General features: G+C 34.6%; 1 pseudogene; it reads right to left on the minus strand.

Annotated features, from left to right (window-relative positions):
• Nucleotides 1-5,362: 5,362 nt before the first annotated feature.
• Nucleotides 5,363-92,018, minus strand: LOC149159166 (red chlorophyll catabolite reductase pseudogene; annotated as a pseudogene).
• Nucleotides 92,019-144,179: the final 52,161 nt, after the last annotated feature.

Consider the following 144,179-nt stretch of genomic DNA (forward strand, 5'->3'; position numbering starts at 1 on the left):
ACACCTGCATACCTTTGCAGACCTTGTGGAATAAAAGAGATTGGACAACTTAAAAAATGGCTTAAATTTATGAGTAGAACTTGAATCTTCAGACTTGTTACAATACATTATATTTGTAACCACTAGAGAGCTTACGATATTTGATAGAGTAATTTTTGGAGCAGATAGAAGACATTAGGCTTGGATCTTAGAACTCTTGTGGAAAATAAAACACTTCATGTTGTGGAGAGTTACCTTTGGAGTCTTTCTATTGCAATGAAGATTGGTTGCTTGAAATTTTTATAGTTTGATCATACCTTGGAGATAGTAAAGAAAATTCTTTTAGTTTGTGTTGGAGGTTGCCCCCAACTTGTGAAATAGTAACCTTGTTGAGGTCATATTGAAGCACTCTTTGGAATCAACCGTTGAAGTTCAAACCTAATAACCCTAATTGTAGCAACATTGTTGAAGTGCCCAAATGAAGTAACCTTGAAGAAGATTCCCTGTGTATATGAAGAGTCATGGTGATACCTTTTAGAGCTAAGCTGGTGTTAACTTGCATTCCTTGAGCATAGTGGGCAAGATCCCTTGTAGACATTGAGTACCTCAGAATCATTAATTGTAGAATAATATTAAAGAAGAAGTGTTGAAGAAATATTTGTGATTGTCAAATTTGTCGTTGATGATTGAATGTATTCTTGGAGAACTTTCTTGGAATACATTGTTGGAGCATATCCCCATGCATTTTTGAAGCTTAGTGAAGAAATTCTTAGAGATTAATAAATACCAAGTCAGAGACATGTTGAATACATATTGGAAGTCTCAAAAAAAATCTATATTGTCTAGAAGTTGTGGGTTAGAGCCCTAATATAAGAGCATGAAGAATCTTGGGTGAGTTGAGTGGGTTGGAGCCCTAAGAAAAGAACATGTTGGAGCCCGTGCCAATGGAGAGGTTGCAGTCTTAAAAAGACAGGGTTGGAGCCTTGTGAAGTCCAAGTTGGTGCTTGGTAGAGTACAAGTTGGAGCTTGGAGGTTTGAATATTGGAGTCTTCAACTAGGGTTGGAGCCCTCATCTATCATTGTACTTGATTCATTGTAAACATATGATTGGAGTCCTCATCATTGATAAATAAAATTATTTATATCACAGTTCATTTTGTGTTCAAGTTATAAGTGATCTTAATTTGCATAAAAATAACAATTGTAAAATAAATAATAATTCACTCCCCCCTCAGTGTTTTAAACATCGTGTTAATGGGCTTCTCTTTGGCAAACTCAACTCACTTTTTCAGTAGCAAAAATTCTCCTTCGACCTCTTTTTCACACCTCCAACTTCTCGACAACAATTCAACCTTACTATAGAAAACAAAAATTCTTCAAAGTCCATATTTGTCCATTATAAAGACTAGAGGGGTAAAATATAATGTAACTTGTTTCATCGACAAAATGAACAATTTTTTTTCCCAAAAAAACTTATATCTATTTATTATATCCATCACTCTACAACATAATGGACTGTTAAATGGGATCATAAGAATATGATTCTTTTTGTTATAAATTTATTAGATGATTCATGAATTTTTAAAGTGATAAAACTTTATGTTCAAAATATTTGGATTGAACCACACCAGATCTGCCAAGTTCCGCTTAAGATAAAGGACTTCAAATATAAAGGAATAATATGAACAATAAATAAGGATAAACTATGGTTCCTATGAAATGATTTCTAAACTATTTATGAAGTGTGAAAATATCATAGGGATTAGAAGAAGTTAGGTTAATGCTTTTCTTTTATCATATGTATGTTATTATTCAACTTCAATAAATATACCATATTTTCTCTTCCTTTCATACTAAATATGATTTCTAAAAGAAGAACTATAACAATCCATGTCGATAATATAAATAGTATTAATAAACTAAAAAAATTGAACTCAAACGAAAACAATCTATTAATTTTTAAGTGATATTTGTTGAAATAAACTTTTCATTTGAAAAATAGAAATTGAACAAAAGGGATATCAATAAAATCATGGAGTTACCTTTTAAATAAAATTTATTAACCGAATTGTTAGAGTATAAAAATGTTGCCATCCCAATTATTATATACACAATTTGAAATAAATTGTAGACCTTTTCTATTCTTAATCCACATGTTATGGAGATTTAAAAAAATTCTTAAGGCCATCATATTCAAAGTTCAAAATATATTCGTAACAAAATGAGAGAAGAAGATATTAAAAATATATACAATTTACGTTACTTAAATTTATTTTTAAATGTATGTTTTGAATCTACTTATCGTAATTTTATATTAAATTTTATTCAATATTTCAAATATTTATTTTATTATTAAATAAAATATTAGATCATTTGTAAAAGATAATAAAAACTATTCACTAAATATGCCACAATGCATATGAACTCAATATTCCAATATTGTTGATAATTAATTTCATTTCAATAACACGATTTTGAATTTTTTTTCCTACTAATGTATATGTGTCTTCAACTTTAACTTTTGGGACTAGCCTTTCATGTAATAAATCATAATCTCTGAGAATAAAAACTATCAAAATCACTTAGTAATCATAGCTTGTATGAGCCACACCAACTCTAAGAATTTCTGGTTTATCCTATTAACTACCACAAGTTAGCACAAACAATTTTTAGTTAAGATCTGGAGTTTGATTATCCTTATTCTTGGTATCGTTGGTTTATTCTTACTTATTCTACAAGGGTTTTGTGTGACTAAGGAGATATGGAAAAATCGAGTCGTTGATTTATTCTTCCTTGTTCTTCAAAGGTTTGTGTGCTTAAGGAGATATGGAAAAATAGAGCGAGGGTTTTGTATGACTAAGGAGATATGGAAAGATAGAGTGGTTTCATATCCGATGAGTGGTTTGACTATTGGTTTTGTGCTTCTCAGAAAAACATGGAAACAACACTGACTATTGGGGCCATGCTTCTCAAAGGAAGAAAGTATAGGGAAACCATGCACAATGGGAGAAGACTACACAGATTCACTCTCAAGGAGCTGAACATTTCGATGATCAAGATTTGGGAAGAAAATGCTATTGGTCGTGAGGATTTTGAGAAAGTTTACAAGGGTGCTCTTCCTATCAAAGACTAAGGAATCAATGAATATTCAAGACTTTCGTGGAGTGAATGAAGGGTTTCATTGCAAAGATATAAGCATGGGACATATACACCACTGAAACTTGGTTCATCACCAGAACATTCCTTTATGATATCCCCCTTTTGAGATATGGGTCATTGGAATTCCACAAAAACTCTATTCTCAGGTGCAGAATCTATTCCCCCTTCCCTTGAAGACAATTTTATCATTGATTGTAGAAATTCCAACACTTCAAAACATGGGTACTACCATGTATTATTAATCAATTAGACTTCTAATAGTGAATTAAGATATAACTAGTATGTTATTAATGTTGTCAACTATTCCCCTCATTTTATAAACCTCACACATCATAACCTAGTTGTACTGATTTCCAGTTCTATTTGATATCCAACAAATCATTTACTACATGATTATCTAAAATTCATTTTCTCTTCTCATTCACACCTTTCACCTATTTAACACAAATCCTATGTTCGCAAGCTCATTTCACAGTCATCAACAAACTCATAAAATTTTAGCATCCAATCTTATCAAATGAACAAACTTGCTGGATATTTTTGTAGTGGTGCTAGACCTTTAAACCTCATTTACAAATTTTCTCCAATAGCATAAGGCCACTTGGTGGATTTCATCAAGTGGTATACTCACCAGTAAGAGAACATCATACTACTTCTCTTCTGAATACTAGAACATCAAACCCTATTTCCTTCAATGCAGGTTTCCCCAGGGGTTTGCTCGGCATACACAAAAGATGTCATTGAAAATCAGCAGTTTGTATCTACATCCTAACTTTCAATTTACTAATTCTCTATTTCTAAATACAATTTTTTCCTTTACTTATTCAATACTGAATGTATCCCCACCGATCTGGGAACATTCCTATTATTCCATACAAATCGCATGATGTCATAGAAGTGAAGGAAATCTCTAGAAAACAATCACGATTCTCCTTACTAAGACAATGTTTCCCTTACAACTAAGATTTAACCAACACAAAAAATGCCAATACTTATTATGACAGATCCAATCCTTGGAAATAATTTTAGAATCCGTGCCTTCCTTCAACACTTGATCACAATTTGTGACTAGGTGATTTTTAGGGAGAAAAAATTGGCCCTCAACATATTCCCATTACAATGTAGAGGAGAACCAACACCCTCTTTCGCAAGCTTTCCATGCAGAAAAATAATTCCACAATTTCAACGTAGATACTTTAGATCTCCACAAAGACCTTAAATTATAGAGTCTCAATCACTCTGCACCCAAGTCGTGATTTTCCTTCACTATTTGACCATTCCTACGACCAGTTGTTGTGTTTACTCTACAATCTTGATAATAGTTTTCCCAACGCAGAGTGACAATGCAACTATGCCTAATTCTCATTACAACCATCTAAACTTTGATCAATATTCAGACCCTTCCACTTGAAATTAATGTGGATAACATCAATGCCTTCTTCAATGCATTATAATTACAAACAATTTTCACAAAAATGGTTAAATATCTCACCAACAACGCAAAAAGAATTGATTATGATTCCCATAGAGCATTAGAACCTTTCTACATGAAATTCCTATAGCTAGTGTCTACCAGAATCACAATTTTAGAACCAATTACGAGAGTTGGATACCTACAATTTTTTGTGTATATATTCACACTCAAATGCTATTAATCACACATAAACTAAATCGCAAAAATACACAACAAATTATCAATTCAATGCACATAGAAACTTCACTTGATCACAAATATTACTTAAAATTAGTGGCCTCTCTTTCGACATGCATTTTATGTTGTTTACAAAATGTTCACAACTTCCTTTCAAGGTTTTGTTTTGTAAAAATCAGAAGCACCGTAAACTTTATTCAACGAAGGCCAAGCATGAACTAATTATAATAGATCTTCTTATGCCATGGTGAGGACCCTTGCCTCGAAAGACTAACACTCTTGCAGTTCCAAGGAAAATACTAATAAAATCCTATAGCGTATATAAATCACTTCTATTGTAAATGAATGGAGCCATAATTGAGCCTCTATAGTATATTAAAACTCCAACATTGCTTCATGGACAAGAGGTACCATGCTAATTTGGTACATGGCAATAAAGTTGGAAACATCAAACATGCAATATATGTGCAGGATTATATACAAAGTTACTATTGAAATATGATGCTAAATTCTGACCTCTATGGATTTGAATTTAGCCTTATTAATATCTCATGCTTCTCATTGAATGGGATTTTATATTTCCTTTTGGAAGGTAGCTACTACATGATTAGAAACATCATGTCCAAAGTGTCTAGGCATGTTAGAGCTCATCTCCACTTCAAGACCTTTTTCTTTAATCATGTTACCTCTTCCAAAGAGAATCTTTTGTTCATGTTCCTGCACTGACCTCCCTTTGGCTGAAATTGTTTCCAAATAAATCCCAACTTATTTTACTATTGGTTCCACTATGTCCTTCATAGCCTTATCCATGCTATTCATTGTACCTTCATTGCCTTGTAACTCACTAATGATATTAAACAATATTGTGTTGGGTGAAACAAGACTACAAACATACATAGAGGATGAAACATATGGTTATGCCTTTGGAGCTTTCTCCAAGGGTTGTCTTGAGAAATATAGTTTGGTGTCCTCATAAAACCATTGTAAGTACTCTGGCTCAAGAAATACATCCTTTCTTTGGAGAAAGTCAAGAAAAAGTACCAATGGGCTTGGACTACTCTCAATAAACTCAAACAAGAGATGTGGTTTGTCTGTTAGATGACTAAACATGCCTATAATTGTAGACATGTTTAGAGATCAAAATGGATACTTACAATGAATCCATGATCCTAGTACAAGGTCAACCTTAGAACCTTTTTTGCTAGATTTGATATTGACAGAACCTTCCCCATTGCCATCTTTATTTTTAAAGGATCTCACATCTACACAGGTGTAACTTAGATTTAGCTACGAACCCAATTGTGTCTCAAATGTGGAAGTTATTCCTTCTATTAGGATTCTTCCAAAAATGAATAAATGTGGTAATTCCACACATTTATCATACTTGTATCTCCAACAATTTGATTAAATTTTAATATGAAGAGTATATTTTGTTTTCTAGTTGTTAGAACCTTCAAAGGAGTGTGTTGGAAGATTCTTTCTCCATCAGTGTGAGCTTCAAAATACAATTTGTAGATACAAATAATGAGGTTCTCTCTAAGACCTAACTCCTTCTTTGAAGATGATGTGACTAATTCGCATAGGTAAAGCTAATACTTGTGACTTTTTCTCTTGTTTGAGTGATCTCTAGAAAAGGATAAAAGAAGCCTAGTTGAATCCATTTATTGAAAAGCTCTTTGTTTGTGTCTTGTAAAGTTCCACAAATACCAACACCTACCAACAAGATTCCAAAGAATCAAAAACTTTTCATATTAGGTATGGAGTACGAGAGATCATTCCATGTTGTGGCATTATCTCCTGTATAATGTGCAACATGGGAACCTGACCCAACAAAGGTAGAACGAGTAAGTATGAATGGTCTATTCTGTAGTATTGATTTCAATGTTTTATTCATCATAATAACTTATGATTACCTATGCATATTTTGACAATTTTACTGCATGAAACCATGCAGGTCTTCTTCCCTTCCAATTGTTTTGGTAATTCTTTGCAACCAGGCTTCTACTTGAGCTAATGAGGCAAAAATCGCAGTGTTGTTCCTTGAGATAAGAAGTTGTACATTGTTGACAACACACAGGGAATACTTGATCACTCTAGCATTGTTATTGAGGATTCCTTTTTTGTTTTGAATGGCATTTACTTCATCTATTAGACACTTTGAATCAAATTTAGACTTCCATCTTCTCATCTACCTCAACAATCTGGTCCCTTGGTTATTTCTCAATTTTAAAGAACTAGGCATGCTATCTTTCTTTGTCCCACTCCTGCTCAACTATAAGGAGATGTCCACAAATTGTTTTTTGTGTATTAATTTCAATATTTAGGGTCATATGAAATGAACTCATTGAATTTTTCATCTTTACCCTCTCTGCAAATGCGTGATCTCCTAGGCCAAGGGATAAAATTGAGGTAGAGGAATGTCTTGCTTTTATGCTATGTCGAAAAGGGGGTTGTACTTTTGGGGCCACATTGAAACTTTATTCCTTATGTGGATGTGAAAGAAATTTTTTGGGTGTAGCATGTACCAACCATATAAATTTTGATAGGTGTCTTGTTTAATTTGTGGGTTTAGATTCAAGTTTCTTAGGGGCCAACCTTTTGGCGTGCCCCCCTTATATGATTTTTCTATATTTTTTTAACTCAGAGATTTATGGGACGCTTTCATCCCTGCTTTCTAGTTCTCCAATTTGGAAAATCTAGTGATGCCATTGCATTATTGGCCTAAAAATTACACAAACCATGGGTATGGTTGAGTTGGAAGAGGAATCTTGTGTGGGTGTGGAGCTCATACCAAAATTATAGATGCCAATGGCACTACACCGTGAAATACTAACCAATGAAAATTCCTATACTCAATTGTTGCATCTGGTTCTAGTGTGATGAAATATTTTTTGCAGCCACAAGTTCAAGCTCTTCAATAATGAATTATACCCATGAATCTATTACCCCCATTAATCACAATACATTACATTCATTAATGTGATTTATGATTATTATTTTTCTTTGTTGGATCATATGGTATATAGCCTATTTCTTTTGGACTACTTTCATCACCTATCACTTATTTTAACATATTTACAATAGTGTGAGCCATGTGCAAGAAAATGACACATCCAATAGTGTTGCAAAGGGATCTCTTCCCAATTTAGTATCCCATGGAAAAGCACCAAATTTACTATTATTTTTCATTTTTACTTTTTTTAGGGTAGTCCTTTTAGTAAAGTTTACTAGGTATCATTTTCATCTACCTTTCTATCCACCTCTAGTATTTGCATTAATGTCTTTAATGCATTAACATTATTGCGCATCATTTCTTCTATAAATCCTCTAATGAATTAAGATTGGTGGGCATGTTAGTACACCTTCATAGCTACCATAGGAACTGTTGAAGGGAGGGATGTTGTACCATTGTATGGAACCCTGATGTATGTTTCTCTGCTGGTGGAAAGAATGTAATGTACCTGGAGCATTGACTGAATTGCACACGGGTAAACTAACACTCTAGACTAAACCCACATAATCATTACTCATATATGAAGCATAAATGTACTTTTATTTCAATGACAATATAGCTGAGGATTCTATGCATAAGCTTCTGTGCATATTATACTCTAAAATTTAAGCCTTTCATTTAACCTTTAGATGGTAATTGGCTTATCCTTAGCTCTGTTGAATTTTTTAAGACCATATCCCAAGGGAAAGTAAGAGGCTTGGGACAAATATGGGAAATATTTGATAGAGAAGACTAGGAAAGGTAAAATTGATGATGTCATTGGAAGGGATGATGAAACCCATAGATGCATTAGGATTGTTTCATGACAGATAAAAAATATCACTCTATTGATTGGAGAACTAGGTCTTGGCAAGTTTGCAATTTCAAAAGGGTAACGGTCATTCAAAGGTTTTCTTATTGATGTTCGAGAGGATGATTTCTTATTTATAAGTCCATATATAATGAATTTGATTGAAATTCAATATTATCATATATGCATAGTTGATTTCTAATTGAACAAAGCATTATGACAACTATATGTTATCTCCCTTTTATGTTTCGATAGGATTTGTTAGATAATAATTCAGGGATATGTTCAATAGGTAGTAATGAATTGAAAGGTAATGATTCACTATACGTGTTATCAGTTTATGCCTTATGTTTGGAATCAATTAACAAAGTAATGTTGCATATCTATCTTTCTATATGACCAGAACTGAAGAAATTAGGGTTTGGAGATCTACAATATACACCTCTTAATAACACAGTAAACTTATCTCATATGATTTCTATCTATGCCATACAATTACCACTAATACCATATTTTCACCGAAACTTTTGAAGAGGCCAATGCTATATGAGATTCTATTACTCTCATCGCTTATTTTCACAAAGGATCTTAAAGAGGTCAACTCGTTTAATATTATCCCTGAGTAGTAGTAAAGTAATTACATTTCTTAGTGAAACTCTATCTTTATTTTTCAAAAATTATTTTAAGGAGCTCAACTGTATCACACTACATCCTATCCATGAGTAATATTTTTCCTCAAATCCACATAATATAGTTCATTGTCCCAAGAGGATCTTAGAGCTCAGTTGTTTGAGATCTCGATCTGAGAAATACTAAAACAACATGATTTTATAAAATTGCACTCTTTTTTTTAAATTGCACCGTTTTCTCTTGATTGTGAAGTATGGATGGTCAATGTGAAATTGTGAAGAAGAAATGTTATAATCAACAATAGCTATTCATGATTCAAGATACAAGTTTTAGACAATTGATAAAGTTTAATTTGTCACTAAAGTAGCCATCAAGGGTTATGTTGACCATCAAATAGTGGAATGTTACTCTTTATTTTATACGTGTAGTGCATATTTTTGTACGTCCTACTATCATTTCTAGTTTCTTATAAATATTTAAAGAAAGTTAATTCAAATGGTCTTGAATTCATGATCAGCTTGATTAAAGATTTTGGACTAGAAGCCTCCACAAAATGATTCCTCTTATTATGATGAGGCTAAAAACCATGTATTTAGCATTACATAGGAACCCTTAGTGACATTCAATTCAATGGACTTCAACTTTGAAACCCTAAGTGGTGATATCTATTTGGTAATAGACACCAAGGACATGCACCTCACCCCAACTTCTTTTGTGTGCTCTACATTCATTCAAAAGCATGGGGCATATCGCTTGGTAGGACTTGCCCCCCATTGGGGGCTATATTAGCTATCCAATTTTATCAACCCAACAAGCCATTACTAACACAAGTGTCTTTTATAATTTATGAAACACTTACATGTGAACTTCTAGCAAATTTGAAGGCCTTGTAGTAGAGTAGAGCCCTGCTAAATGTATGTTTGATGTGTAAAAATTGCACTGATTAATTTTTCCTCAATCTGTTTGCAAATCGAAATGAGATGAAAACAAATACAATTGTAGAATGTTATAGTCTGGTAATTCTCTAGAAGTGCCTCGATATGTAGTAGAAAAAATAACGTTTTCCATGTGACAATATATTATGTTGCATAAAAAAACTTTCCTACTTGTCACTACTACATCAATTTCCTTAGTTATTTTTAATATCAGTTTTATTGACTCAAAATTCATGTTTTGATTTTAGTAACAAGGCCTTTAGATAGATGACTCTTTTGCCTTTGGTGGAAAAAATAGATGGAGTGGCTTTTATAGAATCGAAGTCATTCAAAACTATGGATAGATCTTGTTAGTAGTAGCTACTAATTGTCAGCCACTTTGGGGATGAAATTAGAAGGCTCTGAGATGAGCTCTTATATTTTCTCTATTTCCATTTGATTGTGAGAGAAGCACCTTGTAGATGAAGGTATGTCGGTATGCCAAAGCAATTCAACATCAACTCCAAATCTTAGATGATTGTAATGTAACACTATCTAACAATAAGAAAAGCTTGTAGTTCACAAATGATAGCTCTGAAGGGGGATACATATAGAAAAGAGATGCATTTCTCTTAAATTTCAGGTGTAATAATTTGTTGGTCTCCATTTTTTTATTTTGGTGAAATGAACTGTGCCAAACATCATGTTGTCATTTGTGTTACAATTATTGATAAGTACCAAAATTAGAATGAGAGTGGCCATTAGTTCACTTTCACACCTCTGCTGGACTACTGAGTCATTATCTTACTTTCATCTCTATGATGGATTATTGGGCCTCCAATTAATGCTTACATTCAAAGCATTCGCACTTGACGTAAGAATCTTTTGAATCTCAAAACAATAACATACATGTGTCATGTATTTCCTTGTTCCTGGACATTTCACTTCATGAATAACTTAATTTCAAAGTTACCAGGATTTATTTATGGATTCACATACGGATCCAGATCCAGATCCACTAGATTTTTTCAAATCCAAGTAAAAATAAAATATAATAATATTTAAAGTTTTTAAGAAATACTTTGAGCTCAAAAAATAAAACCATTTATAAATCACAACATTTAGAATTGAAACCACTATTGAAAAGGGTTATTGCTGAATTATAATGAGCTGGAGAAACTATGATGGCTCCCCAGGAAAGGTGTTGGGGATTCCAAAAAAGGAAGGAAGCAGTTGGGTAAGACCAAGATGCAATGTAGATCAAGATTCAATCAAGCTAAGACAAGTTATAATTAAGGCTCATCTCTATGAGCAATATGCCCTGATACTTTGTAAACCTCATGAAATATTTTAATTTTTATAGATCTCAAGTGTGTTAGAGATTTTTTTTTTTGGTTTGGGGAGAGAGGCGATGTGCTGCAGGGAAGAAGAAAAACAAACCCTCCTAGATTAATCATAAATATTTATATTTTTTGTGTATGATATTAGTAACTGTAATTTTTAACTGTGGAAGAGGAGGAACGATGCATTATTTACAACAAGCAGCCTTCTAGAAGCATCACATGCTATGAAAATTCATTAATTTGTGTGATTCTTATATCCATATTTTGGTTCAGATAAAGAAGGTGAATTACACATGGTCCACGTTAAGTAGATATTGGATTTTTTGGGAGGAAACATGTACTCCATATACTTTGAGCATGCAAACAACTAGCATTTATCTAACCAATTCTATTCACTTCAACTAGTCCCAACACTTGAAACACAAACGTTTCCATCGAGCTAGCTGGGTGGTTAGAAAGGAGGATAGAAATGTAGACACAAGTATCCACCCCCTTAGATGGAACCAATTTTTTCAAACTTGGAACCAATTTGACCTAGACTTAGTCAAATCATCCAAATTGACCCTAGAATTCCTCTTCAAATCTGCAAGAGCCATCTACCTAGCATGTGATCCATTTCCTCGGCATACAATCTATTTCCTACAAGTATGGATCCTCCACGTTGTTGTATTTTTCACGGATCTAGGCGGATCTAGATTAGATCCACTAATCCTAGACCTCCCTGTGCTGTATCTAGCAACATATCTTAATTGTCAAGTGTTTTGTAATAATAATAATTTAGTCCACAATATAGGCATAGTGAGCAGAAATATGAGTTAAGTAATAGAATTGGAATTCATCTGAACTTGTAAAATAGATAACAATGGGAAAAAAAATTAAGGAAAACTTTTGAAACTTCAAAAATAGAATTAATTTCAACGTTTGATGTGGACTTTTTTAGTTTAATGTTGCTTTTGTACGTTAATAAGTGTTTTCCTAGTGTAATGTGCAAATGTAAAATGGTCGACAATGCTAGTAGAAATGTGGTGTAATTCAAAAGTAATTTATGTCATTACTATATATTTTTAAATGATCCTAGTTGTTTATACTATTTTTTGGTTGATAGTAGTATAATATGAAATGATAGAGAATACATACACAATATAGTGGACGTATGTAATTTGGATGCTAGTGGCTTACACAAACCCATTGTTCAACCAATAGTGGTCTCATTGTGATCTGCAAGGTCTGTTTCTACACATTTTTATAGTTTGTAGGGTAAGCTTAACATCCTTCTTACATTATGCAAACCATCGACATTATAGAGGATGGAATCAAAGAAGTGCATGACCCCTCTTCATTTATATTTTATTTTAGGGTTTCAATATATCAAATGTTCCTTAATAAAATATAATCTTCTCTCACTTATTTCTATACAATTTTCAGTCCGAATCATGCCCAAACCCCATACATGTTGTAGGTGTCGCTTGAAAGGATTCCCCACAAACTACCTTATTTGTAGCTAGCATTTGACGTAATGGGAGCTCCAAGGGCCTTTCATAGTCTCATCCCCTTCTAATAACTCCCTTAGCGATGATCACTAATGCATGGAATTTTATCTATGTGCTAGCATGCTAAGTTGTTAGGCTAGAGATGGATGTTTTAGGCTTGGATTTTTCTTCTTCCTTAACAACTTCTTCCTCATTTTTCTTCCTCCTTGACTTTTCTCATTTTGAAATTTTTTGTATATACATTTATATATACATATGTGCAATTCTTGAGATTTACTTTTCATTATTATGATCAAACATTGTTATGCATTTTTTTTCTTAAGTGATAAATGGTGGAAGAAGATGTACAATTTCCATTTTTGATCTTGTAGTGGGTGATGTCGGATTTCTCAATATTGGTGATTAGGTATATTGAACTCGTTTATGTACTTAGTACTAATGTTGTCAATGTGTTTCTCCATTTATAAATTAAATAACTATGCTCTAAAAGATTTATCTCTCATGTTCAGGTCCCTGCAGATGGCATTCTTATTACAAGACATTCCTTATTGATTAATGAATCCAATATGAGTGGGGAGAGTTAATTTGTATGTACTTTTCTTATTGGTCTCTTAGCAGTGATTTTCTTGTGAAAGTTTGGAACATTTGCATGAGGCTATGACTACTTAAATTTTTCTTCTAGGTTTCTAAAGATAAGAAAGATCTATTTATTATGCCTAGATGTAAGGTGGGATATGGCTATGGAACTATGTTGGTGAGTTGTTATGCCTAATTATCATTTGAAAATAGTTATTATTTATGATTCACATTTAAAGGATTATATGTCTCTATGAATTACTATCACTACTCTGTTTGATAATAATGGGGTCAATTTAGACATCTATTGCCTTATTTCAGGTAACTGGTGTGGGATTAAACCCTTCATCAATGAAATATTTCCCTAACTACACTTAAGAAATTGACTCAATATATTACCGTATCCTCTTGTGAAGGAAGTATTTTAATAAATTTGGTCAAGTAATCAATTAATTTTCATTTCCTTTTTATGAAGTCATAATTTTCCCTCCTATTTGAGATTGCAAAGAGGTTGGTTCACTTATAACTATTAGGGTTTCTTCCTGATCTTGTTGGTATTTTCTGTATCTTGAAGGAGGCTGAAATTTTGAATTAAATAAGTTTTGGGGTTGTTCTATTGTTTTTTTTCCTACCTAGTAGACTCCTTGTTTAGGGTTGTTTTGTTTCAATATTCTACCTCAAGTATTGAAATTTTGGCACCCAACACTATGGATTTGTGTGTTGGATGCTCATGTTGGTATTTTTTGCAACTATACTCATTTCTAGCTTCATTTGCAGCTGATCCAAAGTTTTTGGTGGACATTATTACCCTAAGGGTTTTCATCTTTCCTTTTCAGGTTATCTCATTTGTCCTAGGATTTCACTCATCTTTAACTGCATACTACAAAGCTGACAGATAAGTATGCATATCATCTTATTTTTACAAATTTTGAATGGTTTTTAGTATTCTTCCCCTTTTAGCGCTTCCCAAGAGGGCCCACATGAAATTATATGTTCTAGAAAATTGCTTGGCACATGATTTTTTGGGTTATTGAGTTAATATGTGAGATTAGTGGTTGGTGGCATTTTCCTTAGGGTCGCTGAACTAACGTTTCTAGATCCCACTTATTATATGGATTTAAACCCTTCCTAGCCCCTTTAGTGGCTTTTCTTGAAGACGCATGGACACTTCATCTGCTGGACTATACAGATTGGTTTTATGGTACACATATGGTTGTATGCTTTTCAGTTCAGACTATAGCAGTTTTATATGGTGATGTTCTTGGTATTCAATCCACCTTATTTGGAGACATTCTTCATATATTCAAAGGGTTGGTACCTTTCTATTAGACATTGTAGTTGGTCATGTGAGTCCTACTCATATATCTACATTGATTCATATTGGCTCTAACAAGCCTCTGCTACCTATTTGCAAAGGGTCACAACTCTCAACTCTTTTTATGCATTTTCAACTCATAGGTTTGTAGGATCACGGATTGACTTATCTTCTATATTTTTCGAGTGTAGCAAGGGTTTTCACTTAAAATTTATCCTAGTCAACTCTCTATTATATTATATCTAGGTGTCTGGCACCAACCTAGATTAATGGGTCTGTAACCCCTCTTAGCGAGCGTGTCCCACTTTAGAGTGTGTACAAATATTGCAAATACATTGTTTGATAAGGAGATAAGTCCTCTATTATGCCAAATTCTTTAGCTATATGTGGTGTTTCACAGTCTTCTCTTCTATTTATGTGTTTTTGTTTTTTTCATGTGGTGTTTCATGGTCTTCCCTTCTCTTTATGTGTTTGTGGTTTTTTATAATTTAGGGTTTTCTATTGGTTCCATTTTATCCTTGTTTATCTCTCGTGATCTTAACACTTAGTGACCTTTTCTGCCTCGGGATTTCTATCAGGAAACATACCTTAATTATCATCTAGAGTTCAACTCTATGCGAGTTCTTACATACTAGCCAATGAGAATATGGCAACTTGTCATCCATGTACTTCTAAAATTCATACTTTCCTTAGCATGACTAGGCACATACATGTTAGCACGGTTGAACATTTGACCATGTAAGTCAACGTAATTTGTTGAAATCTATGTAATGGGTTTGTGGCCCACCCCAAAACTAAAGAAAGGTTGTAGAAACTAAAGCAACATGCTCCCTCTTGGCATCCATATGACTTAAAAAAATTAATCAAATTGGAAATAACATCAAGGGCCATTCAAAGTAAAAATAAAATTATCTTAATTTTTGTAAACACAATATCTATACTAGAGATCAAATCTATAATGTTACGAATTATGGATTTTATACATGGGTGCATACAATCTTGGCATTCAAGAGGTAGTGACATAGCCCATAATCTCTTATCTTGCAGGATTTTTGTGAAGCCATGAATTTAACCATATAAATTTGTATCCAATTTTCTATATTATGAGCCTTGCTTCATTATAAATATTCCCTAGTCGCAGAAACCGCATGCTTGCTAGTAATTGACACTATTGTAGTGGTTGAATTACCTAGTTGGGCCTTTAAGAGTTCTACTTCTTTCAGGTGACATGAACCCACCTTTGGCACTGCCTTGAGAGACATTTTGATCATGGTGGCGAGGAGTAAAATTAACTGAGTAGTTGGGGAATTAGGTCTAGTGGTTATGGGGAAATCCTAAATTCTAGGGCGAAGTCTTCGACACCTAAAATAAGGATTCTAGAGGTTGATGTACCTCATTGGATGTTTAATCACATTTTCCTAACCTTAATTTAGAGAATTTCATTGAGATATTTTGATAGATAACACCCCAATAGGCACATAAATACAATCTAGAAAGCCTCAAATCACTTTGTCTCAACTCTAATTCAAATAAATTCCTTGAGAAATTTTGATGGATAATACCCCAATATGCGCATAAAAGAAATCTAGAAAGCCTTAAAACTGCATAGGTGGTTTGCTGCATTCCAACCACTCATAAAAAAACCGTTGGGAAGATTATTTGGGCGAGAAATTCAGCTATGAAGATAACATGACTAAGGTGATCTTAGAGAGCCATGGGAGGCAACAGCTAGTCTGACACTTCTTGAAACAAAAATAGAAAAAATCTTTGTATCAAGGATTAGGGGATCAGAGAGTGACACTATGTAGTTTCTTCTTTTTCAACATGTCACAAAGACCACATTTGTCAATCAACCTAAATATTTATCCTAATGTCATTCGGAGTAGTTCATTACCTTATGGAAGATCTTCGATACCACCTTTTGTGGTGTTTTTCGTTGGAACCATTCTCATAGTTAGAAGATGAAACACTTTTATGGATGACAACCATGTTGTAATGATCAAATGGGCTATCTTTGGTTCACAGAATGAAATTAAGATTCCCTTTGCCCTACCTGGGATAGGTGTAATTAACACTTGGAGACACCACAACCTAACTAAACTGTCATGAAAAATGATGAATATAGCAATAGAAAATGGATGCACATATACTTGAAAATTTATTTTGGTTCTAATAAGGTTTCCAATATTTATAAATCTACTATTCACAAACATAGATTCTAGGTTGTTGGATTTTTCTTTCTTTTATTTAATGCTAATTTGAGCATGGATTGTAAGATTGCAATATTTTATGATTATTTATCATTTTTATTCTTTTTGTAGTCTTTTTAATAAATTTGATAGAGCATCATTTCCATCTACCTTTAATGCACTTCTAGTAGTTGTATTAGTTCCTTAATGCATTAACATTATTGGTCATAATTTCTTCTTTGCTCATTTTAAACTTAAAATGTCACTTATTTAAAATAAACATCACATGGTGAGCCTTCAATACAAATAGTTTTTTAAGCATTCTGAGATTTTCTTTTGAGTTTTTAGATTTATCTAGTCAATGAACTTGAGTATCTGAAGGCTAGCCCTCAATAATTGATTTTTCTTTGCCATCTGTTCATTTTCAAACTCCAATCAATTAATTAATGTTCAATGGGTTATGGTTTTTATACTACTTACTTAAACTCATAATTGATGCTAATCAAATGTATTTTTAGTTTTACTTCCCGTGTTAGAATATTTCCTTACAAAATTTCATACATTGATGCTAATAAATTGTAGTTACAGTTGTAATTCTCATGTCTGAAAGTTTCTACCATTAATCTTCTCCATATTTTACTGTATGTGTTTCCATGTATACATTTTCAGTGTAAAAAGTATCCTTATATCTAAATTTAATAGAAAAAAATACCTATGGGTTGTTGCCCTCACAGTTGTTTGCTATCTATATGATTTGAAGAACACTGTCTACATTATTCATCTGCTTATTCCATTTACTATGGAAAATTTATGCCTTGAACATAAATTATTCTACATGCTATAAGATAAGATTATCTAGATTGGGTTGACAAATAAATGTTGTGAAATTTAGCCCACTAGCTGACCGAACAACCAGTAGCATGTACAATTTTTTCCTTTATCTGAAATTTGTCATGTAACAACATGTGGCATATTTTTTTTCACTAATATGACAATACATTTTGGCTTGTTTTTTTTTATATTTTTTGATTTAGATTAAAAAAAATTAGAGGGTGCCAACTCAATGGAATAGCACCTACCTTGCAACCAGGAGGTTGGTGGTTTGATTCCATCATGCCCTAATATGAATTAATCACTGAAGAAACAAAAATATTCACATTACATATTTTGTTTCGAAAGAGATTTTTTTAGTGTCTCTAGAGAGCCAATAACTTTGATTAAAGTTATAATGTCTCTATCAAGACAATAACTAGGATTTGTCTCTTGAGAGACAAAATTAAATTGTCTCTTAAGAGATAGTAATACTTGGATTCTATATTGTCTTTGTAGAGATAATTTTTTAAGACAGTAATTTGAGATAATCGAATTGTCTCTTAAGAGACAAAAATGAATTGTCTCTTAAGAGAAAAAAATGAATGGTCTCTTAAGAGACAATAATACTTGTCTTCTATATTTTCTTTATAGAGACAATTTTTGAAGACAATAATTTGAGACACTCGCTTAAAGACAATATTTAAGATAATTTATAAGTTTTGTTTTGTCTCAAGTTAAGACAAATTTCACAAAAAATGTCTTAAATATTATCTTAAAACACTCCTAGTGGTGTGAGAAACAAAATTCAACCATAGTAAAAGATAGTGGACTTCGATGAACTTGACATTGGTTGATACACTCTTGTTGTGAGTAGGGATCTTAAAGCCACCATCAAACTCTTGTTTCTAAAACTGCTTCCTCAAACTTGTTGTTATACAAAATTAAATTTCATACAATTTTGAATATTTTTTTTGTTTTTTGTTTAGATAGTTAGATCCTTCTTTTTGTGTTCACCTTTACACAAAATAATAGTTTGAAACAAAATTTCCTTCCCATATACTCAAGGCTCACATATATAGTTTCTATCTATGTTTATACTTCGGCTAATTTAATATCACATCCTTTACTTCATCAATTGAAAGTGTATCCTTATAGGATTAGCAATATGTAACTAAATACTATAACTTGATAGAAGGTCCCCACTGTGACCTCCTCTCTTTTTCCCAAGATTCTTTCCTCTTGTGTGCTAGCGACTGCTTCCTTGCTCTAGGTGGATTCCTATGCCACTCACCCACGGGGCTTCGCTCGGGGAGAAATACTATACCACATGGGTTCATATTAGGGAATATATATTGAGGAAAAATGACATAATACATTGGGCATATAATAGGGGGTAAAGGGTTTTATATTGGTAGGTATAAAAAATAGAGCTCAGAGTTAATGAAAAAATATAAAAGGGCATAAAAAATGTTAATGAAAGAAATGGATACTTACAATATCTAATGAAAGTAGGGGTTTTTCAAATTAGGAAGATACATTTGGTTCATATTGGAAGGGGGTTAAATGATGTGACTTTATATGTATTTTAATGTTAACCACACTCTCATGTGATGAAAACAATTATAAGTCCAAAACAATTAAATTAATTAAAATCAAGAAAGTTGGATTTAATCCTACCTTTCTAGATTGAGTTTGTTCCTCATGGTTAGGAGTCAGTTTAGGCTTAGTTGGTTGAGAGATTCTCTCCAGCTAGTTAGGCTCCTAGATTAGTGTTTGGTTGAGATATTTTATCAACCATAGTGTCCAAGATAGTCATACTATCTTGAGACAAGCTTCCTCATATATTTATTTGTACTATTATCATTATTTGTACATTACATTGAGAGTGTGAAGAATATAATATTGTGAGGATTTTAGGCATTTTCCTGTAGGTTTTAAACCCATATAGAAATTTCCTGCATAAGAATTCTAAAACTCAGAAAATAAATAGTGCGAGAGCATAACACATAAAAAAAATATACACAGATATTTTCCCGTGGATCCCAAAATCAGGACTACCAGCTAGATTTTTCATTATGTTCCTTTCAATGTTACAATACATATTTATACATGCTGAAGCATCCAATACGATGGAACAAAAACCATTGTGTCCAAAGACATGGACCGAAAACCATCGCGACAAAAACCATGTACGTAAACCATGCACAAAACCATAGGTAGGTTTGCCCAAACTAATATAGGGTCCCAAAAAAATTTCCCTAGGGTGTTGCCCTAAACCTCATAGAGCGGGCTACCCATTCCCCCTCAAACCCCCATATGACCCCCTCACTGTGCAATCGGTGCAACGAAGGGTGGGCTCTACCCCCCCTCTAAACCCCCAGTTAACTACGTGGGCTAGTCATGAAAACAATATAACACAACCCAACATTCTACCACTTTTTGTTTTCTTTCCACATGAGAGCTTAGTCATTTATCCATCCCTGCAATGACCATTATTTCTCTACAACAAAAGAACTTCTCAGAGCTCATAGATTTTGTCAATCCATCTGTAGTATTCTTCAAAGTGTCCACCTTTACCAGCAACACCTCTTTGTCTTTTATCATATCCCTCATCAAGTGATACTAAACATTAATGTGTTTTGTCTTTGAATGGTAAGCAGGGTTCTTTGCCAAGAAAATTGCACTTTGGTTGTCACAGTCTATCCTTATAACTCCCTGTACTAACCCCATACTTGAACATAATTTCTGCAAAAAAACTGCTTCCTTTCTTGCATGAGTGGCTGCCATGTATTCTTCCTCTGTAGTTGATAGTGCCACTACAAATTGTTACTTACTTATCCAACTGACTGCACCTCCAATTAGGTTAAATATATACCCACTTGTAGATCTTCTCTGATCCAGATCTCTAGCCCAGTCCGCATCAACAAAGCCACGAATATCCAAAACTATGTCCAATCCCAGTCTTCCCTGGTAGCACAAACTATAATCACTAGTGCCACACAAATACTTGAAAACCTGCTTCACAACTATCTAGTGCTCCTTCCCTCGTTTTGACATAAACCTGCTCAATACTCCCATTGCATGTGCAATGTCTGGTCTAGTATAAACCATTACATACATTAGGCTACCAACTGCACTTGCATATGGAACACGGGACATGTCCTCTTCCTCTTCTTGTGTCTTGGGACACTGTTCAGTAGATAACTTCACACCTACAGGAATAGGAACCTTCACCGGTTTACTATCCTTCATATTAAACCTCTGTAGTATTGTCTCGACATACTTCCTCTGGTTTAACCAGAGCTTCCTCTTTGCCCGATGTCTTTTACTTTCCATGCCCAAAATATAGTTTGCAGCACCAAGATCTTTCATGTCGAATTTGGAGGACAATTGGGTCTTTAAATCATGGATAATTTCTTTGCCATTTCCAACTAGCAACATATCATCCACATACAAGACCAGATAAATAACACGGTCACCAATTAATTTAAAATACACACAGTGATCTGCTTTGCTTATGGTGAAGCCATGTCCCCGTATAAATGTATCAAATTTCAGATACCACATCCTTGGCGACTGCTTTAACCCATACAAAGACCTCTTTAACTTGCATACCAGTTCTTTCTTAGCCTTCACCGCAAAGCCTTTAGGTTGCTTCATGTAGATCTCCTCTTCCAGATCCCCGTGAAGAAATGTTGTCTTCACATCCATCTTTTCTACCTCAAAATCAAAAGCAACAACAACAGATAAAAATAATATAATACAAGCTACCTTGGAAACAAGAGAAAAAATATCACCAAAATCAATTTCTGGCACCTGGGAATAACCTTTTGCTACCAACTGAGCTTTGTATTTCTCCACCTTTCCTTTTCATTTGTCTTCTTCTTGAACACCCATTTTCTGCCAATGGGTTTCCTCCCAGCTGACAACTCCACTAGATCCCAAGCCTCATTTTTATGCAAAGATGTCATTTCATCAACCATGGACTCTTTCTAGAGTTTTCCATCCTCTGAATCTACTACTTCCTTCACAGTTCTGGGATCATCATCAGTAATAAATAAAGAAAAATTTGAATAGAAACCAGATGGACTATACCTTTCTCTCTACCTTCTTTTTCCAACTGATCTTGTCAGACCTGGAGTTTGTGGCTCTTCATCTTTTTATTCCTCTTCTGCTGTAGAGTATGATGCTTCCTCTGTATGCTCAAACTCTATCTTCTAAGGTTTCCTTTAGTTGGACATCATGTTTAATAACATCTTTCACCTATCTGAACACCACATCTCGATTGTACACAACCTTCCTTGTTACTATGTTCCAGACCTTACAACCCTTTAAACCATCCTTATACCCAATAAAGATGCACTTTTCAGATTTACTGTCCAACTTGGTTCTTTTCTCCTTCGGAACAAGTACATATGCATCACATCCAAATACCCTTAGATGTGAAAGAGAGGGTTTCTTACCCATCCATACCTCTTGTGGACTCTTAGCCTCCAACACTAATGAAGGTGATCTGTTTACCAGGTAACATGATGTATCCACCACCTCTGCCCATAATTCTTGTCCTAACCTGGCACCACTGAGCATGATTCTTTCCCTTTCCATCAATGTCTTGTTCATTCTTTCTGTAAATCCATTTTGTTCAGGTGTATATCGAGTAGTTTTTAGCGTGCTATACCACACTTCTTACAGAATTCTTCAAATTCCGTACTACAAAATTCCCCACCATTATCTGTCCTCAACATCTTTATCTTTTTCTCTGTCTAGTTTTTGACGAGAGCCTTAAATTCTTTAAACCTGTCAAAGACTTCATATTTCTTCTTAAGGAAATATATACATGTATTCCTTGAGAAGTCATCTATAAATGACACATAGTACACAGACTTACCCAGTGATGGAACCTTCACAAGTCCAAACACATCACTATGCAGAAGCTCTAACATTTGTTTCACCCTCTTACCACCACCAGGGAAACTCACCCAATTCTACTTCCCATATACACAATTTTCACAAAAATCAAAATCCAGAGAGCTATTACAAATACCTTCTACCATACCTTTACGATGAAGTATTAGAAGTCCCTTCTCTTCGATATGTCCAAGCCTTTGATGCCACAACATGGTCTTCTCTCTAGAGGCCACTAGATTTTTTGCTCCACTTTCAGGGACCACAGAACTGTTGCACCCATCAACAAGAGTGCTACCTTGCAACTTGTACAAAGTTCCAATCCGAACTTCCTGCATCAATACCAGTGCTCCCTGAACCATCTTGCAGGTATCCTTCTCGAACACTATTTTTACACCTGCATCATCCATTTTGCTTACAAAAATCAGATTTTTGGCCAATGCAAGACTATGCAGAACACTCGGAAGTGTTCTAACCCTTCCACCTTGCAACTTCAACTTTACTTTTCTGCAACCAATGATTCTAACCTTCATATAATCCCCTAAGAATACATCACCACCATCATATTTCTCATACTCACAGGACCACTCTCTATGGGGAGTGAAGTGAAAGGATGCACTTGAGTCAATCAACCATGCCTCATGATCTACATGTGTACTTGAAGAAGCCAAGTACACATCCCCACTTTCATTTGAGGTGGTTTTCACCTCTACAGAAGGAGCACCATCAAATGCATTTCCTTTGTCAAAAGCTTTAGATTTACAGTCCCTTTTGTAGTTTCCTTCCTTTCCGCATTTCTAGCAAACCACCTTTACAGGTTTTCTTGGAGATTTAGGTCTCCCTCTAGATTTAGTTCTCCCACTAGATGACTTATTTTTGTTATTGTTCTGGGACAATCCTTGTACAGAAAAGGCATCACCATTTTGGCTCTCCATATTTTTCCGTCTCATCTCCTCTATCAACAAGGATGAGACTATTTCATCAAACTGCAAGGCAATGCACTGCTACCTATTGCAATAACCATACTCTCCCATGAATATGGTAGAGAACACAACAAACAGATGCACTTATCTTCATCTGAAATTTTCATATCAGTAGATAATAATTGACTTATCACAACATTAAATAAATTCAAATTCTCTATCACTGAGTCTCCATCTTTCATCCTCAGGCTATACAACTTTTTACGTAGGAATAGTTTACTCACCAGAGACTTTGATTTGTACAAAGTCCCTAACTTGTCCCAGAAATCCTTCACCGCAGCTTCCCCTGATACATTTAGAAATACTAAATCTGAGACACACAATTGTATTGTGCTCTTTGCCTTTTGATCCAACTTCTTCCATTCTTCATCGGACACTCCCATTGCTTTAGTACCAAGATCTACCCAACACAATATAGTGGAAAGAATATAACACAAACCAACATTTCTGCCATGTCTGATTTGTCTATACACTTGCTGTTTATTTTATTAATTTTTTATTAGTTGATTGAATATCCTTCATGTGGTATCAGAACTAGATATCCCTCGCTCTCTTGTGAGAGGGAATGTGATCATGTGAAATCTGTGTTTAATTAATGTGTTGATCATGGGTCCAAATTAGAGTTGACTCTTCTGCGTAGTGGAGGCTGATTGAAGAGAGGTGCAAATAGGAGTGAGTTTTCTCTTGTAAGAATTGCTTTTGGATGCAATAAAGAGGCTCAACAACTTGAAGAACATAAGCATTCAGAAAATTGCTGCATATGTGAGAAGATTCCAGCAGAAGCCTTCAAACAAGTAGCTGTGATTGACTGGTCAAAGAGTTTATCATCAAAATCGTGGCACTATAAATCTCAGTGGAGAAATTGCCGATTGTACTTATGAACAACTATTGACTGTACTGAATAGAAACAATGTGATGCAAGTCCTGTGTTGAATATAGAAGAGTATAAGTGGAGTATGTGTGAAGAGGAAATTGTCATGGTTCATTGTAGATGGACTTGATTGTTTAAATCTAAGAAGTAGAGTTTAAGTTCGCTCGCTAATCGGTAATGTTAATCCAATCATTGCCATGAATGCAATTGAATAGAGTAGAAACACCGTCGGCTACACATTTCTTTGATCAACCTTAACACTCATGTGGAAAAAGCATCATATATATTAATTCAATATAGAAATGAAACACCACATGTTTAATTGAAATTGCTAGTTTAATGGGTTATAACAGCGTGCTCTAAACAAAATCTTCACGTTGAAAATGATGTAAATCACCATTTCATTGAAATGGGTTCCACACTCTCTAAATTGTTTTTTGTTTTTTCATATAGTGGACTTATGATCTTTGAAGATTTGATTATTTGTATATATGTGTGAATCTGCAAGCATTCACTATTAATGAGATTTGAGTTGGCGGGACAAGTTGAAGAGAAAACAAAGGAGCAAAATGCCTTTGGAAGTGTTGGAAATTGAGCTCAGCTCAAGTGCGAGTGAAGCATAGCCAAATCATGTGAAAAAAAAATTTGGTTGTTGAATACCAACAACGTTCACGAATGCTCCCAGCCATTGTTATCTATGTGCAAGGTCACTTTACATCAATTTTCAGGTGATTTCATAAAGTGTTTTTAAATCAAAAGTAAATGGATGCAGATTTTTTTTTCAAAGCATGATGCGTACTTTAAAAAAAATCGATTCATTCACATTTCAAAGTGAACATAAAATTTACTTTTTTAATTTTTTTTAAAAAGGAACCTTTTTAATGGGAGTTTTCAAAATAAAAGAGATTAAAGTTAATGGTGGGCTAAGGTTGATTATAAAGCTTTTTTATATATATTTGTAATGGAGAAATAAGGAGTATATTTTTTAATTTTGGAGTTATAAGTGACTCTTTTTTTTTGAGATAGTTATTATTATCATCCAAAGTATTATTTTACTTTGACAGAGATTGAGTTAGTGAACATCTAGTTTTTGAAGACAATTTTCCTTCAAGGAGTTCTCAAACTTTGTGCATGAGAAGTTTCAACGAAAATGTTGTAAAGATGAAAGGTTTATGTACTCAAATACTTAATAAAGACATATTTTTTGTGGTGTTGACATGTCCTAGATCGGCCTGAAATTGAATAAGGGGATCTTAGGTACACCTTGTGCAGTGTTTGCTTGTGCATGTTTTGCATCTAGTTTTGACACTGCAATTATCTTATCTACCACACACAAGGAGTCTAAAGCAGGTGAATGAACCAAGAACATTAATCAAAGAACTTGAAATTAATAAGCTTCAATGAGAATTCAATCAAGCACAAACAATCACATTCTTTTGCTCAACTACAACACATAAGCAAATTTGGCAACATCAACATTGAACATCAACAACAAATTTAATTTCGCTCAAGGAAAATCGAGCTAATGAAGCTAAAAACTCAAGCATTGCAAGGAAAAGTCTACATCCACATTCAAAAAAAATTAGTAATTGTATAAATTGCAAATAAATTTATTTTTCTAAGTCAAATTGTAATCAAAGTGAACTTGAGTTGAATTGTAAGGGTGCATTCTCGTTGGAACCCGACACCCAGGCTTTGAATGGATAGGGAATCAATTAAACCAGGTGAATCCATTGTTTTTAAATGAGTCATTCAAATCATTGTAAGTGTCTCTCTTGGGTGCCTTTTAGATAGTATTCGACACCCTTCTTTTGATCAATCAAGAGAGTGAGCTCAAGCAAGTGCAAAGTTCACAACATCAAGCAGGCTTGAAACTGGTTGAAGCAAGCATCAAGAGAGCGAGTTCAGCTTTAAAGAAATAAAATGCAATATTCAATCAACAATCAAGCTTGTTCATATCTATGACAAGCGAGCACGAGTTCAAGCAAGCAAGATCAAGCATTCAAGCATGCGAGTTCTAAAAATCAAGCAAGTATTAAAAGTAAGGGAGCGCGACTTCAAGCAAGTTCACTTGTTGAAAAGCATTCAGTTGTTAAATATTCTTAACAATTTTATCCTCTCAACTGCTGAAGACATGATGCAAATCAACAAAGCAACTCTTGTTGACATTTCAATGAATTTACAACAAGAACATGAAACATTTGAGTTCCTTCAACTAGAGTCGCAACTACAAAGCAATAAGTTGAAAGTGAAGAGTGTTGCTTCCAAGTCATTCAATCATATAGATGAACATAAAGATGTTGATTCCAAATCACTCATCCAAACAACTTCAAGTGTAGAAGTTGTTCATGATCAAATTGAACTTGCTTCCTCTAAACCAATCATCAAGTCATGGGTAGAACTCCAAATTAACAAAAATCGACGAGGAATAGGATATGACAAAGATGAAAATAAATTTCATATCACAGATTATTCTAAGTGATCAATTTCATCAGTGCAGGATTTCATAATCAAATAACATCAACAAGCCATGAGAAATTTGAAGACAAACCAACATGAAAACATTGTCAAAGAAAGGGTCACATTCAAGGTCATTGTTTTGATCTCCATCTTTGTCACCATTGTGGCAAGAAGAATCATTCATTAGAGAAATGTTGCAAACAACACCAAACTACCATATTAAAGATCAATTATGCATGGATTGATCCTTGGGAATGGTCGTCAACAATAAAATGATTGTGTAAGTTTTACAACAGAATTCAATATCAAATATTGCATCCAACAGTCAATTGAAGATGGTACTCTCATACACCTAAAAGAAGAAGTACAACAGTGAAACTCTCCTACACTTGAAGGGGGGGAGTTCAAAAATCAAATGCAGATGATTATATCTCCTTCTTGCTGACAAAGGGGGGGAATTAAGGCTGGTTGTCAAACTGAAAATCTCGACAACATCATCAAAAGTAGCTAGTGGGCATCTTCAAATCAGCCAATGGGCATCATCAACAAATCAGCCAGTGGGCATCACCAAATTAACCAATGGGCATTCGTCAACATCAAAGCAGCCAGTGGGTAGCCAACATCAACGTAGCCAGTGGGAATTCTCAATATTTTGTCAGTGGACAAAGGATGTTGATTCCAAGCAAAGGATAGATCGATCCTTTTGCAACTTGGCACATGATGAGTTGTCAAGAAAAATTTCAGAGATGACTCAGACTTGCAACTGACTCATGTTCTCTTCAAATTGGAGTTTTTTCAACATCAAGGTTTGGCAGTTTTTCAGACCGTGTTTTTGAGGATCAACAGTTTCAGCATGAGAACTTGGAAGATGGTTCCCAATTCTTATTTTGGACTTATCATTGGGGGGGTCAATGTTATTCTCATTCTCATGTGATGAAAACAATTCTAAGTCCAAAAAAATTAAATTAATTAAAATCAAGAAAGCTGGATTTAATCCTACCTTTCTAGATTGAGTTTGTTCCTCATGGTTAGGAGTCATTTTAGGCTTAGTTGGTTGAGAGATTCTCTCCAAATATTTAGGCTCCTATATTTTGTTTGGTTGAGATATTTTCTCAACCATAGCGTCCAAGATAGATGTACTATGTTGAGACAAAATTCCTCATATACTTATTTGTACTATCATCATTATTTGTACATTACATTGAGAGTGTGGGGAATATAATACAATGAGGCTTTTAGGCCTTTTCCACCATGTCTGATTTGTGTATATGTCTGCTATTTAATTTATTAATGTTTTATTAGTTGATTGAATATCCTTCATTTAAAATATGTAGTCAAAATAAGGGTAATGTTTAGTATGTCATGAACACATGTGATATGTCAAATGTTCATTGAGTGAAGCTCCCATGCACTCACCACACTTACTAACCCTTAAAATTTCAAGCTATGAATCACTTGATATTTTTCAGCCTACACCATTTTTATTTTTTTGGTGCATGAATCCCACGGTTTTAATTGAAATTAGTGTGGCTTTTTCTTGTTTATTATAAATTTTGAACCCCTTTTCTACTGGGTGAAATTTGGACCCCTTTTTGGTATTATATAAACTAACTAGTCTAAATGGTCACGAGTTCGACTTTCCATTCAATTTTCTTTATAAATATAACATAAATCTAAATGACCAAGGGTGAACCTGAAACACACTGCCTGAAGTCCATTTCTTATGTTGATTAGGTAGGTGATTTAGAGTTAATCGCCCTCAGCACATTATCAAATGAAAATAGGAACGACCTCCAACTAGTCAGGGTCAACCAATCAGTCCATTCAAAAAAAAAATGTTGAGCTCACCCAAAAGCCTAAGTGCTCGAAGGTCAGGGGTTATATGATGTCACTTTGCTATTATGCGTGCATCCAATATTTTTTTGTCGAATCCACTTTATTAACCTCATGCATGATTATTCCTTTAGTCTTCATGAATCCATGATCTAACTCTTGTATCTTCTCCAGAATCAACATTACACTCATAAAACGAGAATCTCTAGAATTTTATGCGAACTCAAATTTTTCATTGACTTGCGATTATACAAAATGATCTGAACAAGGTTTACTTAGGCTACTCCTTCATTTCATTACTTACACCAAGCATATTTTCCAATAAGGTCAACGAATTCTCTAATTTAACTATTGAAATTGACGAAATTCAAAACTACACAGTTGATTAATACATAGACCATAAAAATACAATATTCATTCCTTCATTGAAATTATGTACAACAAGACTTATGAAGTTCCTGTTTCAATCCATTCTTGAAAATGAACTAGGAATTTCTTCCCCTATCCTACAAAAATCTCTTTTTTGTACAATAACACTACTCACAAAATATCTCTACAACAAAAAAATATTAGACAACTAACCAAAACTGTTAGATTCCCAATTGTACAGTTGTTACATTGGAAAAGGTGCACTTGGCCAACCGCTAAAAACAATATAACAACTTAGTATACTAATTGGAATTACTACAATGGAGAAAATGACTATAATAAGAAAAAACATTCCCACTACAATTTACTAATTTCTGAGAAAAGAAAAAATTGTCCTAGATCTTAAATGGCTCTATTAGGCCTTAAAACTAAGGATTTTCTGAGGGTGATTATCTTTCATCAGACTCTACAAGTGGAGAAATATTGGACATCCTGGTCAAATGTATTCAAAAACCTGAAAAATACCAAAATTCTTGTTGTTGCTACCCACATATCTAATCATGTTGTTGCTTCAGCCCTGACTTCAACTTGACAAGATCCCATACTTGATTATGCAATGTGCCACTTGATTTGTTGACACAATATTTCATAGTCAACTTGATATTGGATGTCCTCTGCCTTGCTCGATCCCAAATTATTCTTTGTTGTTTCTTCACCCCTTCCACGTTGATGTAGTTCCCTCCATCTGGCCAAGTGTTGAAACTGGTCTCTCTGTCTTTTCCATTGTACCATATTTTAGGTACTACCCTTTTCAACATCACTACTTCCTCCATCTCCATGTCCAATTGACCTTCTTGCTAATACATACTACTTCTTCCTTATTGTTATAAATTATTGCTATCAGTTAGCCTCATGAAAATCTCCCAAGACTGTAGGATTTCATTCTCCATCTCATTCTATCCTTCGCTATTGGAGTATGTCAATACTTTCCATATTTTCTCTATGAATAATAAATACAACTTGTTCTTATAATAATAAACATATTCCCCATCATTGCCTTCAACAAAATACATCATGGAAAAATATTGTCCCATATTATTTGTTTGTAATTGAAATGAGTGGTCATGGGAAGGACTTGTCTCCCGCTCCTTTTGATATTCTTATAATATCATTTTTTGTGCGTGCTTTGCATCCTTTACTATGTTATCCACAATTTTCTTTCCACACAAATCTTTTAAGGGCTTAAGCACCTCAACTCCTTCAATCAATAGCTCCCACAATCTTCTTTCTTTTAGGTTAGTGAGAAAGTGTATTCCCTAATGTTGGGGTAAAAATATACTATCCTTTCTCTCAGGGAATGACATGCCAAAACTTAACTTTTGGTGAAAAGTTTGTTTGCATACTGCAACTTCACATTTTCAACAATCCTTCTCTTCCTCATCAATGTTTTGTACAAGAATTGTAAGATTATTTTCCCACTTTTATTCATTCATCTCCATGGTACGTGTTTTCCATGTCAAATTCTTTGTTATCTTTATGAAATGTCACTTATTTTGTATTACCATAATTTTGATTTTTGTTCATACCTACAGGTACAAAAAAACATGTTATGGAAAACGTTTTCTCTCTCTTGACTTTTTTTTTCAAATGTATGAGTCTTTGTCTCATCATGAAAATGAACCATTCCTTGAATCCTTTCTCTACCCCTTGCAACTCCCTGAATGATACTCTTTTCCTTTCTCCACACAATCAGTGGTCGCCCTACATAAGCCTTCTCATCCATGTTGTAGTCTGCTCTTTCTTGAGGTACTTATATGCACCATGATTCATAACTACCTTCATAATCCAACCTTTTTCTCTCCTTGATTTCTTAAGATAGTAATGTCTCCTCTTTGTCAATAATAGACTCTTTCTTGGTTGTCTTCTTGTCCTTGGCTTCCTCTAACCTCCTTTGGATTAGATGTATTGTACTACATTGGGGGATTTTCATTATCTATCCCTCCATCATCTTCACTTTGAAGCAATCGACAAATATGTCAAACAAGTGGTTTCTTCGCTTTTCCCAATTTCCATTTGTCTTCAACTCATGACAAAATATTTCAAAAAATTACCCAATAAACATTGAATAAGAGAAGACATAATGAGTCAGTTATACCTATGAGGTTAATCTTCCCCTCACAAACTTGGAGAGTGTTAGCCTAAGCTTCTTCATGGTCTTCATCCACATTGTCTTCATGAGATAACTTTATATATCCTTCCTCTTTGATAGTTCCTTGAGTTTGTTCCCCTATTCAATCAAGTTCCTCTTGTGGTTCTTCTTTAACATAGCATAGTTTTTCTTGAGGTTCAACATTATCCACAATCCTTGGCACCTGTTCAGCTCCATGGTACTTTGTACAAAGAATTTCATACTCAATCAAACAATTAGACAAAAAACATTAATTTATTTTTCCTCCTCATTTGATGTTATCGACAATTTTTCTTGTGTTGAACCAAAAAAATCATCATTTCATCATCCACATTATCCACTCCTAGGAATTATCCTTACTCAGGTAAATACATGTGAAATTCCTCTTGTTCATACTCAACAAAATTGAGTTCTTCCTTCAACAATGAATCATCCATGCTTTTCATTTGCAATAGAGGCCACTTCATTTTGTTCCTTCCTTTTAGTATCCATCCATATCTCTGGGCTTCTTGAAGCAACTTTATCTTCCTATTCTTCCCATTTCCATGCCTATGATATGCAAGGATCATTAATGTGTATTGATATTCCTTGCTTGAAAATCCTGCACATTAGGTATGGACCCTAACATGCCCCACCCCCCATTTAGAAACAAACTTTTCCTCAATGTTAAGAGCTGTGGAATCTTTTGGACAATAGTTGTTAGTCCCCATGTCATATCTTCTCCTAAGGTGTCATCCTACTTCATGAGGACTTGCTTGACAGTGCAGCCATGATTTTTTTACTCCCTTGAATACAGGACCTTATCCGACTAGAGAAAAATAGAGCCTTCGTCATCCAATTTATGGAGTATGCTCTGAACATTGAAATTATGCCCCATGACTTTTTGGATGGAAGACACATGGAAGAAGAGGATTTTGGAGGTGGCTAGAAATGTCAATTTGTAGGTGACAGAGCTAATACACTGCACCACTTAATAAGGCCCATAAAATATTGAGGCTAACTTTTGGAAGCCATTTTATTTGAGATATTTCTGGTTAGAAGGCCTGAGTCGAAGAAACACTTGGTCAACCACTTGAAAATAACTTTGTGAGAGATGTTGGGAAGCTTTTCTCTTCATCAAATATTTTGCTTCGTGGAGATTATCCTTCAAAAGAGCGAGATTAATGACTTAATTATGAAGAGGATTATCAACTACCTACACTTTATAAGATCCTGGGAGATAAGAAGTTGGTGAAGGTGGGATTTGGAAATACACCACCTTATACAGTGTCATCTTTATTGCTTCATGACAATTAGTATTATACAGTTATTTTATTAAGGGTAACCATTGCACCCATTGATGATTTATGTCCAAATAAAATCATCACATGTCGGTCTCCAAACATTTTTTTACTGCTTCAATTTGAGCATCTGTCTCGGGGTGATAAGATGTACTCATTTGGATTTGTGTGCTATGTAATTTGAAAAGCTCTTGTAAGAAATTACTATTGAAGGTGGGTTCTTGATTAGAAAAAATATAGGCAGGCATGCCATGTCATTTGAAATTTTCTCCATGAAGACTTGAGCCATCAGAGCTGGTGTGAATGGGTGCAGTAGAGAACAAAATTGGATTTATTTGGAGAGTTGATTAACTAACACTGCAATAACTGACTTGCTTACTCATTTAGGGAGACCTGTAATGAAGCCCATGGAGACATATGACCATATAAAAGAAGGTAGCAACAAGCGTTGTAAGGTTCCTAGTGTCTTCATCATTTCACCTATGTTACACAAACATACATCAAATTCAACCACAAATGTAAGAATGTATTGTTTCATCCCTTCCCAAAACAAAACGTGGCATGCACGAGCATAAGTATTAAAAAATCCCTAGTGTATTGCAATGGGTGAGGAGTACATGTTTTCTAGGATGCTTTGTTTGAGAGTGGAGTTAGGGGAGGGAATCACAAGATCGTTATATCGCAGAATATATTCCTACCAAGTGTAGCCCCTTGGAGGGTTAGGATCCCCTTGTAACCTTTGTATTAACTAGGAAAGTGATGGATGGTAAAACCATTTGTTGTATGACTCCTCAATCCACGATGGTATGGTAAAAGATAAAGATAAGAGGGTTCCATCCTCTTCAAATTTCTTAGATAAAGCACCTACCACAACATTTTCGTAACCCTTCTTATAGACTATCTCATAATCCTATCCATAAATTTTGGTAAGCCCTTTATTTTCATTCATAGAGGATAGGAATTGCCATAAGAAATACTTTAGACTATAGTGGTTAGTTCTGATATGGAAACATCATCCAAGAAAGCATGGTGACCAAGTGCCTATTGCATCTAATATGGCCATCATTTCCTTCTCATATGTTGATTGACCCAAATTATTTCCACTTAATTGTTGTCTTATGAAGGAGATTGATTAACCTTCTTGCAATAATATTTCTCCAATGCTGGTGCCTAAGTCATCACATTTGATTCGAAAAGGATTTGTGAAATCTGGGAGGGCCAAAATTAAGGTGGAACACATGACCTGTTTGAGATCCAAGAAGTTCTATTGAGTTGCTTTTGTCTAGAGGAATGCATTTTTATTTAGAATATTGGTTAGGGGTTTGGGAATGAGTCCATAATTTTTTAGAAATTTGTGATAGTATCCCACGAGACCCAAAAATATCACAACCTTTTCAATGTCCAAGGTTGTTCCCAATCTTGGATTTACCTAAATTTTTCATTGCATAAATCTTTCATGAATCCATCCATACTCCTTCGTGACCCACAATGTGTCCCAAGTATTCCACTTCTCCCATTCCAAAATAAGACTTGGAAAAATTGACAAATAATTTATTATCCTTTAGAATGTTCAATATCCAGTAAACATGTTGAATATGTATTTCCCATGTTTTGTTCTAGATGAGTATATCATAAAAAATGAGTAGGAAAATATTTTTGAAATATGGCTTGAGAAGGTAAATCATGATAATTTGAAAGGTGGATGGGGAATTACAAAGACCAAAGGGCATAACTAAATATTCATTGCGACCTTCATGGGTTTTGTAATCTATCTTGGGAATGCCTAGTAATTTAATTCTGATTTGGTGGTAGCCTGAATGAAGATCCAACTTAGTGAATAATTGGGCACCATGGAGCTCATCAAGGAGACCATCGACTATGGGAATTGGAAACTTATCCTTGATGGTGTGTTTGTTTAGGCCCCTAACCTTAGGACGCATGCACCACTCCCCATCCTTCTTTAAGACCATGACCACAAGGGATGAATAAGGGTTAGTGCACAGATGAATCATAGTTTCTTATAGTAGTTCGTTAATAATCTTTTCAATCTCATTTTTTTTTTGTAAATGGATATCTATAGGGCTAGACATTGGGTAGTTGGATACTTGGAATCAAAGGATGCCATGATCATGTTTACCTTGATAAGGGTCTACTTCCCTAGCTTTTTTCAAACACTATTGATGGTGACTCAATACCCCTTACATATCCAGATTAATATTAGCAGGGCTTGATTCAATGTCCTAAATTACATTGAACTAAGAAAATACACCATGGTGTCCCTTCTTCAAAATATTCTCCATTCTATGCGAGCCAATGATAGTGGTAGCACTCTCCTAGAGCCCATGGAGCATATGAGTGTGTCCTTTCTATTTGGAGCTCGTATATAGCTCTTAAAATTCCATGGTAATGGGGCATATTGTTTGAAGTCACTAAACTCCAAGGACGCTATCACAAACTCACATTCCAATGGAAAACATGTGTGTTTTAAGGTGATAGTTGATGAGCCCCGAAAATGGGTAACTATATGGGCTCATTTTTCCTATTATTCTCATTTAATCCACCATTCTCCATATTTTTATGCATGATTTTGAATATATTTATGTTAATTGTGTGAATGGGAATAGTCACTTTACCACAAGGTCTAATACGTGCTTATTGCAGATTTTTGGACATTTTTGAACCAAGATCAGGCATTTATGAGTAGATTGGCAGCCAAATATGAGGGAACAAGGCTGAGGATTTGTAGGAGGGGTGTCTACTGCACTAAATGACCCAGTCCTCTAGTTCTCCACCATCAGCTCGGAGTTCTACAGCACACCAAAGATGATTTCAAGGGGTAGCCGAGCAGGTCTAGTGAAGTGGCCGATTAACTGCAGTTTTGGGCAGCCAAGCTCCTAAAGTTAAGGAGGATTGTCGGGGTTCCTCATTTGCATAAGTAGGAAGGCTTCAAGCCTTGGTAGTATAGTCATTTTTTTAGTCCATTTTCGCACTTTAGCGCAGGCCTGTATCAGCACATTTTCGAGCTTCTTCTCGTAGACAATTTTTGGGATGTAACTATTATTTTTTTATCAATGAAGATGAATCCAGCTTTGTACCATCTCCAATATTTCTTAGGAGGCTGTAGCTCTTGGGGTTGGGCCCAACCCAAGTGCTAGTACCTCCTATGCGTACTTTTATGTGGTTTTCTTGCATTCATAGAATAATTTCTATTATTTAGGTTAACATCTTGCTTTATTACTTAGGTTGTTTTTATGATTAAGATATTTGTTCATGCTTCAGGTTGATTTGGTAGTTTGGTAACAGAAAAGACCCAAAAAATGCTACCAGGCAGTCCTTGATCTCATTTCTCCCTCCTTGGGATCATGAATTGAGACCAAGGTACACTTGTTGCCACAAAGACATTGTTTTTGCCTTCCAATGCAATTGCTACTGTTAGATTTTGAGTTGGAGAAGTTCATATTAGTTGTGTTTCCATGTTTAGATCTATTCTTGCTCAGTTTCCATAGCTCTCTTGCATGATTTTCTTTCTAAAAACTTATGTTCATCATATTTCTCGTTTTTAAGGCCAGATTAGGTAAAAATAGATAGATCTTTGATTTTTATTCTTTGTTTGGATTAGTTTTGGAAAGTAGTTTGCAGAACACCTGTCAAATATTCCTACCTACCCTTCCTCCATAATACAACCTGTTCTAGTCCCTCACTCAAGATTTCTTCCCTTCATTCGCCACACTTTCCCAACTTGCCCTAATTTCTATATTTTTGCGCAACATTGATTTCTTCATCCTTCAACAAATCCAACCATCTTCATCACTCCTGAGCTTCATTTACCAGGTCCTACACCCCTTAACATCCTTATGCATCCTTCATTTCCACTTCCCCACCGTTTTTCCACCATCAATCCTCTAAAAACCACTTTCGGCCTATTCCTGTAGAACTTCTTGTAGAATTTCCTGTAGATGCTCTGCAACCTCCTGTAGAAGATAACATGAGCGATTTTTTGAGATCTGAGTGCAGTGGAAATATCTAGAAGGGTGATAGGGACCCCTTATGTCCTCTCCACACCTTCCTAACCTCCTGTAAACACCCACTCCATTTCCTTTTACCAATCAACCTCTGCACAGTAAAAAATAGTGAAAAGACATGCATAATAATTCTACATAAAATTGCTCAAAAATACAAAAAGATGATTTTTCCATATTTTTCTTTAGAAGTAGCTTAGACACATGTATTTAACCTCTGTAATAGTCCATGGCATCCATTTCATTAGTTGTACATATTTTTTCTTGCATAAGTAGGATTAGTAGGTAAAACCAAGGTTTGCTAGGGTTTGCATTTCCTTTCAGTTTTCATCATTCTTTCTGCAAGTAGACTAGCCTCTTTTGAGTTAGCTTCCATCCATCACAGTTAAAAGCTTCTTCTAAGAACTCATAGAATTTGGATTAAGCTCCTAGCAAACTTGTGCCAGCTGATCAAATGATAGCTTGCAGCAAGTGCTAGTACTTGTGCATATAACACCGTCGCTTCCAAGTTTGTTACGAAATACTGGGTTGATAAAATTAAAGTAGGGAGTCCTAGGAGTTGCAACATCATTGCTGCATTACTGGAGCTCACCATATTTTTGGCACCGTTGCCAGGGAAGCGTCAAAGTATTTTGTGATTATTGCTTTTCTTCTATTTTCTACTACAAACATTCTGCTAAGTAGTCTATTTCAGTAAGAGTAGAGTAGTTGTTCTATTTCAATTCTGTAACTTCAATTTTGCAAAAGTATATTAGACTATTTCCTGATTTCATTTCAATTCCGCAATTTCATTTCAGCCAGCGTAGATCAGACATTTCCTTCTTTCATTTCAATTCCACAATTTTATTTCAGCAAGCGTAGATTATACATTTCCTGCTTTCATTTCAATTATGCAATTTCATTTTAGCAAATTAGATTATTCCTTTCCTGCTTTCATTTCAATTCTGCATTTTCATTTCAGCAAGATAGATTTTAGTTAGTTACAGTTCAATCTATTTTAGTTTTTGCAGGTACAAGCAGAAAAAAAAAGAACAAAAATCACTCAAGAAAGAGATTTCATTTCATGCCTCGTAGGAACAGAGACAATTCAAGAAAATTCCTACCCAACACCCGCACCACATCACTGAGTCACCCTTCTCTCTTCTTTGGTGGTAGTGATCCTCAAGAACCTATAGGTGAACCTCCAGAGATATACGAAGACCCTATAACAGAAAAAGAGCAAGAAACCGTTCCTCCTGAGACCATGGCTTAAAATAGAAATGGTAGAGGAAATGGGGAGAGAGTAGAAGATACCTTTCCCATCGAGACCAATGGGGACACAAAAATGAAAAACATCAGTCCCTCAGCCTTACCTCGCTTCCATGGATTGACTACTGAAGACCCTAATACCTTCTTGTTTGATTTTGTTGTCCTTTGTCGAACTTAAGACTATGCAGAAGATGAGCAAAAGTTGAAACTCTTTCCTTTGACCCTCAAGGATGCAGCACTCCACTGGTTCATGGGGCTACCTGAAAACAATATCACAACTTGGGCTCGAATGTAGCAAGCCTTTAACAATAAATACCAGGACTACTGTAGGTCAAAGGATACAAAGGAAGAAATCTTTCAAATGACCATGGGAAGTGATGAATCTTTAGAAGACTATGAAGAGAGATTTCAACTCAGTTTATAAAAGGGCCATGTGCACACTTGACCCTAAATCTCTGAAGTTGGTTCTGCTCAGAGGAGTCCCTAAAGACCTTCTGGATACCCTCCATTTGCTGGCTGGGGGAGACATCTAACAACTACCTTATGATGACATAAATATTGTATTTAGAAACCATTCTAGGGCAGCCAGAAAGAGAGGTAGGGGAAGTCAACTCTTAGCCAATACCCCTTTATCTAGTTCATTCCTTAAAAATGAGTTTGCAAATCAAATGGAAGATTTCAAAAGCGAGATGAGACAGACCCTTTCCATGCAAATGGATACCTTGTGAATCCAAAAGAAGCAGGAGAAAGCTGAGAGGGCTTTGGCCATCTTCCATCCCAGGTGCACCAGAAAGCATCCTAGGAATGAATGTCCATTTCACTCTGTAGAAGTGTGTTTTGTTTGTGAAGAAGACCATCTGAAAAAGCAGTTCCATTCCTTGCCTGGATTTAAAGCTATGTACTAAGGGGCTGAAGGAGCCACTGAACCACTCTACTTCATGAACCAAAGAAGGCCACATGGACCTAGACCTTACTAGCACAGAATGCAAGGGACATCCCAGACTTATTGCCACCCCAATCAAGCCACTTCCATGCCTTCTTGGGGTCCCCCTACTCATCCTTCTTGGTCCACACCCCCTCATTGGTTGTATCCTCCTCAGTACCATACTCAACTAGTTGCTCACTCGTTTCATTCTCACACTCAGCCGCAACCTCAGTGGAATGCCCCTCATCAGGGGTGGAGGCCCTAATACAACTCTACTCCTGCTCTTCTGCCTCCACCACCTACTCCACCACAACCATTACCTCCTGCTCCTCCAAGACAACCCCAGATACTTGTTAAACCGAACCTAAACCCCAACAACAGATAGGCCTAGAAGCTATATACTGGAGAAACGACATGCCCTACCTATGCTGTGGAGATTCATGAGATCAACCTACAATTTGGGAAGTTCCTCGAAGATAGCCAACCTCCTCCTAAGGAGGATGAGGAAGAGAAACAGGAAAGTGAACCCAAAGCCATTCCACCCTTTCTTGAGAGAATAACTGGAACCACACAACCAAACCTAGAAGAAACTGAACTTCTGTGAGAACTTAAACAGTTATGTGTGAAAATACCACTTCTCCAGGCCATAAAAGATGTACCAATCTACAATAAGTTGATCAAAGAGGAGTGTTTCCGGTGCCCAGGCAGGTGCAAGAGAGATGCTCCAACTATCAATGTCATAGGACAACTGTTTGACCTAATGTTGGGACAGGTAATCTGCCCAAAATATCTGGACCCTGGGAGTGCTTTAGTCGATGTCCACATAAATGGAACATAATCCCCCACACTTTGATTGATCTAGGGAATACCATTAACGTAATGACTAGGGACACTATGCTGAAACACAACCTTCAACATTCCCTAAGAAAGATCTCAATAATACTGCAGTTGGCAGACCGCTCCACTGTTACTCCTGAGGGGATTGTGGAAGATGTCATGGTCTCCATTGATTCCTGGGTACCCTGCTGACTTCTTGGTCCTTCAGCCAAAGGCCAAACTCACTGGGTATCCCCTCATCTTAGGAAGGCCTTGGTTAGCTATTGCGGATGCTTACATTAGGTGTCGAGCTAGGAGAATGACCATCAAGAATGGACATATGTACAAACAGCTAGTCCTATATCCTCCTGTCCAACCTTTGCTCGAACATGAATTACCTCTCTGGTTGGAGGAGGAAGATGAGGGTGAAGTTTACTCTGCTCCATTGTGCACAGTGGAAGCCACCATGGGAGGTCCTCAAACCGAGGATGATCTTATTGAGAATTTGATTCAAAATCCACCGCCCAGTGTGCTGCCATTAGAAGAGTTGGTGGAAGAAACCCAAGCCAGTGCTTTAGTTGATCTCTGTGTGGCTGATTCGACCTCTCTCCAAGTTAAGAATGTGGAATTTGGCCCTGAAAGAAGCTTGAACGTCAACTCATACCTATCCACCTCTTAGGAGAAAGAGCTGTGTAGCTTATTGAACAACCGTTTGGATGATTTTGCTTGGAGCTATAAGGAGATGAAAGGAGTCCACCCTTCGATCTATACCCATCACATTTACATTAAATAGGATTGTAAACCAGTCAAGTAGCCTCAAAGGAGGATGAATCCAACCCTTAAGTACATTGTCAAAGAAGAACTGCAAAAGTTGTTGGATGTAGGATTCATCTACCCCATCTCTGAGAGTGAGTGGGTTTCCCCTCTGGTGCTTGTGCCCAAGAAAAATGGGAAATGGAGAATCTATGTAGATTATCGAGAACTTAACAAAGCCACCAAGAAGGACCATTTCCATTTGCCTTTCATAGATCAATTGTTAGATGGTCTAGCAGGGAAGAAGTTCTTTTCCTCCCTAGATGGGTTTAGCGAGTACAATCAGATCCAAATCAGCCTAGAAGACCAAGATAAGACCACTTTCACTTGTCCATGGGGTACCTTTGCCTGCCGAGTCCTTCCCTTTGGGTTATGCAACACTCTTGCCACTTTCCAGAGGGCAGTACTAAGTATATTCACTGAGATGGTTCGTGATTCAGTAGAGACCTATATGGATGACTTTACCCCTTATGGTTCTAACTTCCAAGAAGCTCTCACTAACCTGAGGAAAGTTTTAGCCAAGTGTATTGAGATGAACCTGTCCCTCAGTCTTGATAAATGTGAATTCATAATGATTGAGGGGACCATGATAGGTCATACAATTTCTCAGCAAGGTTTACAGGTGGATCTCAACAAGATTGCTATCATCCAAAGGGTCCCACCTCCTCAAAAGGTAACAGATGTTCAGAGCTTTCTAGGCTTAGTAGGATATTATAGAAGATTCACTAAAGATTTCAGTAACCTAGCCTCTCCATTATTTGGTCTTTTGGGAAAAGATGTTGAGTTCACATGGACTAACAACAGTCAAGAGGCTTTGGATGCTTTGAAAGGTAAGCTGATAACTTCCCCAATATTGAGAGGTCCGAACTAGGCCCTACCTTTCCACATTCACACAGATGCCTCGAACAAAGCCATAGGAGCAGCCTTAGGAAAAGTTGAGGAGAAGCTACCGTATGCTATATATTTTATTAGTAAAAACCTATCCAGGGAAGAGTTAAACTATACTATAACTGAGAAAGAGCTCATGAATATAGTCCATTCCCTAAACAACTTCAGACACTACATCACTAGCTATCAAACATTCGTGCATACTGATGATGCTGCAATTAGGTATTTGATGAACAAACCTATTGTAAACACTCGTATCATTAGATGGTTACTTTTATTGCAACAATTTGATTTGACCATTGTTGATAAGCCAGGTAAGGAAAATGTTGTTGCTGATTTTCCATCTAGACTAGATTTGCCTGCAGGTGAAGAAGCGATGGTGGATGATCAAATGCCAGATGACCACCTGTTTTCTATTTTAGTACTCTCTCCATGGTTTGCTGATATAGAAAATTATTTGGTTTCAGCACAGTTTCTTCCATACCTATCCTCAAAAGAAAAGAGCAAGATCATGAGGAAAAGTGCCCCATTCACTTGGATTGGGGGAAATCTTTTTAAACTTGGCCCTGATCAGATTTTGAGGTGGTGTGTAAGGGAGGAGGAAGATTTTGACATCCTCCTAACCCATCATGATGGGCCCTATGAAGGCCACTTTGCAGCAAAGAGAACTGCCTTCAAAATTCTACAGGCAGGATACTATTGGCCCACTCTTCATCAAGATGTTAGGAGATACATCAGCCAATGTGACAGATGTCAAAGGATGGGGAAACCTACTCCAAAGGATGAAATTCCCTTGCAACCTCACGTGAATTTCGAGCCATTTGAGAAGTGGGGCATGGAATTTGTCGTTCCTATCAACCCTCCTTCAAAACAGAGGTCCTACATCATTGTGTGCACCAATTACCTGAAAAAGTGGGTGGAAACAAAGGCAATCAAAGCAGCAACAGAAGAAAAGGTAGCTGAGTTTTTGAGAGAAAATATCTTCTACAAGCTTGACTACCCAAGAGAATTAGTCACAAATCAAGGAAGTTAGTTTACCTCTAACCTGATTGAATACCTTCTCACTCATCACAAGATTGAGCACAAAGCTTCCACCCCTTATCATCGACAAGCAAATGGACAGATGGAAGTTACTAACAGAGCTTTGTAAGGGATTTTGACTAAGGTAATGAGCAGCAACAGAAAATACTAGGCAGATCACTTGGTTGAGGCCACCTGGGCCTATAACACTACTTGGAAAACCACAATAGGTTTCACACCCTATGAGCTAGTCTACGGGAAGAAAGCTTTGACGTCCATAGAATTTGAATATAACACATTAAGGTTGGCAGCTCAACTGGACCTAGATCTCAGCCATGCACAACAGGAAAGATTGCTTCAGCTGAACGGATTAGATGAACAAAGAATGCAAACCCTTCTCCACTCAGAGGTAATCCAACTTCAGAGAAAGATATGGCATGACCGGCACCTCAAAGAAAAGTAATTTCATCCAGGGGATTGGGTGTTGTTATGTGATTCAAGGTACAAGGATATCAAGGGCAAGCTGAGGACAAGATAGCTAGGACCATATATAGTGGAAACATGCAATGAAAATGGTTCAGTCCTTATTCGGACCATTGATGAAGAAGCCACCCCCATGCTCGTCAATGGGAATATATTGAAAATCTACAAGAAGCCCCTTTCCAAATAGGAGTTCATTGAGACTCTTGGAAAATCAGTATTGGTAATGGAGCAGGTCCCTGTTTCCACTCCACCTACATCATGAAGAAGAAAAAAACAAAAAAAAACAAAAAAACAAAAAAAAGAGAAGGAAAAAAAGAAGCCGAAAAAACACAGAAAATAGAAAAAAGAATAAAAGATCCTTGGGTGAAAACCTCTTAGAGGCGCCTAGGGCAGGCAATGAGGGTGAAAACCTCCTGGAGGCATCCTAGCTATCTTAGACAGAAAAAAAAGGAAAAAAGAGAAAAAATAAAAATAAAAATAAAAGTAAACCTAGTTTCTGTTGAATAAATCGTAGGTTGCAGGAAGGTCATTGCAGGTTTTGGGAGGATCTCGCAAGACAAGGATAGAGGACATGATCAGGATGCATGCATCCCTCACAACCCATTCTTCCATTATCATTACCCTTTCCCAAGATCTAGTCTCATTTGGTCTGAAATTCCACATCCTACAGGAAGCTCTGTATCTTCTACAAGAGGATCCTGTAGAAACTACAAACAAGGAAAAATCAATCTCAGAAGAGGACCAGAGGGTTTGAGATCTGTCTATGAGGCCTATGAATCTCGCCGCCTCCATCCCTCGCCATAAAATCACCCTTTTCCATCTTTGTACACCTCCATTACACTCGTTTTCATGTCCCTGCACGGTCACACACAAAAATCCTATTTTTCACGCTGCAAACAAAATTTTAATGACAAATCAAAAAAACAGTTTTTTTCACTCACCATACCTAATACCCTTCATCTAAGATTCCTTGCCAGCTAATACCCTCGTCAGTAGTTGTAACCCTACACATTTTAGCTTGAATCTCAGAAGGACAAGTAGCTACAGGATTCCTGTAGCAGCTGATCCCTCTGAAAAACATACTACAGAGCCAGGGACAACAAGGTACAACAGATGAAACATGCATGGATCCTTGTTTGAATGTGTAAACATCATCAACAGTTTGAGGTCGAGCATGCAGAATGCAAGCAACAACAAAAATGAAGAAATGGGTTTCAGAATCTGAAATGTGCATAACATGGTCGTGACTGCACATGTAAGTGCCTAAATCTATTATGCAATTACATGAATCATATTTCAAGGTTGCGTGACTGTGGGAATGGTTCATATTGAATGGAATCAGTGGCCAATTAACTAGCCACTCTTGATCAGTTACACGTCCTCGTGGAATCCAAACGAGCCCCGTCAAATTCAAAACTACTGATATGATACACAGCCAGCATGTGTGGAATGTCCATTCAAGAAGAAATAATCAGGACTAGTAGTGGTGGCGGCGAATAATGGGAGTAAGGGAGGTGATGGCAGTCAGATGGCATGCAGAAACATTATGGCTGTGACGTAGGATCAACGGTCCGATCCGGCCACCTCATCACCTCACCACAAATCACGCCTGCAGATAAAAAATAACTCATTTAAGATATTCACCACCATTTGTTCATTCTGCACTCATGACGTTCTCGACTGGAGTACACATCTACCACTTCTAGAGTGGCTAACTAGTCGTCCTCCTTCAGATTTCTGCAAATTTTTTAAAAATCTCCTGCCTATAACACTCTACAGGAAGCACAGTTTCATTCTACAGGGGCCGAGTGACTTCTACAAGAAGGGTTCTACAGGAAAAGCAGAGAATAGCTCTGCAGAAAGAAAACCCAGAATTTTTGTCGAATTTCAAGCTCAAAACGAGGTAGGCTCGGGAAAACTTCTCTGTGCATGATTTGTTTGTGCAAGGTGGTGAATTGAACATGGCATTAGATTAAAAAACTAGAGTAAAAGTCTACCTATGCACTGAGAAAAAGGTGAGAGTCTTCCTGCATATTTCACTGAGTTTACCCAGTTTTTTTCTCTGCATCCGAAATCTCCTCATCATTGTTAATTCTCCTGTAAGGAAGATACATGCAGTAGTAGAGGTCAGCCTGTGTGTGTGAAAAAACATGAATTTACATATCTATCTATGTGCTAAGAAAAGAACATGTGCCCTTATTCTCTGTTCTCTAAAAACTTTTTTCTTTTCATAAATAGATAGTAAAATTCTGGGTGACACCAGTTTTAAAACAATGGAATTATTTCCATCTGATATTGTAAGGAGCACATGAGAAATTCGTTCTTGGGTTTAGAAAAAACCTAATTCAGCTATCCTTTGTTTCAGTGATTAACGTTTTTTTCCCACCTGAGCATTTTCTTTTCTGGTTAAAACACAAACTCAACACATGCCAGGAGGATTCATGAGGAAAGAACCCTTAAACTCTAGCAAATTGTATGAGCACCCTGAGGTGGTGGACCTTTTCACAGGGCAAATTGGATATCCTTCTTTAACATAATTCAGGCTTATGATGAGGAGGTGACTGAAGATTTTTTATGTCCATGAGACCACATTCGAAGACACATGCCATAGTTAGTTTTAGAGGTTTTACCCTAGAACTTACCCCTGATGTCATCAGTAGAATTACAGGTTCACCATTGGGTCTCCCTTGGAGCAAAGAAGAGAAGCCATTGGGACAAGTGGCTAAGGAAACATTCTTTCTGCCTGAGGAGCATCTTGTAGAAGACAAAAACAAGGTTAGAAGGATAAGCTTGCCTCCTCTCTGGAGTGAAGTTAGTTATCAAATAATGAAGTATATCACATGTGAAGGGAGGTTTAGCATCATTTATGGTTATCATTTCAGGCTGCTACATGAATTGAGGTATGGGATGGACTTGCCTCCAGCTAAGAAACTAAGCATCTCATATTTCCTCCTTCAGTATTTAATCGAATGTGGTACAAAGCTAAATGAAGGAGTCCCAAATCAGTTAGCCCACCATGGACTCATCAAACTATCAGTGGAAGATGCTTTACACACCTATACTATCCGCATATCTTGGGAGATCTTTAGAAAAATGTCCAGGGATGATAACATCAGAAGTTTGGCTGAGAACATCAGCCCATCCAACAATGATGAGGGGGAGAAAACTGAAGAAATTGAGAAGAACATTGATGAGGGAGCACAAGACATTCAAGCAGAGGGAAAAACAGAGGAAGAATAGAAGGAAAAAGAGGAATTTGACAAGACTACTGAAACTAAGACAGAAAAGGAGAAAACAAAAAAAAACAGAGAAGGGAAAAAGGACAAAGATTGGAAAGAAAAAGGCCAAGAAAGGCCAAAAGAAGGCTGCCACAACCAAGGCAGGCACCCAGCAAGAGAAAGAAGAGACACACCCTGAGATATCAGGGACACAAGTAGAAATAGGGGGCATACAGATTTCTACAGGAAGTGAAGAAAAAGAACAAAAAAAAGAGAAATCCCCTGAAATGTTGGCAAGGGAGGCAGCAGCTGTGCTTGCTACATTAAGCACACCTACAAAAAAAAAAGAAAAAGAAAAAGGCAGACCTCCATGTACTTTAAAGCCAAAAAAAGCACAAGGATCAAAGTGGGAAAACCTCAGCCACCGTCCAAGGAACCAATATTCATTAAGGACTCACCCACTAAAAACAAGGACAAGTCTCCTTCCAAGATATCCATCACCTATGAAAGAGGAAGCCCAAAAACCTCTACATGGAAAGAGAAAATTAAGTTGATGGATTCAAAGGCAGTTCTACATGAAGCTGAAACATCTCTACAGGAAACTCTAGCCAGGCTAAAAGAGATTGAGGAATTGGAGGAGAAGGCAGCCAAACAGTCACAAGGGGAGAGCAAGGCCAAAGAAATACCTGAACCTACCCCTCAAGCTTATTTGGGCTCATATTATAATCTGTTGGAGGGTGGGAAAATCATCCCACAGAAATTTGTTGTACCATTATTTTTCGAATTAGAGAATCAGAGGATTAGAACACACACATGGATGCAAATGGCCAAATCTAAAGGAGTTGAGGACATAGGCCACATGGAGGATAAGTTAAAAGAATTAACGGGAGAATTGGCTATGGTGAGGCACGTAGAAAGCTGCAAAAGAGCCCAGCTATAGGAGGAGAATGAGATGCTGAAAAAGCAGTTGCAGCTACAGGAAGTCCATAAGGAAGATAGGATGTCCATTTTGGGAGGGCAACAACAGCAAGAAGGACCTCCAGCAGACCAGGAAAGAACCGAGGAACAGCAAAAAGAGGGATAGATACAAGCCAATGTGGAGATGCTAATAAAATTGCTGCAAGAACAGGACTCTCAGGCAACAAAAGAAATACAAGTTTTAAAACAACAGTTGCAAGAAAAAGAAGCCCAAATGGCCTGCATGGCCAGTTGGGCAATAGAAGCCTTACAATGTAGGAAACCTGCTAAATCTTATGCATTATATCTTAAAGACCAATGGTTGCAATTTCAAATTAACACATTGGCCCAAAGGGGCACCACTCCATTTTAGAATTACAATCAATTTCTGCAATTATGTGACAGTAGCTCAGCTGAAGGTAAGGCCAAGTTAGCAGAATTCTATTTACATAACTTGGCACTTCCTAACATGAATCTATGGGAGCCAAACATTGTATTAGGAGATCTGCAACTTATGGCCATGGCTTCTTGGTTAAGCCATGAGGAAAAAAGGGGAGTAGAGATTCAGAAGATTATGGCCAAGGAACTAAATGAACCATTTATGATCAGGGCAGAACTAGAAGATCCCTCAACTCCTATGTATTCCCATCGGTACCTTGCAAACAACCCTCACATCACACCTCACTATGTTGAAAAGCAAGCTCAGTCCATTCCTCACTTTGAAGACATGGAAAGACTGTCTGGTGATAATTGCATTCATGCTTGCATAAGGAGATGGAACACCTTGTCCCATAGTTTGAGAATAAGAGAGTACCACTCCCCAACCAGAATGAGGGAGGCTATGAGAAGAATACCCCTATACAAACAATCAATGTAGAACTTGAAAGCCAATTGTATTGGCCTTAAGTTGAACCCTCCACTACTGCTAGGGCTGTTAGAAGGGGTCAAGGAAGAAGAGGAGAAAAGACAATTGGAGGAGGTAGACAAAAAGGTAGGATTTCATGATAGGGAAGAGAACATCACCTCAGAGGCCTGGGATGTCAGAGAAGTAGTCAAAGCAATCAAAGATGATGAACTGGATTAGTTGCTCAAGGGACAAGCAACACATTCAGTAGGGGGGTGATGATGAGCCCCGGAAATGGGTAACTATATGGGCTCATTTTGCCTATTATTCTCATTTAATCCACCATTATCCATAGTTTTATGCATGCTTTTGAATATATTTATGTTAATTGTGTGAATGGGAATAGTCACTTTACCACAAGGTCTAATACATGCTTATTGTAGATTTTTGGACCAAGATCACGCATTTATGAGTAGATTAGCAGCCAAATACAAGGGAAAAAGGTTGGGGATTTATAGGAGGGGTGTCTACTGCACTAAATGACACCTTCCTTGAGTTCTCCACCATCATCTCGGAGTTCTACATCCCACCATAGATGATTTCAAGGGGCAGCCGTGCAGGTCTAGTGAAGTGGCTAATTAACTGCAGTTTTGGCAGCCAAGCTCCTAAAGTTAAGGAGGACTATTGGTGGTCCTCATTTTCATAAGTAGGAAGGCTTCAAGCCTTGGTAGTTTAGTCATTTTGTTAGTCCATTTTCGCACTTTAGTGCAGGCTTGTATTAACACATTTTCGAGCTTCTTCTTGTAGATAGTTTTGGGATGTAACTATTATTTTTTAATCAATGAAGATGAATCTAGCTTTGCACCAGATTTGATCTTTCTTAGGAGGTTATAGCTCTTGGGGTTGGGCCCAACCCAAGTTCCAGTACCTCCTATGTGTACTTTTATGCATTTTTCTAGCATTCATAGAATAATTTCTATTATTTAGGTTAAAATCTTGCTTTATTACTTAGGTTGTTTTTGATGATTAAGATAGTTGTTAATGCTTCAGGTTGATTCGATAGTTTGGTAATAGAAAAGACCCACAAAAGGCTACCAAGTAGTCCTTGATCTCATTTCTCCCTCTTTGGGATCATGAATTGATACCAAGGTACAGTTGCTCCCACAAAAACATTGTTTTTGCCTTCCAATGCAATTGCTAGTGTTAGATTTTGAGTTGGAGAAGTTGATATCAGTTGTGTTTCCATGTTTCGATCTATTCTCACTCAGATTCCATAGCTCTCTTGCATGATTTTCTGTCTATAAACTTTTGTTCATCATATTTTTGGTTTTTAAGGGCAGATTAGGTCAAAATAGATAGATCTCTATTTTTTAGTCTTTGTTTGGATCAGTTTTGGAAAGTAGTGTGCTGAACAACTGTAATACATTCTACCTACCCTTCCTCCATCTTACAACCTGCTCCAGTCCCTCTCTCAAGATTTCTTCCCTTCATTTGCCACACTTACCCAACTTGCCCTAATTTCTACATTTTTGTGCAACATTGCTTTCTTCATCCTTGAACAAATCCAACCATCTTCATTACTCTCGGGCTTCATTAACCAGGTCCTACACCTCTTACACTTATCCATCCTTCATTTGCACTTCCCCACTATTTTTCCACCATCGATCCTTTAAAAACCATTTTCGGCATGTTCATGTAGAACTCCCTATAGAATTTCCTGTAGATCCTCTACAGCCTCCTACAAAAGATCACGCGAGCGATTTTTCAAGATTTGAGTGTGTTGGAAATCTCCATAAGGGTTCTAGGGAATCCTTAGGTCCTCTACACACCTTCCTAACCCCCTGCAAACACCCACTCCATTTCCTTTCACCAATCAACCTTTGCATGGTCAAAAATAGTGAAAAGACGTGCATAATAATTCTACATAAAATTGCTCAAAAATACAAAAAGATGATTTTTTCCATATTTTTCTTTAGAAGTAGCTTAGACACATGTATTTTACCTCTGTAATAGTCCATGGCATCAATTTCAGTAGTTGTACATCTTTTTTCTTCCACAAGTAGGGTTAGTCAGTAAAAGAAGGGTTTCTTAGGGTTTGCATTTCCTTTCAGCTTTCATCATTCTTTCTCCAAGTATACTAGCCTCTTTTGAGTTAGCTTCCATCCATCACAGTTAAAATCTTCTTCTAAGAACTCATAGAAGTTGGCTTAAGATCCTAGCAAACGTGTGCCAGCTGATCAAGTGATAGCCTGCAGTAAGAGCTAGTACTTATGCATATAGCACCGTCGCTTCCAAGTTTGCTACGAACTACCAGGTTGATAAAATTAAAGTAGGGAGTCCCAGGAGTTACAACATCATTGCTGCAATACTGGTGCTCACTAATATTCCCCATCTAGAGCATTATATTCTTAGAATGGACTTTGCATTTCATGGTCCCCCCCAACTATAAGGACTTGAAAATTAAATACTACCTGCAAAAAACAATGCATAACCTCAACAACCTGTTTATGGAGAAAATTACCCATGTTGCCACTGTTAATAAATACCACCACTAGTTGATGATTAATAAAGACTTTGATTCTAAATCTTGCTTGAGAAGATGTATCTTCTAATGCATGTTATGATATACTAGGTTCATTAAGTGTTGCTATAATATTTTTTGTAGTATATTTGGGTTCCACTGCATTCTCCACTGACAATTCACTAGGTGGGGTCTCATCGGGAGAGCTATTTTTAGCAGTGTTAATCTGAATGAAATTGATTTGCTAACATTTGTGACCTAGGGAATTACCATGACTACAGTAACATAGTCCTTATCTTCTCCTTTTGGCCATTTTGGAGGGTGACACTCTTTCTACCTTAAGGGTTTGGTTGGGGCCATTAGTTGGGGTGGGACGAGCCTTTGATTTGAATGAAGGACAACTAGGTAGGGTAGAAATAGAAATTTTCTCATCTAACTAAGCTTTGTGGAAAGGTTCCAACCATGTAGTCGGTTGATGCATTCTAACATGTGATTGGATGGCTTCCTTGAAGCCACTAATGAAAGTTTCTAGATAAAAGGTGTCCCCTAGGTCCTTGATCTAGATGGCTAGCTATTCAAATTTCATGTTGTAGTCTCATAATGTACTAGTTTTTTTAATCTTCCTGACGCAACCCAGAAAGTGAGAGTCCCTATGAAAGTAGACAAAAATGGATTTAGAGAACACATTCCAAGTTGAATTTCCCATGTAGAATTTCTAACGAAATTGGAACCACTTCTAGCATTATTGTTCTAAATAAAGAACTCCAACAAGGAATTTGGTTTCATCATCCCAAATATTGTTGAGTTGAAAAAAAAAAATCCATTATTTCCACCCATACTGCATAGTTGGAACCGTCAAATTTGTGGATTTCAGTCTTGGGTGTCTTATTTCTATAATATTTGTGACCTCCATGGAAATGATGATACCCCTCATATCGATGGTGGATATATTTTCCTTCTAGGTTTCTATCAACATGGTTAACCTCACTCATGAATCTTTTATCTTTGAGTTTGTGTTTTATGGGTGTCAAATCCTTGTTACGAACAATGTGGATTTTGGAGGTGAGGTTTTCTTCCTAGTCTTGAACTCTTTTCTCAAGGTTTTCCATAGCTTGATCCCTCATAGTTACCATACAATTGGCTTGGTAAAAAAAATGTTACATAAAATTAGTATGGTCACAATGGGTGCAAGACAAGGAGTCCGTTAATGAAGGTCACTTGAAAGAACTTTTAAAAAATTTGAGACCAAAATAAAGATGGATGCTTACTAGTAGATGGTATCACTGCGATCAACACATTGTTATCAATCCTTTGGGTTAGGTCACTTGCAAGTGAAATTTTTGGACAACCAGACATATTTTTTTTACTCCAATAGGGATATTAATCCCAGTTGATCAATATTGTGGTGGTAGAAGTCGAAAAATCTCGATACTACAAAAAGTGTAGGAATTTGGAAGTCCCATTGGTTTATGCAACGACAAGAGAAACCCCTATTTATGGATATGTGAATATATGATTTGTACTATGACAACAAAAATCCCAACTACTGGATACCATAACAACTAACCTGTACTATGATGGAAGAAACCCCAACTACTGGATACTGCAAAAAATGATTTGTACAATGAAAGTAGAAACCCTAGCTTCTGGATACTATAAAATCGGACAACCAATCAAGAAAAGAGGGGGAAGTATGGTAGTAAAAGAGTGTCGAGTTCTATAGTCATAATATAATTCAAAGGTCCAACAATAGTACTTGGTCTAATACTTCAAAAGTGCTAACTAAGGAGGATCGACCATGCCCTTAGTTGTACTGCCCGAGTACCACAGGTACATGCGAGGAATCTTCGTGAGTGTTTTTCTCCATGGACTATAGTAGTAATATAGACAATGACTTATCTAGTGTTAGTTTCAATGTAAACATAGGGGTCTTTCAATATGCCATAGCTACTTTGAAGTGCAGTCCATGTACATGTGTTGTTTGATGCCCTACTACTCAAAGGGGTACCAACAAGGGTTCTAAGGGTGTCCAATAGATGTGACTGCCTCTTGTATTTCCTATGCATATGGTTCCCTAACTATAGGTTGATATGTGTAACAATACATATCTATATTTTAAAGACATAGGAACATGTCTCTAGCCTACTTTTTTTTTTGCTAAAATTGGTGGTGGAACTAGCCCGTGAAAGTTATTTGATGCTACTTGTACTATGCTTGACATACAAAAAAGATCAAAGAGAGTAATACGCCATAGAAAAGTGGACAATGTGATGATAGAAATAGAAATATTCAATTCAGACATTAAACAATATTTTTCACTTGCCTCTTCGAGGGGGAAACCTCCAATAGAGCAAAGTTAATTTACAACAACAAAAGATAACATATCCCTTACTATATTCAACATTATATAGTTTCATGAGACCAAAAACCATAACTACTCATCCTCTGTAGCATAGTGCATGTTAACAACTTTATTTATTAACTATGGCTAATTTTAACTAATTGTGGTCCCTTTTTTATAATGTAGGTCAACCAATTAAAATTTTTGTTGTCCTTATTTATTAGACCAACTAATTATGACTCTTATGAGGTTCTTTAGGTTTATTATGTTAATAAAGAAGTTAGGGTCAAACCCTAACAACTAACTTATAGTAGGTTCCAACTTGATTGAGGCACTAACCTTTGAAATGTTGTGGACTTGTTTTCTAAACCTTTCAAACTCGATTCACAAGCTCAAAACATAACCAAATCAACCCATTCTCCAACCATCAATCTTCAACATCTTCTTCATCTCAAAACATGTTAATGAGTTCGAGACAATATTAACAATAACCATAACCTCTTGTTCTAAAAAATATTTCTTCATGACCTTGCTCATTGCCCTTTTCAAACCACAAAAATTCTAACCAAATCCCCTTTTTCAGATTTAATTTGTTCTTTAAAGTAAATGATAAGAACAATGTAAAAATTAATTGTTCTATAAAACGCGCATTTTTAGTCTTCTTCCTACAAAATGCACTTTCCAGGAACATGTCTACAAAATGAAAACCATTGATTTGTTACTGGTTAAAAAAATGTACTTTCGAGCGAAAAATAAAATTTTGGCACACTCTGCCAAACACACACTCCTGACCTCGTGTGAATCAACAAAGCTCATCATCAACTACATTGTTGTATTACTTATTTGGGGCTCATGAGGGATATTCTCATTAATACTTACGTTATTAATGAAGTCATACAATGAAGAGTCACATCATACCCATGAAGCTAATCAAATCACATAACAAAGAGCCACATCATATGGTATCAATCACAATAGAGAGCCACATCCTATCTTTGACAACAATCATATTATAGCACTACGAGCCACATTATCCTCGAAGAGTCATTTCATACACATTTATACCAATCATACATCGAAAAGTGAGGTCATATAGATTGCACCAATCATATGAAGGGTTAGGACATATTGTGACGAGTGTCATGTCAAAATCTGTTGCACCAACCATGCAGGGCTAGATCACACTGAATTGAGGGCCAGAACAAAAATTATTACACCAATCAAACCATAGAGAACTAAATAAAACTTCCACGCATGCTAGACAAAAACTTATTACACCATTCATACCATAGAGAAATAAATAAAACTTATCCCACTTAGAATACCATATAGAAGTAGGTCAAGCATCCATGAGGGCCAAACCAAAACTTGTTGAGTTTTCATACCACAAAGAACTAGATCAATTTTCCACAAGGTCCAAGCTAAAACTTGTTATACAATTCATACCATAGAGGATTGGATCAAACTTATCATGTGAATGATACCACAAAGAACTAGGTGAAGCATCCACAAAGGCTAGACCAAAACATGTTGGACGAATCATACCATAGAGATCCAGGTCAAACTGTAATAAGAGCTAGACCAAAACTTGTTGCACCAATCATAACATAAAGAACCGAATCAAGCCGCCTTAAGGGCCAAACAAAAGCTTGGTCCACCAATCATACCACAAAGAGCCACATCATATTACAACGAGGCCTATATCAAAATTATTATGTCATTCATACCATCAAGTCGATGAAAATTTCATAATAGAGAGCCATATCATATCGGAGCAGATAGTCTTGAACCCGCAACCTCTGAGAGACAAGAAATGCAGTCCCTCGTTCATTCCACGAAGGTAGAACCTTTCCTTGTTACACTAGGTTATTCTAAATTCCTTATCACCTCATTTCATGTGAATATGTATTTATATGAATACAAGGGCTTATTTTGGTATGGGTTTGACATTAAGAACCTTCATGGGACTACGATGTGTGACTGAGACCTAGGGGTCTATGACCATTCTAATGTTGGCATCATCATGATGTGGCAACCATCATGTGGCACTCTTTGAATGGTGCCACGTGTCACCAAAATTACCATTTCATCATGCCACATGGCACCTTTTTGTGTTTCCATGTCATCACAATACCCCACATCATCACCCTTATTCCATTATCATGATGCCATGTGCCATTGTACTTCCACTTTTCCAATCTGAGTATGCCACCTATTCATCCATGTCAGTGGGCCACATCACAATTATCTACACTAGGAGGGTCCATTTGTCATCCATTTACACCTGCCATGTCTCATGATTTGATTTTCCCATGTGGTAGAGGTTAGATGACATGGGGGTAATGACTTCTGCTAAACTGTGCACAACCTATGATTCCATTCACTGTTAATGAAATCTAGCATAACCATATCTATGTGGAGATGCATGATGTTTAACTAGGTAACTAGCGCAGAAGCCCATTTTCCATCTGCCATTGAATTCTTTGCAAAGATATAGATATGATCTGAAGATGCAACATTTAACAAATTTGGCATTTTTAATAATAAAAAAATTGTGTTTTTCCCCTTTTTAGCATTGCTTCCCTCAAATTGACTTATCTTCTCATCAAGGAAGTGTTGTACCATGTTTGATATATCACTAGAAAGGTCCCAAAGAGGACGGTCAAACCATAACATCCATTGATTCACTTGAACATAAAATCTTCAACATATTATAAAAATACTTTCAACTACTTCTTCATTAGTTACTTCTTCATTAGTTGATGTGATCTTTCAAGTCATCAAACCAACATACTCAACAATTTTCTTCTTTTGACTTACTCTTTGAGATCAATCAAAATACTATCTCTAACATGGGTGTAACAAACCAAGTAAAAAATGGGTTGTCTTTTTTTCTTAAGTCATAATGATGGTGAAATTTCATTAAGGTTTTATAGACAATGAGAGACAATTTATATAATGTGTCATATTTACATTTAAGTTTCCATTTCCTGGAATTCATTATTTTTATAATAAATTTGAAAAAAAAAATGCCATTAATTTGTTAAATATGTATTTAATTGACATTAATCTGTGAAATATGTATTTAATTATATTACTCTCATTTACCATTTTTTTTTGAAATTGAAAATATATTTTTTTTACTCCCATGCAAACTTTTTAATATATTCAAAAAAAACTTGTATATTCAATTTATTTATTTAAAAAAAAATATTTTAAAATTTTACATTTTAATTATTTCAAAAACTAATAATAAATATTGGAATTAAATTTTATCTATATTTATATATATATAGATATCATTTTTTTTGTTTTTATTTTTATTCCTGTAAAGCAAAAAATAAAAATATCTTTTTGGAAAAATAATATTTATAAATTTCTCAAACATTTAAAAAATTAATTAACTAAAAAAAATCCAAACAATACCACAATCTAAGATAGAGATCGGAAGACTAAACCTTTTTTGAAATTGTAACACCATTAAAAATTAATATTTTAATTAAAGACCTATAAAAACTTTGATAGAGATGTTTTGTTGACTTAAATCGATAGTTATGGCTTAAATGATCTTTTAAAATTTCAATCAAACTACAATCTCTACGGGAGGCTTAAATTGATATTATTTTTTAATTTAAGATTTGAGAAAATGTATGGCCCCCTTCATATGTTTAGAAGGCTTAAATTGACATTATTTTTCAATCTAGGATTTGAGAGAATGTATAACTCACATTCATATACTTACGAAATGTTAAATAAAAATAATAAATAAATTTCTTAGATTGATAATATATAGCTCTGTTTATCAAATAATTTACGTATTATTTTTATTTCAAAATACTCAATTAAAAGTTTAATTTTTATAAAAACTAAGTCGCTTGTTATTTATTATTCTAAAATATTTTAATTAAAGTTAATAAAACTTCATGATTTTTTTAAAGAAAATTCATGATTAAAACCTTTGAAACATATTTTAAACTCTCAATCACAGTTCCAATCGCGATATTTGAAATTATTCCTTCGATGTAGGTTTTCAGGAAATGTATGGCAAACCTTCATAGATTCACGAAATGCTATGTTAGAATGCTAATTATATCTCTTAGCGAAGAGTATGTACTATCTATAATCGACTAAGTGTCATGTTATTCATAAAATCAATTTCACTGGAACGATCATTTTGTTTAAAATTTGATAAGGCGGGAAAGTAAGTTTTGAACTTCGAACAAGTCGAGAAGGAAGATTAATCGATACCAAACTATGGAGATTTCAGCGTCGCCTCCGAATTTGTAATTCAATAATAATGCCATAAAGGGAACTTGCTTTTTGATATTGAAATACAAAATGATGGATATCATTCTGAAACCCTACGTATCGAAGGTGAGGCATTTAGGCAGCGCCTAACCAGCCAAGTATTAAATGCACCCGGAGATGCAAGCGAGATAATCCGTTAACACAAGAATTTGAAAATTCGTCACTAAATAAAAAAAGGCATTTTGCCTGTTAACGGGCTATATCCGGTGCATCTCCAGGTGCATTTAATACTTGATATATGACTGGTTAGGCGCTGCCATTTAGGCATTTATTGGTATAATAATGAAAAGGACCCTCGGCCTGCTACTCTGACATTTAAAAAGCTCTTTCACACGCCTATGCCCTGGATATGAGTGACGGCCACCGAATTACAAGTAGAAGCTGCAATGTCTGTAGTTTATCTGCATATACTAGGAAAGATATTGAGCTTCTCGGTTCTGAAGGCTTAGTGAATGAATAATCGTATTCAATTTCACAATTATTAAAGATGCATTTTCAGCGAGTAGTGTCATTTATATAGAATTGGCTAATTCTTGTGAAGCTTTTTTATATTGCGGATTTCGCAGATCCGCAATCCAATGGGTATAGAATAATGTCAATATTTTCCGAATTTAAGCTTCTACGATTTATATCTTGATTTTGACACATCTTTTAGCAAAAATCACATTGCCGAAATTTTATGGAAGCGTCAGGACAAGATATTTTTTTCCATGCCAGTTAAATACACAGAATATGTAATGGAAATAAAGATGCTCATATAGTAGAAACTACATCATGATTAACTTGACTAATTCCTAATCCCGAGCCACGGAGCCACCGTGATGATTTCTCCTTTCAGCGTTTTTTTTTAGGTTTTAGGGAGTTGTTAAAAGAATTATATTGATGTGGATTTCGAGCAATCTGGATAGATCAAGGACTAACCAGACTTCCTTATAATTTATCTCAGAAATGCTTTCATAGGGCTTCCATATACAATGTTTCGTTGCTGGACATTTTTCTCCCTGGTAAAACATAAAGGCTTGGAAGAAATGTTCAATTATTTAGAATACAAATCATCAGGATTAGAAAGAAGACACTAACTGTATACATTTTATGGATTTTCTAAGAATGGAAAAGAACAGCTAAATGAAGCATATTGGCCTAAAATTTATCCTCTCGAATGTGATACAGATAGTAGAGAGTGAAGACAACTTTCTAAAGCCACTGGAGAACTGCTTACCAATGTACAGCCAGAGCTAGTAACTGAAAGTCCTGTCAAAATACTTAAATTGAATGAGATGAGTAAACACTAAAAACCTTACAGAATGCTTATATAATCAATATATGAAGTGCATTCATTATCAAAATCTGACCTGAAGCTGAAAAATGTTAGTGTCCAATGTCACGCTGAGAATCATCTCTAGGAAGCCCTGGTGCCTACTCTATGTCCTTTTACTGGAAGCTCTACGGCCTAAGCCCTACTAAATGTCTTCTTTCTATTTTGGCGATCCCTCCGCTTAGGAACCCCTAAGGTTGGCCGGGATTCCACTGTATGCCCATAGCCTACTGATGTTTCGTTTTCATTGAAGTTGACCACATGCTTTAAAACATGAACCTGAAGCGACAACCCTGCCGTTATTTTCAAGAGAGGCAATCTGTGTAATGTGGCTGTTGTTTCCTGTATTCTACTTCACTGCAAAATAAAAATCACATTCCTATACCCTTTGTACCCTTGGAGAGTATTCCATATGGGGAAACTAGAGACAAAAAAATTATTTTTGCAATAAAAATGAAGTATTTCATATATATATATATATATATATATATATATATATACACACACGAGTAAAATGTACGAATAAATTTTCATTTGAGGCTAATTTTTGAACCATTCGTGATCGTTCTTTGCAGTGTGTTCTCATGGCTGGTCAGTCTAACACCACCCCACAATGGAAATATTGCGCCTATTATATCATGAGGTACATACGATCTAGCACCCTTACCTGCTCAAAATCAATAAAGTAAAAAACAAAAGTTCAATCCAAAGAATAGGCTTGTTAGGCCTTGCCTAATGGCCAACCTTTTCTTAGAGCGAGCTGTCTAATCAGATTGAATCAAGTTATGCCATAGAACAACAGATTTTGAATCAGAAGCCTAAACAAAATGGAAGGTATCATCTAAATATTCTATTAACAAGCATACATGTCTCAGAAAGGAATGTTCACTATTCCAGTATCAATTTTCAATTGTCAACCAAATTAAGGGCATAAAAAATTTATGGCTTTATTATGAGATTTTGAATTTGCTTCGTATGGATTCTCTGGACTAGCAAATAATTTGGCCGACGTGAGGCACTAGTACAAACATAATGCAGTTTTGTTCATGCAAATCGCCTTGGCTATCAAGGATGAGTTGGAAGACTGTCACAGGCTCCGGGTCACTTACATCACCATAGACACACAACGAGGTTATTACTGTACTCAAAACCTGACTGTAAATGCAATGTTCAGGAGCTGTTGATCTCATGTCATTCCTCTGCAGTAATAAAAGTTCAGTAAATAGCTTTTATTTTTCCATTGAAAAACCCTCCGTGGTTTCTCCATTGAATGCAGATTTTTTGGTGATCACATGCTCTCCGTGCATGCGATTTCTTCCTTGATGGATTTAATATATCTTTATCAGAAACCCGCTAATAATGTCCAGTTGCATATATGTTTCTTGTTAAGGGTATGCTGGTAGAAAATAGTATTTTAAACTAGCACAACTATATTTATCATTGTGGTTGATATGAATCATATGTACAACCACATTTAGCAATGTGATTGATATATTTACCAATGTGGTTGATATAAATCATAGGCCTATATAAAGCATATATACAACCACATTTTCCAATGTGATTGATATACAATGATAGGCTTATATCATCCACATCAATAATAATTATGTGTATTTTTTTAAACACCAATTATTCATGATTATTAATAACTATATAAATAATAACATCCATATTCTTATATATTTATCATCTATTATTATATTTTTATAATAATATAATAATTATATTATATTATTATTATAATAATATATTATAATTATTACTATATTATAATAATAATAATAATATTACCTCGTAATAACAACAATGGTCTAATAATAATTAGAATTGTGATAAGTGAATAATAAATATAAGGGATTGATACTAAAACCCTATGGGATTATGAATCAAAGGGAATAATATTAAACCCAAGGGACTAATATTATAAACCCAATGTCTATAAATCCTAAGATAAATATTATAAACACTAAAATAAATATGATTCACCATGGTTGATTATCATATTGAGACAATCCATATCACAATTCCATGTTGGACCATGGCGGAATAATAAACCCAAGGCCCAAAAGAACAATAAACCCAAGGGATTATGAACCTAAGGGAATAATAGTAAACCTAAGGGACTAATATTATAAATATGTGGTATATAAACCCTATGTGGAGACAATTTTTGTCATAATGCGAGATGAGATCATGATTGACCACAATTGACCATGGTCGGTTATGATTGACCATGATTGATATTATAAACCGAAGTTAATAATAAACCCAAGGGATTGATACTATGTTTCCAAGGGAAACATAAAACCAAGGGATTAGTACTAAAACCCCGAAGGATTATGAATGCAAGGGAATAATATTAAACCCAAGGCACTAATATTATAATCACAGCATTGGTAAACCCTAATATAAATATTACAAACACCAAAATAAACATGGTTTATTTTCATGGCTAGATCCTTGACACAATGCGACATTCAACCACGGTTGACCATGGTTGGCTATGATTGACACTAGTTGATCATGATTGATATTATAAACCTAATGGAATAATAAACCCAAAGGATTGATATTATAAACCCAAAGGAATAATAAACCCAAGGGATTAATACTAAAACCCCAAGGTATTATGAACCCAAGGGAATAATATTAAACACAAGGGACTAATATTATAAAGCTAACATATATAAACCCTAAGATAAATATTATAAACACTAAAATAAACGTGATTGACCATCTTTGATTTTCATATTGAGACAATCCTTATCAAAATTCCATGTTGAAACATGGATGAGTATGGTTCACATCATAATAAACCATGGTTGACAAGGGAATAATAAACCCAAACAATTCATATTATAAACCCAAAGGAATAATAAACCCAAGGGATTAATACTAAAACCCCAAGGGATTATGAACCTAAGGGAATATTTTAAAACCCAAGGGACTAATATTATAAACCCAACATATAAAAACCCTAAGATAAATATTAAAAATACTAAAATAAAGATGGTTGAATTAATAAATCCTAAGAACTAATATTTTAAAGTCAAGGGATTAGTATACCAAAGGGATTATTAATAGTATAAACCCAACAAACTAATAAACCCAACCGTTTAATATTATAAACCTAAGAAATTAGTGAACGCAAGGGATAAATATAAAAAACCTAAGGGATAAAGAAGTGCAAGAGATCGATATTGCAAACACAAGAGATTAATAAAGCTGACCATGATTGATATTATAAACCCAAGTTAATAATAAACCCAAGGGATTAATAGTAAAACCCTAAGGGGTTATGAACCCAAGGCAAGAACATTAAACCCAAGACACTAATATTATAAACCCAATATTGGTAAACCCTAATATAAATATTACAAACACTAAAATAAACATATTTTATTTTCATGGTGAGACAATACTTGTCACAATGCAACATTCAACCATGGCTGACCATGGTTGGCTATGATTGACAATGGTTTATCATGATTGATAATATAAACCTAAGGGCATAATAAACCGAAGGGATTGATATTATAAACTCAAAGGAATAACAAACACAAGGAATTAATATTAAAACCTGAAGAGATTATGAACCCAAGGGAATAATATTAAACCTAAGGGACTAATATTATACACCCAACATATATAAACCCTAAAATAAATATTATAAATGCTAAAATAAACATCATTTCCCATCATTGATTTTCATATTGAGACAATCCTTATCACAATCCCATATTGGACCGTGGTTGACTTCATAACAAACTATGGTTGGCTGGGGAATAATAAACCCAAGAAATTGATATTATAAAGCCAAAGGAACAACAAACCCAAGGGATTTATACTAAAACCCCAAGATTAATACTAAGCCCAATAATGAAAGACATAAAATTGTAATCCCAATATTAAACATTAAAATAATAAATCTAATATTAAACACAATATTAGAAACCTGATATTTGAAACCCTAATATTAAAGCCCAATTTTCTAATGTCACATTACGAAATAGAATAAATTTCAATGAAATATAACATTGGTTGGCCATTATTAGATTGATTATCACATTGAGACAATGTTTGTGACAATGCAATGGTTGACAAATTTTCAGACAAATGTGACATTTGACCATTGTTGACAATCATTGGCTGTGGTTAAGGATGAGTAACAATGGCTTACCATTATTTATAATAGTTGACCATGGTTCATTTTCATATTAGGACAATCTTTGTCTAGGAATATGAACCCTTAAATTAATAAACCCAAGGAATTGATATCATAAACCCAAAGGAATAATATTAAACCCAAGGGATTAATATTATAAACCCAAGGGATTAATATTATAAACCCAAGATATATAAATACTAAGATAATATTATAAGCGACATGGTTAATTTTCATTTACCATGGATGATTTTCATATTAAGATAATATTTGCCACAATGCGATGTTGGACCACCATTGTCCATTGTTGTTCATGGTTGATTTTCATATTAAGACAATCCTTGTCATAATGTCACGTTGCACCATGGTTGACCATGGTAGACCATAATTGATTTTCATATTCAGAAAAATCTTTCTCACAATGAGAAATATTGACTCAATATCATAAACCCAAGTGGTCAATATAATAAACACAAGCAATTAATGAACTTAAGCGATTGATAAACCCACACGATTAGTAAACCTAAGATATTATTATTATAAACCTAGGGGATTAATAAACCAAACAAATTAATATAAATAGTAGGATTAATATTACAAACCCTAGGATTAATATTAAACCCAATAATAAAAACCCTAATCTTATAATCCCAATATTAAACTCTAAAATTATAAATCCAATATTAAAACACAATATTAGAAACCTAATATTTGAAACCCTAATATTAAAAGTCAATTTTCTAATGTCGCATTACAACATTGAATAAATTTCAATGAAATATAGCATTGAAACAAACATTATTAGATTTATTATCACATTAAGAGAATGTTTGCCACAATGCAATGCTTGAGAATTTTTCAGACAAATGTGACATTTGACCATGGTTAATCATGATTTACCATGGTTGATGATGACTAATAATGGTTTAACATTATTGACAACAATTTACCATGGTTCATTTTCATATTAAGACAATCTTTGTCTTATTATTGAATTTAGGCTTCTGTGATCCATATCAATTTAGAGAAGGATCTTCAGCGAAAATCACATAGAGATAATTTTTTGCCTTAATATGAAAATGAACCCAAGGGATTGATATTATAAAACCTGAGGAATTGATATTATAAAACCCAAGGGATTGATATTATAAACCCAAGGGGTTAATACTAAAATGCCAAGAGATTATAAACTAAAGTGAATGACCTTAAACCCAAGGGATTAATATTATAAACCCAAGGTATATAAACACTAAGATAAATATTATAAACCCTAAAATAAACATAGTTAACTATGGTTTACCATAGTTGGTTTTTATATTCAGCTAATATTTGCCACAATGCGTTGTTGGACCATCATTGACAATGGTTGATCATGGTTCATTTTCATATTGAGACAATCATTTTCATAACGTGATGTTGGACCATGGTTGGCCATGGTAAACCATGGTTGATTTTCCTATTCAGACAATCTTTCTCACATTGATAAAGATTGTCTCAATATCATAAACCCAAGAAATTAATCACCCTAAGGGATTGATAAACCTGAGAGATTAATAAACCCAAGGTATTAGTATTATAAATCTAGGGGATTAATAAACCCAAGGGATTAACATAAATAGTAGGATTAATATTAAACCCAGTAATAACCCTAATGTTATAATCCCAATATTAAACTCTAAAATTTTAAATCTAATATTAAACAAAATATTAGAAACCTAATCTTAAACCCCAATTTTATAATATCACATTACACCATTGAATGAATTTCAATGAAATATAACATTGCAACAAACATTATTAGACTGATTATCACATTGAGACAATGTTCATCACAATGCAATGCTTGACAAATTTTTAGACGAATGTGACATTCGACTGTGGTTGACCATGATTGACCACGGTTGACGATGATTCACAATGGTTTACCATTGTTGACAATAGTTGACCATGGTTCAATTTCATATTAAGACAATAGTTTTCTATGAATATGAACCATTAAATTAATAAACCCAAGGGGTTTGATCTTATAAACCCAAGGGGTTAATACTAAAACCCCAAGGGATTATAAACCCAAGGGAATAATATTAAAACCAAGGGATTAATATTATAAACCCAAGGTATATAAGCACAAAGATAAATATTATAAGCCCTAAAATAAACATGGTTAACTATGGTTTACCATGGTTAATTTTCATATTGAACTAACCTTTGTCACAATGCGACGTTGGACCATCATTGACCATGGTTAATCATGGTTGATTTGCATATTGAGACAATCTTTGTCAAAATGTGACATTGGACCATGGTTGAATTTTATATTTATAGAATCCTTCTCATAATGAGGCATTGGACCATGGTTGACTATCGTTGACGACGATTATAAACCCAAAGGATTTTTATCAAACACTATGATTAATATTGTAAACCCTATGAATAATATTATAACCTAGGAATATGAACCCTTTGATTAATAAGCCCAAGGTATTAATATTATAAACCCAAGGGAATCATAAACCCAAGAGATTCATATTATAAACCCAACGAAATAATAAACCCAAAATCCCTCAGGTTAATACTCAAATCGCAAGTGATTATAAACACAAGGGAATCATATTAAACCCAATGGATTAATATTATAAACTCAATGTAAATAAACCTTAAAATAAATATTATAAACACTAAAAAGCATGGTTGACTAAGGTTTACCAAGGTTGATTTTCATATTGAGACAATCTTTGTTACAATGCGACGTTGGATCATGGTTGATTTTCATATTGACACAATTTTTGTCACAATGTGACATTGGATGATGGCTAACAATGATTTACCATGGTCTAAAATGATTGGAAATGGTTTACCATTCTTGACAATGGTTTAGCAATGTTGACCATGTTTTACGATGATTAGCAATGGTTCACTTTCATATTGAGACAATCTTTGTCACAATTTGACATTGGACCATGATTGACTAAGGATGACCATGATTATAAATTGAGGGGATTTATATTAAATCTAAGGATTAATATTATAAACCCTATGAATAAACCCAATGGTTTACCATTGTTGACCATGGTTGAATATGGTTGACCATGGTTGATTTTTATATTGAGACAATATTTGTCATAATGTGATGTTGGAGTAATGTTGAAAATGATTATAAACCCAAAGGATTTATATCAAACCCTATGTATAATATTATAAACCCTACGAATAATATTATACCCTATGTATATGAACCCTTAGATTAAGAAACCCAATATATTGATTTTATAAACCCAAGGGAAAAATAAGACCAAGGTGTTAATACTAAAATCCCAAAGGATTACAAACCTAAGTGAATAATATTAAACCCAAGGGCTTAAAATTTTAAAGAAAAGGTAAATACACCCTAACATAAGTATCATCATTGACCATGGTTGATTTTCATAGTGAGACAATAATTGTCACAATGCGACGATGCAACATGTTGATCATGGACATTATATCAAAGGGATTAATATTATAATCTCAAGGTATACAGACCCTAAAATAAATATTATAAACCCTAAAACGAACATGGTTAAATAAAATAAATATGGTTGACTATGGTTAATATGGTTGGCCATGGTTGACTATTTTTTGGAGATTTATGAGATTTATATTAAACCCAAGTATTATTATTATGAAGCATATGAATAAGAGTACACCCTATGAATAGGAACCCTTAGATTAATAAACCTAAGGGATTGATGTTATAAACCCACATGAATAATAAACCCAAGGGATCAATACTAAACACCCAAGGTAATACTATTACAGAGAAGGCATAAATATTATAAAATGAAGATATATAAACCTAAGATAAACATTGTTAACCCTAAAATTATCATGGTTGACCATGGTTGATTTTCATATTGAGACAATATTTGTCAGAATGTGATGTTGCAACATGGTTGACCATGGTCGAAAATGATTATAAACCTAAGTTATATAAAGCCTACAATAAATATTATAACCGTAAAACAAACATGGTTGACTATGGTTGACTATGGTTGAGAGTAATATTAAACCCAATGGATGAATATTATCAACCCAATTTAATTAATTAAATTTACGGGAATGATATTAAACCTAAGGATTAATATTATGAACCCTTTGAATAATACTACACCCTAGGAATATGAACCTTTAGATTAATAAACCCAATGGAATTATATTATAAGCCCAAGGGATCAATACTAAAAACCCAAGGGAATAATATTACAGTCAAGGGATAAGTATTATAAATTCAAGGTATATAAACCATAAAATATATATTGTAGACCATAAAATTATCATGGTTGACCATGGGAGATTTTCATATTGAGAAAACCAATTTAATTAATTAAATCAATGAGATTTATATTAAACGCAAGTATTAATATTATGAACCATATGAATAATAGTACACGAGAGGAATATGGACCCTTAGAATAATAAACCCAAACGATTGATATTGTAAACCCTAAAATTATCATGGTTGACCATGGTTGATTTTCATATTGAGACAGTATTTGTCACAATGCGATGTTGCAACATGGTTGACCAAGGATATTATATAAAAGGGATTAATATTATAAACCCAAGGTATACAAACCCTAAAATAGGTATTATAAACCCTAAAATAAACATGGTTGACTATAGTTGACTATGGTTGACTATTGTTTAGAGTAATATTAAACCAAAGGGATGAATATTATCAACCCAATTTAATTCATTAAATCCACAAGATTTATAGTAAACCCAAGGATTAATATTATTAACCCTATGAATAATAGTACACCCTAGGAATATGAACCCTTAGATTAGTAAACCCAAGGGATCAATACTAAACACCCAAGGTAATAATATTACATAGAAGGGATAAATAACCCAAGATATATAAACCCTAATATAAATATTGTAACATGTAAAATTATCGTTGTTAACCATGGTTGTCTTTCATGTTGAGACAATCTTTTTCACAATGCAATGTTGCAACATGGTTGACCATGATTTATTTTCATATGTAAACAATCTTTTGTTACAATGCAATGTTGGACCATGGTTGATTTTAATATTGAGAAAATCTTTGTCACAATGTGATGCTAGACGATGCTTAACCATGATCATAAACTAAAGGAATTTATATTAGACCCAAGCATTAATATTATACATCCTATGAATAATATTAAGCCCTAGGAATACGAATTTTTTAATTAATAAATAAGGGATTGATATTTGAAACCAAGGGGATTAATACTAAAAACCCAAGGCATATAAAATCTAAGATGAATATTATAAACCAAAAAATAGACATGGTTTACCATGGTTGACCATGATTAATTTTCATATTGAGACAATCTTTGGCAAAATGCGACATTAGACTATGGTTGACCATGGTTGATTTTCATATTCAGACAATCTTTGTTACAATATGACATTGGATCATGGCTGACCATGATTATAAACACAAGGGATTTATATTAATCCCTAGTATTAATATTATAAACCCTATGAATAATATTATACCCAAGGAATTCAAACTCTTAAATTAATAAACCTAAGGGATTGATATTATAAACCCAAGGGAATAATAAGCCCGAGGGAATAATTCTAAAATCCAAATGTGTTATAAACCCAAGGGTAAACTATTAAACGCAAGGGATTGATATTATAAAACTAATGTATATAAATCCTAAAATAAAAATTATTAACCCTAAAATAAACCTAGTTCACTAATTAAATATAGTTGACTACGGGTTGACGACAATTTTAGAACATTGATTATGGTGACTATGGAATTAATAAACAGAATAGATTAAATCCTAAGATTTATTAATCACTTAGGTATATAATATTAATAAAATAAGAAATGCTATTAAAGATGATTAATATTGTATTAATGATGTTATTAATAGTTTTTTAAATTAATAATATTGTTTTCAAATTCATTATTATTAATGATATTTTTATTTATATATTTTTTAAAATATATTATTTATTTGTAATAATAACTGTTATAAATCTATAATAACTCATATTTAAAATGTTGATTTTTTTAAATATTTAATAACGTAAAAATGTAAACGATGGAAATCACATATGAGTTTTTTATCCTATTTATGAATTCTTCATTGCAATTTATATATAAAACCACTAGTACATTGGATTTAGTTTTAATATTAAATAGTAGGATTAATATTATAAACCCTATGAATAATATTATACCCTAGGAATACAAACCCTTACATTAATAAACCTAAGGGATTGATGTTATAAACCCAAGGGAATAATTCTAAAACCCCAATGTGTTATAAACCAAAGGGAATAATATTAAACCCAAGGGATTGATATTATAAAACTAAGGTATATAAATCCTAAAATAAATTTTATAAACCCTAAAATAAACCTAGTTCACTAAAATAAATATGGTTGACTATAGGTTTACCACAATTTTAGAACATTGATTATGGTGGCTATGGAAATAATAAACCAAAGATATTAAATCCTTGGATTTATTAATCATTGATATTCATAATAATCAAATAAGATATGTTATTAAAGATGATTAATATTGTATTAACGATGTTATTAATAGTTTTTTAATTAATAATATTGTTTTGAAATTCATTATTATTAATGATAATTTTTATTTATATAGTTTTTAAAATATATTAATTATTTATATTAAAAATTATTATAAATTTATAATAGATAATATTCAAAATGTTATTTTTAATATTTATAATAGCTTATATTTACAATGTTAATTTTTTAAATATTTAATAATTTAAAATTGTAAATGGTGGAGATCACATATGACATTTTTATCCTATTTATGAATTTTTCATTGCAATTTATAAATAGAGCCACTAGTACATTGGAATTAGTTTTAATATTAAATACTAGGGTTAATATTATAAGCCCTATGAATAATATTATATCCTAGGAATACAAACTCTGACATTAATAAACCGGATTGATATTATAAAACTAAAGTATATAAATTGTAAAATAAAAAAAATAAACCCTAAAATAAAACTAGCTCACTAAAATAAATATGGTTGACTATGGGTTGACCACAATTCTAGAACATTGATTATGGTGACTATGGAATTAATAAACCGAAGAGATTTAATGCCTGTATTTATTAATCACTTAGATTTATAATATCAATAAAATAAGAGATGTTATTAAACATGATTAATGTTGTATTAATGATATTATTAATAGATTTTTAATTAATAATATTGTTTTCAAATTCATTATTATCAATCATAATTTTTATTTATATATATATATTTTTAAAATATATTATTTATTTCTAATAATAACTATTACAAATTTATAACAAGTAATTTTTTAAATGTTCCTTTTAATATTTAGAATAACTCATATTTAAAATGTTATTTTTAGTATTTATAATAACTAATATTTAAAATGTTAATTTTTTTAAATATTTAATAACCTAAAATTATAAATGGTGGAGATCACATATGAGATTTTTATGATATTTATGAATTTTTTATTGCAATTTATATATAAAACCACTGGTACACTCGATTTAGTTTTAATATTATACCCTAAAATTAATATTATAAACCCTATGAATAATATTATAGCCTAGGAATACATACCCTTATTGAGAGCCTAGCTATGCTTAGGTGTCTGTTGTACAAGCACAAAATCAGTAACATAGACGATCATAGACTTCCTAAGCTAGCTTTAAATTCTAGCCAAAACCACCTAAGGCTCAATCGAGGGTGGCATAAAGACACAAGGGCCTGGTTAAACTATTGGGAGATCAACGAAAATGATGCATTGCAAAACATAAATAGCATTAAAGATATTGTTACTTCTAAGTTCAAAGAAACAATGTGGTGTGAGAAAGACTTAGTGGCTAAAAGAAAATTAAGTTATTATAAGAAGGTCATCAACCCCACCCTAGAAGATCAAAAGTATCTCTCTATTTTAACTAGCTCAAAGAAGAAAATTAATATAGCAAAGATTAGAACGAATTCTCATGAGCTCCATAGTGAAACAAGTCATTGGGTAGTTCCTAAAATGCCATGGATGGAAAGGATCTGCCATATATGTGAGAATAGGAACATCGAGGATGAAAACCACTTCCTCTTAGAGTGCCCCGCGTATAACCACATTAGATCTCAGTTTCACAATCTTTGTTACAATACTGACCTTCCTAGCCTCTTACAATGTCAAAATTATAGTGAGCTCGGGAGGCTTCTCTCCAAGCTTTTTAAGCATAGGAATAAAATCTTAAATCAAAATAGATAATTTGTTTCTTTAGGTCCGATAGACCATTATTTGGTCTCAGCAGACGTTAACCATCATCATCATAATCATCATCATTAATAAACCTAAGGGATTGATATTGTGAACCCAAAGGAATAATTCTAAAAGTCCAATATGCTATAAACCAAAGGGAATAATATTAAACACAAGGGATTGATATTATAAAACTAAGATATATAAAATGTAAAGTAAAAATTATAAACCCTAAAATAAACTTAGTTCACTAAAATAAATAGGGTTGAGTATAAGTTGACCACAATTTTAGAACATTGATTATGGTGACTATGGAATTAATAAACCTAAAAGATTAAATCCTTGGTTTTATTAATCACTTAGATTTATAATATTAATCAAACAAGAGATGTTATTAAACATGATTAATATTGTGTTAACGATATTAATAATATTTTTTTAATTAATAATATTGTTTTTAAAATTTATTATTATTAATCATAATTTTTATTTATAATTTTTTAAAATATATTATTTATTTATAATAATAACAATTATAAATTTATAATAACTTATTTTTAATATATATAATAACTAATATTTAAAATATTAATATTTAATATTTATAACAACTAATATTTAAAATGTTAATTTTTTAAAATATTTAATAACCTAAAATTGTGAATGGTGGAGATTACATATGTTAATCATATGTTATAGCATCCCTACTTTCCGTTAATTTAGTTAAAGTTAGGATTTTCCTAATCGAAAATTGTGAATGGTGGAGATTACATATGTTAATGATATGTTATAGCATCCCTACTTTCCGTTAATTTAGTTAAAGTTAGGATTTTCCTAATCGAAAATATTTTCATATTTACTATTCACATGTTATTGTGAAATGTCTGGAAACCTTGTTACGTGGTGTAAATAAATAGTTGTTTCCATAAGTTGTAAATGCCGAAGAACATGATGCAGTAGAGATTTAGTTTACAACAGGATATATATCAATAGCATGTGGTGTAATCATTCTAGTATTTTCTAAGAACTTAGGTAATGATAAAATTGTAATTTTATTTGTAATTCAAATTAAAAATATAGAAGTGAGGAAACGATTTTTTTGTAAAATGAAAGGATGGGGTGATTTGAATCCAGATGCCAAGGTAAATTATAAGACTCCTTCTCTTGTTATACATTTATAGAATTTTAATTGTTCTATAATATTCACTTTATTGTAAGAAGAACATATGGATTCTGGGGCTAATCTGGTTAGGAAGCTTCAAAGTTTATCCAGGACTATGTACACTCTAAAGGACTCAAACTTGGAATATATCTTGTTGCTATGTGAGTGTAAATTAACTATTAGATAAATTAAAACCATTCCTTAGATATCAAAAATCCAATTCATTCTGATTTTATGTGTGCATTCAAATTAATTTTGTGCATGGAATCTTGGCATGTCTTTCTAGTAAAAAGAAACCAACCATGGAGGGCTCTCTTGGATTCCAGGAGCAACATGCCTTTGTAGATGTATCTAGTATATGCAACATTGGTGGTGAACTTTTATTGGAAATCAGAAGTACCCAAACATCAACGAAACTCTTAGTAACGATATAAAAAAAATATCAAACCATTCCTCATTGGTTTTGTTTGGTTTATTTCTCTGTATCTTCACTATGAAAAACTCAACATTCACTATGAATTCTTGCAAGAGGAAATTGAGAGAATTTGACGATCTGCATGTGAACTTTGGTTAATAGATAATGAGTGTGTAAAGATAAATGGTGTCTTATTCACTCATTGAGCATGGAGCCCCCCTTGAATTATTGTAATTCTGGTCTAGATAAACCATTTTCCTTCTATATGCAACCTTGCACATGCAATTATCTCCTCATTTAATCATGAAACTCTTGATTGTTGGCATTCTCCTCCACTAGCTGAACAAAAAAACTCCAAATCGACTCCTTCAATTCAATAATTCAAATCGAATCGATGTTTGTGAAATGGATGGGACCTTGTGGGAGTCTATTGGCTTTAAAAGTGCGCTCTCATATGGAATGACAATTTCAAGGCTAGTATTCTTGCCCATCTCTTCTTTTGTATTGCAAAATGGATGGGACCTTGTGGGAGTCTACTGGCTTTTAGAGTGCACTCTCATATGGAATGACAAGTTCAAGGCTAGTATTCATGCCCATCTCTTCTTTTGTAGATGTTTCCAACAAGTTCAATGTTGCTTTGGCTAGGGAGGAGAAAGTATGTAAAAAAAATTTGATATCCGTAAAGAAATAAAAAAAAAACTAGATACTAATTGATTATTGTGTAGGATTAATTTATCTTAAGAGAGAAACAATAGTTATTGTTATTTTCAACAAATGCCTAGTTGGAAATGGTACTGTGTAACTATTAAATTAGAAAAGATATATGATAAATAAATGGAAAAAAATAGAGTAAGGAAACTCAAAGCTCTTCCCACACCCAAGATGTAAAATAGTCACTCAAATCAAAACTAAAACTAAAATACAATTTAACGTATAGAATAAAAAAATATTAAATATAATCAAGTTTCTTAGCATCCAATGTTTGTGAAATCATGAAAATATTAGAATATAGTAACAGTTTAATACTGTCACCTTTCATGAGTAAGAGTGGATCTAGTGATCTTATGTTGTTATGATCCAACCTGCCTTACAGATTATAATTAAAAAAAAAAACAAAACATTTAAAAAAATTATTATAATTACAAAGTCTTTCATATAGAATCTAACTAAACCTAATATCCCACAAGAGTAAGGCGATATATGGCTGATTATATAGAACATGGCTTGTTCCTCCCTGGCCAAAGCGACATTGTGCTTGTTGGAAACATCTGAGAAAGAAGGGAGGGACATGAATACTAGGCTTGAAATTTTCATGCCATATGAATAATGAGAGTGCACTCTCAAGCCAATTAGCGTAATTAATGAATTTAGTGATTTTATGGAGTGGCAATAATGGGTTAGAAGCGTGGATGAAAATGCAATTTTTTGTTTTTAAGAAAAGGATGAAGATTTAATTGAATTTTTTTCTAGAAAAAAGTGTTGAACGTAAAACTATGCATTTTTTTGGAAAAGATGTAATTTGCCTCGCCTTTTTGTTCTTATAATTTTTGGCAAAATAGATATAGCAACACAGATTAGCAGTTTCAATTATCGCAAAAACCCATTAATGAATTTAGAGATTTTATGGAGTGGCAAGAATGGAGGAAAATGCGATTTTTTGTTTTTAATGATGAAGATTTATTTATTTTATTTTATTTTATTTTATTTTTAATTTTTTATTTTTTTATTTTTCGAAGAAAAAGTCCTGAATGTAAAACTATGCATTTGTTGGAATAGATGTAATTTGCCTGGCCATTTTGTACTTATAGTTTTTGGAAAAATAAATATAGCAACATAGATTAACATTTCAATTACCTCCAAAAACTAATAAAAATAATCTATTTTAGATCAATTAAAATTGCTTCGAATCCAGCCTCGATGCCCTCCTCATTTAGTCACTACCTGAACTATGATGACCAGAAGACTGGCCAAAAAATAGCCGAATCCCACAACACTGAGATTGAAGGCCATACCGTAGCTGCTCTTGCTATCAGGTAATTGATCATAGAATTATTCCTGTAAGGCTACTACAATAAACAACTCAGCTACTGTGATCAATAAAACAGAGGAATTAAGAAGAAAATGCTGACAGAGGTTGGGGTTACAGGTCGGTCGTGCAAGTCATTAGATTTTGCAACATGGATCCTGATGTTTTATGTCAGAGCTACATACACGATGGATAGTATAAGTAAGAGGAAACTGATTCCAATCCTTTGAAGAAGATTTATTCATATTTCATTGCATGTTATTCTTCTGGCCAGTGGTATAATACAATGATTAAACATAACCACTAAAACAAGTGCGGAAAGTGGTTGGACTACCAAAGGAGAAGATACTGGCACCCGGAAGTGGGGACCTAGTTTTCTATCCATGGTACTGCCTTGCTTCAGGAAGAGCGATATTCTCACTAAGAATACCATTCTAAAGCTTAACAAAGAGAACCAGATGGGTGCTAGCCTAAGGATAATCTTGGTTTCCTCTACTTGAGTTACTGGGCAAACATACCATGGGTTTCTCTCTTTTCTTCTGCCTTTATCAGTATTCCATGCTGAAGAGTCTGGTACCATTATGGCCGTTTTGTCTAGAAAACTAATACATTGCCAATGAAAAAGGGAGATATCAAAATAATAATGATTGCATTTTCTTCCAAATTTTGTGAAAAGCGAGGGAATTGTTTTCATTGAATTTTTGTGAAAAACATAGTAAAAAATTACTGAAGATTATCTTTGTGCATGAGCAACATGGGATTGGATTTTATGAACTCAACATTCTCTTCCTTCTCGTAGAACAAGATTATGTCTAAAGGAATGTTGATATTTATTTTTCTTATAACAACCACTACAACTTGAGCGATTCCAGTGATGGCACTGCGTCGAGGAACCTTGTGTCTGTATAATGGAGTCCCACAAGGAAATAGTACAGTTGTCATAGCCATAGCCACTGTGACAATACCAAATCCCAATCCCTAGATACATTCTCTTGGGTGTAGGAAATAATCGTGATTTGAATTATTGAATTGAAGTAATGCATTTGGAGTACTTTGTTCCACCAATGGAGGAGAATGCCAACTGTCAAGCATTTCATGATTAAATCATGAGATAACTAGGAGATACATATAGAAGGAAAATTGTAGCTCTATATTGTTTCATATACTTTTTATTATTTTTTTAATATAATTTTTGTTAATAAATTGTGAGATAATGACATGTGCGAGTTTGTGTATATAGAAGGAAAAATGTCACTCTATATTGTTTCATATGCTTTTTATTGTTTTTTTAATATCATTTTTGTTAATCTTTATACGTGGAGATAAATGATAGGCACAGTAAAATTTTAATCATCATTTGGTAAAAAATTAATTTAAGTAGGGTTTAAACAACTTATTTAGATATGCACGGAAGTTATGGCTTTTAATTTAATCCATTGATGGAGTGGTGACAACGAGAATATACTGGGATATTTTATTCTAGATCATCAATTCAAAGGGATTAATTAGCAAAAAGATTAAAATGGCCAGTTCCAATTGGAGGGATGCCTATCGGCGTATTTAACATATATCAACCACATTAATAATTATTAAGTATATTTTGTTAATTCAAAGCCAGTTATATATAATTATTAATTATTTATAACAACCATGTTTTATATATATATACATATATATATAATTATTCATATTTTCCTAATATATATAACATAATAATAGCAATTATTTATTATTGATAATACTTATATATATATATATATATATATATATATATATATATATATATATATATATATATATTAGAAGTATATCGAAAATTTCTGAATTTAAGGTTTTGTGATCCATATTACATTAAGAAGAGTCTTTTTGGTAAAATCGCATAGGAGAAAATTTTGCCGACGCGTTTCGAACTAGCTAGTGTGGTTCATCATGAGGACCACATGAAGATGTAGATCATGGCACATTCTTAAATAGAAATAAGGGGCGATGTAAAGAACAAAAAAACATATAATGGATAGTTTATGAAAATTAATATTTTAATAATGATAATTAAGATCAAATAATATTCCTATAACCGCTAGTTTAAGAATAAAAATATTATAATTTATAATAATAATTAAAATTAAAAAAATAACAACAATAATAATTATATTAATTAAGAAATATTGAGAAAAATGTAAACATTAATAAGAAACAAACAATCGAAGTCAACCAAATACATGGTACAAAGTAAAACATAACAAAATTAAATAGCTAAATAAAATATAATAAAATAATAATTAAAGGAGACTAAAATTAAGATTATTATTCTTAAACTAGTTGTTATAGGAATATTATTTGATTTTAATAATCATTATCAAAATATTATTTTTCAAAAACTAACTGTTGTATGATCTTTTGGTCTCTACATCTCCCACTATTTAAACCTGTACCACGATTTGCATCTTCATCTAACCCTGATGATGAACCGACTTAGTTGGTTCGAAACGTGCTGACAACATTTTCTCCTCTGTGATTTCTACTGAAAAGACTCTTTTTAATGTTAAATGGACAATATTATTGATATGGACAATATGTTAAACTAAAATATATTATAACATAACATACTTATATATAAATATAAGGGATTAATATTATGAACCCTTCAAATTAATATTACAAATCCACAGAATTAGTATTATGAACCCTTCTAATTAATATTATAAATCCTTTTGATTAATATTATAAATCGAAGGGATTATTAATATTATAAGCCCAAGGGATTATTAATATTATAAGCCCAAGGGATTAATAAACTCAATGACTAATATTATAAACCTGAAGAATTGACATTAAAAATATGGGGGAGTAATATTATAAACTATTGGGATTAATATTATAAACACTAGAATAATATTATACCCTATGTATGTGAACTCTTCGATTAATAAACCAAGGTATTGATATTATAAATAGAAAGTAATAATAATTCCAAGGAGTTAATACTAAAACCTCAAAGGATTATAAACCCAAAGGAATAATATTAAACCCAAGGGATTGATATTATAAACCCAAGGTATAGAAACCTTAAGATAAATATTATAAACCCTAAAATAAACATGGTTGACCACGGTTGATTTTTATATTGAGACAAAATTTGTCAAAAAGGCAACATTGGACATTGGTTGACCATGGTTAATCATGGTTCATTTTCATATTGAGATAATATTTGTTACAATGTGATGTTGGACCATGGTTGACTATGACTAATAATAATTTTCCATTGTTAACAATGGTTTACCATTGTTGACCATGGTTGACAATGGTTGACCATGGTTGATTTACACACTGAGGCAATCTATGTCACAATGTGACGTTGGACCATGGTTGACCATGATTGTAAACCCAAGGGATTTATGCTAAACCCAAATATTAGTATTACAAACCTTATGAGTAATATTGTACCTAGGAATATGAACCCTTAGATTAATAAACCTAAGGGATTGATATTATAAAACTGAGGGATTGATATTATAAACCTGAGGGAATAATAATCCCAATGGGTTAATACTAGAATACCAAGGATTACAAACCCAATGGAATGATATTAAACTCCAGGGGTTAATACTAGAATATGAAGGATTATAAACCCAAGGGAACAATATTAAACCTAAGGGATTATAAACCCAATAAATTAGTATTAAACACTAGGATCAATATAATAAATCATGGGATTAATAGTAAACTCTAAGATTAATATTATAAACCCAAGGGATTATAAACCTAAGGGATTAATATTTAACCCAAAAATTAACATTATAATCCCAAGGGATTATAAACCCTAGGATAAAATAAACCATAAGATTAGTATATCAAATCTGACATTAATATCACAAACCCTAAGATTTTAAACCTTAATATATTATCATACATATTAGGGATTAATATTATAAGCTAACCGGATTATTGATATTTTAAACTTAGAGGATTAATAAACCAAAAGGTGCTAATAATATTATAAAATTAAGGGATTAATAAACCCAATGGATAAAGAATCCTACGATTAATATTATGACCATAATTGATTTCCCAATGTTTTACCATATTCTTTTGTAAACCAAAGTGATAATAAACCAAATTTATTTTAAACTTTAAGCCTAATATTATGAACCAGAATAAAATCTAATTTATTCAATGTCACAATGCAACATTGAATAAATTAAAATATAATTTATCATTGTGAAAATGATTGTCTCATTGCTTGTCACATTGCGACGATGTTTGTCACACTGTGATGTTGGATAGATTTTTATACCATTAGAACACCACACTATTAAGTCCAAAGGATTATTTATTATAAAACTTAAGGTATTATTGATATTTTAAACCAAGGGATAAATAAACCCAAAAAACTTATAATATTATAAAATAAATGGATTAATAAACCTAAGGGATTAATATTATAAACCCAAGGGATAATAAAACCAAGGGAATAATATTAAACCCTAGGATATATATTATATTAATAAGTGGATTAAAAACCCTATGATTAATATTACAAGCCCTACAATTATAAACTTTAATATTATAAACCCTAAACCCAATATTACAAACCATAATAAACCCTAATCCCTTAACCCAATATTGTAAATGAGAATATTAAACCCTAATTTACTCAATGTTGCAATGTGAAATTTAATAGATTGTTGACAATTATTGTCACAATGTTTGTCACATTACAACGATAAATGTCAGACTACGTTATTAGATATATTTTTGTACCGTTATAACATCACAATATTAAACATGACAAATTATTCAATATTAAACCTAAGAGATTATTGATATTTTAAACCAAGGGATTAATAAAACCAAGAGACTAATAATATTATAAACTCAAGGGATTAATAAATCAAAGTGATTATTAACCATGGGACCAATATTATAAACCAAAGGAATTAAAAAGCTTAGGGTTAATAATATAAACCGTATAATTATAAACCTTAAGATTATAAGCCCTAAGAAAAAAAATATAAATTAGAATATTAAACCCTAATTTTTTCAGCAGCACAATGTGAAATTAAATAAATTGTAATGTGATGTATCATTGTCACAACGATTGTCACAAAGTTTATCGAATTGTGATGATGCTTGTCACGATATGACGTTAGATAGATTTTTGACATTTAAAACCCAATGGATTAATAAACCTAGGGACAGTTAATCCAAGGGATAATAAACCAAAGGGACAGTTAATCCAAGGGAATAACATTAAACCTCTGGATTTATAATATAATCTAAAGGATTAAAAGCCCCCTAGATTAATATTATAAACCCTATTATTATAGACCTTATGATTATAAAACCTAAACCCAATATTATAAACCACAATACTAAACCCTAATTTATTCAATGTCACAATGAAACATTGAATAATTGCATGAAATTAATGCTTGCGACAATGTTTCTCACATTGCTTGTTTCATTGTGCCAATTCTTTTCTTGTCACACTTTGACGTTGGATATATTTTTCTAGCATTCCAACATCACAATATTAATCCCAAGGTATTATTTATTATTACACCCATGGGAATATTGATATTTTAAATTAAGGGATTAATAAATTGAGCAAACTAATAATATTATAAAATCAAGGGATTAATAAATGTAAGAGATTAATATTATAAACCCAAGGGGATAATATTAAACCCTAGGATTATATTATAGAGAAAAGTGATTATAAACCCTAGGATTAATATTATAAACCCAAGGGATTAAAAATCCTAGGATTAATTTTAGAAACCCTACCATTATAAGTGTAAAGATTTCAAACCCCAAACCAAATATTTTCATCCATAAGAAACCCTAAACACTAAACCCAATATTCTGAATGAGAATATTAAACACTAATTTATTTGATGCCGCAACTTGATGTTGAATAAATTGTTGATAATGATTGTCACATTGTAATGGTACTTGTCACACTATGACGTTTGATATATTTTTGTACCATTCCAGCATCACAATATTTTAAAACCTATGGGATTATTGATTATTAAATGTGAGGGATTGTTGATATTTTAAAACCAAGGGACTAATAATATTTTTAAATGAAGGGATTAATATTATAAACCCAAGGGATAATGAAATGATGGAAAAAATATTAAACCGTAGGATTTCTATAAAAAACCCAAGGGATTGAAAACCTTAGGAGTAATTTTATAAACCATCTGATTATAAATCTTAAGATTATAAACCCTAAACCCAACGTTATAAACCATAATATTAAACCCTAATTTATTCAACATCACAATGTGACATTAAGTAAATTGCAATATAAGGTATCATTGTGACAATGATTGACAGAGTACTTGTCACATTATGATGATGGTTGTCACAATGTGACATTGGATAAATTTTCATACCATTCCAATGTTACAATATTAAACCCAACCAATTATGGTTTATTAAACCTAATATATTATTGATATTATTGACATTTTAAACCCAATATTATAAACCAAAATAAACCCTTATCACTAAACCCAATATTATAAATGAGAATATGAAACCCTAATTTATCCAAGGTCACATTTCGGTGATGCTTGTCCCACTGTGGCATTGGATAGAATTTCATATCATTCCAACATCACAATATTAAACCTAGGGGAATGTTAATTATTAAACCTCAAGGATTATTGAGATTTTAAAACCGAAGGATTAATAAATGCAAAGGACTAAAAATACCATGAACAAAAGGAATTAATATACCCAAGGGATTAATATTGTAAACCCAGGGGATAATAAACCGATGAAAATAATATTAAACCGTAAGATTTATATTATAAAGCCAAGGGATTATAAACCCTAGGATCTATGTTATAAAGCTAAGGGATTAAAAACCCTAGGATTATTAACCAATTCAATTAAGCAATCATAATATATGAGGAAGGTTGTAATGACCTAATTTCCAATTATTATCATTGGAAGAATTTGAACATTCAACTTCAACCATAAATTTCGCTATTGTAACTTAATAATAGTTATTAGTATTTAACGTTACAGTAATAAACATACATTAAATTTGAAATAATAATAATAATAATAAATAAAATTATAACAAATTCAAATAATATATAATAAAATAACACATTCTATTGTCAATCCAATTTATACTTAACATGTAAATTAATAATTTTAAAATACTACTTTAACAATTTGAAAGTTGTTTATAAACTATCACTCTAATATTCACAAAGCACATCGTGTAAATTAATTTTTTAAGGATATTGGGGTTCTTTTTAAATATTTATACTATTTTTAAATTTCTTCACATAAATGTAAAATTATTAACCATACATATTCTTATAGTGTTTTTCTTGGCTATACAACCTCAAATATGCAAGCAAATGATCGAATCCTTTTAAAAATATATATTTTATTATCTTTGAAGAAAGAAGTAATTCCATTACTATTTCTTTATAATTTTATTTGATTGAATATTTAATATTATTGAATGGTTTAAAATTATATATTTAATTGTCTTTGAAGAAAGAAGTCATTCCACTACTATTTCTTTATAATTTTATCTAATTGAACATTTAATTGGTTGCAACAATAACATAAATCAAATTCGAATTTGGATGACTCACATGTTTTCCAAGCCAAGGTATTTCTTTTCATATTTCTCAAAACTTAAAGTACATGAACCTAAAGATCGTGTAAATAACTAAAGATTCAAAGATATATTATCGTATATTAATTTCGAATAAACCATTCAGGGAACAACCTAATGAAATATTTGGCATAATTCAAATTTCGCAAATCAAGTCTACCAATAATTCAACATTGTGTAAATAACTAAAGATTCAAAGATATACTATCGTATATTAATTTCGGATAAACCATTGTGGGAAAAGCCTAAAGAAATATTTGGCACAATTCAAATTTCATAAATCAAGTCTACCAATAATTCAATCAAGAAATATGGTCTACAAATCCAGTTTACGAATGAACCATCTTACAAACATCTTGAAAGAAATTAAAATCATAATGATGCTGCATTCTTTGGTATGTTAGTATAGGTGGTTCAAAAGAGAGAAAGTACCATCCTAACAAATAGAATTTTCACATAGTTTTTGAATAAGTTTCTCATTGTCTTTTAGTATATTAATTTATTCATTTTAGTATATTAATTTATTCATTTATTCGAAATCAAAGTACTAGCCTAAGCACCATTTAAGATGGCGACAAATATCTCATTTAAGATAGGTGACATATATACTAAGAGAACAAGCAATATGTGAAGTTAAGTTGATGTTCTTTTCACCAAAATTATGTTATATTTACCAAATTTAGGTTCATTACATAGTGCATATCATTTTAGAAGAAAGAATAATTTTCACCAAATTTAGATTCATTACATAGTGCATATCATTTTAGAAGAAGGAATAGTTATGGATCAAGAAAAATATAAGAAATTAGAAGTTAGCTAACATGAAAAAATGTCATTTAAGTAAAATCATTTAATTTCGAATAAACCAGTGTGGGAAAAGCCTAATGAAATATTTGGCACAATTCAAATTTCGCAAATCAAGTCTACCAATAATTCAATCAAGAAATATGGTCTACAAATCTAGTTTACGAATGAACCATCTTACAAACATTTTGAAAGAAATTAAAATCGTAGTGATGATGCATTCTTTGGTATGTTAGTATAGGTGGTTCAATAGAGAGAAAGTACCAACCTAACAAATAGAATTTTCACATAGTTTTTGAATAAGTTTGTCATTGTCTTTAGTATATTAATTTATTCATTTATTCGAAATCAAAGTACTAGCCTGAGCACCATTTAAGATGGTGACATATATCTCATTTAAGATAGGTGACATATATACTAAGAGAACAAGCAATATGTGAAGTTAAGTAGATGTTCTTTTCACCAAAATTACTTTATTTTCACCAAATTTAGGTTCATTACATAGTGCATATCATTTTAGAAGAAGGAATAATTTTCACCAAATTTAGATTCATTACATAGTGCATATCATTTTAGAAGAAGGAATAGCTATGGATCAAAAAAAAATATAAGAAATTAGAAGTTAGCTAACATGAAAAAATGTCATTTAAGTAAAATCATTCGTGGGATTATTGGAAACTACATAATTTTTATTTAAAGTGTTTTAAAGATTGCATCATCTATCATATTTTATCTTTAACCATAGTGAATTGGTAACTCAATGGAGTATTTTGGATGAAGCCCCAGCTCAAACTTCATTGTTGCCACTAGAACAACAAGAGTATATCCAACAATGTGTGAGCCAGATATACCATGAATTTAGTACTTAAAAAGAGTCAAGACACTTCGAGGGTGGGGGAGCCTACTTGTTGAGCCTTATCATAGGGGTCCAAATATGTCCTCCAATGGCATTTGAAACCAAGTGTAGGGGATAATATTCCATCATGCCAACAACTTGGTCATCCCACAAGGAGAAATTTTCAGTCATTGTTTTGCAAAATAATGATGTGAAATTTGAATGAATAGTAAAATTTGAGAAAAGCTTGCCACACTTATTGATAGATGCACGAATATTGAATATTTTTTATCCAAATTAAGAAATCATTGTGTGCACTGACACTTGAAAATAAGGGGCTAGTGGAGTTATTATGAAAAATTCCTATTTTGTATGTTATAAATCTAGAAAATTAAAAACTATGAGTAAAATTGTGCCACTAATTCTATAGAGTTGGTAGTCATGGTGCATAAATTAAAAGTTGTGGATACATTACCTTATGACAAATAGATTGGATTTGAATATAGACCATATTGGTTTGAAATAATTATTCAAACAACAAACCTTTAATGTAAGAATATTAAGGTGGTTGTAATTCCTGATTAAATATGACTTCAAAATAAATCACATCATAGGAAAAGCGCATACGATGGTTGATGATGGTTAATGTCCTGACTAGTAGAAGACATGTGGTACGTGTTGTAGCCATAAATGTTTAGAGTATATATTTAAGAATTAAAATTTGAGGCTGAATATCCAAATCAACGGTATGTGCAAATGAAGAAATTTGCATAGCAAGGAAAGCTATAGCCAAGGCATAAAAACTATGAGCTAAAAGTTGATGGAATTCTTATCTATAGGAGAAAATTTATGTGAAAAATTCACAATAGCTCAAAATTATATTTCTTAACGAAATCCATGGTGTTCCTTAGGCTAGACATCTAGGTCAAAACAAGACCATTATGTACATAAAAATTCAGTATTTTTCATTAGGCTTAAAGAAATATGTGGTTGCTTGTATATATAAATAGTTAATGCCGAAAGGAAAAAATGTTATCATGGAAACAAAGTTAGTTTTCTTTGACCATTCCTATTTTAGGATGTAAATGAGAAAAAATCACCATTTATTTCGTTACTAAATGTTAATAAAAAAACGTAACATAATTCAATCAGGCTGGTAGTGGACGAGTTGACCAAATCAACTCATGTTATTACTATTAACATGAATCATAAGGAAATAGACCTAAAAAAAATTATATGAAAGAAGTGGTCAAATTACAATAAGTGAGAAAGGTTGTCATATCAAACAAATATTCTAAACTTACTACAAATTGTAGGAAAATAGTATTCAAGTGGTTGGGCATAGATTTGAATTTTAGTACAATCTATAATCCACAAAATATATGGGAAAACATAAATAGTTAATTAGATTATTGAAGATATGCCTAGACTATATGTATTGGATAGGCCATATGAATAGGAATATTTGATGTTTAGTTTAATTTTCCTACAACAATAGGTATCATACATAAACAAAAATCAACCCATTTGAGGTATGATGTCGTGGAGAATGTAATACACTAGTAGTTGGAAAAATTAAGTGGATAGAGTGCTTGGGCTAGAGATGCTAAAGGAAATAATGGAACAAGTAATAAAATAAAATAGGATTTGGAGTCATCTCAAGACCCACAAAACAATTATGAAAATTGGGGTGGATAAACCGTAGAACGTCAAGTGGATAGATGTGAATTTTTCAGAATCAAGCTAAAGAGGAGGTCATTTTAATCGAAGAGTTTTATAAAATTGGCAGCGAGATTTATTGACCTTTTGAAAGGTCATTGACATCGAAGAGTTGTAGGAAATTAGTAGCTAGATTTATTTATCTTTTGATATCTTGAGTATAATTAGGCCAATAGCATGTGAACTTACATTTCTTGTCTGCATTCATGTGTATAATGTATTTATGTTTCATTATTGAAAGCAAATGTTCATTCTCCTAACCATGTTATTTATTGGAATATGATCTATTTGGATGTCAGATAATAATTTTGGGTTGAGTCATTTCCTATATTGGTTTGGAAAGGCAAGGATATTCTCAACAAAACAACAAGGCTAGTAAATTTTGAGTGGATTTGTTACAACCTTAAGCACACTATGTATAACTCAATGATGCCATGGAGGAGACACAGTCACAATTGTGTAGAAATATTACTATATAAATTGTATGTAATGAACCATGTGTAGTATTGTGCATTATGGAAAGTATACACCTTTTGATCCAATATTTATGAGATAACCTAAAGTCGACACTACATTTCTTTTTTTTATCAAAGTTGAGTCTGAATATCCAATCAAATAGAAGTCATCCACATTATAATAATTGAATATAATGTTTTGAGTTCCCTTCAAGTATTTAAAAAATATTTCTGTAGTAGACCATTTCCATTCACAAGGCTTATTCATATATCTAGAATGAATTCCAACAAAACTTCTCACAAATTATCCTTACTTGGTTGCATCCTCAAATTAATTCCTTTCTTTTGATGTGTGCTTCAAGTTATATTCCATTACAATAGATAAAAGTTTGCATTTAGTCATGCCAAACATGTTAAAAAATTCTCTAATCATTAATTTCTTTCAAAGAGGAATATGTAATTTGGATGTTAAGTCATTTCAATGACCAAGTAGCAAGGACACGTTCTAAAACGGTTATCTCAAATTCATTTTTCAACACATTATTTATAAATGAAACAATGTTTTCATTGTTTCCCGTTATCAGGAGATCATCTACATATACCACAATATATACAATAATATTTGAAACTTTCTTTACAAATAAGGTTGTATTGTAAGTTTAAAGTCTTAATAATTCAATTTCAAGAGATGCTCGGTTAACTTTTCATACCACACTCATGGTGCTTGTTTTAGGCCATATAAGGATTCGATAAATTCATATAATTTCTATTAATTTCCCTTCCCAAATAAACCTTCTTGTTGAGCCATGAAGACATTCTATTTTAAGTCTCCATTCAATAAATTAGTCTTCACATCTATTTTATGAACTTTCAATTCATTCTAAACTGAAAAGGATAAGACGGTTGGAATGGTGGTTCACTTTTCTATGGTGGAGAAAGTCTCTTCATAATCAACACCTTATTTTTTTGTAAATCCTTTTCTCATGACCCTTGGTTTGTACTTTTCAAGTGAGCCATCTAATTTTCAGTTTTTCTTGTAGATCCACTTGTAGCCAATCACTTTTCTTTTGAACGGAAGGTCTTACAAATTGCATGTTTCATTCCTCACTAGAGCATCATAGTCCCTCTACATTGGTTCTTTCCATTCACCATGAGAAGCCTTGCAAAGAAGAATAAATAGTCTTAGGTTGTGTTTGTTGAAATGGAAAAGAAAGATAGAGTTGAAATGGTTGTTTAAGTGGTAAGTGGAATTGTTGCACTGAGTTTCAGAGGTAAAATTTTCCCTTTGGGTTTCATAGTTCCAACTTTAGGGTAGCCTACTATTTAGTCCTACAATATTAATGTTGAAGGATGGGAGGAATATTCTATGTTAGTATCTATGTATGTTTTAGTTAAATATACATTTTTTATAATTATGTGTCTTTTTATTACTAATTCCTATGTGCATTTATGTGTTATTTCCTATTGTGCTATGCATAACTAGGAATGAAAATTTGATGTATATGTACGACATATTTACTTTTATGCTATTAGACCTATTAGAGTCTTATAGTGATAGGATTCATAATTTTTAATTGACTAAAGTTAAATCTTGTAATATTATACATACCTTTGATTTCTGCAAATGTTTTCCATATTAAAATAAAAAAATGTAAAGAGGGTATGTCCTAAAAGAAATATCAAAGGACAAGAAAAATAAGAAAAGATCAAAAAATGAAAAAATATGAACCCTAAATAAAAAACAAATCATAAAAGTGTGCAATTCCAAGTGCCACTACTATTTACTTTATTGACTTAAATAATGGTTGCGTGCAGCTTGTCATATATGCCACAACCCATGATAGTCAAACTGTTTAATATTGACTACTTCATGCTTTGAATTTCATGTTTATAGTTAGAGAATAAAAATCTGACCAAAGAGTTTAATCTTGGCAGATTTGTAGATAGGTAGAGAAATAAAAGGAGCTCATCAGTTTAATTTGAGCCCTTGGAAGATATAAGGTTAGAAGTGGATAGTTTGTTACATAAAAGAAAAAGGAAAGAAATGGGTTTGCTAGCTTAAGTGCACCCACCAAGGTGAAGAAAAAATGTTAGGGTAGGTAAAAGGGTAGGTAGAATAAAGGTTGCATAAATACATGTCATATGAAGCATAAGCACTACTATCATGCTTAACTATGTGTTTCAATTTGCAGGATGTAATTATCAAAGTGAAAAGCATGTTCATAAGCTAATTTTCCTAACTTCCCCTTCATTACATTTCACCCTCCACTATATACTTACTAATTTCCATTTTTTCCATTCATGGCTTATCAAAACCCCTTTTCCCTTCATTTTCACCCCTACGCCTTGGTTTCACACACTCCTTGGTTAGTTACTTTCAAAATTCATTCCCCTAAGTTTGAAATCCTTTTCCACCCTTTGAAAAATCATTTTTGCCCTTGATAAATTACCCGAAAAAACAACTATACCTCTTATCCTAACTTTTATTTCCCCTTGAATTACTTTATTAACCCTGAAAATTCGTTTTCACCCATTATATTCCATAAACCCGCATTACTTCACAAACCCGTAGCTAATCATTGGTTAATTACACTTAAGCGCAATTAATCGTGGGCCCCGCTAAATCCTGCCCCCATCTCCCGCTATGCTTCTTCGCCATGCAATGACCGTTGGACCATCCACCCCCAGATCCAATGGCCCTCGCCCATATCACACCCGCTTAATGCCCGACCTTTACCAGCCCAAGATCATGCAATATGGGTGGTTTTGTTTGGGCCCATTTTGTTACTTGTCGGCCTCAGGAATAGATCGTGTTACCTAGGGGAAATACCGCCCGACACTCATAAGTGGTGCGATACCCTCCAATACCGCCTCCCCACCATAAAGAAAAACCACCACTATTCATTTAATTTCCCTACCAATTCTAACTGGTTTTGGTTAAAAGCCCTCACACCGCAATTTCTCCCTTTTTGGCTTATTTGCATTGCGAAGCCCCTAAAGCACACCTGCACCCTAAGAGCTCCTGTGACTAGTTACCAACCACCAGATACCTTCCAAAATGCCACCACATCACACCTAAAAACCGCAAAAGCCTCTGCAACCTCCATTTTAAACCAGTTGGCAACCACGACCATAAATTCCATGTATTTAAGCAAAAAAGGAGAACGACCCTCTCATTTAAAAATTCACACTAAATTCATGAAATAATTGAATGAATTTAATTGAATTCCCTTTAAATTGAGAGAATTCCCCCTCCTAAAATACCAGAACCCTTACCTACAAACTGCTGATACACCACCCCTGTTACAAAATTGTCAAAACTTCACTTCCAGTAGTTATATAAGCCCAATTTTGACAAATAGTTATAGAAATGGCTACCCAGACTTCTCTATATGTCAGACTAGTGACAACCCCTCATTTATACATTGACCTCCTAGCCCTGGCAGATAAATACTTCCAAATCAAAGATACAGCCACCCCACGACACCTTCTAAGAATCCACAGTTGGGCCAAGGATAGGTTCCTTAACCATGCTGATGATATAAACCTTTGGGAATCCAATCTACCCAAATATACATTCCTAGAAGTCCATCCATTCCCAGACACAATACATTTTTGTCATGCCTATTATGTTCCAATCCATAGGGCTATTGAGGCGCCAAACCAAGAGGTATTATTCACCATTATGGCTGTATCTATCAACTAGATGCTGCAAATCCAGTCTTCTCATAATCTGTCTCCTTTGTCCATTAGACACCTGTTGGAGTTATACATCACACTGGGCCTAGACAAGATCAAACAAATATTTTTGAATTTCATCACTTAGGAGTGCCATATTCCTAAAGACTTTCCACCCTATGTTGCCACTATTTCTTCAGAGACTCACATGAGAATAATCACCATGATTTGATGCACATCAGACGAGTTTGTGGATGAGGTCATCATGGATTTCTTGTCCTTTTTCACTCCAGGAAAGCCTTCTGCCATTTTGTATGATTATGCCCAGTTCATTGCAGACAGAATGCATGAACAACTCACTAGACTTCCCACTGAAAGAGTTTTCAAATACTCTTCAGTGTTGCTTCATACGTTCCACTATTACCAGATAGATAAATTCACTTTGAAGATCTAGAAATTGGACACCAAGGGAAAGGAAAGATTAGTTATATTCTGGACACCCTTCGTCCACAAGTTTTCTGCCTCACACAAAGACTTCATAGACTCTTTTGTATACCCAGTTATGAACATGCTGAATTCTAAGATTCAGCCTAGAATCAACTCATAAATTAAAAGAGTATTGCAACTGGCCAAGAATAGCAAAGTGGGAGACTAGTAATTCAAACAGAATCACACTGAAATCAGGATCTATGGTTGTGAGCTATCCCCCTACAAATCTCCTAAATAACTCCCAATGAGAATATTTTCTCTCGAATACTTCAGGAAAATCATAAGTGTAGATGAGGTCAACTTCTTAGCTACTAGGAAGAAGACACAGTTTAAGATGAAAAACCAAATGGGCCCATTCATCTACAACACCAGAGAGGCTAGACCTGAGGCTAATAAGATGCTCCAGGAAATGAAATTCAAGAATAGTTTCATCTGGCATTATGACCCTCATGGGGTTATAAATAAGCTAAGACAAAAGGTCAAGCTCGGACCTTAAATCCACTACCCAAGACATGAAATTGAACAATATCATAATTAGTCAGAATGGGTAGAGAATACATTGATTAACATGGACAAAAAAATTGTGGATGTGGAGAACACCATGATTGATTTAGAGAAACAATTTGACTAGAGCTCCTTCCTGGAGGTTCCAAAGTTGGGAGAGCCAATGAAAATCCCTACTGTCATTCAGACCCCTCTCAATGAGGAGAAGAATAATAAAAGAAACAAGGAGGAAGCATCAAGTTCTGCCATGGAGACCACTGATGAGTAGTTCAAACGAAAAAAAAGTCCCAAATTGAATCTTGTATTTGAACAGGAGGAAAAAATTAGATTAGAAGAAATCACTGACACTGAGGTAATGGGGTAGAGTAGTAAACAGACAACACAGGGAGTTGCATCAGCATAAACACAACAACCATCTACTTCCAACACATAGATCATACAAAGATAGAAGAGTGTGGAGGTATCTTCCTTTGTCAAGCCAGCTGACAAAGAAAAATATATCAAAGAAATATTTAAGGAAATAAAAATGAGGAACGATAAGTTGAAGGAACACACATATGCCAAGTACCTGAAGCGGACACCACCAAACCAAAACAGACTGATGTTAGCCTTTGACATCAAAGAAGGAAAAATGCAGGTATCATTCCTACAACCCATTGTATAGCAGCCCAAAACCTCAGCAGACTACAAGAAGACCAATTTTGAGGTCTTGGCTAGGGATGTTCATCCCATTGATCAAATCGAATCTCACAAGCAAGCTAGAGAAATGATCTACTCCACCCTCACAACAAAGGCCATGGAAGCATTCAAACTGAAAGATTCATTGGGAAATGTGACAACCCAATACAAACTAGAAAAGGCCTCCTTGGAGGACTTGGTTATTGAAATCGGCCATAACCCACAGGACATCAAGGTTATTGAATAGTTAATCAAGAAGAAGAATGAGGATATTGTAGCCCTCAAGAAACAACTCAAGCTACCTTAGTTACAACACCCACAAACAAAGGAAGTCCTAGAAAGCCCGACAAATCATGAAGAGATGATGGACTTGGTGCTGCAACACAATGACCAGTTGAACTAGATGGGAAAGGAACTAGATAGCTTGATTCAACTCAAACAAGCTAGTATTGATAGTGGTCCTCCAACTGTCATTCCAGCAGTGACCACAACTGTACCTTCCACTCTGGTAGCAGTATTAGCTCCCACTGGTCCAATGGCCACTGCATTATCAGCATCAACTCCGACTACATCAGCAACACCATCAACTTCGACTACATCATCAACAACATCAACAACAATGGCCTCCACAGGTGAAGAAGTGAACAGGCTGGTCAAAGAAATGGAAGGAATATCCATTCAGACCAATGAGATGAAAAATTTGAAAGAGAAAGTCAGCAGCCTTGAGAGAGATTGCAAACTTATGTAGATCATGCATAAGGAAGAACAACAAAAGGCTGCAAGGATGATTAAGAGGATAAAGAGCCTGGAAAAAGAACTGACCTTGAATGAACCAATAGGAAAAGCTAAAGAGAAACTATTGGCCAATATCATTGACTTCGTCAATGATATTTTGCCATCTATCTAGGTCGTTTTTTAGCAGATTGATTTGATTAAGCAGGCAACAAAAGCCATTGAAAGGGTCAAAACAAAAATTGGAGATATGTTATAGGAAGCAACAAGAATCATCCACTTCCTCAACTCCAAGAATAAATATGGACTACAAGATCTTGAGATACCTGATAGGACAAGTACCATTTTAGAAGTAAAAAAAGTCCTCACCAAGAGGAATTTGAAGTTAAATTTAGAAGATAAGTGTCAAAACATGCAGCTAGTCCTTGACAAGTTCATGGCTAAGTTTAAGTTGTTGAAGGAAAAGGGATTACCTAATCCATTAGTTATAAATGAAAAATTAATGACACGTGCAGATTACAACAAGAAGATCAGGGAAGTGGCTAAAGAATAGGTGATCACTTCATCTATGAAGGGCATGCCAACATGCAAAGTATTGTACGAAACTTTTGAAAACTTGTTTTACCAGCATGAGGTAAAACTCTTATTTATTAATAAGACCAATTTTGCCAAATATATAAATGCAGATGAGATATACAGAAAAATTATCAATATGTAATTACGAGATGAAGAAAGATGGGAAAAAATCAATGATTTACTATAGTAAAAGGATAGTAAATTATAAATCTCTGGTAAAAAGTGAAACAACTGGGTAAAACGATATTGACAGGTCAACAGGATTAAGGTGTATCATATGAAAGAGTATCAGGTGAAAGGATAAATTAAAATAGAGCATTCAGCGTGAAAGCCAAACAACCTAGCAGCATAAAGGGCTAAAAATCAAAGTCTACATCCAACAGAACCAAAATAAAAGGGACAACATGAAACAATTCAATAGTTGTCTCTATCTTCTTGCAAGAAGATATTTATTTTTCCTAGATTAGTTCTGAATACAGTTTCATATATTTTGTAACTCCTTTTGTATAAATACTTCAAAATTTGAAGTGTTAGGGTGGATTATTTTACATTTGTAGACTTATTTTGATCTTGAACCTAAGGGTGATTTTACCATTTTCAAGTCAACAGACTGGAGCAAGTAATAAAATCATTTCGCTACAAGTTTCCTAAGATGAGCGATTTGCGGTGAAGTACTTTCTTTTTGTGATTTTCTTACTTTTATGTTTTTTCATAATCTTAAATGTGTTCTAAATTCTAAATGAATTAAATGGAAATATCACTGAGAATTTGTTTAATTACACTCTGTTTGTACAGTTAGTCATTTACATGTTTTGCTCTGATACCCGGATTTGAGAACCCTTAATTTCTCTCCCATCCTAGTTGATTTATTTCATTCTTTCCAAAATCCAACCAGGGAACCTTTAATTTCTCCCTAGATTTGATTTGAAGCCATTCACCATTTAGCCTTTCAGATCTGTAGTAACTTATCTATGTTGCCCTATAGACACTGCTTTTAGAACTGAATCGAGTCTTGTTTGTCAGACATCCGACTCCATAGCCCAATGGTAGAAGAAAAAACTCTGTTCATCTAAGTAAAGTGATCCCGCCACCAACTTTTCAAAACAAAACCCATGTGCAAGAAATAACTAGCCTAAAATCATCTTAACTAAAACAAAGTTAAATTATAAAGAGAAAGCCCTCTCTGAGCGTTAGGAAGGCTAGGTCTTGATCTCCAAAGGTGGTTTGTGGTTATCTTTGGTTTTTCTTTCTTCATACTTCAAAATAAATATCAAAGTGATAACATTTCTGGCGACCATACTGGGGACCTCGATCCTGAGTCTCATAAAACTTTAAGGAAACCTTAAATTTAATCTTGAGCCCCTTAAGGTCATTATCTGAAGTAAATTTTCAAAAAAATTCATAAAAATAGTTAAAAAACTTAAAAGTATGGCTCCTAAGAAGATTCACTATACGAGGGAAAACCCAAATCCAAACCCTACAACTATAGTTGATGACCCAAAGAGAATTTTAAGACAACCCAAAACAACCAAAACTCAATCCAGTAGTAGCAGGTGAGTTAGATCCAATTCACTCCCCGAGGAATTGTCAAGTTTAGAGGTCATCCCTTTTGATTTGTCATTTTACCTCTCATTATTCAGAAGTAGATATGATAATGCAATCCATGAAACAATATTAGACCCTGAGTTTTTTCAACTCATTGAGTCAAAAAGGATTATTCATTCAGATTTAGATAGATTTGTCATTGAGACTTTTTACAAGATAGATGCTTGGGCCTGTAAAAGTATACATAATATAGGTGATTCTTACATTCAATAATATGCTGAACTAGTTGCCCTTACTACTACCGCCCCTAGAGTTTCTACACAAACTTCAGTCACTGTAAATACCCCTTCTTTTACCACAACTTCACCAATTGTATCTACCACAATTCAATCACCTAAACCAGTTATTAATCAACCATCCTCATCATCATCTAGTTCACCTCCATCAGTTTCAAGTCCTACCTCAAGCACCACGACTCTACACCCTAGTAAAGTCAGAATCACAACAATGGAAAATCGATATGTTCCTCTTGTTTTACCTGCACAACTCCATGCCATGCTTGCAGATTATCAGAGTAATATTTTCTTGTTTGATGCTACTGGTCATTACACTACCCAACAACATGTAAACAAGATCTCTGACTTTTTTGAGTTGCATGAGATAGATGAAGCAGATGTCCAAATGAGATTTTTTGCCCAAACTTTAACTGGGGATGTTAAGAAATGGTTCAAAGCCTTTCCTACCAACCATATTGCAGACTTAGCTAATTTTCATAGGTTATTCATTGATAGATGGGAGAGAACAAAAAACCCATTAAAAGTACTTTTTGAATATGAAAACATTAGAAGAGCTCCTAATGAGTCAGTTCAGGACTATTGCATTAGGTATTATAGTATCTACAATGCAATTCTAGCCAACATTAAGCCTCCACTTGACCTAGCATTAATTAAGTTTCCTCATGGTTTTGACGCTCACATGTCATACCAGCTAAGGGAAAGAAACCTTGAAACACTTGAACAAATGCAGAGCAATGCTTTTAGTGTAGAATCCAACCTATTAGCTAAGAAAGCACAAATGAGGAATGAAAAGGAAGTTGTATTTAAAGAGGAAGCTTCCACTTCAGATGGAAAAGTAGATATTTTAGCTAAGAGTTCAGAAAGAATGATGGATAAGTTAGAAAACATGGAGAGGAAAAATCAATGGGAGAATCAACAACAACAACCCCCAATAAGAAACCCAAATTTTAGGAAGATCCCTAACGCTGGAAAGAATGCTACACCAAATCAACCGATTAGCCCCCCTTCCAAGAGAATTATGTTGAGGATTCACAGAACCAAGAAGGAGAGGATGATACCCAGATTAACTTACTAGAAACTAAAGAAGAAGACACTATTTTTCTTACTCAAGAAGAGTAGGAGTTATATATGGTTTAGCAGTTGCAGTTAGAATCTAGTAAATCCTTTGATTTTAAACAAGGATATGAGTAACTTATATATGAGGTACATAAACAATATAGCTTGAGAAGTAAAAAGAATAACGAGACTCTCATTAAAAGATCCATCTAAACCCATACTAAGATAATAAAAGAAGCTCCAGTTAACAAAGTGTTACAAATCCTCCCTGGGGGAACATCGGAGACTTCAACCCCTAAAATTGTAGATATAACCTCCAGTAAAAACAAGGCAAAGACAATTACCGAAAACAATCAAAATAATAGAAATCAAGGCAAAATAGTAGAAACATAGACTGAAATGCCTAATATTGAGGAACAGAATAAAGACACACAAACTTCACATATTAAGGAAGATCTAAATCAAACAAGCAAACATTATCTTGCTTTCAACATCAAAACTGAATTAGCAAAATTAAAGATCAATATAGCTGTTGCCTGGTCAAAAAGTATAGCCATTGGATATTCTACTCTGACTATCTAACAAGCAAGCTAGATCTAATTTGTCAACTTGTCCTGACGATGAACCATACTGGTTGGTTCGAAACGTGTTGACAAATGAAATATCATGTGATTTACGCCAAAAAATTCTCTCAAAAACGATATGGATCACAGAAGCCTCAATTCAACAAAATTAAAGGTATCAGTTCCTTTGACCAGACTAGTAAATAATGAATCTTATAGGTCACAGATAACATAAACTTTAAACATAGGAGAGGGAGAGAATTCTGTTAATTTGAATGATGATCAACCTGAATTGTTGTTTGGCCCTAAGGCCAGTGGTATTCATCAACAAGGGGGAGTTCATCCTTTTTACATTAGCCTAAACATTCATGATAAAATATTACATAACACAATGTTGGACTCAAGGGCATCCCACAATTTGATGCCAAAGGCAATAATGGAAAGACTGAACCTAGACCTTACTAGGCCATATATGGATTTGTTTTCTTTTGAGTCTATGGCGAGCTCGAGTATTGCAGCAATGATGTTGTAACTCTTGGGACTCCGTACATTACTTTTATCAACCTGGTACTTCATAACAAACTTGGAAGCGACGGTGTTGTATGCACAAGTACTAGCTCTTACTGCAGGCTGTCACTTGATCAGCTAGCATAGGTTCACTAGGAGCTTAAGCCAACTTCTATGAGTTCTCAGAAGAAGCTTTTAACTATGATGGAAGAATTCTAACTCGAATGAGGCTAGTCTATTTGTAGAAAGAATATGAAAACCGAAAGGAAACGCAAACCCTAGCAAACCCTAATTTTACCCACTAACCCTACTTTTGTAGGAAAAGAGATGAAACTACTGAAATGGATTCCATTGACTAATGAAAAGGTAAAATGATGTATTCAAGCTAATTTTGAAGGAAAATATGGAAAATTCTTCTTTTTGTAATTTTGACTAATCTTATACAGAATTATTATGCTAGTGTTTTAACTATTTGTGACTGTGCAGAGGTTTGGTGGCGAGGGGAGATGGAGTGGGCATTTTTCAGGAGGTTGGGAAGGTGTGGAGAGGACCTATGGAGTCCCTAGTACCCTTCTAGAGACTTCCACTATGATCAGACTTTGAAAAATCACTCGCACAAACTTCTACAGGAGGTTGCAGGGGATCTACAGGAAGTTCTACAGGAGGTTCTATAGGAGGAGGCGGAAAGTGGATTTTGGAGGTTTGAAGGTGAAAAAAATGGTGGGAAAAGGGAAATGAAGGCTGTATGGGGGTTTCAATAGGTCTAGGAATCTGTCAGTGAATATCAGACATGAAAGAGATGGTTGGATTTGTTCAAAGGTCAAGGAAGCAATTTTGCACAAGAATGTAGAAATTAGGGCAGTTTGAGAAAGGATGGAGAATGAGTGGAGGAAATATTGAGATATGGAATGGAGCGGGTTGTGTGATGGAAGAATGATAAGCTGGAGTGTTCTACAAGTGAGCTGCACACCTACTTTTCATAACTGTCCCAAGCAAGAACTAAAAAACAGAGTTTTACCTATTTTGACCTAATTCTGACCTAAAAACAAGAAGAGTGCTGAACAAAACTTTATGGACAGGAATTTATGCAAGAAAGCCATGGAAATTGAACAAGAATATATCTAAGCATGTAAATACAACTGATATCAACTTCTCCAACTCAAAATCTCACACTAGCAATTGCATTCGAAAGAAAAAATAGTGTTTTGGTGGCAGCATGAGTGCCTTGGTCTCAATTCATGGTCCGAAGGAGGGATAAAGGAGATCAAAGCCTACTTGGTAGCTTTTTTGTGGATCTTTTTCTATTATTCTAGCAAACTATCTAATCAACTTGAAGCAAGAACAACTATTCTAATCATTAAAAACAACCTATGTAATAAAGCAATATTTAACCTAAACAACAGAAATTATTTCATGAATGCAAGAAAAAAACATATAAATACACAAAGGAGGTGATGGGCACTTGGGTTGGGCCCAACCACAAGAGCTATAGCCCCCTAGGAAAGAACAATGCTAGTTCAAAGTTGGATTCATCTTCATTGTTCAAAAGATAATAGTTACATCATAAAACTGTCTCCAAAAAGAGCTCAAAAATGAGCTGAGTACAAGGTTGCACTAAAGTGCGAAAATAAACTATCAAATGGCTAACATAATGAGGCTTAAAGCCTTCTTATTGATATAATTGAGGACTCCCAATAGTCCTCCTAAACTTTGTGGACTCGGCTACCTAAAACTGCAGATAACAACAACTTCACTAGACCTGCTCAGTTTCCCCTTGGAATCATCATTTGTGGGTTGTTGTACTCCGAGCTATTGATGGAGAACTCGAGGAAGGGGTCATTTAATGTAGGAGATACCCCTCCTATAAGTCCTCAGCCATGTTTCTTTGTGTTTGGCTGCTAATCTGGTCATAAATGCTTGGTCTTGGTCCAAAAATGTCCAAAAATATGCAATAAACACTCATTAGACTTTGTGGTAAAGTAACTATCCCCATTCACTTAATTGACATAAATATATTCAAAAAAATGTACAAAAATATGGAGAATGGTGGATTAAATGAAAATAATAGGCAGAATGAGCCCATATAGTTACCCATTTCTGGGGCTCATCATCACCCCCCGCTGAATGTGTTGCTCATCTTCTGAGCAACTAATCTAGTTCTTCATCTTTGATAGCTTTAACAAATTCCTTGACATCCCAGGCCTCTAAGGTGATGTCCTCTTCTCTGTCATGAAAACCTACTTTTCTGTCCACTTCCTCCCATTGTTTCTGTTCCTCCTCCTCCTTAACTCCCTCCAATAGTCCTAGCAGTAGTGGAGGACTGATCTTAAGACCAATCAAGTTGGCTTTCAAGTTTTACATTGATTGTTTGTATATGGGTACTCTTCTCATAGCTTCCCTCATTCTAGTTGGGGAGTGATACTCCCTTATCTTTAGGCTATGGGACAATGTATTCCATCTTCTTGTGCAAGCATGAAGGCAATTATCACCAAATAGTCTTTCCATATCTTCAAAGTGAGCAATAGCCTATTCTTGCCTTTCAACATAGTCAGGTGCAATCTATGGGTTGTCTGCAAGGTGCTGGTGGGCATATATGAGAGTTGAGGGATTTTCTGGTTCTGCCCTTATCATGAGGGGCTCACTTAGCTCCTTGGTCATAATCTTCTGAATTTCTACTGCTCTCTTTTCCTTGTGGCTTAACCAAGAAGCCTTAGCCATGAGTTATAGGTCTCCTAATGTAGCGTTTGGATCCCATAGATTCATGTTAGAAGTGCTAGGTTGTGTAAATAGAATTCTGCTAACTTGGCTTTATCTTCAGCTGAGCTACTATTACATAAATGTATAAACTAATTATAATTATGGAATGGGATTGTGCGGCTTTGGGCCAATGTTTTAATTTGGATTTGGAGCCATTGGTCTTTAAGATACAATGCATAGGATCTAGCTGGTTGTCTACATTACAAGGATTCCATTGCCCAGCTAGCCATGCAGACCATTTGGGCTTCTTTTTCATGCAACTGTTGTCTTAAAATCTACACTCCATTTGCTGCTTGAGACTCTTTTTCTTGCAGTTGTTTCATTAGCATTTCAACATCAACCTGTGGCTCTCCCTCTTGTTGTTGTTTCTCTGTTGCTTCATTGTCTGTTAGGGGACCTTCTTGCTCTTGTTGCCCTCCCAAGATGGACAACCTATCTCCCTTATGAATTTCCTGTTGCTGTAATTGCTTTTTTAGTAGTTTATTTTCTTCCTGTAGTTGGGCTCTTTTACTGCTCTCTATGTGCCTTACCATGGCCAACACCCCTCTCAATTCCTTCAGCTTGTCCTCCATGTGCCCTATGTCTTTAACTCCTTTATCTTTAGCAATTTGCATCCAGGTGTGGGTTTTGACCCTTTCTTTTTCTAATTCAAAGAATGGAGGCACAACGAATTTTTGTGGGATGATCTTCCCACCTTCTAGCAGATTGTAATAGGAGTGTAAATTAGGCTGAGGGCTTGGTTCAGGTATTTCTTTGGCCTTGCCTTCCCCTTGTGGCTGTTCTGTTGCCTTCTCTTCTAATTTTTCAGTTTCTTTTAGCTTGGCTAGTGTTTCTTGTAGAGATGTTTCAGCTTCCTATAAAACTGCTTTTGAGTCCATCAACTTGATTCTTTCCTTCTGGATGGATGTTTTGGGACTTCCTCTCTCATAGGTGATAGAGATCTTGGAGAGAAATTCTACCTTCTTTTCAGTAGGTGTATGCTCAATGACAATTGGTTCCTTTGATGGTGGCTGGGGCTTGCCCACTTTAATCCTGGTGCTCCCTTTGGCTTTAAAATACATAAAGGTTTGCCTTTTTCTTTTTCCCTTTTGTTTTGCTGGAGTGCTTAATGCACCAAGCACAACTGCTGCTTCCCTTGCCAATGTTTCAGGGGATGTTTCCTTCTGTTGTTCTTTTCCTTCATCTCCTGTAGCCTTTCCTATGTCTACTATTTTTGCTTGTGTCTCTGCTATCTCTAGTGGTGTCTTCTCTTTTTCTTGTTGGGTCCCTGCGTTGCCTATGGCAATCTTGTTTTGGGCTTTCTTGGGTTTTTTCTTCTCATCCTTTGTCCTTCTTCTCTTCTCTGTTTTTGAGGTTGTCTTCTTTTCTACCTTAGGCTCAGTAGTAGTTTTGTCAAAGTTCTCCTCTTCTTTCTGTTTCTCCTCTGTTTTTCCTTATGTTTGAATTTCTTGTGCTTTCTCATTACTGTTCTTCTCAAGTTCCTCAGTTTGCTCCTCCTCTTGACTACTGGATGGGCTAATGTCCTCAATCAAAGTTTTGATGTCATCATCTCTAGACATATTCCTGAAAATTTCCCAAGCTATGGGGATGGTATATGTGTGTAAGGCATCTTCTACCAACAATTTGATGAGCCCATGGTAGGCTAGCTGGTCTAGTACCTCTGCATTTAGCTTGGTGCCACATTCTATAAAAGACTAGAGGATGAAATATGGGAGACTGAGTTTTCTAGCTGGAGGTAGGTCCATCCCATATCTCAATTCATGCAACAACCTAAAGTGATAACCATAAATTATGCTAAACCTCCCTTCACATGTGATATACTTCATTATTTCGTAGCTGAATTCACTCCATAGAGGAGGCAATCTTGTCCTTCTGACCCCATTTTTATCCTGTACAGGATGCTCCTCAAGCTGAAAAAATGTCTTCTTAGCAACCTTTCCCAATGATTTCTCCTCCTTGCTCCAAGGGAGCCCAAGTGAAAGACCTGTGATTCTACAGATGAAATTAGGTGTAAGCTCCGGGGTCAGACCCATAAAACTAACTGTAGCATGAGTTTTCGAATGGGGCCTTAGGGACATCAAAAATTCTTCAGTCACCTCCTCATCATATCCATGAATTCTTTCAAAGAAGGGTATCCAGTTTTCCCTGGTGAAGATGCCCACCACCTTAAGGTGCTCATACAATTTGCTAGAGTTCAAAAGTTCTTTTCTCATGAAACCTCCTGGCATGGTGTTCAGTGCTTTTTTTAAAATTTGCTCAGGTGAGAAAGCAAGCAAAACTGAAAACAGAGGGATAGCTAAATTTTGTCTTTTTCTGAAACCAGATAAGGAATTTTCCATGTGCTTTCTCCTTAAAACATAAAATTGCAATATTTCGCCTATTTCAAACTACTTTTATCCTAAATTTGATTATCTGCTTTTGGAAAGAAACTTTTTTTTTTATAGAACATAGGATAAATAACACAAGGTATTTTCAGAGAGTAGGTAGATATGAAAATTGGATTTTTTCACACACAGGCTGGTTTCTACGATTGCATGTGTTTTCTTTATAGTAGAATGTGAGAAAGAAGAAGAAGACTTTGAATGCAAAGAAGAAAACAGAGAACTGTGTAGAACTCAGAGAAAATATGCAGGTAGACTTTTAATCTTCACTTTCCTTTCTTTCAACCCAATGTTGTGTTTTTAATCCACCACTTTATACAAATAAGTAAGATGCAGAGAGGTTTCCCGAGCCTACCTTGTTTCAAGCTCTAATTTTAACAAAAATCTCAGGTTTTCCTTCTGCAGAGCTATTCTCTGCCCTTCCTGTAGAGCCCGATAGGCGAGAGGGTTTTGAAAAAACTGGCAAAAAACTAGTGGAAGATGACTGTTTGCTGTTCTGGAAGTGGTAGGTCAATACTACAGTTGAGAATGTCGTGAATGAAGAATGAAACAAAGGGTGGCAGAGGCTTCGACTGCACTGTCCTGTAACTGTTAGCGTAATCCGTGGTGAGGAGGTGAGGTTGCTGGATGGGTACATTATCCCCATCTGGACCATTGGTCCTACGTCACGGTCATAATGGTTCTGCATGCCACCTGAACCGCTATCACCTCCCTTACTCCCATTATACGCCACCACCATTACCAGTCCCGAATGTTTTTTCCGGAATTGACATACTGCAAGTGCTGGCTACGTATCTGATTGGTAGCTTGAATTTGACAGGGCTCATTTGAATTCCATGAGGGTGTATAACTGAAAGATAGTGGCCAGTTAGCTAGCCACTGATTCCATTTAATCATGACCATTCCCACAGTTCATGTAGATTTGAAATATTATTCATGCAATCGAGGAATAGGTTTAGGCATTTACCTACCCAGTCTCTACTATGTTATGCATATTTTTTACTTTGGCACTTCATTTCCTCGTTGTTATTGTTGCTTGCGCTCTGCATGCTCAACCTTGGGCTTATGTTGATGATCTATCATTCAAACATTGCCCCTTGCATGTTTAGTACATCCTGCTATGCTGACCTTGCCTCTAGAGTATGTTTCTCAAAGGGATCATCTGCTACAAGAATCCTGTAGGATTTCCTGTAGCTGCTTCTCCTTTTGAAATTCAAGCTAATATTTGAGTAGGGCTAAAACTGCTGAAGAAGGTCTCGACTGAAAAGCAATCACAGCTAGAAGATATCAGGTAGGAATGAGTAAAAATGCTACTGATATTATTTGTCATCAATTTTTTTTCTTTGGTTTGCAGAATGAAAGAAACAGAATTTCTGTATGTGGCTGTGCAGGGACAAAAACAAGTGGTAATGTGGGTGTACAGGGATGGAATGGCGAAATAGGAAGATGGATGGTGGCAGGGAGGTTCATAAGCCTCATAGACAAATTTCCAACCCTCAGGTCCTTTTCTGAGATTGATTTTGCCCTTTATGTAGTTTCTACATGATCTTCCTATAGAATACACAAAGTTTCCTATAGGATGTGAAATTTTAGAACAAATGAGACCAAAACTTGGGAAAGGATAACAGTGATGCCCCAGAGGATGGACTGTGAAGGGTGCAAGCAGTCTGGCCATGTCTTTTTCCTCTTGTGCGACCCTCTCGCAACCTGAAATGACCTTCCTGCAACGTGCAATTTATTCAAAAGAAGTTAGGTTTCACTACCTGCCCTGGGCGCCTCCAAGAGGTTTTCACCCAGGGATGTTTTATTCCATTTTCTTTTTTCTTCTATTTTTTCTACTTTTTTTTCTTTTTTTTTTTTTTTTTTTTGCTTAGGGTGTGGGTGGAGTGGAGACAGGGACCTGCTCCAATACCAACACTAATTTACATAGAGTCTCAATGAACTCCTGCTTGGATAGGGGCTTCCTGTAGATCTTCAATCTATGCCCATTGACGAGCATGGGGATGGATCCTTCATCAATGGTCCGAATAAGGACTGAATCATTGTCATTTCATTTTTCTACTGTATATGGTCCCATCCATATTGTCCTCAACCTGCCCTTGAAATCCTTGTATCTCGAATCATACAACAGCACCCAATCTCCCGGTTGAAATTGTTTCTCTTTGAGGTGTCGGTCATGCCATATTTTTCTTTGAAGTTGGACTATCTCTAAGTGAAAAAGGGCCTGCATTCTTTGTTCATCTAATCCATTTAGCTGAAGCAATATTTCCTTTTGTGCATGGTTGAGATCTAGGTCCAACTGAGCTGCCCTCCTTAATGTGTTATATTCAAATTCTATGGATATCAAAGCCTTCTTCCCATAGACCAGTTCATAGGGTGTGAAACCTATGGTGGTTTTTCAAGAAGTTTTATAGGCCCAAGTGGCCTCAACCAATCGATCTGCCCAATCTTTTCTGTTGCTGCATACTACCTTAGTCAGAATCCCTTCCAAAGCTCTATTAGTGACTTCCACCTATCCATTTGCTTTCGTATGATAGGGGGTGGAACTTCTATGCTTAATCTTGTGATATGTGAGTAGGTCTTCAATCAGATTGGAGGTAAACTGACTTCCTTGATCTGTGACTACTTCTCTTGGATAGCCAAACATGTAGAAGATATTTTGCCTCAAAAACTTAGCTACTTTTTCTTCTATTGCTGCTTTGATTTTCGTTGTTTATGCCCACTTTGTTAGGTAATCCTTGCACATAATGATGTAAGACTTCTGTTTTGAAGGAGGGTTGATAGGACCCACAAAGTCCATGCCCCACTTATCAAATGGCTCGAAAGTCACTTGAGGCTGCAAGGGCATCTCATCCTTTGGAGTAGGTTTCCCCATCCTTTGACATTGGTCACATCAACTGATGTATCTCCTGACATCTTGATGAAGAGTGGACCAATAGTAACCTGCCTGCAGAATTTTGAAGGCAGTTCTCTTTGCTGCAAAGTGACCCCCACAGGGCCCATCATGACATGTTAGGAGGATGTCAAAAACTGCCTCCTCCCTGACACATTGCCTCAAAATCTGATCTGTGCCAAGTTTTAAAAGATTTCCCCCAATCCAAGTGAATGGGGCACTTTTCCTCATGATCTTGCTCTTCTCTTTTGAGGACAGATGTGGCGGAAACTGTGATGAAACCAAATAATTTGCTATATCAACAAACCATGGAGAGAGTACTCAAATAGAAAATAGGTGTTCATCTGGCATTTGATCATGCACCATTCCTTCTTCACCTGCAGGCAGATCTAGTCTAGACAGAAAATCAACAACAACGTTTTCCTTACCTGGCTTATCAACAATGGTCAAATCAAATTGCTGCAATAAAAGTAACCATTTAATGATACAAGCCTTTATTTCAGGTTCATTCATAAAATACCTAATTGCAGCATGATCAGTATGTATGAATGTTTGACAACCAGTGATGTAGTGTCTGAACTTGTTTAGGGAATGTACTACAGCCAAGAGCTCTTTCTCTGTTACAGTGTAGTTTAATTCTGCCTTGGACAGGTTTTTACTGACAAAATATATGGAATACAGTAGCTTCTCTTCAACTTGTCCTAAGGCCACTCCTATAGCCTTGTTCGAGGCATTTGTGTGAATGTGGAAAGGTAGGGCCCAGTTTGGACCTATCAAGATTGGGGAAATTATCAGCTTACCTTTCAAGGCATCTAGAGCCTCTTGACAATTGTCAGTCCATATGAACTCAACATCTTTTCCCAAAAGACCAAACAATGGAGAGGATAGCTTACTAAAATCTTTAATGAATCTTCTATAGTACCCTGCTAAGCCTAAAAAACTCTAAAAATCTCTTACCTTTTGAGGAGGTGGGACCCTTTGGATGATAGCAATCTTGTTGGGATCCACCTGTAATCCTTTCTAAGAAACTGTATGACCTAGCACAGTCCCTTCATTCATTAGGAGTTCACATTTATCAAGACTGAGGGATAGGCTCATCTCAATACACTTGGCTAAAACTTTCCTCAGGTTAGTCAAAGCTTCTTGGAAGTTAGAACCATAAGGGGTAAAGTCATCCATATAGATATCCACTAAATCATGAACCAGCTGAGGAAATATGCTCAGTACTTGTCTTTGGAAAGTGGCAAGAGCATTGCACAACCCAAAGGGAAGGACCTGATAGGCAAAGGTGTTATAGAAATTTTTGTGCCTTACAACTCCAAGCATGAAATGTCCATAAACCAAGGGCTCCTAAGTCCCTAAAAGTGTTGTTCTAACCCCTAAAGGAACAAGGTCAACAGATTACAGCTTCACCCAGAAGTTCTCCACCAGAAACTGCTCAGAATAAGTCAAAACAGGATCATTTTAGCTACTCCACTGGCTAGGTGCGTTGCATTGCACCTAAATACACTGGCAAGGTGCATTGCAATGCACCTAAATACACTGTGAGGGTGTGTTGGGCGAGAAATGACAAATGGTAGTGTCATTCCGCGAGATGGAGAGACAATGGAAGCTTCCAGAATCTTCTCCTGTGACACTTGCCTCACTGAATTCGACCAAGGATGAGTAAGAGGCCTTCAGTCTCCAAGTGGAAGCAAGAACTGACAGAGAGAAGAAACTAATCAAATCACAAGCTGACTCATCCTCCTTACACATATCTATATATGGATCCCTCATCCCAGAGATCCAGAGGCTGGAATTTTGCACATTGTAAGGAATTGCTATTGGTTTTGAGACAAACATCAGAGTATTGGGTGATCTATGCTTTGTTGGAGGTGAAGAGGGGCTCCTTTGCTGGGAGGTTGATGCTGGGTCAGGAACCATCGGTTGTAACTCCTCCTGGATCTTTTCTTGTTTATCAATAGAAACTATTTGAGTTTTTTCCTCCATGCTTTTGTATCATTGATGCTTGTTTTATTTGTATGGTTAACTTAAATCTGATCCTAAGTTGTTTATGAATATAGATCCATTTCTTTGTATAGTGTTCTTCTTCTGTGATCTTACAGGTACTTGGTGAAGCTGGGTAAGTAAGGGAGCAGGTAACTGGAAGTTGTCAAAGAAGAGAGGGATTGGATCAAAGGATTAGCGCAAGACACAGGTTGGTTCTTTCTATTCCTCTCTATCTATAGTTCATAAAGGAAATACAAAAGTAGTTTTTCTCTGTTTGTTTCTAAGGCAGCTGTCACACCTTAGTGGGATAGAGAAGTTCTAAATAGACACTTTTCCCGGTAACAAAAGCTACCCCATGGACAAGTGAAAGTGGTCTTATCTTGGTCTTCTAGGTTGATTTGGATCTGGTTGTACCCACTAAACCCATCTAGTAAGGAAAATAACTTCTTCCCTGCTAAGCCATCTAACACTTGATCTATGAAAGGCAAAGGGAAATGGTCCTTCTTGGTGGCTTTGTTGAGTTATCGATAATCTACATAGATTCTCCACTTCCCATTTTTTTTTGGCACTAGCACCAAAGGAGAAACCCATTCACTGTCAAAGATGGGGTAGATGAATCCTGCATCCAGCAAATTTTGCAGTTCTTCTTTGACAATGCCCTTAAGTGCTGGATTCATCCTCCTTTGAGGTTGCCTAACTGGTTTACAATCCTCTTTAATGTAAATGTGATGAGTACAGACTAAAGGGTGAACTCCCTTCATCTCCTTATAGCTCCAAGAAAAAGCATCCAAATGGCTGTTCAATAAGTTACACAACTCCTTCTCCTAAGAGGTGGATAGGGATGAGTTGATCTTCAAGGTTATTTTTGGGCCAAATTCCACATTCTTAACTTGGAGAGAGGTCGGATCAACCACACAGACATCAACTAAAGCATTGGCTTGGGTTTCTTCCACCAACTCTTCTAATGGAAACACACTGGGGGGTGGATTTTGAATCAAATTCTGAATACAATCATCCTCAGTTTGAGGATACCCCTTGGTAGCTTCCACTGTGCACAATGGTGTGGAGTAGACTTCATCCTCATCTTCCTCCTCCAGCCAGAAAGGTAAGTCATGTTCTAGCAGAGGTTGGGCAGGAGGATATAGGACTAGTTTTTTGGACATATGCCCACTCTTAATGGTCATGCTCCCAACTCAGCAACTAATGTAAGCATCTGCAGTAGCTAACCAAGGCCTTCCCAGGATGAGATTATACCCAGTGAGGTTTGCCTTTGGCTGGAGAATCAAGAATTCAACAGGGTACTCCCAAGAATCAATGGAGACCATGACATCTTCCACAATCCCCTCAGGAGTCATAGTGGAGTAGTCTGCCAACTACAGTACCGTTGAGGTCTTTCTTAGGGAACCCTGGAGGTTGAGTTTGAGCATAGTGTCCCTGGTCATTACGTTAATGGCAACCCCTAGATCAATCAAGGTGTGGGGGATTATGGTACCATTGATGTGGAGATCGACTATAGGAAACCCAGGGTCTAGATATTTTGGACAAATTAGCTGTCCCAACATCAAGACGGATAGTTGTCCTATAATATTGATAGTTGGGGCATCTCTGTTGTGCATGCTTGGGTGCCTGAAACACTTTTTGTTGATAACCTTTTTTTAGATTGGTAGATCTCTTATGGCCTAGAGAAGTGGTATTTTTAGACAACTATTTTATTTCTCCTAGAAGTACAGTTTCTTCTGGGGTCAGTTGTGTGGCTCTAGTTAGTCTCTCAAAAAAGGGTGGAATGGATTTTGGATCACTTTCCTATTTTTCTTCCTCATCCTCCTTAGGAGGAGGTTGGCTATCTGGGAGGACCTTCCCAGATCGTAGGTTGATCTTCTTAATCTCCACAGCATAGGTAGGGCATGTTGTTTCTCCAGTATATACCTGATGGGCTTGTCTGTTATTGGGGTTCGAGTTTGGTTCAACAAGTATTTGGGGTTGTCTGGGAGGAGCAGGAGGCAATGGTTGTGGTTGAGCAGGTGGTGGAGGAAAAAGAGTAGGAGGAGAGTTGTATTGGGGCCTTCGCCCCTGATGAGGTGCATTCCACTAAGGTTGTGGCTGAGCGTGAGAATGAAACAAATGAGCAGCTGGTTGAGTATGATATTGAGATGGATACGACCAAGGAGGGGGTGTGGACCAGGAAGGATGAGCAGGGGGACCCAAAGAAGAATGAGAGTGGCTTGATTGGGGTTGTAATAAGTCTGGGATGTCCCTTGCATTCCCTGCTGGTAGGGTTTGGGTCCATGTGGCCTCCTTTGGTTCATGAAGTAGAGTGGTTCAGTGGCTCCTTCAGCCCCTTGGTACATAGCTTTAAATTCGGGTAAGGAAGGTCACTGATTTGTAGGATGGTCTTATTCATAGAAAAAACACACTTCTACGGAATGTAATGGACATTTGTTTCTAGGATGCTTCCTATTGCACTTGAGACAAAAGACGACCAAAGCCCTCTCGGCTTCCTCTTTCCTCTTTTGGATTCGCAAGGTATACATTTGCATGGCAATATTCTGTCTCATCTCGCTTTTGAAAACTTCGATCTGATTTGAAAATTCATTTTTAAGGAATGAACTAGATAAGGGGCTACTAACTAAAGGTTGACTTCCCCTACCTCTTTTTCTGGCTGCCCTAGAATGGTTTCTAAACACAGTCTTTATGTCATCATAAGGTAGCTGGTAGATGTCTCCCCTAGCCAAAAAATGGAGCGTATCTAGAAGGTCTTCAGGGACTCCTATGAGCAATACCAACTTCAGAGATTCAGGATCAAGTGTGCACCTAGCCCTTTTATAACTGATTTGAAACCTATCTTCATAGTCTTCTAAAGATTCATCACTTCCCATGGTCATTCGAAAGATTTCTTCCTTTGTATCCTTTGACCTACAGTAGTCTTAGTATTTCTTGTTAAGGGCTTGCTACATCTGAGCCCAAGTTGTGATACTGTTTCTAGGTAACCCCATGAGCCAGCATAGTGCTACATCCTTGAGGGTAGAGCTAAAGAGTTTCAAATTTTGCTCATCTTCTGCATAGTCATAGGTTCGACAAAGGATAGCAAACTCAAACAAGAAGGTATCAGGGTCTTCAGTAGTCAATCCATGGAAGTGAGGTAAGGCTACGGGATTTATGTTTCTCATCTTTGTGTCCCCATTGGTCTCTAGGATGGGAAGGCACCTTCTATTCTCTCCCCATTTCCTCTAGCGTTTCTGTTTTTAGCCATGGTCTTAGGAGGAATGTTTTATTGCTCTTCTTTTGTTATAGGATCTTCATATATCTCTGGAGGTTAGCTTGTAGGTTCTTCTGGATCACTGCTACCAAAGAAGAGAGAAGGTTGACTTACTGATATGGTGGGAGTGTTGGGTAGGCATTTTCCTAAATTGTCTCTGTTCCTATGAGGCATGAAAGGAAATCTCTTTTTGGGTAATTTTTTGTTTCTTTTTCTACTTGTACCTGTAAAAAATGAAATGGATTGAACAAAAAATTGCAACTAACTAAAATCTATCTTGCTGAAATGAAAATGAAAAATTGAAATGAAAGCAGGAAATGACTAATCTATTTTGCTGAAATGAAATTGGAGAATTGAAATGAAAGTAGTAAAGGACTAATCTATTTTGCTGAAATGAAATTGCAGAATTGAAATGAAAGTAGGAAATAGCTAATCTACGCTTGTTGAAACGAAATTGCGGAATTGAAATGAAAGCAAGAAACGTCTAATCTACGCTTGCTGAAATGAAATTGTGGATTTGAAATGAAAACAAGAAATGTCTAATCTACTTTTGCAGAATTGAAATGAAACAACTACTCTACTCTTGCTGAAATAAACTACTTAGCAGAAGTTTGCAGTAGAAAATAGAAGAAAAGTAGTAATCACAAAATGCTCTGACGCTTCCCCAGCAATGGCTCCAAAAATATGGTGAGCTCCAGTATTGCAATAATGATGCTGCAACTCTAGGGACTCCCTACTTTACTTTTATGAACCTAGTAGATCGTAACAAACTTGGAAGTGACGGTGTTGTATGCACGAGTACTAGCTCTTACTGCATGCAGTCACTTGATTAGCTGGCACAAGTTCACTAGGAGCTTAAGCCAACTTCTATGAGTTCTCAGAAGAAGCTTTTAACTATGATGGAATAAATCTAACTTGAATGAGGCTAGTCTATTTTCAGAAAGAAGACTAAAACTGAAACGAAACACAAACCCTAACAAACCCTAATTTTACCCACTAACCATACTTTTGCAAGAAAAGAGATGAAACTACTAAAATGGATGCCATTGATTAATGAAAAGGTAAAATACATGTATTCAAGCTACTTCTGAAGGAAAATATGGAAAAATCGTCTTTTTGTACTTTTGAGCAATTTTATGCAGAATTATTATGCTGGTGTTTTAACTATTTGTGACTGTGCAGAGTTTTAGTGGTGAAGGGAGATGGAGTAGGCATTTTGCAGGAGGTTGGAAAGGTGTGGAGAGGACCTATGGAGTCCCTAGTAACCTTCTAGAGACTTCCACTATGATCGGACTTCAAAAAATCACTCGCATGAACTTCTACAAGAGGCTGCAGGGGATCTATAGGAAGTTCTACAGGAGGAGGACGAAAGTGGTTTTTAGAGGTTTGAAGGTGAAAAAAATGGTAGGAAAAGGGAAATGAAGGCTGGATGAAGGTTTCAACAGGTTTAATACTATGTCAATGAAGATCAGACATGAAAGAGATGGTTGGATTTGTTCAAAGGTCAAGGAAGCAATTTTGCACAAGAACATAGAAATTAGGGCAGTTTGGGAAAGGATGGCAAATGAGTGGAGGAAATATTGAGAGATGGACTGGATTAGGTTATTTGATGGAAGAATGATAAGCTGGAGTGTTCTACAAGTGAGCTGCACACCTACTTTTCAAAACTGTCAAAAGCAAGAACTTAAAAAAATAGAGTTTTACCCATTTTGACCTAATTTTGACATAAAAACTAGAAAAGTTCTAGAAAGAACTTTATGGAGAGGAAGTTATGCAAGAAAGCCTTGGAAACTAAACAAGAACAGATCTAGCATGTAAGTACAACTGATATCAACTTCTCCAACTCAAAATATCACACTAGCAATTGCATTGGAAAGCAAAAATAGTGTTTTGGTGGCAGCAAGAGTGCCTTGGTCTCAATTCATGATCCCAAGGAGGGAGAAAGGAGATCAAGGCCTACTTGGTAGCCTTTTTGTTGATCTTTTTCTATTATTGCAGCAAACTATCTAATCAACCTGAAGTAAGAACAACTGTTCTAATCATCAAAAACAGCCTAAGTAACAAAGCAAGATTTAACCTAAACAACAGAAATTATTTCATGAATGCAAAAAAAAAAACATATAAATACATAAAAGAGGTGTTGGGCACTTGGGTTGGTCCCAACCACAAGAGCTACAGCCCCCTAGGAAAGATTAGTGTTGGTTCAAAGCTGGATTCATCTTCATTGATAAAAAAATAATAGTTACATCACAAAAAATATCTGCAAAAGGAGCTCGAAAATGAGCTGAGTACAAGGCTGCATTAAAGTGCAAAAATAGACTATAAAATGGCTAACCTACTGAGGCCTGAAGCCTTCTTATTTATACAAGTGAGGACTCCCAACAGTCCTCCTAAGCTTAAGGAACTCGGCTACCTAAAACTACAGATAATAGCAACTTCACTAGACCTGCTCGGCTGCTCCTTGGAATAATCATTTGTGGGTTGTTGTACTCTGAGCTTTTTATGGAGAACTCAAGGAAGGGGTCATTTGATGTAGGAGACACCCCTCCTATAAGTCCTTAGCCCTGTTTCTTGGAGATTGGCTGACAATCTGCTCATAAATTCCTGGCCTTGGTCCAAAAATGTCCAAAAATTTGCAATAAACACTCATTAGACTTTGTGGTAAAGTGACTATCCCCATTCACTCAATTGACATAAATATATTCAAAAACATGCACAAAAATATGGAGAATGGTGGATTAAATGAAAATAATAAGCAAAATGAGCGCATATAGTTACCCATTTCTGGGGCTCATAAGTCTAGCTAGGTTAAATGCCTTGGTCTAATCAATGACTTATGTGTAACTCTTGTATAATGCCCTACAAAGAGAATTTTAATGGAAATTGTGGTTGCAGACATCCCACCGAAATATGGAATCTTGCTATCTCATTCATGGGTAGAAAAACTGCAAGGATCCTTGCAGTTGGATATGTCTTATGCCACCATATCTGTTTTTGGCCAACCGAGAAAAGTATATAGGGAAACCTTGATGAAATACATGGTCAATAGTGAGGAAAAACCACAAAAATTTCCCATATACTCCACGCATTCAGATATGGACTCTTTTATCTTATTCAATGCAAAAAATGATAAAAATGGAATCACAGCGAAAGACCTAAAATATAGAACAACTGACAGTGAGAACATATTTCTTGAGTCACTTTGGAATTTAAACTTTAATGGGTCTGTCAATAGGTTAGGGGCTGGTGCAAGAGTGTGGATCCATAATATGGAGATTAATCATGCTGAGGGACATGCTTTCATATTGAACTTCAAATGTACCAATAACATGGCCAAATATGAAGCCCTAATTCTAGGGTTACAATTGGTTAGGAAATTGGGAGCCAAAAGAGTTTCCAACATGGGAGACTGAAAGCTAATTATTAAATAGATTAGTGGAGAATACTCTGTCAAAAACACTAGAATTGGTTGATATAGGGACAGTGTGCTAGACTTGATCAAAGATCTCCTGGTATCAAACTTTGTTGCCATTCCTAGAAAACAAAACTTGTAGGCCCATGGTTTGGCTACTTTTGCTAGTACTTGTAAATTTCCATTTCAACCCAACCATCAGTACACTACAGAAGTCAGACATAGGGCTATTATACCAGAGAACCTGAAGTATTGGCATATTTTCTCCTAGGATTCTCATATTTATGATTTCATGAAAAATGAAGGTGAATTTCAAAATTGCAAGATAGATCTTGACTGTACAATAGACAATAATATAGAAACTAGCATAGAAGTAAATATTTCAGACATAGCTAAACCAACTAAATTTACTAGAGTATAAATAGATAGTTTAGAGAATGTAGAGATTGAAGAAATAATGAATGATGATCGTGAGATTCTTAATTTGAAAAATAATTTTTTGCCTAAAGTATTAGTACCTTTAGAAGATTTGTTTGACTCTAATGATGAAGCTAGGAAACCCAAAATGGAACCTCTGAGAGCTAGCATAAAAGAGGTTAACATAGGAACTGAGAATAAACCAAAACTCATCAAAATATAAAAATACCTCTAGAGGAAAAAGTTAAATACATAAATCCGTTTAAAGAGTTCCATGATGTATTTGCGTGGAGTTATGAAGACTTAAAATCTTATGGCACCAGCATAATCCAACACAAAATACCTCTAAAAGAGAGATGATAAACCTTTCAAATAGAAAATTAGTAGAATAAACCTATTCCTTATGCCCTCTATTGAGAAGGAAGTTAAAAGAATGTTTGATGCTCAAATAATAGCCCCCACTAGATACTCAGACTGGATTTCAAACTTAGTAACAACTAGGAAAAGGACAGGTGAAATTAGACTTTGTGTAGATCTTAGAAATTTAAACAAGATCTCACTAAAAGATAACTATCCTCTACCAAAAATGGACCATATACTGCAGAGGGTAGTAAGTTCATCTAGAATTTCACTGTTAGATGGATTCTCTAGGTATAATCAGATCTTAGTTCAACCTGAGGACCAAGCCAAAACTACATTTACTACTCCTTGGGGTACCTTCATGTACTTGAAGATGACTTTCAAATTAATGAATGCAGGTGCCACATTTCAAAGAGCTATGGATATAGATTTCACCAAGGAGATCCATGATTTCCTAGTAGTATACGAATATGACATCACAATCTTCTCTAAATCTAACAATGAACACCTAGACCACGTGAGAAGAGTATTTATCAAATGTAGAAAATTTGGGATTTCTTTAAATCCCAAGAAAACACTCTTTGGTCTAGAAGAGGGAAAATTGTTGGGGCATATCATATCTAAAGATGGGATTAGAATAGATCCTACTAGAATAGAGGCCATTTTGACCATTACCCATCCTAGAAACATTAGAGAGTTATAGTCATTTCTAGGCAAGATAAACTTTCTTAGGAGATTCATTTCAAATCTAGCAGAACTGATTAGAGAGTTAAATAACATGCTAAGAAAGGACTCAACACTTAAATGGATAGTGGAGGCCAAACAATCCTTTAAAGCCATCAAGGAAGCCTTAACCAAGACTCCAGTCCTAATAACTCCTGATTTTAACAAGGATTTTATAATTTTTTATTTTGCTTCGGAACACACCATTGCAGCAATCTTGCTGCAAAAGAACAACCAACGATATGAACAACCAATAGCATTTTTTTGTGAATCCTTAAGAGATGCCACACTCAAATACAATATCATGGAAAAACAAGCATTAGCCTTAGTAAAGGCTATCAAAGATTTTAGAGTATATATTCTGTATTCTCACATTATTGCTTATGATCCAAATTCTATAGTTAAGGACATTTTGACACAGAATGGGCCTAAAGGGAAATGATGCAAGTGGATTGCCACAATATTGGAATATGACATAGATATAAAGCCAACTAAGTTTATCAAAGGCCAAGGTTTAGCCAAACCCATGGCTTAATCAAATTGTCAAGCCCTTAAGATAAACTTCATTATTTCCCTTGATGATTAGGAAGAGATGGCGACTCCACTAATCAGTGAACCTATTACTAATTCACCCTAGTATGTCAATATTATATTTTTATTACAAATTTTACAAGATCCTCCTGGTTTGACAAGAACTAGAGCTAGATTTTTGAAGAGAAGTCATTAAAGTATTGTATTATCGATAATGCATTGTTTTGGAACGACAATAGTGGTATTCTTTTGAATTGTTTATTGAAAAATGAAGCTGATAAAATCATGCAGGAGTTTCATGTAGGGGATTGTGGAGGACACTTGTACTGGAATACTACTGCTGACAAAATCCCAAGGATTGGTTTCCACTGGTCCACTTTGCTTGCAGATGTTAAGAAACATGTGTCCTCCTGCCATAAATGTCAGATAATTCAGGAAAAGAGAAAAATTTTACCCTTGCCTCTTGAACCAGTTTCTGCTGAAATGCCATTTCAAAAATGGGGGTTAGACTTCATTGGAGAAATACACCCAGCCTCCTCAGCTCAACACAAGTGGATTCTGACAGCCACATACTATTTTGCCAAATGGATAGAGGCCATACCTTCTAGGCAAGCCACAAACATTGTCATAATATCCTTCCTAGAGAGTAATATCTTGTCAAGATTTGGATGTCCCCAGAAGCTCATTACTGAAAATGCAGCTACCTTTAAATCCAAGAGAATGATAGATTTCTATACCAAGTACCACATCACCCTTGGCCATTCCACAACCTATTACCCTCAAGGTAATGGACTAGTAGAGTCATCAAAAAAAAGGCTGGCCAATATCATTAAAAATTTTCTGGAAGATAAAAAAAATACATGGAACAAGAAGTTAGTCAATGCCTTATGGGAAAATAGACTGACTACTAAGAAGTCCATTCGAACATCACCCTATCAGCTGGTTTATGGGATGTGTTGTACCTTATGAAACCAATTTCCTGGCTATGTAGAAATTGTGCTTAAGACATTAATGTTTATAGTTATTCTTACTTATTTGTCACTTAATTTTATGTAGTGTTCTCAAATGAAGGACCTGGGAAATCTACTTTCTAACCCTCAATACTTAGGTGACAAGAAAATATCAGAATTCCATTTGATTTTTGAATATAAATGATGAATGAAGAAAGATTGAATAAGTCATAGACAATATGCTATTTTACATAGGATCTACTATTTGTGACACTTGTAGAAGTTATAGATAATATGTTGTCTTACACAAAAAGTACTATCTGTAACTTAGAAGAATTGCAGAGGTGTGAACTTCAAGTATAGGAGCACCCTTTTAAGAAATTTTAACTTCATTTACGTAAGCAAATAAATACCTACACCTTCATTACCATACTTAAAGGAACAAAACATAAGATGACACATATCAGAGAAGTCAGAAAATCATACCCAACAATGTATGGAAAACTTCTGATTCTTTCATTAATCAACGGTTGTATTAGGAATTCAGTGGCCTGGTATCCAGGTTCTCCAAAATTCGAACCTCTTCTGTGTAAATTTTCCTATCTTTATACATTATAAGACAGTTGGTGATCACTAAAACTGTCAAACTGCTTAACTATTCTCCTAACTATCTAAAGTAAAAGTTATTACAGAATATTACATAGAGGATAAAAGAAACCTTGTAAATAAAATAACAAGAAGTAAAATAACTTAGAAAATTATGATGACTATTAGCTTTTCAGATCTGTTGCTTGACTGCTGATGAAGTTTCTCTGTAGATGCTTTAATAATGATTAAACTATTTTAATCATAATAAATTGTATTTGATAAAACCCCATGCATGGACCTGGGCCCACGTATGTATCAGGAGTGTTTTGATTGGCTAAAACACAAGGAAACCTAGCCAATCACCGACCCTTTGAAGTTTTAATCATCTCCCTCTAATTTTGATTATTTTTCTTAAACAACAGAATCGACTTATTTATGCGCAACATAGTTTACCACGGAACCGAAAAGGATTAACAATCTGATTCATAAACCTGTCGGGTACACCTTAGCTGTACGTGAACCATCTGATCACTCATCCAATAAACGGTCTGATCCTTTGGAATTCATGAGACTTTAAACCTTTTTGAACAAAACCTTATCAAGTCTGCCTTTTTGACACTCCATTGACTCTCATACGGACCTGATAGGAAATATAAACTGCCAGTTAATGATCTATCTGGTCCGATTTTAGTGATAAAATCTGATTACTTTCCCACAAGATATCTATCGAATCCCGTATCCTTTAATGGATGGCTAAGATTGGCCCAAACTTGAGTGAATTAAGTTGTATTTCATATGTCATCGCGTCCAATTAGTTACCCACCCGATTGTCGTCGGATCTGTGGCCTGTTGATCGGATGGCCTAGATCTTCTTGTGGGTTCACATCCAAAAGCTATCCTGTGAATCAAACATAACCCTTTATTTCTTTTAAAATTTGTGGGGGTAAAGAATGTACAAGAGCTTCATTGAGGTTGAACCCCCACAGTAATTTTGGGCCACACATTGTGGTCAACGATACTAACATCACGGTCAACTGCATGGGTTGAGCTTTAATTAATCTTCATGCTCATTTCTTCCCCGGAGCGCACCTCATCGTACTCATCAAGTTATCACTCGATCGTGGCTTTTGAACGTACATGACCTTTAGACAATGGCTTGATTTTTCTTTCTTTTTTATTTTTCTGTCATTTTGTGATAAAACTGAAAATAATACTTAAATAACAATGGACGCTACAACAGGATGGATGCAGGTTTTCGATCATCCTTGGGAGTGCCAATGATGAAGATCATCCAGGAATTACAGGTGGAACCAAGTGATATTCATATAAGAATAAATCAGACCATAGACCTGCAGTATACCAGAGAGGAAGTATATGTAAAATCATAGGTAATCCAGGAAAAATTCAAGAAAGTCTTTTATAAAAAGACTAAAGAAGATGATTTTTACATAGGAGATAAAGTCCTTAAGTGGGATTCAAGGAAAGAAGAGAAAGGCAAGCATGGAAAATTTGATTTTTTTTTGGGAAGGGCCTTATGTCATTTATGGCTACAGAGGCAAAAATATCGTTTTCTTAAGAAATGTAAATGGATCAGATCTACTAGGATGACCTGTTAATGGTAGGATGTTGAAGCATTATTTTTCCACTAACTCACAATAGTTCACTTTACTTTGCATCATTGTACATAACATTGCAGAGTGTAGATTGGATTGGATGGTAATCCTTTGAAGTTGAAGCCCGGAGAGAAGGCCCTGAGCTTTGAAGGATTCATTGTCATAAGTATCAATAAAGTAGAATCATAGAAGGACACTTCACAAGGTAACTACAGTCACAATTCAAAGGCTACTAGTCTTTAGAGTTCTTGACATTTCACCATAAAATTCCATCCCCATGTGGAGCCACTGTTAGAGTCCTATAGTGATAGGATTCATAATTTTGAATTGGCTGAAGTTAAGTCTTGTAATATTGTGCATATCTTTGCTTTTTGCAAATGCTTTCCATGTTAAAACTAAAAAATGTAAAGAGGGTATTTCCTAAAAGAAATATCAAAGGACAAGGAAAATAAGAAAAGATCAAAAATGAAAAGGTATGAACCCCAGAAAAAAAATAGATCATGAAAGTGTGCAAGTCCAAGTGCCACTACTATTTACTTTATTGTCTTAAATAATCGTTGTGTGTAGCTTGTCATATATGCCACAACCCATGATAGTCAAATTGTTTAATCTTGGCTGCTTCATGCTTTGAATTTCATGTTTATAGTTAGAGAATAAAAATATGACCAAACAGTTTAATCTTGGTAGATTAGTAGCTAGGTAGATAAATAAAAGGAGCTCATCAATTTAATCTGAGCCCTTGGAAGATATAAGGTTAGAAGTGGATAGTTTGTTACATAAAAGAAAAAGGAAAGAACTCAGTTTGCTAGCTTAAGTGCACCCACCAAAGTGAATAAAAAATTTTAGGGTAGGTAAAAGGGTAGGTAGAAGAAAGGTTGTAGAAATAAAAGCCATTTGAAACATAAGCACTACTATCATGCTTAACTATGTGTTTTAGTGTGCAGGTTACAGTTATCAAAGTGAAAAGCAACTTCATAAGCTGATTTGCCTAACTTCCCCTTCATTACATTTCAAAATCCACTATATACTTACTAATTTCCCTTTTTCCCATTGATGTCTTATCAAAACCCATTTTCCCTTCATTTTCACCCCTACCCCTTGGTTTCACACATTCCCTGGTCACTTACTTTCAAAATTCATTCCCCTAAGTGTGAAATCCTTTCCTCCCTTTGAAAAATCATTTCTCCCTTTGATAAATTACCCAAAAAAATAACTAAACCTCTTACCCTAACATTTATTCCCCCCACCCCCCCACATTACTTTATTAACCACGGAAATTCATTTTCACCCGTTATATTCCATAAACCCACATTACTTCATAAACCCTCAATTAATATTTGGTTAATTACACTTAAGCACAATTAACTGTGGGCCCCGCTAATTCCTGCCCCCATCTCCCGTCATGGCATCTCCGTCATTTGATGACTGTTGGATCATCCACCCCCAAATCCAACAACCCTCACCCATATCATGCTCATTCAATGCCCAACCTTTATCGGCCTCAGAGCACGTGATATGGGTGGTTTTTCTCAGGCCCATTTTGCTACATGTCAGCCTTAGGCATAGATCACATTCCCTCGGGAAAATACCACTAAACCCTCATAAGCAGTGTGATACCCTCGTATAATGCCTTCCTGCCATAAAGCAAAACTGCCATTGTTCACTTAATTTCCTCGCCAATTCTAACTGCTTCCGGTTAAAAGCCCTCACACCCCATTTTCGACCGTTTTCTCTTGTTTGCTTGGCGAAGCCTCCAAAGCACACATGTGCCCTCAGAGCTCCTGCGACCAATTACCAATTACCAGATACCTTCCAAAACTCCACCACAACACACCTGAAAGCCACAGAAGCCTCTGTAAACCTCCATTTAAAAGCAGTTTGCAGCCCCGACCATAAATTCTAGGTATTTAAGAAGAAAACCATAACAACCCTCTCATTTAAAGATGTACAATAAAATCATGAAATAACTGAATGAATTTAATTGAATTACCTTTAAATTGAGAGTATTCCCCCTCCTAAAATACCAAAAGCCCTACCTACAAACTGCTAATACCCTACCCTTGTTATAGAATTATCAAAACTTCACTTCCAATAGCTATATAAACCCAATATCGACAACTAATTACAAAAATGGCTGCTAAGACTTTTCTAGATGTCAGACCAGTGACAACCCCTCATTTAGGAATTGACCACTTGGCCCTGGCAGACAAAGACTCCCAAATCAAAGGTACAGCCACCCCATGCCACCTTCTGAGAATCCACTGTTGGGCCAAGGATAGGCTCCTTAACCACACTGATGATATAAATCTTTGGGAATCCAATATGCCCAAATTTACATTTCGAAAAGTCCATCCATTGGCAGACATAATACATTTTTGTCATGCCTATTACATTCTAAGCCATAAGGCTATTGAGGCACCAAACCATGAGATATTATTCACCATTACAGCTGAATCAATCAACCAAATGCTACAAATCTATCCTTGTCCTAATATGACTCGTCTGTCCATTTGACACGTGTTGGACCTATACATCACACTGGGCATAGACAAGATCAAACAAATATTTCATAATTTCATCATTGAGGAGTGCCATACTCCTAAAGACATTCCCCCCTATGTTACCACTATTTTTTCAGAGACTGGGAGGAGAATAATCACCATGATTTGATGCATCCTAGGATTCACATCAGACGAGTTTGTGGATGAGGTCATCATGGCTTTCTTCTCCATTTTCACTCCAGGCATGCCTCCTACCATTCTGTATGATTATGCCCAATTCATTATAGATGGAATGCATGAGCAACTCACTAGACTTCCCACTGAAAGAGTTTTCAAATACTCTTCAGTGTTGTTTCATATGTTCCTCTATTACGAGACAGATAAATTCCCTTTGAATATCCAGAAATTGGACACCAAGGGAAAGGAAAGATTAGTTATCTTCTGGACACCCTTGGTCCACAAGTTTTCCACCTCATACAAAGACTTCATAGACTCTTTTTTATACGCAGTTATGAACACCCTGACTTCTAAGATTCAGCCTAGAATCAACCCAAAAATTAAGACAGTACTGCAACTTGCCAAGAATAGCAAAGTTGGAGACTGGTACCTCTACCAGAATCACACTGAAATCAGGATCTATGTTCTGAGCTAGCCCCCTAAAAATTACCCAAATACCTCCCAATGAGAATATTTCCCCCTAAATAATTCAGGAAAATCATAAGTGCAGATGAGGTCAACTTCCTAGCTGCTAGGAAGAAGACATAGTTTAAGATGAAAAACCAAATGGGCCCATTCATATACAACACTAGAGAGGCTGGATCCAAGGCTGATAAGGTTCTCCAGGAAACGAAATTCAGGAATAGTTTCATCTGGCATTATGACCTTCATGGGGTTATAAACAAGCTCAGACAAAAGGTCGATTTGGGACCTTACATCCACTACCCAAGACCTGGCATTCAAAAGAATGATAATCAGTCAGAATGGGTAGAGAATACATTGATTGAAATGGACAACATAGTTGTGGATGTGGATAAAACCATGATTGATTTAGAGAAACAATTTGACCAAACCTATTTCCTGCAAGTTCCAGAGTTGGGAAATCTAATGAAAAGCCATCCTATCATTCGGACCCCTCTCAATGAGGAGAAGAATCCTAAAAGAAATAGGGAGGAAGCATCAATTTCTTCCATGGAGACCACTCATGAGCAATTCAAACTAAACAGAAGGCCCAAATTGAATCTCATGTTTGAACAAGAGGAAAAAATTGCATCAAAAGAAATCATTGACATTGAGATGGGGCAGAGCAGTAAACAGACAATAGAGACAGTTGCATCACCAGAAATGTAGCAGCCATCTACTTCCAACTCATAGATCATACAGAGACAAAAGAGTGTGGAGGTTTCTTCCTTTGTTAGGCTAGCTGACAAAGAAACAGATATCAAAGAAATAATTAAGGAAATAAAAATGAGGAACAAAAAGTTGAAGGTAGACACATATGCCAAGTACCTAAAAGTGACACCACCAAACCAAAACAGATTGATGTCATCCTTTGACATCAAAGAAGGAAAAATGCAGGTGTCATTGCTATAGCCCACTGTACAGTAGCCCAAAACCTCAGTAAACTACAGGAAGAGAAATTTTGAGGTCTTGGCCAGGGATGTTCATCCCATTGATCAGATCAAATTTCAAAAGACTGGATAAATGATCTACTCCACCCTCACAACAAAGGCCATGGCAACATTCAAACTGAAAGATTCATTGGACGATGTAACAGCCTAGTACAAACTGGAAAATGCCTCCTCCAGTGCCAAAGACACCAGGATAAAGTCCTTCAAGGACCTGGTTATTGAAACAAGACATGACCCAAAGGACATCAAGGCTTTTGAACAGTTAATCCAGAATAAGAATGAGGATATTGCAACCCTCAAGAAACAGCTCAAGTTTCCTTATTTATAGCACCCACAAACAAAGGAAGTCTTGGAAAGCCAGACAAATCATGAAGAGATGATGGACTTGGTGCTGCAACTCAATGACCAATTGAAGAAGATGGGAAAGGAACTAGATAGCTTGATTCAACTCAAACAAGCTAGTATTGATATTGCTCCTCCAATTATCATTCTAGGAGTGACCACAGTTGTACCTTCCACTCTGGTAGCATCATTATCTCCCACTGGTCCAATGGCCACTGCATTGCCAGCATCAACTTTGACTACATAAGCAACATCATCAACTTCGACTTCATCAGCAAGAACATCAATAGCAACGGCCTCCACAAGTGAAGAAGCGAACAAGTTGATCAAAGCAATGAAAGAAATGTCAATTTAGACCAATGAGATAAACAAATTGAAAGAGAAATTAAACAGCCTTGATATAGATTGCAAACTTTCCCAAATAATGCACAAGGAAGAACAATAAAAGGTTGCAAGGATGAATGAGAGGATAAAGAGCCTAGAAAAAGCACTGACCTTGAGTGAACCAATAGGAAAAGCTAAAGAGAAATTGTGGGCCAATATCATTCTCTATCAATGATATTTGGCCATCTATCCTAGCCATTTTTTAGCATAGTAATTTGATTAAGGAAGCAATAGAAGCCATTGAAAGGGTCAAAATAGAACTTGAAGATATGCTAGAGGAAGCAATAAGAATCATCCACTTCCTCAACAACAAGACTAAATATGAACTCCAAGAGCTTGAAATACCTGATAAGACAGGTACCATTTTAGAAGTCAGAAAAGTCACCACAAAGAGGAATTTGATGTTAAATTTAGAAGATAAGTGTCAGAACATGCCGCTAGCCATTGACAGGTTCATGTCTAAGTTTGAGTTGTTGAAGGAAAAGGGATTACCTAATCCCTTAGTTATAAATGACAAATTAGTGACACATTCATATTACAACAAGAAGATCAGAGAAGTTGCAAAGCACAAGTGATCACTTCATTTATGAAGGGCATGTCAACATGCAAATTCTTGTACCAAACTTTTGAAAACTTGTTTTACCTGCAGCATGAGGTAAAACACTTATTTATTAATAAGCCCACTTTTGCCAAATATACCGAGGCAGATGAGATATACAAAAACATGATCAATATCCAATTACTAGATGAAGAAAGATGGGAAAAACTCAATGATTTACTATAGTAAAAGGACAGTAAATTATAAATCTTTGGTAAAAAGTGAAACAACAGGGTAAAAGGATATTGACAGGTCAGTAGGATTAAAGTGTATGAGATGAAAGAGTATCAGGTGAAAGGTTAAAGTAAAACAGAGCATTCAACGTGAAAGCCAAACAACCTAGCAACATAAAGGGATAAAAATCGAAGTCTACAACCAGCAGAACCAAAATAAAAGGGACAACATGAAACAATTCAATAGCTATCTCTGTCTTCTTGCAAGAAGATATTTCTTTTTCCTAGATTAGTTCGGAATACAGTTTCAGATATTTTGTAACTCATTTTGTATAAATACTTCAAAATTTAAAGCTTTAGGGTGGATTATTTTACAGTTGTATAATTATTTTGATCTTGAACCTAAGGGTGATTGTACCATTTTCAAGTCAATGGACTAGAGCAAGTAATAAAAGCATCTTGCTATAGGATTCATGAAATGAGCCATTTGCAGTGAAGTACTTTCTTTGTGTGATTTTGTTACTTTTCTTATGTTTTTTCATAATCTTAAATGTGTTCTAAATTCTAAATGAAATAACTAGAAATATCACTCAGAATTTGTTTAATTAAACTCTGTTTTTCATAGTTAGCCATTTACATGTTTTCCTCTAATACCCAGATTTGAGAACAATTAATTGCCCTCCCATCTTGTTTGAATTCTTTCATTCTTTCGAAAATCTAGCCTAGGGAACGCTTAATTGCTCCCTGGATCCGATTGGAATCCATTTATCATTTCGCCCTTGAGATCTGCAGTAACTTATCTATCTTGCCCTGTAGATATGATTTTTAGAACTGAATCCAGTCTTGTTTGTCAGACATCTAACTCCATAGCCCAATGGTAGAAGCCAAACCTTTGTTCATCTAAGTAACGTGACCCCACCACCAAATTTTCAAAACAAAACCCATGTGCAAGCAATAACTAGCCTAAAATCATCTTAACTAAAACAAATTTAAATTATAAAGAGAGAGCCCTCTCTAAATATCAGGAAGGCTAGGTCCTGATCTCCAAAAGTGGTTTGTGGTTACCTTTGGTTTTTCTTTCTCCATACTTCAAAAGAAATATCAGAGTGATAACAAGACCTATGAAATATGGAATTAAGACTAAGGCATTAAAAGAATACTTGAAATTAAGGTATTGAAAATTGATCCTTGGTAGTGTGATCCATCATAAGGTTGTTGGTTACATTGGAAATTGCTATCATATAATCATATCCATTAGACATTCTCTTTGTACAACCATTGAACATGTTGGGGACACTTTGTATTGCTTTGGATCTTCAATATCTGATAGGCATTCATAATGTGGTCAATTCCAATCATCTCCATCTATATAAACTTTTACTTTAGGAATGATGTTCAATTATTCCATATTGCATATATAATTTTAGATTTCCAACCTATTTTGTACAAGATACCTTATTCGATCTATACTACTTCTCCACCAAACAATAACAACAAAGAGCGGAAACTTGCATTGGAAAAAATATTTTCTAATATAGATTTTAAACTTAATTCATCTACTCTCTTTGGAGGTAGGAATTGATATGGATGAAGGATGCGTATTTTCATGAGGGAATACTTTCATAAATTAATTTAATGACATTAATTAAATTTGATGATATCTCTATAGAATTACTAGAGATCTATTATTAAATTATGGATTACATAAGTTTTACTCTATTAAGGCTATAATTGAGATGGATACTTTGTATCCCTTATTGAGTTTTCATTGGAGAAGTGAAGAATTAAGTTACTAGATTCTTGATTTCATATTTTAAAAATCTTCCTTGTGCTTGGCATGTGTATTTTCAATGTGTCTAAATAAACATTCTCTTAATTTGCATGACATAGATCTCTAGATTTATAAATGTATATTAAGGAGAAAGGTATCCCTCACCATTATTATCATGATTTATGTCTAAGTATGTAAATGATAATATTTCCCAAAAAAATATAATAATGATAGTATTATTGGTATTTCACATAATACTTCTTCATTCCCCAATAATTTAATCAAATTCTGGCATCTATGTAATCCCTTTAGCCACTTCTAGTTTCGTTAAACTTTAATGTAATTTTAAAGAGTTTATTATTATTAATACTACTTATATTATTTTTATACATTTAATATATATTCATAACAATGTTCACAATGGAAAAAAAAACTCAATTATAACATGAAAATAAGATAAAATATATTATTTTTAATAATGATAAGACTTTGTGCTTTTTAATTGGATCTATTTTTATTTTCAAAATGATTAAATTATAAAAGGATATACAAATTATAATATAGAATCAAATACAATATTACTTAACTTCTATAACCATATATATAAATTATAATATTAAATGAAATGGGACATTATTACTTAACTTTTAATAGTATTAGAGAGAACAATTTTACCTTCCACTATGAATGAGAACGAAGAATGTACCCGTATTTACATATTTATTTGACTATATATATTTCCAAATGAAAGTCATATATAAAAAATTTAAATATTGAATCCAAAATTAAAATTTATGAATGTTTAAAATTTTCAAAATATCAATATACATGAGGCTATAATTTTTTACCTCGAAAAAGTGCAAGCAAATTTGAATAGGAAGCACACCAAGGCAACGCAATCCGGCTTTTAAGCTAAAGTATAGACTTGGATATGAGATGCCTCTTACATAAGCTCCCATTTCTACAATATTGTATTACATGAATCTTAAAATAAAGTACTTAGGATTCTTGCTGACTCCAAGGCAGTTTATTGTAATTTGACTTTTCATTTTATCGTAATTTGACTTTCTAACATTTGAGGTCATTATTCGTGAGATATCTGGTGTAAAAATCTCCGATATGTAAGCATATCGCACCATTTGCCAGCTAATATCCAGCTATGATCTTGACATTAGTAGGTTCTTTATAATTCTGATTAGCAATTGCACAAACCATTGCCTTTCCATTCATTGCTCTTGTTGAATGAGGAGAGAAGATTTAAAGTGCACCTCTTTCCATTCTTATGATATCAATTCAAAAAATCATTGGACCTGTATGTTCATAAAATTTGAACTATCAACCTCGTTAGGTAATCAATTGACGCAAACATCTGATTCGTCATCGACGAGGTTGCCTTATTCAGAACTGGGTAAGCAATATCTTCTCCCTTGCAAGTCCAAAAATAATCCAGTCTTCCCAGATGCCAAGTACATAGAATGCTACTTCATTCACACCACGACGCATTGATAAAGTGCAGTTCCACTCACTCTCACACAGGCTGTGCCATACAATAAAAAATATAAAAAATTGTGCTATTCAAACAACCTTGTTATCCTTCTATTGCCTGGGAAACATTACAATCCTATCTATTCCTACACACAACAAAACACAAAAGTCTTCTGTCATTATGAATAGTTGATAGTACATGCACTATCAATGAGTCACTTGACAAAGGAAGCAAAATAAAATTTACCTGTTTCCCTTCTTATACCTCTCTTTGAAATAAAATTTTCCTCCCATTTATGTTCTCTATATATAGTCAAATTTTACCTATTCAAAGGTCTTTTCCAAGGTTTTGATATGATTCGTCCAATTAATTAAAATTGGCACATTGAAATCATTTTGGCCCTTGACTTGTTCTATAATTCCCTTGGCATCTCTATCGATCTTTATCTAACCATTTTTTCGCAATAAACACACCCCAGAATGCAATGATTTATGCCTTACTATTGGTTCCTTTTCCACCCTGCCACTAGAAATGGTAGATTGTATTAGCCTTGATGTAAATAACAACTCCACATCCACATCCTCTATTAGCACATGCCCCATCAAAGAAGCCCACTGGATATGAATGCCATGTTTCTCTAACCTTGATACTCATGTCGCCTTTGCTTCTATGTATCTGTCCATTCTCGTTGAAATAGGTTATAGTATTATTAATGTCCTCTTGTACCTCCAATCCTTTCTGTTCAAAGATAATGACATTGCACCTTCTCCAAATAGTCCATATGATATATAAGGTTAGTGCCTTGAATTCATTGTCTTTGATCTAAATTATGATACTTGATGACAGCTTATGTACAACTCCGTTTGATGCAATTTTAAAAAATCCCATCACTCCCTTCTATATTTCCTTTGCATATAGACACTATCTGAAGAGATGATTATTATACTCCTCACCCTCCCCACACAAAAGGAAAATTCCCGAACCCTGAAACCCTCTCCTTTGAAGATTTTGCCATGTCAATGTCCTATTATGAATGGCTAGCCAACAAAAACGTTGTATTTTATTATGGATGTTTCATTTCCATATGATCAAGTAAATAAGTGGGAATCCATATCCCTTCTCCACATCTGGAATATTCTTATATATGTCTTTTACCACCCAGCTTCCTTTCTTAAGTGTTCCTACCCATCCCATCCGGTCCTCATTAATTTTTAGAGCGACCCCAACATTTCCAAGGGTAGAGATATAATCCTCCCATTGACCAATGCATTCTAAAGGCAATTCCAATTCCTCTGCCTTATACCATTCTCGAAGATCCAACTGATTAGGTCTGTAATGAATAATCTGATTAAGATGACAAATCTCTTTATTATGAATATGATTGAGAATAATAAATGGTAATGAGTGGTTCCCCACCATGCCCATAAGAGCATCTAATCCCACTTTAATCTTAGCTCCATCACCCACCCACGAGCACACATTTCCCATTAAGATTTCTAGCATTTGGAACATACTACTCCAAATAAATGATCTATGAGTTTTATTTCTTGCCCCATTAGTGATCCAAGTCGAAAATGATTGGCCATGAATATATTTTTCCTTAATAATATTAGCCCAAACACCTTCTCCTACACATTGTTATATATTGGGAGACATATTTATTTTCTCACTTTCAAAGGCTTAGTGAATGAATAGTTATATCGAAAGAATTCTAAGGTTTCTATCTTTTCCTGCCTTAGAATTTTTTTATTTAGTTTTGGAATTATTAATGATCTATTCCTAGGAAGTGGTGTCACTTCTTATAGAATTGGCCAACCCTACACTTCATCCTGATTCCTGATTATATTGACTACCTAGTTTGAAGCCAAAAAGCCAAATTATGGCCTTTAGTTGTGTTTCTTCAATTAATGTGGATTCCCTAATGATCTAGATAGATAAAGAAGTAATCATAGTTCACAAGAATTGATTGCAGAAATGATTTCATAGGGCTTCTATAGCCTGAATGCAACAATGCTTATTTATAGGAAAAAATTTCCCTGCAAAACGTGAAGGTTTTGACAAAACGTTTAATTATTTAGAATACAAACTATCAATATCAGTGAAACATCACTAACTCGTATAGATCTCTATGGATTTGATAAAAATGGAAATGAACTCCTAAATGAAGCATATTGGTGTCAAATTTATCCTCTTGAATATTGGTCCAACCAGTAGAACAATGAAGACAACTTTCTTAAGTCACTGGAGAAATTCTTTCAAAAAAACACAACTACAACTAGTATGTGAATGTGTTGTGTACACTATAAAACCCTTCACAAAGTTTACATAAAAAATCTATTAAGTGCAGTCAATATGAGAATCTGACCTAAACCTGAAAATGTTAGCGTTAAATATAACATTGAGAGTTGTTTTGCGATGACCCTAGTACTTGTTGTAAGTCTTTCTTTTATTGTTGAATCTACTCTAAGGAGCTCTTGGACCTTGACAAGGATTGACAAGGATTGAGAGGTGGAAGACAAAGATGAGAATAAATTGGGAAATAGAAATGGGAGTGAATTTGCTCGTCACATCACTCGGTAAGTAGGATACAAACAATAGTAAATGACTGAACAAAAGTAAACTAAAACTGACTATGATAGCTAGCAGACAACACATGGCATTTGGAATAATTTTCTCCAACACTTTCCCTTAATTATAACAAAAAAAATTATGGTCTAAGTCTCAGCTACGTTTACATTGACTTAGAAACTTTAACACGGACTCCTAGGTTGGATTTCATTTTCCTTTTTTTTTCCTTCCAAATCCTGTATACTTTGATTTGCTTCAGCTTTGTATTTTTCGTTGTATGTTCAAAATTTGATTTCTTCAAGTAGATAAGCTCTTCCGTTCTTTTAACATAGAAAATTATTTGAGGTTCTCCATAAATGTCGTCTACTTGTCAAAAAAACTACTTCTATGTGGATGTTGGTACATGCCATCTTTGATAATTTTCTCTTCATTATCAATATTTTTATTATCAATTTTCTACAACATGAATCCATAATAAAATTTTACTTGAGGACTCCAATACATGAAAATTTCATTAAATATTCATTTTCTACTTCGCTCATCCTATTTTCAACATTCCTTATTGCAAATTCTATCTAGACTTCTTCAAAACATGGTGTTTGAAGCCATTCTTCCAGGAACTTTAATTCTTGTTCAAATTTTGTTGCTTCTTCCATGTCATTTTCTTCATGATATCCTTTTATTGCAACTAGAAGATGATTGCACAGTTTTTCCGCACACTCAAAACCAATGTTAAGTTTATATGAGATAACATCTACATAACCATATTGATTATGTTATTTTTTCTCTGCAGCAAGAGATTTATTCTCTTCCTCTTCCTTCTTTGCCTCTGGCGTTACATCATAATCTTCATTTTGCAATTCTTTCCCAACTTTGTTGTTGCAAACATGTTTTCTTCCACTTGGATTCCATAAACAAGTGGGATTCTCTCACCAAATAACAACATATCAATGAGATGTTTTTTTGCGTTATGTGCAACCGCTCTTCACTAGCTAATTGTTGTTCATAAAAGTTAACATCAAGAATTTTAATTGTTGAATCCACTAAACCATTTACTACGTCAATGCCAACTTTACTGTCATCAACAACATTTGTCGCTGGATTCACTAAATCATCGTCAACTTGTGACTGAGCATAATGACATTTACAAGAATCTATGTGCTCTTTCTTTGTGTCTAGTAACAAATTATTATCATTGTCTTCCACTTTCAAGTAGGATTCACCAAATCTTCATATTTCTATAGATCTACTACTATAGATCCACTTTCCTTTTCAATTTCAACTTGATTACTCCCACTTACACCAAAAATCCTCTTAAGGCAATCCCAAGCCTCCTTTTTTTCTTTTGCATCTATAATGAGGGAAGAATGTTGTCATATATGCCTTCCTTTATCAATTTTAATGCAAAGGGATTCTTTTCCCTCTTGGCTTCCAACTATTTCAAATAGATCTCAAACAAATCTTATTTTTTCTTTGAATTTATCATCCTCTTGGATTTTCATATTTATTGAGCACTCGCTAATGACGATTCAATAAGAAAATCTACCTGCAAACATAGTGACTTCCTACAATCAAAGGCCTATCTCGCAGCTATGCCTTTGTAGTGGCTTCTTTGCTACTCAACTTATACAAAATAAGGATTCTAGAGGCTGATGTACCCCATTGGACATTTAATCACTTTTTCCCAACCCTAATTTAGAGAAATTCCTTGAGATATTTTGATGGATAACACCCCAATAGGAACGTAAATACATTATAGAAAGCCTCGAACCACTTTGTCCTAACCCTAATTCAGAGAAATTCCTTGAGAATGTTTGATGGATAACACCCCAATATGCACATAAATGCAATCTAGAAAGCCTTGAAATTGCATAAGTGTGTTGCGGCATTGCACCCACTCATAAAAACATTGTTGGGAAGATTATTTGGGTGAAAAATTCACATATGAAGATAACAACAGTAAGGTGATCTTAGACAGCCATGGGAGGAAATAGACAATCTAACACTTCTTGAAAGAAAAATAGAAAAAAACCTTCTATCAAGGTTTAGGGGATTAGAAAGTGCCACTATGTAGTTTCTTCTTTTTAAACATGCTACAAACACCACATTGCTCAACCAACATAAATATTTATCCTAATGTCATTAGGAGTAGTTCATTACCTTATGGACGATCTTCAATACAACCTTTTGTGGGGTTTTTCGATGGAACCATTCTCATAGTTAGAAGATGAAACATTGTTATGGATGAAAACGATGTTGTAATGATCAAATAGGTTGTATTTTGTTCATGGAATGAAATTAAGATTCCCTTTTTCTTCCTTGGGATAGGTGTAATTAACACTTGGAGACACTGCAGGCTAACTAAACTATCATGAAAAGTAGTGAATATAGAAGTAGAAAAGGGATGCATATATACTTGAATTTTTTTTTGGGTCTAATAAGGTTTCCAATATTTATAAATTCTACAATTCACAAACATAGATTCTAGGGTGTTGGATTTGTATTTCCTTTATTTAATTTTATTCTTAGTATGGATTGTAATATCGCAATATTTTATTATTATTTATCATTTTTATTCTTTTTGTAGCCTTTTTAATAAATTTGACTGGGCATCATTTTCATCTACCTTTTAATGCACCTCTAGTAGTTTTATTAATTCCTAAATGCATTAACATTATTGGTCATTATTTCTTCTTTGTTTATTTTAAATGTAAAAAGTCACTTATTTAAAATAAACATCACATGGTGAGCCTTTAATCCAAATAGTTTGTTAAGAATTCTAATATTTTCTTTTGAGTTTTTAGATAGATCTAGTTGATGAACTTGAGTATTTGAAGGCTAGCCCTGAATAATTAATTTTTCGTTACCATCTGTTAATTTTCAATCTCCATTCATTTAATTCATGCTTGATGGGTTAGAGTTTATGTACTTCTTACCTCAACTCATAATTTATGCTAATCAAATGTAGTTGTAGTGTTACTTCCAAACATATTCTATTCAAATTTAGTTGTAGTTTTACTTCCTGTGTCAGAATATTTCCTTACAAAAACCCATACATTGATGCTAATAAATTGTAGTTACAGTTTTGCTTCTCATATCTGAAAGTTTCTATCATTAAGATTCTCCATATTTTACTGTATTTGCTTCCATGTATACATTTTCAGTGTAAAAAGTATCTTTATATCTAAATTTCACAAGAAAAAATACCTATGGGTTGATGCCCTCACAATTCTATGCTATCTATATGATTTGAAGAGCATTGTCTGCACTATTGATCTTCTTATGCCTTTTACTATGGAAACATTTATGCCTTGAACATAAATTCTTCTACATGTTATAAGATATCATTATCTAACTTGGATTGACAAATAAATGTTGTGAAATTTAGCCCACTAGATAACCTAAAACCAGTACAATGTACAATTTTTTCCTTTGTCTGAAATTTGTCATGTAACAACATGTGACATAATTTTTTTCACTAATATGATGATGCATTTTGGATTGTTGGTTTTTATCTTTTCTGATAGAGATAATACATTTATTTAAAGGGCGTTAGCTCAATGGAAGAGAACCTACCTTGCAACCATGAGGTTGGTGTTTTGATTCCATCGTACTGTAATATGGATTAGTCACTGAAGAAACACAAATATTCACATTCTATATTTTGTTTCTAAAGAAAAAAATTTAGTGTCTATGGAGAGACAATAACTTGGATTAAAGATATAATGTCTCTATCGAGACAATAACTGGGATTTGTCTGTTGAGAGAAAAAAATAAATTGTCTCTTAAGAGACAATAATACTTGTCTTCTATATTGTCTTTATAGAGACAATTTTTTAAGACAATAATTTTAGACAATTGAATTGTCTCTTAAGAGACAATAATACATGTCTTCTATATTTTCTTTATAGAGACAATTTTTTAAGACAATAATTTGAGACACCCACGTAAATAAAATATTTAAGATAATTTATAAGTTTTGTTTTGTCTCAAGTTAAGACAATTTTCTCAAGAAATGTCTTAAATATTATCTTAAAACACCCCTAGTAGTGTGAGAAACTAAAGTCAACCATAGTAAAAGATAGTCGACCTGGATGAAGTTGATTTGTGTTGATACACTCTTGTTGTGAGTAGGGATCTTAAAGCCACCAATAAACTCTTATTTCTAAAACTCCTTCCTCAACTCGTGGTTATACAAAATTAGAGTTCCTACAATTTCCTTCCCACATACTCAACACTCACATATATAGTTTTTATCTATGTTTATACTTCGACTAATTTAATATCACACCCTTTACTTAATCAAAAGAAAGTGTATCCTTATAGGATTAACTACATGTAACTAAACCCTACAACTTGATATAAGGCCCCTCTTGTGACTTCCTCCCCTTTTCCCAAGATTCTTTCCTCTTGTGTGCTGGCGACTGCTTCCTTCCTCTAAGCGGATTCCTATGACAATGAACCATGTGGGATTCAGTGGGGGAGAAATACTATACGATGTGGGTTCATATTGGGGAATATATATTGAGGAAGAAATGACATAATATATTGAGCATATAATAAGGGGTAAAGGGTTTTATATTGGGAAAAAATGGATAATTAAAACATCTAATGAAGCTAGGGGTTTTTAAAATTAGGAAGATGTATTTGGTTCCTAATGGTAGGGGGTTAAATTATGTGGCTTTAGAGGTATTTTCCAATATGTAGTCAAAATAAGGATAATGTTGAGTATGCCACGAATGCACATGATATGTCAAGGTATGAAACACTTGATATTTTTGAGCCTACACCATTTTTATTTTTTCTGCATGAATCCCATGGTTTTAATTGAAATTAGTGTGATTTCTTCTCATTTATTATAAATTTCAAACCCCTTTTCTATGGGGTGAAATTTGAACCCTTTTATGGTATTATATAAACTAACCAATCTAAATGGTCACAGGTTCTCCATTCCTTTCAATTTTCTTTATAAATATAACATAAATGTAAATTACTGAGGGCGCACCTTAAATGCACTCCCTAAATTCCATTTCTTATGCCGATTAGGTATGCGATTTAGAGTTAATATCCCTCAGCTCATTATCAAATGAAAACAAGAACAACATTCAACTAGTCAGGTCAGCCAATCGGTCCATTCCCAAAAAAATGTTGAGCTCACCCGAAAGCCTAAGTGCTTGAAGGTCAGGGGATATATGCAATCACTGTCCTATTATGCGTGCGTCCAATATTATTTTTCTAGCCCAATTTTATTAACCTTGTGCATGATTATTTGTTTATTCTTCATCAATTGATGATCTAGCTCTTATATCTTCTCCAAAATCAACCTTACACTCATAAAACGAGAATCTCTAGAATTTTATGCCAACTCAAATTTCTTGGTTGACTTACGATTATACACAAATATTTGAATGAGGTTTACTTAAGCCACTCCTTCACTTCATTTCTTCTAGCAAGCATATTTTCCAATAAAATCAATGGATTCTCTCATCTAACTATCCAAATTGAGTAAATTCAAAATTACATAGTAGAATAATACATAGAGTAGAATAATACCATATTCATTCCTTCATTGCAATTATGTACAACAAGACTTATGAGGTTCCTGTTTCAATATATTCTCGAAAATGCACTAGGAGTTTCTTCCCCTATCCTACAAACATCTCTTTTTTGTAAAATAACATTGCTCACAAAATATCTGTACAAGAATAAAGAATTAGAAAACTAACCAAAACTACCAGATTTTCAATTCTACAATTGTTACATTGGAAAAAGCCAACTTGGCTAGCCACTAAAACAACATAACAACATTGTATACCAATTGGAATTACTACAATGCAAAAAATGGCTATACTAAGAAAAAATATTCCCACTACAATTTCCTAATTTCTGAAAAAATAAAAAATTCTCCTAAAACTTAAATGACTATATTAGGCCTTAAAACAAACGATTTTCCAAGGGTGATTTTCTTGCACCAGACTCTGCAGGTGGAGAAAGTTTCTACATCCTAGTCAAATGTATTAAAAAACCTCCAAAATACCAAAAAAAATATTGTTGCTACCCACATATATGATCATGTTGTTGCTTCAGCCTTGATTGCAGCTTGACAAGATCCCATACTTGATTATGCAATGTGTCATTTACCTTGTTGACGCAATATTACATAGTTAGCTTGATATTGAATGTACTCTTTCTTTCTCAATCCCAAATTATTATTTGTAGTTTCTTCACCCCTTCCACGTTGATGTAGTTCCCTCCAGCTAGCCAAGTGTTGAAACTGATCTCTTTGTCTTTTCCATTGTGCCATCTTTTAGGTACTTCGCTTATCAACATCACTACTTCCTCCAGCTCCTTGTCTAGTCTACCTTCTTGCTAGCACATACTGCTTCTACCTTTCTGTTATAAACTATTTTTATCATTCAACGTCATGAACATATCCCAAGATTGTAGGATTTCATTCTCCATCTCATTACATCCTTTGCTACTGGATTATGCCAACACATTCCATGTTTTCTCTATGAATAATAAATACAACATGTGCTTATAATAGTAAATATCTTCCCCTTCATGGCCTTCAACAAAATACATCATGAAAATATATTGTCCCATATTCTTTGTTTGTAATTGAAATGAATAGTCATGGGAAAGACATGTCTCATGCTCCTTCTAATCTTCTTCTAATAACATTTTTTGTGCCTCCTCTGCATCTTTTACTATTTTGTCCAAAGTATTCTTTCCATGCAAATGTTTTGAGGCTTTAAGCACCTCAACTCCCTTCAATCCATTCTTCCCACAGTATTCGTTTTTTGGGGTTAGTGACAAAGTGTATTCGCTAATGTTGGGGAAAAATTTTCTGGTCCTTTCTCTTAGGGAATGATAGGTAAAATATTATTTTTCGGTGAAAAATTTTGTTTTCATACTGGAACTTCACATTTTCACCAATCCTTCTCTTCCTCATCAATGTTTTGTACAAGAATTGCAATATTCTTTTCCCATTTTTCTTCATTCATCTCCATGGTACATGTTTGCTATGTCAAGTTCTTTGTTATCTTTATGAAAGGTCACTTGTTTCTATTCCCATAATTTTGAATTTTGGTCATATCTACACATACAACAAAGATGTTACAGAAAACATTTTCTCTCCCCCGAATTTTTGTTGCAAATGTATGGGTCTTTGTCTCATCAGGAAAATGAACCCTTCCTTAAACCCTTTCTCTACGTCTTCCAACTTCCTGAATGATACTCTTGTCCTTTATCCACACAATCAGTGCTCGCCTTACATAATACTTCTCATCCATGTCTCAATCTGCTCCTTTTTGAGGTAATTCTATGTACCATTATTCATAACTTCCTTCATAATCCAACCTTTTTCTCTCCTTGATTTCTGTAGATAGTGGTGTCTCCTCTTTGTCAATAATAGACTCTTGGTTGTCTTCTTGTCCTTTGCTTCCTTTAACCTCCTTTGGATTTGCTTTATTGTACTATACTCATGGATTTTCACCATCTATCCCTCCATCATCTTCATACTTAACCAATCCACAAATATGATCAACACGTGGTTTCTTTTCTTTTCCCAATTTCCATTTGTCTTTAACCTGTAACAAAATATTTTTAAAAATTACCCAATAAAAACTCACTAAGATAAGACATAATGAGTCAATTATACCTATGATGTTATTCTTCCCCTCACAAACTTGGAGAGTGTTAGCCTAATCTTCTTCATGGTCTTCATCCACATTTTCTTTATGAGATAACTCTATATATCCTTCCTCTTTGATAGTTACTTGAGTTTGTTCCGCTATTCAATCAACTTCCTCTTGTGGTTCTTAATTATCATAGCTTAGTTCCTCTTACAGTTCAACATTCTCCACAATCCTTAGCACCTGTTCAACTACATGGTACTTTGTACTAGAAATTTTAGACTCACTCAAACAATTAGACAAAAAACATTAATTTATTTTTCCTCTTCATTTTATGTTGTCCACATTATTTTCTTGTCTCGAACCAAGAAAATCATCATTTCATCATCCACATCATCCTCTCCTACCAATTATCCTTACTTTGGTAAATAGATGTAAACTTCCTCTCCTTCATACTCAACAAACTTGAGTTCTTCCTTCACTAATGAATCACTCATGCTTTTCATTTGCAATATATGCCACTTCATTTTCTTGCTTCTTTTTAGTATCCATCGATATATTTGGTCCTCTTGAAGCAGGTTTATCTTCTTTTTCTCCCTATTTCCATACCTATGATATGCAAGGATCGTTAATTTCTACTCATCTTCCTTGCTTGCAATTATTGTATGTTAGGGATGGACCCGCACATGCCACCCACCCCGACCCCCCACAATTCAAAAACAAGCTTGTCCTGAATGTTAAGAGATGTCTAATTTTTTGGAGAATAGTTGTTGGTTCCCATGTCACATCTTCTAGTAAGGTGTAATTCTACTTGATGAGGAATTTCTTGATAGTGAAGCCATGAATTTTTCATTGCTTGGAATACATGACCTTATCCAACTGGAGCCAAATAGAACCTTCGTCATCCAATTTATGGAGTATGGTCTCAACCTTACAATTATGCCCCACGACTTTTTGGAGACAAGAGACATGGAAGAAGAGGAGGATTTTGGAGGTGGTTGGAGATGCCAATTTATAGGTGATAGAGCTAATACGTTGAACCACTTAATAAGGCCCATAGAATATCAGAGCTAACTTTTGGAAGCCATTTTCTTTGATATATTTCTAGTTAGAAGGCCATAGTCGAAGAAACACTTAGTCAACCACTTGAAAAGAAATTTATGAGCGATGTTGGGAAGATTTTTGCTTCATCAAATATTTCGCTTAATGGATATTATCCTTCAAAAGAGTGATCATAATGACTGAGTTGTGAAGAATATTATCAACTACCTACACATTGGAAGATCTTGGAAGATAAGAAGTTGGCGAAGGTGGGAGTTGGAAACACACCACCTCATACAGTGTCATATTTATATCTTTAACAATTAGTATTATACAACTATTCCATTAAGGGTAACCATTGCGCCCATTGATGATTTATGTCCAAAGAAAATCATCACATGTTGGTCTCCAAACATTTATTTACAACTTCAATTTGACCATCTATTTGGGGGTGATAAGCTATACTCATTTGGATTTGTGTGCTACGTAATTTGAAAATCTCCTACAAGAAATTACTAGTGAAAGTGGGATCTCGATTAGACATAATATAGGTAGGCATGGAATTCTATTTGAAATTTTATCCATGAAGATATAAGCCACTAGAGCTGGTGTGAATGGGTGAAGTAGGGAAAAAAAGTGGATTTATTTGGAGATTCGATCAACTAACACCATGATGACTGACTTGTTTCCTCATTTAGGGAGACCTGCAATGAAATCCACTGAGACATTCAACCATATAAAGAAGGTAGCAGAAAGGGTTGTAAGGTTCCTAGTGTCTTCATTGTTTCACCTTTGTTGCACTGACAAATGTCACTTTCAACCACAAATGTAAGAATGTATTGTTTCATCCCTTCCCAAAAGAAAACTTGGCATGCACGAGCATAAGTCTTCAGAAATATCGAGTCTACTGTAATGAGTGAGGATTACAGGTTCGCTAGGATGCATCGTTTGATAGTGGAGTTAGGGTAGGGAACCAAAAGACCTTATATCACAGAATGTATTCCTACCAAATGTAACCCATTGGAGGGTTAGGATCCCCTTGTAACCTTAACTAGGAAAGAGATGGAAGGGAAAACTATTTTTTGTGTGCTTCCTCAATCCATGATGGTATGGTACAGGATAGAGATAAGAGGGTTCCATCCTCTTCAAATTTATTAGATAAGGAACCTACCACAACATTTTCGCAACCCTTCTTATAGACTATCTCATAATCATATCCCTACATTTTGGTAATCAATTTATTTTTTTGCATAGAGGATAAGAATTTCCCTAATAAATAATTTATACTATAGTGGTTAGTTATGATATGGAAACATTGTCGAAGAAAGCATGGTGACCAAGTGTCTATTACATTTAATATGACCATTAGTTCCTTCTAATATGTTGATTGACCCAAATTATTGGCACTTAATTGTTGGCTTATGAATGAGATTGATTGACCCTCTTGCAATAATAATTCTCAAATGTTGGTCCCTGAGGCATCACTTTCGATCAGAAAAGGATTTGTGAAATCCAGGAGGGCCAAAATTAAGGTGGAACACACGCCCTGTTTGAGATCCAAGAAGTCCTATTAAGATGCTTCTGTCTAGAGGAATGCATTTTTATTTAGAATATTGGTTAGGGGTATGGATATGAGCCCCATAATTTTTGACAAATTTGTGACAGTATCCCGTGGGACCCAAGAATCCCCACAGAATTTTCCATGTCCAAGGTTGTGCCCAATATTGCATTGCCTAAATATTTTTTGGATCCATTCGTACTCCTTCATGACCCACAATGTGTCCCAAGTATTCCACTTCTCCCATTCCAAAATAAGACTTGGAAAAATTTACAAATAATTTATTATCCTTTAGAAGTTTCAATATCCGGTCAACATGTTGCATATATATTTCCCATGTTTTGTTGTAGATGAGCATATCATGAAAAATGACTAGGAAAATATTTTTGAGATATGGATTAAGAAGGCATTCATGAGACTTTTATGGGTGGATGGGGAATTACAAATACCGAAGGGCATAACCAAAAATTCATAGTGACCTTCATGGGTTTTGTAAGATATCTTGGGAATGTCTGGTACTTTCATTCTGATTTGGTGGTAGCCTTAATGAAGATCCAACTTGGTAAATAATTAGGCACCGTGGAGTTCATCAAGGATACCATCGACTATGGGAATTGGAAACTTATCCTTGATGGTGAGTTTGTTCAATGACGTAATCTTGGGTCACATGCACCACTCCTCATCCTTGTTCAAGACCATGACCACAAGGGATGAATAAGGGTTGATGCTCGGACGAATCACAATTTCTTCTAGTAGTTCCTTAATAATATTTTCAATCTAACTTTTTTTTTCAAATGGATACCTATAGGGCTAGACATTGGGCGGTTGGCTACCTGGAATGAAAGGATGCTATGATCATGCTCACCTCAATAACAGGCTACTTCCTTGGGTTTTTTCAAACACTATTGATGGTGACTCAATACCTTTTACATATCTAGATGAATATTGGTAGGGCTTGATTCAATGTCCTAAATTGCATTTAACTGGGAAAATACACCATCGTGTCCCTTTTTTAAAATATTCTCCATTCTATGTTAGATGATGATAGTGGGAGCACTCTCTTGGAGCCCACAGAGCGTAGGAGTGTGTCCTTTCTATTTGAGGCTCATAGATAGCTCTTCAAAGTCCATGGTAATGGGAACTATTGTTTGAAGTCATTAAACTCTAAGGATGATGTCTCAACCTCCCATTCTAATGGAAAACATGTGTGTTTTAAAGTGATAGCCCCCCATCTAGATATTTATATTCTTAGAATGGCCTTTACATTTCATGGTCCCCCCAGCTATAATGACCTAAAGATTGAATACTACCTGCACAAAACAATGCACAACCTCAACAAATTGTTTATGGAAAAAATTATGCATGTTGCCATTGTAAATCAATACCACCACTAATCGATGCCTAATAAGGCCTTTGACTTTAAATCTTTGTTGAAATGAAATATTTGCTAATGCATGTTATGATATAGTAGGTTCATTAGGTGTTGGTATAATACGTATTGTAGTATATTTGGGTTCCATTTCCTTGTCCACAGACAATTCATTATGTTGGTCCTCATCGTTAGAGTTGTTTTCAGTAGTGTTAATCTGAATGAAATTTATTTCCTTGAATTTCTGACCTAGGGAATTTCCATCACTATACTAACATAGTCCTTCTCCTCTCCTTTCATCCATTTTAGAGGGTGACACTTTTTCCACCTTAATGGTTTCGGTGGGGCCATTAGTTGGGGTGGGACGAGCCTTTGATTTGAATGAAGGACAACTAGATTGGGTAAAAATAGAATTTTTCCCATCTAACTAAGCTTTGTGGCAAGATTCCAACCAGGTAGTTGGTTGATGCATTCTAGCATGTGATTGGATGGGTTCCTTGAGGCCACAGATGAACTTTCTAGATAAAAGGTGTCCCCTAGGTACTTTGATCTAGATGGCTAGTTGTTCAAATGTCATGATGTAGTCTCATTATGTACTACTTTTCTTTATCTTCCTGAGGCAACCCATAAAGTTAGAGTCCCTCTCAAAGTAGGAAAAACTGGCTTTAGAGAACACATTCAAAGTTGGATTTCTTGCGTAGCATTTCTATTGCAATTGGAACCACTACTAACATTATTGTTCCAAATAAAGAGCCCCCACATGGATTTTCATTTCATCATCCCAAATATTGTTGAGATGAAAATAATTTTCCATTTTTTCCACCCATAATACATGGTCAGAACTGTCAAATTTGTGGATTTCAGTCTTGGGTGTTTTATTGCTATAATATTAGTGACCTCCATGGAAATGATGATACCCCTCATATCAATGGTGGCTATATTTTCCTTCAAGGTTTCCATTGACATGGTTAACCTCACTCATGGATCTTTTATCCTTGAGGTATTTTTGTATGGGTGGCAAAGCCTCGTTAATAACAATGTGGTTTTTGGAGGTGAGGTTTTCTTCTAGGTCTTGAACTCTTTTCTCAAGGTTTTCCATAGCTTGAGCCCTCATACTTACCATACAATTGGCTTGGTCAAAAAAAATGTTACATAAAATTGGTATGACTACAATGGGTGCGAGACAAGGAGTTTGTTAACGAAGGTCACTTGGAAGCACTTCTAAAATTAATGGGACCAAAAGAAGGATGGATTCTTACTAACAGATGATATCACTGCGATCAACACATTATTCTTAATCGTTTGGGTTTGGTTGCTTGCAAGAGAAATTTTTGGACACCAAACATTTTCTTTTACTACAATAGGAGTATTACTCCGAGTTGATCAATATTGTGGTGGTAGAAATCCAAAAATCTTGATACTGCAAAATGTGTAGGAATTTGGAAGTCCCACTAGTTTATGCAATGACAAGAGAAACCCCAATTTATGGATATTGTAAAATATGATTTATACTGCGACGAAAAAAATCCCAACTACTGGATACCATAAAAACTAACTTGTACTATGATGGAAGAAACCCCAACTGCTAGATACTACAAAAATTGATTTGCACTACTAAATTAGAAATCCCAGCTTTTGGATACTACATAATGGGACAACCAATCGACAAAAGAGAGGGAAGTATAACAATAAAAGAGTCTTGAATTCTATAATCATAATATACATCAAGGGCCCAACAATATTACTTGGTCTAATACTTCAAAAGTGCTAACTAAGGAGGATGGACCATTCCCTTAGTTGTACTACCCAAGTATGATAGGTACATGCAAGTAATCTCCATGGAATATAGTATTAAGATAGACAATGACTTATCTAGTGTTAGTTTCAATGTAAACATAGGGGTCTTTCAATATACCATAGGTACTTCAAAGTGCAGTCCATGTACATGTGTTGTTTGATGCACTACTACTCAAAGGGGTACCAACAAGGGTTCTAAGGGAGTCCAATAGATGTGACCACCTCTTGTAGTTCCTACATGTATTCTTCCCTAACTACAGGTTGTTGTGCGTAATGATTCATATCTTTAGTTTAAAGACACAGGAACATGTCTCTAGCCTATTTTTTTTGTTGTTGCTAAAATTGGTGGCGCAACTAGCACGTGAAAGTTCTTTGATACTACTTGTATTATGCCTGACCTGCAAAAAACATGAAAGAGAGTAATATGGAAGAAATACCACAGAAAAGTACACAACGTGATGATAGAAATAGAAATATTCAATTAAGATATTCTACAATGTTATTCACTTGCCTCTTCGAGGGTGAAACCTCCAATAGAGCATATTTAATTTACACCAACAAAAGATAACACATCTCTTACTATATTTGATGCTATATAGTTTCATGAGACCCAAAACCATAACTACTCATGCTCCCTTGCATAGTATAGTCTAACCACTTTATTTATTAACTGTGGCCAACTATAACTAATTGTGGTCCCTTTTTTATAATGTGGGTCAACCATTTACAATTTTTATTTCGTTTATTTATTAGACCAACTAATTATGACTCTTATGGGGTTCCTTGAGTTTATTACATTAGTAAAGAAGTTAGGGTCGAACCCTAACAAATAACTTAGAGT

This window comes from Pinus tabuliformis, chromosome 5_2 (genome assembly GCF_031772625.1).
Source record: "Pinus tabuliformis cultivar Carrire ecotype Pingquan chromosome 5_2, CPIR1, whole genome shotgun sequence".
Classification (NCBI taxonomy): Eukaryota; Viridiplantae; Streptophyta; class Pinopsida; order Pinales; family Pinaceae; genus Pinus; species Pinus tabuliformis.